We start from the raw sequence: 144,179 nt of genomic DNA, 5'->3' as shown, positions 1-144,179 counted from the left end.
ATCGTCGTTTCATCGCGATACAACTTTGTTTTCTATGCGAGAGGACTTCGCCTTCGACGAGTATTACTTACTTTTACTTCTTTAATTTGATTTTTTTTAACCCGGGGGGGGGTCGTCACCTCGTGCGCTTTTAGCACTCCCGCTACGTCAGGAAAGTGCGCTCTCCCACCACGACGAGATGGCGCACGATCGGGAGAGACCCCCCCCACCTATTTTTTAATAAAGAAAAATGCATTTAACTTAAGTACACAAATAATGTTAGGCACACGCAAACTATATTTTTACTAAATAAACATTACAAAGTTAAGTACGACATAAAATGTCGCAATTTCTTTTATTTACTTAATTTTTTTCCGCTTCGCGCGCGCGTCAAACCGATAACCTTCTTGACTAGAAAGCGTGAATTGGAGTTTGACGCGCGCGCTTCGCTTTTATTTACGACTGCTTTTCTATCTTTCTTTTTTTATTTTTTTTGCTGGGGGGGGGTTTCGCGCGCGCAATTGTCAAACTCTCCATAATTGAGTTTATATCCATACTTCAAAAATTCAAAAATTGCAAAATATTTTAAGAGTTACACAGGCCAAACGGTAAGAGATACGAGGTTCATCAAGAGGACCAAAGTTATTCGGCTCGTCAACATGTATAAGGAAAAAATGCTAAACTTTTCGACAAGTTAAAAACTTAAAAAAATTTCAATAAAATTCCAAAAATTTTCAAGATCGTTCAAAAATTTTTTGTGGACCGAAACGCGCATGTAACTAGTTTGACGCGCGCGCTTCGCGCGCGCCTCAAATTTATGGGTCATGTCCATAATTACAACGGAAAAATTCCAAAAATTGATCCAAAATTTTCAAGTTATTCAAAGAGATACTTTAAACTCGTATCTTGTGAATGGAGGGTCTTATCGACCCAGGCTTTGGTCCAAAATCTGTTTCAGAGGTTTCTACAATCATTTCCGTAAAAAACAAAAAATCTTCCCAAAAAACGAGTTACACAGGCCAAACGGTAGGAAATACGAAGTTAGTTAAAAGGACCAAAGTTACTTCTCTCGTCGAGTTCTATAAGAAAAAAATACGATAATTCAAAAAAATCAAAAATTCAAAATTTTCGAAAATTCAAAGAGTTACACAGGCTAAACGATAAGAGATGCGAGGTTGAGTTAGAGGGCCAAAGTTCCCCGGTGCTGGCGGATTGGCTAGACCGGAGTTGGCGCAGGGTGTCCTTCCGGATGGCACAGATGTTCACCGGGCATGGTGATTTCCTGTGCCGAATCCGGAAGGAGGACACGGCTCGCTGCCACCATTGCAAGAGCGAGGAGGAGACGGACACCGCGTTCCACACGCTGGCCACGTGCCTGGCATGGGAGAGGGAGCGCGGTGTCCTGAGGGCAAAGTTAAGGCCCGGCGAGGACTTGTCCCTCGGCACGCTGGCACGAGCGATGCTGAGGGACGAGTTCACGTGGAAGGCGGCTTTCTCCTTCTGCGAGACGGCTCCGGCGAGGGGAGCCGGTCGGAGCGGGCATCCCTTCCCCATCTGGGAAGAGGGAGCCCACCACCCAGCTAACGAAACCCGCCTCCAGGGTCTCCGTCAACGGGGGGCCCGCGGCCTGAGCTTTCTTATGGCCGCTCTGTACAGACGCCCCTACGGATCCGCCTCGAGGGAGGTCAATAACTCCTCCCAGGCCTTGGTCTTCGCCGTTCTGATGGCCGCCCTCTGCAGCGCCCTACGCGCGGCAACCGCGGCCGTCCGAAGTTGGGCGATCTGCCGGGACCACCAATAGGCCACGCAGCACTCGCGGCCAGCGGGAGGCTCCAGTGCGCGGGGCATCGCGATGTCGCTGGAGATACTCCCGCAATGATCGCGCCTCCTCCTCCACCCATTCGTGGGTGGGAGGGCTCAGATGATCGTCGTCGTTCCCCCCGTCCTCGCCCTTGTTGGCCTACTTGGATAGATAGATAGATAGATAGATAAAGCTTTTATTTTCGTTCTAGGGCAGGCCCTCTAAGAACGATTGGATTAGCGTACAGTTTGAGATAGCAGTATAGGTGTACATTATCTTAGTCAGGATATAAATATTTCGAGAGGCTTACAGATACTTAAAACTAAATATGATGAGAAGAAAAGAAAGAATAAAGAAAAAATACAAATAAGAATATAAATAGTGATAGCTTAAGATTAAAATGAAATGTAACAATGAAAAGTAAAAATAAAAAGATAACGGTGAGCAGCTAAAGAATGACAGAGAAAAGGGGATATGGCGATGCGAGATGACCTTATATAATAGAATATAATAAAAACGAATAGTTTAATACTATGGTAGAATTTGAAAATAACAAGATAGCGAAAATGCGGAGTTGCGGTACATGCTATAGGCGAATTGGGGGGGCGCAGATCTAGGGCACCGCCGGTAGTCGAACTCCCATCAGATGACGGAGGAGCTCACGCCGAAAAGAGGGTAGAGAATTGGAGGTGCGGATGGCCACAGGAAGGGAGTTCCAAAGGCAGAACCTACCAAGGAGAACTGCATTAGTTTTATTAGCGTTGAGCGCGAGGCCGTTGCGGGCCGACCAATGCTCCAGTGACGCGATGTCCTCACGAATCCGACCAAGAGCAATTTCAAGGTCGCAAGGGTAGAAATGAGTGTAAATCTGCAAATCGTCCGCGTACAGGAGATGGCGGCAGTGGGAAATAGAGTGCTGTAAGTCGTCAATGAAAATGGCGAAGAGGAGCGGACCAAGGACAGAGCCCTGAGGAACGCCAGCAAGGATCGGCCTCTGCGAGGACAGGTCGTCCGTCACGCGCACCCGCTGGGATCTGCCTGAAATGTAAGACTCAAACCAACGTAAGGCGGCTTTAGATAGGTGGAACCTGGATAATTTTTATAGTAGGAGGTCATGGTGCACGGAGTCGAAAGCTTCGGAGAAGTCGAACATAATGAGGAGGGTGACCATCCTGCGATCCACAGCTAATCTGGCGTCGTCCATGAGCCTGATGAGCGCGGTTTGAGTGCTGTTGCACTGTCTGAAGCCAGTCTGGTAAGGATCAAGCGAATAGTGAAGAGATAGATGGGATGTGAGCTGCTCGTGGACTATTCGTTCGAGGACTTTGGAGAGGAAACAGCGGTCGGAGGCAGCGATCGCGGTTGCAAGGGCGTCTGCGTCGAGCCGGGAGATCGCCCATCTTGGGAAGCCTCGGTCCCGCCTTTTCGTTCTCTCGGGGCCGAAGGAGGGGGGGGCGGGGCGACGTTGTCGTTCCGTGGAGCCAGGTCCGGCACGGGAGGGGACGGCCGGGAGACTCATCTCCATATACAGATGATCGGAGAGTCTCCACCTCGTCATCCGAGCCCTTCATTCTCCAGGCGGCCACTGGGGATACCCACGAGAGGTCCACTACGGACTCCTGCGGCCGCACACAAGTGCTCGCCCCGTCCCGGCTCGCAAGCGCGAAACCCGTGGAGGCTGCCCAATCCTTCAGGATCCCGCCCCTTGCGTTGGGTCGCAAGAGATCCCAAGCTCTAGACCTGGCGTTGAAATCCCCCGCGACCAGGACCAGCTCGCGGGTGTGTCGGAGAAGAAAGTCCCCTATCTCCACGAGCCGATCCTCAAATACGCCCAGGTTAAGGCTGGGTGGCAGGTATATCCCCACCACCAGCACTGGACCCCAGGCGGCGCCGATGTATCTCGCACCCCCTCCCAAACGCGAGAGGGGGGGAAGTCGTCCGCGTCACCCAGCATGATGACCACCGAGCCGCCGGCATCGGCAACCCAACTCGGGTTGTCGGCTGGCACCGAGTGCGGCTACGCTCCGCCATCGTGTGCACGAACAGGCCCGCACGGCGGGCGTGGTTCAGGTTGGCTTGAATTACGCGCCCGGAGCGCGCGAACTCTACGGAGCGGGAGGCTCGCCGTCGGCAGCCCCTTTCCCTCCGTCTCTATTGGGGCTTCCTTGCCTCGAGGAGTCGGCTCGAGGCCTCTAAGCTCGCGGCGGGGCCTCTTCTTCTTGGGCGCCTCCGCAGCCACGTTGTCCACGACGACGTGGGGGGCTGCGCCCACTACGGGGAAATGAGGAGGGGCAGCATCGGCCGTCGGTGCTACGGCCGGGGATCCCTGTGGCCCGCCCTTTGATTCTCCGTTTTTCCCCTTGGACGGGGGGGCACTGCACGCCGGCCCGCCCACCCGGTGGTCCGCCTTCTGACCACGGTCGGTATAGAGCGGGCATTTGACCCGCTCGGCGCAGTCTGTTGCCTTGTGTCCCGATTGATCGCACCGGTAGCAAAGTCCGGTGCGGTCCACGTCCCAATTGGGACAGCGCGACCTCACGTGCCCTTGCTCCATGCACCTGAAGCACTGCAGGGGCTGCGCGGCGAGCAGTTACACCCGGCATATCGCCCAGTCGACCGTTAGCCGGGCCGCCGCGGCGATCCTGTTAGCCACGGCCACCGAGCAGCGGACCCAAGTGCCGAGGCCGTCGAAGGCCCCCCTGACAGCACCAACTCTGACCTCCTTCTCGGCGCATCCCCCCGCGCGGTAAACGGCGTCCGCGATCTGCTCACGCGTAGCGGAGTCGTCCAGATCGCGGACCCTTATCTCCGCCATCTTAATCGGCAGAGCGACCTGCACGTCGCTCCGACCGGTCAATGCCTCCCGCAGCCGAGTGGCCAGTTGTTTGGCCTTATCCCGCCGGGGACCTCCAGGACCAGAGCCCCGGTCTGGGTCTTCTTGGTCCTGAGTCCCTGTATCCCCAGGTCGGCGAGCCTGACCGATTTTTTGGCCTCGGCCATGACCTCGGCGTACTCGCCCTCCCGACGGGTAATAATTACCGCCGCCGACCTGGGGATTTTCCTCCTCTTACTGTTATTGTTGGGAGGCTTCGCGCCCCACGGAGCCCCCCCACTCCGACCGAGGCGTTTGTCGCTCCGATCCTCGGGGGAGAGGGGAAGGAGGCGGAGCGGCACTCCCCGCCCCGGTAACTCTCCCTTTCTTTTTTCGTCCGCTGCCCGACCACCTCTGTCCAAAGGGGCGGGCACCTCGGCGCACAGAGGGAAAAAAACTCGACGTTAGGGGACAAAAATCTGTAACTACGTCAATTTTCAATCGAATTCAATGAAATTTGGTATTGCGACGTTGCTTTCCCCCGGGAACCGCTAGGTCCGAGGGGGCTACGCCCAATTAAACGGTAGTCTTTATAGATGGTAACGAGTAACACTTTCTCAGTTAGAATCGGTAGCTTACGTGAACGGTAAACCTTCAATATTGCTCGAGAATGCTCTCGATACGGTAGCGGTAACTTGCATATGGTATCCCCCAATATCGATCGAGATTGCTTTCGATACGACAACGGTAACTTGCATACGGTATCCCCCAATATATCGATCGAGATTGCTCTCAACACGATAGCGGTAACTTGCAGAAACGGTATCTTCTCAGTACTCTAAATTTTGGGCGCCAGGCGCGAATTCTCGCGCCACACAATAATTCGCGATAATGCGGTAACCGAACGAGAAAGCTTTACAAATGCCTGCAGCTCTATTACTCGAGGCGGTAGAGGGGCGTGATTCTTAAGTAGATAGGACGTGTGGAGATGTCGGATCGGGGCAGGATCGCAGGCAGAAAGATCCGATACTCAACGTTTAAACAATTAAAGAATCATAGTATATTTCTTAAAGAATTAGTGAAGGCGGTAACAACAAAAATAGTGGACGTTACTCAAATTATCTACACACAATAAATTCACTGAGATCTTTGACTGATGACGGAAATGCGAATTTACGACAAAAAAAAATGCGGAAACTAGGAACTTGACAATACGAGGCGAGAGGCCGACGAGGCTCTCCGCTCGAATAACAGCAAAAATAAGGCGTGCGGGAATAATATTCGCGGTAACAAATCTACTCTACTACAACTAAATGTGACTGTCGGTGCCGGCTTTGTCCGAGAGGGACGCACTTAATTAACCAAATATTCTGGGCCGGTCGGTCCAAGCTCTTGTGCCGCCACTCTACTTCCTATTTCGAGTGACTCAACACAAAAAACAACAACAAAACGGTAACGGATGTTGGATGACCGGTAACAAAACACTAAACGGTATCCTTTATCCGGACCCACTCGAGAATCGACCGCCTTATCCGAATCTTACGTATGTCGGTGGCTACCGAGTGATGGCCTTACAAAAACGGTATCCTGGTCTCTGATGTCGGTAGCTATCTCCTCAAGGCGGTAACTTAGGGCTCGTCCTCATCGAAGCGTAAGCTAGCACGGCTTGCCGAACAGTGAGGAGCCCCGGTCCCGCGCCGGCCGGCTCGAGCCGCTGCGCATGCGCGTGCTTCGATTTTCGGTCGACCCGCACGCCTCGTAGAATCCTCGATCCACTGCTGCGCCGCATCATCCCTCGAAATGTCTCGTGATCCGCGCGTGACGACTTCCGCCGATGAGATCGTTCTGGCTCTGCCGTTTTCTTCTGGTCCGGCTGGCCAGGCCGTGACCGAACCGATCTGGGTGGCGGGTGGTTGACATTGTGACGGTCGCTCCCCCGGTCTGCAGCCCGGTGGTGTGCCCTTGGCGTGATTCCTCCCAAGAATCGTTTTGTCGCCATGCGGTATCCTTGCTGAAACGGAATCCTTGCGGCTCAGGGCGGTAACAAGCAGCGGGGCCCGACGCACGGCTCGGCGGGGAAACTCCTGGCGAGGCACCTCGCCCACTGTCGATTGCTTGCGATACTATTCCCCCGACGGCTGCTCCTCCTCCGTTCTTGGTACAATTAAAAATAAGCCCTCACTCGGCGCCTTAACTCTAAATAATCTAATAACAGTAACACGGAAGCTAGAAAAAAAAAGTAAATCAAAGTCGTATCCCCCCCCCCCGGTTCGGCGAGGAGGAGCCCCAGACCGGCCCCCTCGGTCGGACTTACGCCCTTGTGACGAGCGCGGTTGAACGCGCCACGTCACAGTATCTTATGAGTTTTTTGGTCGCTGAATCTGAATTCACTGCCAAAAATTAAAAATTTGATATAGCAAATCTACTATGACTAACAAAAGTGCTATCGAAATGGTTTCGGGCTATATTATATCTTCTAAAAGTAAAAAATCCACTAATATGACATAGCATATGACTCTAAACATCACAATTTAGAATCTAGTACAACTTAAGCTTAAATAACATAATCTTAAATGCTATAATCTTTAAATCCTATAAACCTAAAAACTACAACCTTAAACCTTTCAACTTTCAATACCGCATAACTCCCTACCTATGCACTTAAAAAATGATCTTGCAACTTTAACAAAAATTATATGTGTGTAAAATCTAGCTGAGATAAATAATTAGCAAATACCGTGATATGTATATGTATTGCATCTAATCAATCTAGCCGATAAAAGTAGAATTTTCAAATTTTATACGTGACAGCCAAAATTCTAGCAGATACAAAAATTAGCGATACATTTTGATTGGGATATCAAGAAATCTGTCTATATCAGCAAAAAGATTTTTTGAATGTGCACTAGACTGTTATTAGTTAACTGCAAAAATAATTCAATTTAGCACTTTTGTTAATCATAGTAGATTTGCTATATCGAATTTTTAATTTTTGGCAGTGAATTCAGATTCAGCGACCAAAAAACTCATAGGATACCAAATTTCATTAAATTCGATTGAAAATTGACGTAGTTACAGATTTTTGTCCCCTAACGTCTCGTTTTTTCCCACTGTAGGCCGTTCGGAAGCATTCGGAGGACGCTCTCTTCAACGTACTCCGGCAAAAAGGAGGCGTCTAGAGACTCTGGGGACTCCTGCAAAAGCGTCTGAGACGGCTGTGTCGGGTCTACAATTTCTCTAGACAAACTCCGCTTATTGCGTGAGGAGCAGGCGCGGTAATAACTGGTGTTCTTGGAAACGTTGCGGCAGTTGCAGTCTCAATGGGGAAACGAAAATCAGCTAAGTCCTTCCAATAATAATCCGATTTCTCAATGCGGACAAGATTCGCGTTCCGTGGACGTGGGGGAGGATCTTGGCGAGCTCGGTTATAAACTTAAGCCTGATACGTTTGACGGCTCGTCTCCGCTAAATGAGTTTCTTGCCCAATTTGATTTGATTGCGCGCGCCGTTGGAGCGAGTCGGCGAAAACTGTCGCGTTGGCAACAAGTTTGAGAGAAAAGGCGCGTTCCGTTCTCGAGTCCGTTCAGGATTTACAGAATGTCAGCTTTATGGAAATAAAATCGAGACTGGAATTGCGTTTCGGTGAGGGGCATCTTTCTCAAAATTATTATTTTTAGTTTGTGAACCGGAGGCAAAAATTCGGGAAAGATCTCGCGTCTTTTGATTCTTATTTTGAAAGGTTAGTGCGTTTTGCTCATCCCGAGTGTCCTTTCGAGGTACGGGATAAAATCGCCTGCGCTCAATTTATTTCAGATTTAGCCGATAACTTCTTGAAGAGGACCCTTCAATTAGAAGGACAGTCTTTTCTGAAAACGGCTATAGAGAGGGCTAAGGCTGTAAGAATTATTCAGAGGGAAACTTTTATGAGAAAAGAGGTCCGTAAACATGTTGAGGAAGGAGATTTTCTTCCTCTCGATAAAGAAAAGAAAAAGGGAGGGTCTATAGGGCAAAAAGGGAAAGAAAAAGATTTAAAATTTTTCAGGAATCGCCGAGAATGTTGGACGTGTGGGAAAACTGGTCATTTCCGCTCGGAGTGTCCCGAGGAGAAGAGAAACGAGGCTTAGTTGATCTCAACGGGGTGAGGTTGTGACCGGATTACCGATAGGCACGAGTCGCAATCATGAATAGGTGGGAACTTACCAATGACTTTACGCAGGTCGTCACAGTTGCCAGCCTCTTTATAACCTCCAAGAGACAAGGTTTCGCCTTCCAGGATCGTCTCTCAGCTCTGGAACTCTGGAGGCTTGACGTTGTTGCATGTGCCGGAAAAACGAACAACACAGAATGGAACGCCTTCACGTGTTGTCGCACAACACACAACGCTGTTATCGATGACTATCACTAATTACGATTTATTTTCTGTTTCAGGTGCTGTCGTCAACATCGGGATGTCCTCCCAGGTCGCCGTCGGTCCCACGGAAACTTCGCCAGGTAAATATTTTTTAGAGGGTATTTTACCCGCGGTCTCGTTGGTTAATCAGGACTGCTTCTCCTCAGCTCGCCAGGAATCCGTCTCGTCTCAGGAACAGTCACGCAAGAAACTTTGGGATGAGTGAATAAACTCAAAACGTGTTTTATGAACAACAAATAAATGGTTTATTCAACTTCAACTGTCACAGAAACCCGTCCGCGACGCTTAATCACAATCGTTTCGTGACTTCGGATTTCTGATTTTAATTAGGCCTACTCGCGTTCGGCCTGTGCGAATTTATAACGCGGCTATCTTAATCACACACAATTCCGCGGAACTCGCCGTCTCGCATCGGCGGGAACGCCCTTTTTTTAACGCGCGAAAGCCCTATAATCACTTTCCGCGATGTTAATGTTAGAATGGTTGGCGCGCGAAAGCTCTTCTTTAACGTGCACGGCACGGAACAGTCGCACGCGCGAAATCTCGTACTTCGGTCTTCCGAGATGTAAGCTCTAGGATCTATAGCGCGCGAAAACTCTTACTTCGGTCTTCCGCGGTGTTAACGCTATGATATCCGGCGCGCGAAAGCTTTCGAGAGCTCTCGTCGCACGTCTTTATACTCGGCCGGGGACGCCTCCTCCTCCAGGCGACGCCTCGCCAATCGGGAGCGTGCCTGGGCACGCCGCAGACGCGATCGCTCGGGGATACCCCCACTCGCTCGCACGCGCCAATGGGAGAGTGCCGGTGCGCTGTCTGGTCGCGGTGTCCGTGCTGTGCCCCACCGCTGATGCCCCAGCCAATCCGCGCATGGCGTGCCTTTAGGTGTCATCCCCACCATGGCGCTGTCTTCGGGTGTTGTTGGCACTTCGAAAGTGCTTAGGGGTGCAGTCTTATGCGCCTTCTAACGTTTTTGCGAGTTTTACGTATTGCACTTAAAAGTGCAGTTTTTGAACAAAGATTGCACTTAAAGTGCAGTTTCTTAAAAGTAACTTATAGACTAAAGAAACTCTAAAAACTTATAAAATGGTAAAATACAAGCTGTACGCGTATGATAAAAGAAACGTGGCGTTAAGCCTTAAGATAATTAATCCGATTAAACTAATATTATAGCACATAAGCTGTACTTCTAGCATTTTGCTAGTTAGCGTTAATAAATGAAAACAAAACTGTTTTACGCGTATATTGGAAAACAAACTATTATAATTATGACTACTAAAAGAAAGATAGCCACCAAAGTGAGCAATACCATGCAAGGTACATAAATCATGATGTGTAAAATGTCACACGCAAACATATAAAAAATGAAAACTTAGAACGCTTAAATCTAAGATTGAAAACTATAATAAGTAACACACGAATATATGTATGTAATAAAACAAAGGATTAAACCAAATATATTTGTAAATTAATTTGACTTGAATCGCGCCCGCTGGCTTTCCGCCCGCTTTTGACTTGAAATAAAATAGAAGTAACGCAAGTTTAAATAAACAAAATAAATGATCGGGGTTTGACCTCGTGTGGGGCTTGCGCGTCCTACGCCTTTTCCTTCTCGGCTTCGGGTCGGGTCCTCCTTCCGGTCTCCTTCTGCTCTTTCGCCCCGTCGTCCGGTTGCCCTGGGGTGCGCTGTAGAACTACGCTTACGATGCTTTTTCCCTCGAGGGTTTTTCTCTCCGACCTTTCAGCAACGAATAGCTTCGCTACGCCCGATGCTTGTCTGGATGTCGTCGCTACTGCTACAGCCGGACCGGGGTGCTGGGTGCTGCTGGTGGCCGATTTCAAGGTCAACTTGCGCTTTCCCGAAAAATTATTTTAAAAATTCTCCGAAAAATTATGTTAAAAATTTTAATGTTAATAAAATTAAGTGTAATTTCTGTAATTTTTATTTTAAAGGAAGAGTTGGCAAAAAAAATGTTTTTTCAAGATTGATACGGGCTTGAATGTTTCTATTGTAAATAAAAAGTTTATCGGAAAGGAAAGGAAAATTTTTGTAAAAAATAATAATTTAAGATACCCTACTGGGGAAAAGGTTCCAATTTTATTTAAAGTTTTGATGTAAGTTGATTTGGGGAAATTCAGTGAAATGGTTGAAATGTTTGTAGCGGAAATTGATGAGGATTGTCTTTTAGGGGCGGATTTCTTAAGAAAAATTAATTTAGAAAATATTTTTGAATCAGCTTTTAGTTTTAAAAAAATTGAAAAAGAAAAAAAATTTAACTGCTCCCGTATTCAAGTTTTTTTAAATAAGAAAAGCCCAATTTTTTTGAAAAAACTGCTAGAAAAAAATTCTAAAAATTTGTCTTCTAACTAGAAAAAATTTTTTGATGGTTTTCTCAAGGAGTTTAGTAATGTATTTTCCGAAAAAATAGTGGCAGAAAATTGTGATGTCCTTGAATATTATATTAATGTTGAAAACTCTCTCCATTAAACAGGTTCCTCGTCGAATTCTTTTCCATATGAGAGAGGAAGTGAATAAAACCTTAGAAGAGATGAGAATTCAGGGTGTAATAGAGGAATCAAACAGTCCTTGGGTCTCTCCTGCGATTTTAGTCAGGAAAAAGGATGGATCATTGAGATTTTGTGTGGATTATCACAAGTTAAATTCTGTGACGGTTAAAGATTCTTTTCCTCTTCCAAGAATAGACGATATTCTCGATCGTCTTGCAGGTAACTCGTGGTTTTCTACGCTAGATTTAAGAAGCGGTTATTGGCAAATTAAAATTCGCGCGCAAGATAAGGAGAAAACTGCCTTTTGGATTGGTAACGGACTTTGGCAATTTACGGTAATGCCCTTTGGTTTATGTAACACCCCCGCGATTTTTGAACGAATGATGGAGAAAGTTCTTAAGGGTTTATTGAATAAGATTGTTTGGTTTATTTAGATGATGTTATTATTTTTGGAAAGGATTTTTCGGAAATGCTTAAAAATTTGAAAAGTTTTCTTAAGATTAGAAGCTGTTAATTTAAAAGTCAATCCGAAAAAATGTGTATTCTTTAAAAAAGAAATTAAATTTTTGGGTCACGTTATTTCAGCGGAGGGAGTTGCCACTGATTCGGAGAAAATTTCTGCTGTGAGAGATTGGCCAATTTCTCATTCTAAAAAGCAATTACAAAGTTTTCTGGGGTTTTGTTCTTATTACCGTAAATTCGTGAAAGGATTTTTTTTTAGCAAAGCCTCTTTTTGTTTTAACGGAAAATAATGTTAATTTGATTGGAACGAGAAGAGTGTCAAGAGACTTTTGAAAAATTAAAGCAAATATTAATTTCTTCAACAATTCTTGCTTTTCCTGATGAAAAGGGAAAATTTATTTTAGATACAAACGCTTCTGGTATAGGAATTGGTGCAATACTCTCTCAGGAACGTGAGGGTAAAGAAAGAGTTATCGCGTATTACAGCCGAATCCTTAGCAAAACTGAAAAAAATTATTGTGTTACCCGTCGCAAACTATTAGCGATTGTTGAATCTTTAAAATCCTTTCGTCATTATTTAATTGGACGGAGATTTTTAATTCGTACAGATCATATTTCTTTAAAATGGCTCATGTCTTTCAAAGATTTGGAAGAGCAGCGTTGGTTGAAAAGGCTCCAACATTTCGATTTTGAAATAGCTCATCGCAAAGGTCAATCTCATAGGAATGCTGATGGGCTTTCCAAGCGTTTATGTAAAGAGGAGAGTTGTACCTTTTGTGCGAGGATTGAGAGGAAATTTAAAAAAGAAAAAGTAAATTTTTTTGCTCGTATTATTTTAACGGGCGACTTGAAGAGTAGAAGAAAGATCAATTAGAAGATCCTTGTATCTCTTTGTTTTATCGGAGAAAACAAATAGGGATACGTCCTCTTCGCGCAGAAATTAATTCGGAGGAGTCTTGTTCGCTTGTATATTGGTCGTATTGGGACGCTTTGATTTTAAGGGATGATGTTCTTTATAAAAGATAGATAGCTCTAAATTTTAAAAAAATTTTTTCAGATAATTGTACCTCGTAGACGGATTAAAGAAATACTAGAAGATGCTCATGATTCGCCTTCGGGAGGACATTTCGGAATTAATAAAACTTTAGAAAAGATTCGCAAGCGCTTTTATTGGGCTTCTTGCAAGCAAGACGTGGAGAACTGGTGCAAGACTTGCGAGATCTGTATTGAAAAGAGAGGTCCTTCAGAAAAGGAAAATCTCCTCTTCAAATATTTAATGTGGGAGCGCCATTTGAAAGACTTCAGATGGACAACTTGGGTCCTCTTCCGCGGACTACATTGGGAAATAGATTTTTTTTAGTAATTGTAGATTGTTTTTCCAAGTGGGGGTAAAGGCGTTTCCTGTCAAAAACATAAGAACCAAAACAGTTGCTAAAGTTTTTGTTAATCAAGTTATTTCTCGTCATGGCGTTCCTTTGGAAATTCATACAGATCAAGGAAGGAATTTTGAATCAAGACTTTTCTTAGAATTGATGAAGCTTTTGGGTATCAAGAAAACGAGAACTACCCTCTTCATCCACATCTGATGGCCAAGTTGAACGATAGCACTAAACGATTACAAATTTTCTGACTAAATATGCTTCTGAAAATCAAAAGAACTGAAATCGCTGAATATCTATGTTTCTTTTAGCTTATAGATCCTCCAGACACAAGGCTTCGGGAGTTTCTTCAGCGGAGCTTTATCTTGGCCGTGATCTAAGGCTACCTCTTGATTTGCAGTTAGAAAAACCTCCTTCGGAAGAGCGAGTAGAAGTAAATGACTATGTTAAGAAGATGAGAGAGAAAATAGGAGAAATACAAAGAGGGGCTAGGGATCGTATGAAGGTTAGGTTTTCTCAAGTAAAAGTCTGGTATGATCAGAAAGCCAGACGAGTTCTTTTTAATGAGGGGGAGAGTTTGGTTTTACAATCCTCAAAGGAAACTCGGGAGATCTCCCAAATTACAGAATTCGTGGGAAGGTCTTTTTTTAGTAGTCAAAAGACTTAGTGAAATTGTTTATTGTATTCGAAAATCAGTTAAGCATAAGAAAAAGGTGGTACATGCTGATAGGTTGGCCCCTTCCTTAGAAAGAAATGTTTAAAGTATTTTAAAGAAGACGGAGCGTTTATTTATTAATTATTAAGTTTGGTCGCTGTTTTGTTTCTGTTTTGTTTTAGAAAAAGTTAATGGCAAAATCAGAGAGCAAGATGAATGGGCAGAGAAGGTCCAGTCGCAGCTTTGACGTCGAGGCAAGAGGCACTAAGATTAAGAGGGAGAATTCAACGAATTTTTTTTAGAAGACTGTCTCGTTCACGGTTTTCGACCGAGGTTTCCCGTGAGACTTAGGGCAACTGCCGAGACAAGGGTGACAATGCGGGGACAAGGATGCCCTTTAGGAAGCAAAGGAGTCCTCGGAAAGTTACCTCCTCCTTGTCCGAAGATCAAGAAAGAAGGGCGCAAGTCTTGGAAGAGAAGTGAAGCGCCAAAATGAAAAGAAAAGTCGGTTCAGAAGGAGCAGAGGTGTCGACATTCGATAACTCGTTGCAGGAGCTCGAGGAGAGCAGAAAACGACGCAGCTCAGCAAGGGAACCAAAACTGCATCCCTTTCATTGTCGGGACGACAATTTTTGAAAAGAGGGAGGGTAGTGTTATGAGCGCGGTGTTCTCGCGCTCATTGTGAACGGCAGCTGTAATCGGATGTCGTGGAAATCAATATATCAATCGCCTCGGTCAGCTGTGACAAACGAAGTTGGTTGCCATGTGAATGTTGTTAAAAGTCGTGTGGTTGTTGTTCTTGGCACGTCTCTGCGTTCGTGTGTGTTTCAAGCTCGTTCTTGTAAACGTTTGGTTAATAAACCTTTCTTGAGAGAAACAGTGTCTTATCTTTTTCGAGCGCGAGCGCGAGTGTGTGCTAGAGCAGAGAAAGAGTGCAACAATATTACACTATGTTAAGTTTAAACACGCCAGAGCTGCAAACTCAGCTCGCTGATTATGTTTTATTACTTGCTTTGATAATTATATTAAGCCTATGCATTACTTTTCTCGTTTCGTATGCATATTGTATGCTAATAGCGATATGCTAACCTATAAATAAATGTTGTACCCCTCGTTGTGAGTACGATTTGGGATCGCTGCCAGAGATCTCGCGAGGAAGGTATTTGGTCACTCACACCGTTAGTTGTATTGAACACTTTTATTTTTGTATTCGGTTACAGTGAATAGATCGCGACCCCGCAAGGCAGAGTGTCGCGTCTATGAGCTCGTTGTCCACGACCCCGCAAAGCAGAGTGTCATGGTTGTGTATTTACAAGTTATCTCGGCGATACACGATCCCGCAAAGCAGAGTGTCGTGTGTTATCTTAGTTTGTCTACTTCGGATTGACCCGTTCCTCACCTTCTTTCGCCGGTTTATATATCCGATAATTCGGTAGTTGGATCGAAAGAAGGGGAGGATTGCGTAAAAGCGTAAAACGGTCAGCATTCCATTATTATTACTTAGACAGCAAGTGCTGTCTAAGGAGCATTGTGCTAATTGTCGAGCGGATTGCGCGAAATCTCGCGCGATGCGCTCGACGCTGACTGCTGCAGCTGACCGACTTACGTCATCGTGCTACTGACACCTTTTTATCGTTGTGAGTGTCACTCATAACAAAATGTATTTCTGATATTCAAATCACATATTGTAAAAGATCGTTAAGTGGCACCTAGATCAACCGCACTGCACTTTTAAGTGCAATATTATAAAAACATGAAAAACAACAGCAAGTCCACGGGGATGCACTACAGTGTAAGTTTCGACCCAAAACGACACTCTCACGCCATTAGACGAACAACCAGCAGTGGGGAGGACACATCCGTACGCCAGAAGGAACGACCCTTTGTTGTGATTAATGGCACCACCAGGAGTGGGGATGCCATCGAGCGTCGTGCGGCAGAAACCGATGCTATCCCTGATTGGCGGGAGAGAGGAACCAACGCTATCCCTGATTGGCAGATGTGCCGGTGGAAGGAGAGACGCCAGGATACTTAATGCAGCGGCGAGAGCTCTCGAGAGCTTTTCGCGCCTTGCATCTTCCGAGGAATAAGCTTACGCGGTTCGCACGAAGTTTCGCGCCAATAGCCTTAAAGCAGATATCTCGCGACGTAATCGCAGAGTGTCTGAGCGCGGCGTGCGATAGTGATACGCGAGTATCCAAAACCGTTTGTAATCGCGTGCGAAAGTTCCGTGCGTTGCACGTTAAAAGAAATAACAAATTCTCAAAGTGTTTTGCGAGCCGAATGCTAGTAGGCTCATGGAACTGAGCAGTGTCTTAAAGCGTTTGTTCGATTGTGATTAAGCGACGCGATCAGGAATGTGTTAACTGAAAACCAGAACTTTGTGTTATTAATAAACCTTTATTTTGTTATCTGTTAATAATAACAAAGTGTGATTACATATCTGCCTATGCGAGCGATCCTGGTCCTCTCGACGAATCCCAGGTTACCTGAAAGAAGATACCTCATCAAATCCGGGGCCGCGAATATTACATAACCTAAAAATAAATATACTTACCTGGCGAAGATCCTGGGGGGTATTGGCGATCCTGACGAGTCCTTGGTGGGAAAGCAGCAGTATCTGAAACAGAAAAGGCAGAGTTAGTACAGCGGAAGCGAAATTAAGTGCGGATATCTCAGCATAGCGCCTGGTGTCAACATAACCTCAAAGTGGAACTTAGCCTGTGGCGGCGCGTGGATTTGACACACCATCGACGTTCAACGAGGGAAATCTATCTTGGAACGTCCTACCTTGCTTCTAGGAGGTTAAAGAAGCTGGCGACTGTGAAGGCAAAGAATACCAGGTCTGTAACTTTAAAATGCGGGTTTTTTTAATAAAAATACGCAATAATTTAGAAAAAATGGAAAAATATATTTTATTCAAAATGTCGGCCCTCGCTTTCTACACATTTTTGCCATCTAGTAGGCAAATTATGGATGCCATTCCAAAAGAATTGAAAGTTGCGCAAGCCAAACCAGTCGTCGAGCCATTTTTGGACGTCTTCATAAGAATGGAAATGCTGCTCGGCAAGTGAGTGTCCCATAGATGAAAACAGGTTGTAGTCGGAAGGAGCAAGGTCTGGTGAGTACGGCGGGTGAGGTAATATTTTCCATCCAAGTGCTGCCAGAGTGTTTTTAACCAGTTTTGCTGTGTGACTGGGTGCATTGTCATGCAGCAAAATCACCTTCCCATGCCTTTGAGCCCATTCTGGTCGTTTTTCGACCAACGCATAATTCAAATTGATCATTTATTGTCGGTAGCGATCAGTATTAACTGTTTCGCCAGGTTTCAGCTTGCAATTCGGTGTCTTCAAATTTTTTCGGTCGATTTTCACGTTCTTTGTCACTGACATCAAAATCACCACTTCTGAATCGTTTAAACCACCGTTCGCAAGTATCGACAGATAGAGTATGTGCACCGTATGTTTCCACAAGTATTCGATGTGCTTCCGCTGCTTTTTTCTTCTGATTGAATAAGAAAATCAGCACGTGCCGCAAATGCTCTTTGTTCGGCTCAAAACTCGACATGTTTACCACCGAAAAAAAATGCTATTAACACTTAAACGTTTAAACAAATATGGCGTTTTGAAGCTAACTATCATAACTACAAAATGACATATTGGTTATGACACCAGCATCTATAGGCTTTGTGCTCCATCTCTTGGAAAAAAACCGCATTTTAAAGTTACAGACCTGGTAAAGGTACGTGAGCTCATAGCATATAAGGTCGTAACTTCCTCAAATCCGACTCTCCGGTCACAACCTAACCTTGAGACCGTCCAGCAGAGTCACCCAATCCGACGCGGAGCCGACCCCGGGACCGAGCGGCGTGAAGTTTTTCACAACCAGGGCAGTCGAGGGGAAGTACAACCAGGGTAGGCAAACGAAGAGCCTGCGGCTTGAACGACTCAAGTGAGCCAACCGAAAGAGAGCACTGGAAACCCCCCCTCCCCTATTTCTGTGTTTTGTTCATATTTTAATTTCAATGTTTTATTTTGAGATTTTGATATTTAATTTTATATCCGCGGGAATTAATCGTACTTAGTTATTTTAAGGTTAAGTTCCTCATTTTAGTTATCCGATAGTAGACCAACTTTAGTTAAGTTAATTAGAGCCGAGCCAGACCGAGATACATCGGGCGAGTAGTGCAACGCGAAAAATCTCAGTTAAAAGTAACACTTAAGGGGATGCTGGAGTCGTCTGTTTTACCGATTGAACGTTATTATTTTTAATTAGGCCTATTTTTTTACTGATTTCATAGAATTAAAAATTTTTCTCCAGAATTAAAGTATAGACAATAACAAATAGTGCCTCCCTATAATTTCATGTAAAAAACGAAAAAAGTTAGAAAATTATACTTTTGTGCAGTCGTCTCGTATCTTTCATCTGCAACACATAAGTTTTAAAGACTCTGTACTTACAAATAACTAGTACGCACTAATCTTATTACATGAAAGAATAATAAAATGCTTGCAGAAATGAGCTAGAAGCTTTGGTATAAGGAAAAAGCCTCAGAGAAAATTTCGTATATATGTGTGAGTGAAGAATCGGTCCGAAGCGGTCCGAGGATAGAAACAGAGCACTAGTTTAGTTGCAGAATAGCATGATAGGTGGTGCTGTAATCAAATGTTCGGTGAAGTGCATCATTGGATCATATGATAATCTATCGACCTAATTAGACTTGAGGTCGGTTTGTATTTTTCAGCCGATTTTCACGATTATCTCTATTCCTCTCGTTTCGTAGCTTTCTGACTGCTTGTGGGAATGTAATGTGAAAAAGTAGCGAGTTTAACTTGCGAGTTGAACAGGCCTGACATATACATATGCACGCACGTACACATATACGCGCGCGCATTACTTTGAAAACTACGACACGACTGTAAAAGTCGATAACAAAAGTAGAATATTGTAATTTTTTTTCGTTTTTCGAATGAAATTGTGGTTAGCACTAAATTTTATTATCTATACTTTAATTCTGGAGAAGGATTTAGAATTCTGTTTACTCAATAAAAAGATTTCCCTAATTTAAAATAACAATAATGTGAGATCGTCTCTGCGAGCCCTAGAAGCAGGATTGCCATGCAGGACCGTCTATAGGCGCTTCAGCGCCATGGACACGGCACATGTATAAATTTAGATAGTAAAGCAAAAACTTGGCTCTCATTTTTACTGTGTTTTCAGGACTTTATGTTTATTCACAAACAGCAGAAACAGTAATAGCAGAGTGAGAGAAAGCAGATGAGGTGAAAATAGAGACAGAGATGAAATTTAATAATGAGGAGAAGAGAATGGGATAATGAAGGAGACGGAAAAGGACAGAGTGAGGGAAGAAAGTGCGGTCGAGAGGAGGATAGAAGAGTCTGGAAGAGAATTAAGAAAACAGAGTAAAAATGCCAAAAGGGTTGAAAGAGGTTAGGAAAAGATTTAGAAGTCTGGAGGCGAGACTGGAGAGGTGGCAGACGGGAGAAGAGAACTTGGATCCAGACGAGGAAGAAAAGAGGGGAAGAAAGGTATGGAGAAGCGGCCAGGGAGAAAAAAGAGGTAGCAGAGGGGAAGAAAAAGACGGTCGGGTGGAGACAAGCGGAGAAGAGGCGGAAAGGGAACAAGGAGCAAAGAAAGTCGGGGTAGAGAGGGAGCGGAGTAGAGGGACGATGGAGACTGGTGGGGGGGAGGAAGCAGAGACAAGGAGGAGAAGAAAAGGATGGAGGAGAGAGCGGAGAGGGTAGAAGAGGCAAAAAATGAGAGAGAGAGAAAATGCTGAATTAGAAGGGAGGAGGAAGACAGGAAGAGACGGCAAGGAGGAGGGAGGAAGTGACAGGGAGGAGGGAGGGGAAGAGGAGGATAGGCGGATTGCAAGAAGGAAAATAAGAGTTGTTTTTGGTTATAGGTAGGAGTTAAAAAGGAGGTGATAATAGAAACAGAAACTGGAGAGAGGAGAGACAGAGGGTAGAGGAGGAGGCAGAGGATGACGGAGCCAGAAGAATTGGAGTTCGGGAGAGGACAGTTAGATAAAATGAGAGGGGAGCAGAGAGAAATTAACTTGGAAGCGGCAGTGAAGGCATTTGGAGAAGGAAGCGAGAGGGGATAAGGAAGGATAAGGAAGGGGAGAGAGGGAGAAAGAGGTATAGAAGGGCCGTGGAGGGGAGGAGGGGTATACGTCTCTAAGGCTGCTCAATGGCCAGGTTGGTAGGAGGAGATTAGACATGTAATATATTATAATGAGATATTGATAGGGAAGAAGTTGGGGGACAGGTGGACTTCCGCTTCGTTTACAATTGTGATTATCTTGTTATTGTATATTTCGTTCCTGTTTTGTATTATATATTTTATATATGTTATATCTTTATATGTATGGCTGATATGTAGAGGAGTATGAATGTATGGATAAACGGCTTGCTAGTGAAAGAGAAGAACGGTCAAGCAGATGGAAGAGAGAGGAGCCGAGGAGATCGGAGAAGGAGAAAGAGAGACAAGGAGAGGAGTTTACGAGGAGCAGGAGAGTGAAAAGAGCAGAGAAGAGCGTAAAGAGTCGGTGGGGCTCAACAGCACGGAAAGTGGAGAGATGACGGAGAGACGGCAAGTTGGGAAGAATGAGAGGTGGAAGGAGAATAATGATTTAATTGATTGTCTTAGGAGGAGAAGCAGGAAAGAAGGAGAGACGGCGAGAAAGCATGAGGGGAAAGAGACGAAGAGGCGGAGAGAGCAGAGGAAGATAGGAGAAAGAGGAGAGGAGGAGAGGCCCCTTGATGAAAAACGGAAAGAGGAAATCAAGGAGGAGAAGTAGAAGGAAGAGAGCAGAGATGAAGAGAGATGAAGGGAAGAAGGACAATGAAGAAGGGGCAAAAGAGAGGAGAGAGTGGGATTAGGGGGTGGGGAAAAGGGGATAAGGGCGTGCGAGGGGGGTGGGGGTGTTAGAATGTAAGGGCCGCAAATGGCCAGGTCGGTTCGGGAGTAGAGAGGATACAACTGTGAACAATTCGGGAACGCTCCGTGGAAAAAGCGCCTTGTAACCCCATATTGGGACACAATAAAGTCTATCTATCTATGTTTATTCACAAACGTATAAACAAAAATGCAATATTAAATATGACTTGGGCATACCAAATTTTTGTACATCAATTTTTTTTATTTTTTAATAAATGTTATATGGTATCAGCAATACAATATTATTATGGTAAGGAGCCAAAATCTATAAAAAGAGAGGAGATAATGTTGACAATAATGAAAAATCTCTAGAATCCATAAATTTATTTCTGAAGTTGACAACACTGTGGTGCATTCAGGAGTAGCACGGAGGTATGTAGTGCAGAACCGTGATTGTGACAGATGGTGCATGGAAAATCAGAATAACCTCGCGGAGATGACAGGTCAGCCAGACGCAGGTTAGTGATAAATATTAAACTTTATGAGATTATTAATTTACCCAGATAACCAAATCTGAAAAAGCAGAGTCCCACACAGCGGATTTATGGCCAACTGTGTCTGCATTGGACTTGTGTTTTGTAGACAGAATCTGCTGAACAAAATCTGACAGCATATTGGCAGAAAAGCAGCAGATCTGTCGAATGCGGTCTCTGTCTGCGGAACACGAGTTTGGTGCGGACACAGTAGGCTGTGGCTTTGCTGTGGGATTCTGCTTTTGCAGGTTTGGTTATTTAGGTTAGGATCTTTACAATATGAGTTACTGTAAACTGTCTTTGCTGTTTAACTCTGACTGCACTTATTATGTAAAGATTATCTTTTTTATAAAATTATGTGATTATGTATTTATTAATTAAATTAATTAATATGATCATTAAATCTTTACAAAAAAGATTTATACATTTATTTCTTTTAAGAAATAATAATCAACCTATATTATTCTTGGTACTATTTCGGTAATAATATTATTTCACATTGCAATATCGATACTATTACAGAAAGTCTGATCTGAGATTATTAATTTAGGATCTTTACAACACGAGTTACTGTAAAATGACTGTTTAACTCTAGTTGTATTTATTAATTAATTTAATTAATAAATACATAATCACATAATTTTATAAAAAAAGATTATCTTTACATAATAAGTGCAGTCAGAGTTAAACAGCAAAGACAGTTTGCAATAACTCGTATTGTAAAGATCCTAAATTAATAATCTCATTAAAGTTTAATATTTAGCACTAATCTGCGTCTTGCTGACCTGTCATCTCAGTGAGATTATTTTAACTTTACATGCATTATCTGTCACAATCACAGTTCTGCCTCTATGCTACTCCTGAATGCATCACAGTGTTGTCAATTTCAGAAATAAATTTATCGATTCTATACATTTTCCATCATTGCCAACCTTATCCCCTTGTTTTTTATGGATCTCCTTATCATTATTATAGATGTAACATCCTAAATATTATATTCGTAAATAGTCCTGTAACCGTGAATTTTTAATTATGATGGGCTACGGATAGCCGCGGTAATTCAGGGTTCGGGCGGCGGGCTGGTTAAATGAATAACGGAGGCAAGCGGTATATAGTTAACAAGTAGTATTTATTATATTCTAAGCCTAACTAATATTTACAATGTCCCTGCTCTAATATGTACAACTTAGCCTAATATCTCGCTATGTGAGTCGCGGGTGATTTGCTATGGCGACGTGTGTCGCGGAGCGCATGTGCGCGTTGAGTATTCGGTGCCGGATTGGCTGCGGCGGGCGTACGGCCCGTGTATCGGTCGGTGTGTCGATCGGCAGTAGCGGCCGGTCTTACAGACTACGATGTTCGTGGCGGTATAATCGCGGCGGTGTAATGTGTGGCGGCGTTCGTGTCGGTCGCGGCGGTAGCCGGATTGGCTGCGGCGTTACGGTCGCGGCTGCGCGGTACGGTGCGGCGTTCTCATTCGCCGAATCGGTCGCGGCGGTGCGCGACTGCGCGGCGCGGAGCTCGGCTCGACAGCCACGGTGATCAGCTGTTCGACGATCAGCTGTTATTATCGTTGAGGAATCATCCCGCGTGGATGATCCTCCGCGTCGGCGATTTCCCCTCAGTGCGGGGTCCCCGTGTACGGTCGGGATCGGTAGCTCAGTACGCGTACCGGGATCCGGGTGACGAGCGGGGCGGTGTTCTGCCACTCACTGCGTGGCGCGTGGAAGCGCTCAGTGCGCGCTAGTAAGGAAGCCGGTTTTAGGTTAAGTTCGGCACTCAGTGCGTGCTCTGGAGGCTCAGCTCAATTCGCTGAGAGGATCGGTCGGCTCACTTCGCTAGACCGGGGAGATCTGCTTTCTTATCACCAGCGGAGGGCTTTTATAGCCCCCGTTTGGTGACAAGAGGAGTGGAGATGTGCGGGGAGACCGAGATAAGCGGAGGGGACTACACGAGGTAGGAGGGTAACGGCCTCGTATCTATATGCCTTAACGTGGCGGAGAAACGGCTCGTTACAGTCCTATATAGAAATTATTTTTTTTAAATAATAAAGTATGTTGTTTTGTTGAAACGGGCAAGATGAGAGTTGGATATTGATATAAAATCATATCTGTATCCAACTCTTGAAAAAATAAGAATGTTATTTTGTAAAAACAAGAAAGATGAGTGGATACAGATATATTATCATTTTATATTTCCTATTTCAATAAAACAACATACTTCCCTTTTTTAAATAATTTCTATATAGGACAATTTGCGAATATAATACTTATTATAGTATTATATAATACTATATATGCGAATATAATATAGTGTGTTACATTTAAAATAATATTGTATCATGATCCCATATAGCAATCAGATTTTATAAAAAATTCGATTTTTTAGTCTATCTGTTTACATTTTTTTAATATTTTGCTATGACAATTATATTTATAAACAAACTATAATAAACTTACAAGGATAACGTATAAAATAGATACATTTTGTAAGTTCAATTTTTTAATTTGATACATAAATACATATACATATACATATGCTATGTACATATCAAAATTTTCGACATACGCTAAATAATGTAAAGGCTAAATAATATTTGTTCATAGTGTGTGTGCGTGCGTGCGTGCGTGCGTGCGTGCATGACATTAATAATACCGCGGAACGTATCCTTGCATCGCGGGTGCTGCCGGAACGTATCCTTGCATCGCGGGCGATGCCGGAACGTATCCTTGCATCGCGGGCGATGCCGGAACGTATCCTTGCATCGCGGGCGATGCCGGAACGTATCCTTGCATCGCGGGCGATGCCGGAACGTATCCTTGCATCGCGGGCGATGCCGGAACGTATCCTTGCATCGCGGGCGATGCCGGAACGTATCCTTGCATCGCGGGCGATGCCGGAACGTATCCTTGCATCGCGGGCGATGCCGGAACGTATCCTTGCATCGCGGGCGATGCCGGAACGTATCCTTGCATCGCGGGCGATACCGGAACGTATCCTTGCATCGCGGGCGATGCCGGAACGTATCCTTGCATCGCGGGCGATGCCGGAACGTATCCTTGCATCGCGGGCGATGCCGGAACGTATCCTTGCATCGCGGGCGATGCCGGAACGTATCCTTGCATCGCGGGTGATGCCGGGACGTATCCTTGCATCGATACAAGAAGGGTTGCGATGATTCTTGCTGGTGGTGCCGGTGGATCAAATGCGTATTTTCGTAATTTTCTTTTTTCTTTTTGTATTAGTCGATGCACCGTTTGAGTTATTTTCTGAAAAAAAATTGAAAGTTTTATTTTATTAATATAATTAATATTTTTTATTTAATAATATAATAAATATTATTTTAATACAACGTTAATTGTTATTTTATTTTATAAATTTAAACTATGTTTTTATTTAAAATTTTATAATATAGTATAATATATTTATTTCAAAATTTTTTAATAATTTATTATTTTATTTAAATATAAATATCTCCTAATTTTTTACTCCGTTTTTAAATATATTTTCATTAAAATATTTTTAAAATATGTAATTTTTTTCTAAAAGTTTATTATAATCTAACAGATTTATTATAAAAAGGCTAAATAGTGCAAAGCGCGTGCAATGTAGGCTGCGTTCGGAAACGTCACCCGAGTGCTCTTGGATATCATTCTATCCTTGTCTCACATTCAACGAACAACAATGATAGAATAATACCCGAGATCACTCAGGTGATGTTTCCGAACGCAGCCGTAATGTTCTAGTATTTAAAAAAATGTGATTGATACATACCTTGTTAATTCCGTCTCGACCCTTCCAGGTAATAGCCTGCATGTAATGTGCCGCTGTCGTCGTCTCGTATATCGGTAGTGGCGCCGTCGCTGTCGTCCTTTCATGCGCTGGTAGCGGCGCCGTCGCTGTCGTCGTCTCGTGTGCCAATAGCGGCGCCGTCGCTGTTGATCTCTCGTATACCGGTAGCGGCGCCGTCGCTGTCGTCCTTTCATGCGCTGGTAGCGGCGCCGTCGCTATCGTCCTTTCATGCGCTGGTAGCGGCGCCGTCGCTGTCGTCCTTTCACGCGCTGGTAGTGGCGCCGTCGCTGCCATCATCCTCTTGTACACCGGTAGCGGCGCCGTCGCTGTCGCTATTCTCTCGTAGACCGGGAGCGGCATCGTCGCTATTGTCCTTTCATCCGCTGGTAGCGGCGCCGTCGCTGCCGTCGTCCTCTTATGCACCGATCGCGATATCTTTTTATACGGCAGCGGTGCCGTCTCTGACACGCATGTAACACAACCGTCACTCTTAGCTAAAAAAGATTATAATAATTTTAATAGTAAAATATCTACATACAATAAATATTTGTAATTAAATATATACTTACGTCTGCGAGTTCTTTTGCCTTCCACTTTCATGAACTCGGCTCCGCAGGTCTACACTGTGCGACGGTCGTCAGTACACTGATTTGTGAAGAGAATCTGATCTGACGATCTGACCTCTGAGTCTCTGAGCATGGACTACACGATTGTCTCTTGTTTGTAAACAATCGCTTTCTTTGGTCAACCGTTTCCCAGTCCACAGCCAGGCCTGTGTTGCGATTCCGAACCCGACACACACGCACGCACGCACGCACGCACGCACGCACGCACGCACGCACGCACACTCACACATCGAGCTCCATCTATCCGTGAGACGTCCCGTGCTGACAAAGTGTCTTTCCGTTCTTATTTCCTCTTCTCTTCTAACTCAGCTGGGACTCCAAAGCAATCGTGATGTCTAAACGTTTTTTCGGCGTGTCTATCGCGCGAGTGCTGTCAGCTATCACGATTATTACGATCGGAGCATGATTATAAAAATAATTATATACAATTTAATTAATTGTAATAGAATTAATTGTATAATAAAAAATTAAAAAATAAATTTTAGAAGACTTCAATATTTTTTCAAATTATAAATTAAAATGTTAATTGTTAATTAAAAATAAAATTCAATAAAAAATAGAATAATATAAAAACTTTTTATTGAGAAAATATAGATTTTAATTCTGAACTAAAAATATAAATAGAGAATATAAATTTTAATGCTCCAATAAATTTTTTCAATTGGAAATTAATATTTTAATTTTTAATTGACTATTTAGGTCATATTTTATACTCGTGTTATATGCTGCAGAATAGTTTTCACGTTGTATTGCATTTTATAAAAAAAAAATTTAATAACAAACGTATTTTAATAACAAACAGTTTTTTGTAAACAACACATACGCGCGCTTTGCGTGCGTTTTTATTATATAAATTTTGTTATAAATTTTTTATAAATTTTATAAGAATAAAAGTAAAAATTTTTCATTTCTTTGACTAACTTTTACTGTTACAAAAGCAATGTTAGGTAAGTCAATAAATTTTTTAAAATTCAAAATATTTTAAATTAAGTCTTTTAAAATTAATAGTTATTTTTTAAAAGTTAAAAATTGACAAATTTTACATTGAATAAATATATTGGAACATTAAAATTCTTTAATTCATATTTTTAGTTAAGAATAAAAATCTATATTTTTTTCTACACAAAATCTTATCCTCCAATTCTTGTTGTATTTTTACTTTAATTAAAAATTAAGATCTTTATTTTCAATGTTTGAAAAATATATAAACCTAAAATAATTTTTTTATTTGTTCTTATTGTATAATTGATTTTCTATTATAATTGACTATATTGTATAATTATTTACAATTATGTGCCAATTAAAATTATTGTAACAACCGGCGACGCCCGCGCGATAAACATACTAGTCCAATAGAATTAGCATTAAAAAAAAATTGATAACTCAGGTTTGACTGTGCATAGAGCACAATTAATATTTGTAGATTCGCAACTCGCAAAAAGCTGGGGGTTATTGCAAAATTACGGGTTGAAGTGAGGAAAAAGCAGTTTTTTTTGCTATTTCTTAAATTGTTAATAATTTCTTAAAAATTAACTCAAGCATTTGAAATTATAAGAAAATAGAGCTTTTATGACGATAAAAAAGTGTACCAAATTTCATCAAAAAATATTAACAACTTTTCTTTTCGAGTAATGTCAATTGTTTATCCAAAACGCGTTCTTCTAAAATTTAATTTCTACATTTTTGAGACCATGCACGAACCCGAACAAAAGTTTTTTCTCTTATAAAGTTGCAGTATAGTATATCGGTATTGCGAAATGTGTGCAATGCAATTAAGTGCTTGAAATAAACGTGTAAAAAATAAGTCTAATTAACAATTATATAACTTTTAAAATAATAACGCTATCAAAATGGGGTAAAATGCATTTGAAAGGTGCGCAAACAAAAAACTGCTTTTTCCTCACTTCAAACCGTAATTTTTCAATAATCAGCTTTTTGCGAGATGCAAATGTATCTATCTTAATCTACACATCTTAATTGTGCTTTACACACAGCCAAACCTGAGTTATCAATTTTTTTACAAAACGGCCCTTTTTGAAGCTAATTCTATTGGACTATACGCCAAAAATTTAAAGTCGGAGCTGATTAAAAAACAGAGGAAAAAAGGACGGAATGATACTCTATCGACGGGCACGCTGACGACTAAATGTAACTGACATGAGAGTGTGACGGATAGATAGAGCACGATGTGTGCGAGAGCAGGCTCGAAATCGCAGTACAACTAGCACAGCTCACGTGCACGCGCGTGTATACATTTTATTCAATTTTTACTCACACGTATCATTTGTAAAATATTTCTTGAAACTTATATAATTTGTAGTATCAACTTTCTTTTATAAACATTATAAAAAAATGAGATATTTTAATTCATATTTCGTATGGGATATCATGTAACTATGTTTATCTTATCATAAACTATGTAACTTATGCAAATGACATGGATAATTTCAGACATAATTTCAGAAGTAATTATTATAATTAAAAAATTGTTTTATAAACATTTAATGTTAATTTTTCGTGAAAAAGCTGACAAGTTAATTTTTAATGTCATTTTTTGAAATTATTTTTAGAATTTAAGTGTTAAATTTTTTACATATAATAATGTAAATTTATAAATTAGCGGTATACATAAAACTGGACAATACCTATTAATGCATTGATTATTTATGATTAATTTGTATAAAATGTTATACATATCTTTATTACGTCTTTATGTGTATAAATATTTTATATTTATTAATTGAAAACGGGAATGTTCTTTCAATATTATTTTAGTAAGAATTTGTATAATGTCTTTCAATGACACAGATTTTGGATAATTATACGCATTATAAACATAAAATTATGCGTGATAATAATAAACAACGTAATACATAATGTATGAAATATAAAAATATATAAAACATCTAGGGCTTATTCATTACATCGCTCAATATTTTTTTTCATATTTTATATTATGTGTTACATTGTATGTTACGTAGCATAAAAAAAATCTACAGTGGCTCTAGGTAAGCTTTCTTTGCTCCTTATTGCTCTTATTATCCTTTCATACACTGGTAGCGGCGCCGTCACTATTGTCATCATTTTGTATGCCAGTAGCGGCATTATCGCCATCGTTATCGCTGTTGCCGTCCTTTCATGCACGGCAACGGGGAATTATTGCCATTTTGGAAAATTGCCGAATACGTAGCACTCAGCAGTGCTTGGGTTCGAACCAGAGTCAATCTGATCCTTCCGATGATGAGCGAAGCGCCTTACATAGGTATTAATATTTTATTTATGACGTATAGATATACATTTTTGGCTATATTAAATAATATACTTACATAATGTTATGTAAATAAATATTATGTATGTAAAATATATATATATACAGGGTGATTCAAAATAACTATATGTCCTTGCATAGACGTATTCTTAGTAAGATTCTGAGTCAACTTTTTCTTTCGCAAAAAAATATCCAGAGCTTAGATTTCTAGATATAATAAGAAATAGTTTACGTATCCTGAATCGGATACAAGAGGTAAGCAGGGGTGGCACAACTCAGCGCTGCTCGCAGGCACCACGAGCACCGCGAGGCATCTGCTGCGCTCAATAATCGATAATCATCTCAATTATCTTTAACGATGGTATTTAGTATTTTGAATCACCCGAATATTATGTAATAAAGGAAGAAATGAATAGGTGACAAAGAGAGAGAGAGAGAGAGAGAGAGAGAGAGAGAGAGAGAGAGAGAGAGAGAGAGAGAGAGAGAGAGAGAGAGAGAGAGAGAGAGAGAGAGAGAGAGAGAGAGAGAGAGAGAGAGAGAGAGAGAGAGAGAGAGAGAGAGAGAGAGGGGGGAAGAGAACTTGTTTGAACCTGTTTACGCACGTACCATCCTGCAACCAATTGATTATTCTCACGATCTATCTTTTAGTTTATCGGATTAAAAGTCTTTTTTTCTTTCTTCTTACATTTTATCACTTCCCAGCAAACACAGAACATAGCAGCAATATTGCGGCAATGTTATAACATTGTAGCAACATCACAGCAATATTACAACATTGCCGCAATGTTGCTGCAATGTTCTGTGTTTGCTGGGTTCATTCATTTACACACACACACACATTCACACACACACTCTGTTCACTCACTTGACCGAATTTATTTACACATCAAAAAAATAGTACGAACATAGTAGAAACAAAATAGAACAAAAATAGTAGAAACATTTAACTATTAAACATTACTAATCACTCGGCGCGTCAAAATTATTCGAAGAAAGAAACGCGTGTTTACTCGACGAACACACAACGCGTGTTTACTAGTTACTCGATGTCAGCTGACATCGAGCTCAGCTAAGCAAGCAGACAACTGACTTTATTGGTTATTGTGTGATAACACTGTCGAATATGTGTCTGGAAACGCGGCAACTTAAAAATAAAAATATTGATTAATATGATTTACTATTATAATTTGTTGAAGAATATGTTGGAAATGCATACATGGAGACCCGGAGAGCAAAAAATTTGACATTCTAGCAATCAATTTGAATATTCTACGTAATTATTTAGATGATAGAAAATTAATTTTAAATTTGTATTAAAAATCTGTGTTAAAGATAATTGAGATGATTATCGATTATTGAGCGCAGCAGACGCCTCGCAGTGCTCGTGGTGCCCGCGAGCAGCGGTGAGTTGTGCCACCCCTGCTTACCTCTTGTATCCGATTCAGGATACGTAAACTATTTTTTATTATATCTAGAAATCTAAGCTCTGGATAATTTTTTGCGAAAGAAAAAATTGACTCAGAATATTACTAAGAATACGTCTATGCAAGGACATATATTTTGAATCACCCTGTATATATAATAATATTCGTGTTTAATTTACGGCTTTTTATAGCTTTTAGTATTATTTTTACATATTATAGACAATACAATTTATGACTGTTATTTAATTAAATATTAACATATATATATGTTTCTATATGATTTTTGTTATAAGAAAAAATTAATTAATGTGAGCAATTCATTAATTAGCGACAAAATATTCTATTAATTACGTGCTACATTAGACGTAACAATATTTAGTTATATTTCTATGAACAGCTGATGAGAGAAAAATAAATATCAGTAGGAATAAAGCGGGTATTTTAACTACGAAGGGGGAGGGGGAGATTCCCCGAGCGGGTTGCTTGAGATATTCGTACTTTCGTAGACGCGGACGAGGGGGAGGGGGGGCATGCGGATCGGGGAATCTCGCGACACGCCAAAATGAGTGGAAGGGAGAACCGCGTTTTGCAGGCACGTTTCGAGAAATAGCTGAGCGGAGACATCGCGTACAAGCGAGAGAGACAGATTCGCAATAAAGGGAGAGAGCGAACATCTTGGCTGAAGCGGACAGCGGCGGGGTGCGGCGGCGGCGGGCGCCGGCCCCGGAGCGCGATTCTCCCTCTCCCGTTCAGCTGCTTCTCGGGGACGGTCGCGGACCCCGAAACGTGCCTGTGACACGCGATCTCCCCTTCCACTTATCTCGGCGTGTGACGAGATCTCCCGGTTCGCATCCTCCCCGCGCCCACAAATATCTCCCGCAACCCGCTCCTACCTCGGAGCTCTGTAATTAGAATCCCCTTTTTATTCCTACTAATATCTATTCTCTAGTGGAAGTCTCGCTTAATTTTGACAAACGAAAGACACATACGTATATACCATGACGTATATACCATACCATGACTGTACGTTTGAATGTGTGCATCTTTAATTTGTCAAAATTAAACGAGATCGCGGAGCGCTCATGTTCTGTTTCTTTTCGTGCGCTTGTTCTCTGTTCGTCTGCTTACAAAGGCTGCGGGCCGCTTGACACTGCAAACGCTTCGTAATATTTTATTAACCAATCGGAACAAAGAATTTTACAAATTGGTCAATCAAAAAATGCTTTGAAATGTTTATAGCATCAAGTGGACCTTAGCCCAAATCACTCGATTATATCAATTAGCTCACACATCGAATAAATTACGATTTATTATTAACAATTTTTCCGTACAATGTAATAACACAATGAAAAACCATTAAAACTAAAATTTTAATAAAAATATATCACTATTACATCTCATAAATTTATTATTATTTTTATTAGTTATATAATTTTATATTTGTTTATATTTATTGTAATGTAACTAATAATTTCTAAATTATCAAACCGGTTAGTTGCAAAATAAATGGAGAAAAATTTGTTATTTGTATATTAATTAATTCCTTGCACTTAATAATTTTTAACTTTTTTTCAACTAATAAATAAAAATTGTATACATGTCAATATTTGAATAAAGGTCATATATTTTATTTTTGATTATATCTAAAAAATAATAAAATACTAAAGACCACTAAAGGCCGTAAGTGAAACATGAATTTTACATTATGCATCTATTCTTTAATAAACATTATGTACCTTTATATTATTATGTAATATTAATACAAGATAGAATGATAGAATGATATCCAAGATAGAATGATATCCAAGAGCACTCGGGTGACGTTTCCGAACACAGCCTATGGTAGTAGCAGATATCTAAATTAAAGCAGGACAAATCGTAAGCTACTGTGGCTCAGGTGGTAAAGCGCTCCGTTCGTCATTGAAAAGATCAGATTGACTCTGATTCGAATCCAGGCAATGTAAGAATTTTTCTTCAATGCCCACATTTTGGTATCGCCTGCGATGCAAGGATACGAGCATATGACAAGATACATGCTCTCAAACCACATATTATATGTGTATATATGTATTTCCGACTCCGCTACCGGTGTACGAGAGAACGACAGCGACGGCGACGGCGACGGCGCGGCGGCGCTGCTACCAGTGTACGAGAGGATGATAAAGAATTACGACGATACGGAGCGCGACAAAAAATGAATAATTCAAATTAGAGCCACTATAGATTTTTGGAAATTTTTTGCGTAATACATAGGAAATATAGATTACAAAAATCATTGCCAGTATTAAAAATCTGCATATAGCACATATACACATTTTCAGCACCAATTAAAAAAAAATTAAAACAGACGGTACATAATAAATAAGTCATTGGCGCTATAATTTTTATATATTATTTATATTTTGTATTATGTGTTATGTTCTATATTTTTATTATCTATAAATAATATATACTACTTCTGTTCTTATTTTCTGTCGCTACTCGGATATTAAAAAGAGATATCCGTCTCTTTTTCTTCAAGGCTGCCACGAAAATGTGCGTTTGCGGCCAGCACGTTGATACTTGACGAAAGGCACCTATGCTCCCCCTCCCCCCGCTCGTGACCGCTTATCTCAAGCGTCGCGGGCGTCAAGCAGATTAATTGATATCAATCATCAATATCATTAATCGTATTATTTATTATTATTTGTTACTTAATTTTTTAATATTAATGTAATTTATTGTCTTTTTTAAATTATAATAAAATTAATTTCAATAAAAATATTAATCAAATAATAAAAATTTGTAATAATTTATTAAATATACAAATAAAAAAAGCTAATAAGTTAGCAAAAGATTAATGAAAAAAAAAATTCATCAACCTTCCACTTCTAATAATATACAATAACAATGTTAAAAAATGTTTTAAATTTATTTTTCTATTCTTTTATTATTATTAATATTGTATATATATAGTAAAATTACAAGTAATACTGAATAAATAAATTATGATTTCAATGACTGTATAGTTTGAATCACACTCTAAAATATTTGGAAATTTTGTTCCCAAATTCATCATACTAGCGCCATCTGTTAGCGCTTATATAGAACTTAAATACTTTGAGACATGTCTTCAAAGTATACAAATGTCTTCAAAATATGCGTTTAATAAAAATTTTGTCCCGCTCAAGCTATGCATTTAATATATATATGAAATGTCCCCAAACCATGCATTCAATATATGGATACTTTGAGACATGTCTTCAAAGTATACAAATGTCTTCAAAATATGCGTTTAATAAAAATTTTGTCCCCAAAGTAAACGTTTCACATATAATATATATATATATATATGTGAAACGTTTACTTTGGGGACAAAATTTTTATTAAACGCATATTTTGAAGACATTTGTATACTTTGAAGACATGTCTCAAAGTATCCATATATTGAATGCATGGTTTGGGGACATTTCATATATATATTAAATGCATAGCTTGAGTCCTATTTAAGTTCTATATAAGCGCTAACAGATGGCGCTAGTATGATGAATTTGGGAACAAAATTTCCAAATATTTTAGAGTGTGATTCAAACTATACAGTCATTGAAATCATAATTTATTTATTCAGTATTACTTGTAATTTTACTTTATAATGATAATTTATTATGTATAATATTAAACAAGAATGTTTATAACGATAAAAATTAACCCATTAACCTATGGGTTAAGTTCCATGGCGAAACGAGTCACGATGTTGAAAAAGTGTTAACGCAGTTTCTGGCAGCATTCCTGGCAATGATTTTTGCAAAAAAAAGTTAGTTGTAAAACAATTTTTTAAACAATTTGTTATAAACAATTTTACAAATAATTATCCTAGACTAAAATAAATCATGCTAATCGATTCTAGGGAGACCACAACAAGAATATGTATAATATGTTTATGTAAATATCGCCATTTATTACAAAAAATTTATAAACAGTTTCTATGTGCATAATATGGATATTTATGATATGGACATGTTATACATATTTTCGTCGTGGTTTTTTACGTAGAATTGATTGGCGTGGTTTATTTTAGTTTGGGTAATTATTTGTTAATTTGTTTATAACAAATTGTAAAAAAAAAATTTGTTTGCAACTTTTTAAAAAAATTATTGCTAAAAACGCTGTTAGGAATTGCGTTAACACTTTTCTGGATAAATATACACAATTAGGGCCCATACGAAAAATTAATTAAAAAGTAGTAGATTTTATGTAGATATTTTTGTTCCCTAAATTCAAAACTGTTAATAGAATTAGGTGGTCGCTTGTACTTTCTAAGATATCGTCATAAAAATAACAAAAAACGGTAAATGTTGCATTTAATGAAGTACTCTCTGATTTCAATGACATAATGTGACCTGGACACGTATGAGAAAACTATTCGGAAACAATTCCGTTTGAAATAACAATTGCCTAATTTAATACTTGACCTTGTTGTTTTCGTAATGTAACATACGAAAACTGCGTTTGGTGGAAGCAGTAAGTGTGTGTACACACACACACACACACACACACACACACACACACACACACACACACACACACACACACACACACACACACACACACACAAACACACACACCGAGAGAATGCAAAAAGGCGGCCTTCGCCTTCCTCTTTCCGCACCTCACCGATGTGCTCTGAGCAAAAGTACACAAAAGTACCATGCGTATTTGGTTGATAATAAATTACGACTTAACTGACTATAGTTATAGTTATTTCTCAATAAAGTAGGCACCATATTTTTGCGCACTTCTGCCCAGAACATCCCTACCGGCAGGTGAGTGCGGGAGAGGAAGGGCAAAACACCCGCGCCTCCCGCGTGTGTGTGTACGCACACACGCGCTTTATCTAAAGCACCGATATTATGTATTTAATTTACTACATCTCCTACATTAATGCCGTCCGCTACGTAATTCTTGCAAGGAATTATTCAGGACTATGTCCATAACAACATATCTTAAGGTCAAAGTTATCGACGTATAGGTCCTAATTGTGCATATTTCCCCTTTTTTGATATCGTGACTTGTTTCGCCATAGAACTTACTTTTTTAATGGTTTTGTCTTCAAAACATACATAAAATATAATTTAATATTTTGTATATTTCAAATTGTGCAAAATTTCAATATTAGGCGCTTGATTTCGGACTGTTTAGGGCAGACAGTAGACAAGAGAAGTTGCATGTCAGTTCCCTCTCCTGCTTTTGCGTTAATTCTCAATGTTTGGCAAACTATCGAGATATTAGTTTTAAAATCATACGAATCAGAGTACTTTTCTCTGCGTATTCCTTTTCGTATTACTTTAATAACTTGCTATTAATAACTCGTTAATTGCGAATATCGTAAAATAGTACAGGATATTTTTGTTTACCTCTTACTTTTACTTCTCTAACAATAGGATCATCTAAGTTATTCTGCGACACTCTATACATACAGGGTATCAAAAATAAAATTACTCAAATGAAAACTGAAGGTTCAAACCAAAGAAAAACCGTATACCATATATGTACAAAATTTGTATTATTTATCGAATAATCAATTTAAACGTTTGAGCAAATGAATGTGTGAAAAGAAGTATGAATTGAACAAACGATAAAGTTACAGTTATGTAATAAAGAGAGAAGATATATCGATTGTATTTTTCGACATGATATCTTATATGTTGCGCGTCGCTTCTCGCGTGTTTTATGTCACCCTCTTCCGTCCGCTCCGCACACATTGTTTACAATCGCTTGCTGATATCGTTTCTCTATATCAGATAATACCTATACTTCTTGTCTGCCGTATCTAAAGCTTTCCAAATTCTTATTTTCTTAGGTTCAATTAATCACTTGATAACTATAATTTACATGACCTCTTCTTGGTTTAATTCAAACTACCTCCAGCTTTTGTTTGAATTCTTTCATTTCTGACACCATGTATATAGAGGTTGCATTCGCTTTGGATTACTTATGCTGAAAGCGTTATTCTATTTTTCATCTATGTATGATAAGTAACAAAAATATAATTATACTAATAGTACTAATTATATTTTTGTAACTTATCATACATAGATGAATAACAATATATTATACTAATAGTACTAATATATCGCTCGCGCGCAATTGGCATCATGCACGTCTTGTTACTTTTGATGAAATAAGGATACACATACTGCCTATACGATGACAAATATATATAAATGTTAATGCTATGTAAAAATAGTGTATGTAAAGTAAAGCGAGCCGAGAGCCACAACGCTGCATTTAACGGTGAGTCTTGCGAGTATGTCCACTTACGACGATATTTTTGTTAGTAATTAATCTTATCTTGGCGCGCGCTTTTATTTCCCGATCAGCCCGATAAACACATCCGTATTTATTCATTTTTAGTAATTAGTCATTTATAACTTATTGCAAAAATGTCAAACAGGACTTTTTGATTTAATTTAGTGCGCTCTATCTAACCATAATAAATGATATACTAATTATCAAATACCGTATAAAAATTTTTCAAATGTTCTCAAAATATGCGATTAGTGAGGAAAATTTTAAATTTAAACGTATGCTTTGAAGACAAGTTAAAAATTTCTATTTTTAAATGTAAAATTATGTATTATGTATTATGTATTATGTATTATGTATTATGTATTATGTATTATGTATTATGTATTATGTATTATGTATTATGTATTATGTATTATGTATTATGTATTATGACTTATTAATAATTGCAGAATTCTTTCTAAATCTTATACATTATTGTTCTCTTTAAATATTTATTTATTATAATGTACGTATACCAAATTATAGAGTACATTTGCGGCATTCAACGATGTAAGAAAATCAAATGCATTAATGCTACTGGCTTTAGGAAGAGTTGTATAAATAACTACTATAATGGATTAGTATTTACATATTTTTTTATCGTTCTTTCTAATGTCGTGTTCCGCGCTTAATGATGATAAAAATTGGACTGACTCTTTGAGCTAAATTGTGCGAACGCAGAATAATTTGCGTATTGTTATTAATTAATTTCTCATTATTTTTGGTAACGAGCCGTTCCTCCGCCACGTTAAGGCATATAGATACGAGGCCGTTACCCTCCTACCTCGTGTAGTCCCCTCCGCTTATCTCGTTCTCCCCGCACATCTCCGCTCCTCTTATCACCAAACGGGGGCTATAAAAGCCCTCCGCTGGTGATAAGAGATCAGATCTCCCCGGTCTAGCGTATTGAGCCGACCGATCCACTCAGCGAATTGAGCTGAGCATCCAGAGCACGCACTGAGTGCCGAACTTAACCTAAAACCCGGCTTCCTGCACTAGCGCGTACTGAGCGCTTCCTCGCGCCACGTAGTGAGTGGCAGAACACCGCCCCGCTCGTCACCCGGATCCCGGTACGCGTAGTGAGCTACCGATCCCGACCGCACACGGGGACCCCGTACTGAGGGGAAACCGCCGACGCGGAGGATCATCCACGCGGGATGATCCTCGACGATATCAACAGCTGATCGTCGAACAGCTGATCACCGTGGCTGTCGAGCCGAGCTCCGCGCCGTACCGCGCAGTCGCGCACCGCCGCGGCCAATCGTGACGCCGCACCGACCGACTCGGCGAATGCGAACGCCGCACCGTACCGTGCAGCCGCGACCGCAACGCCGCAGCCAATCCGGCTACCACCGCGACCGACACGCACGCCGCCACGCATTACACCGCCGCGATTACACCGCCACGAGTATTGTAATCCGTAAGACCGGCCGCTAACGCCGATCGACGCACCGACCGATACACGGGCCGTACGCCCGCCGCAGCCAATCCGGCACCGAATAACCAACGCGCACATGCGCTCCGCGACACACGTCGCCAGAACCAATCGCCCGCGACTCGCATAGCGAGATCTTAGTCGTAAGTTGTTAGAGTAGGAACTTTGTATATATTAGCTAGGATATTTTAGAATAAATATTAATTGTTAAACGTATACCGCTTGCCTTCATCATTCGTTCAACCAGCCCGCCGCCCGAACCCTGAACTAACCGCGGCTATCCGTAGCACATTACAATTGAAAATTCACGGTTACAAAATGGCGCCCGAACAGGGACTGGTTGAATGAATAGGCAAAATACCGCGATAATGCCGACCACGAGCGATAAACTCCGCACCGGCGGATCAGCCAAACAAGAGATAATGGACGGAGGAACCACGGCCGACGACAGCAGCGCAGACGAAATCGAAACCGTCCGAGGAACCCCCCGAACACGACGCCGGGGTACCTTCTCGGACACCGCCGCACTACTCGATACCGTCCGCAAGTGGGGGTGCCAGTTCGACGGAAAGGACGGCGTCGCCTTCCTGGAGCGTCTTGAGGATTTACGCCTTAGTTACGGGCTGACGCAGGCCCAATTACAACGGTGCCTCCCGCTGCTTTTTAAAGACCAGGCGCTACTTTGGTATCGCAACAACCGGGACGACTGGCGGAGCTGGGCGGACTTCGAAAAAGATTTTCGGCGATACTTCGTGCCCACCAAGACCCGCTTCGAGCTAGAGGCCGAAATCGCCCGCAGAACGCAGGGGCCGAACGAGACCACACGGGAGTACGTGACGGCACTCCAGACTTTGATGCGCCGCCACGGAGGAATAACCGCGGAGGACCGCCTGGAGCGCATCTATCATAACTTGCGGCCGGAGTACCACCTATATGCGCGCCGCAATGACTTCCTCGACCTCCCGGGACTACTGCGGCTCACCGATGACTACGAGCGCGCCAGGCGCTATGAACGGGAATATCAACCACCGAAGGGCAAGGAGAAGCCGAAGACCGCCGCCGCCGCCATCATCCCCGCGTACGACTTCCGCGAGTGCTGCTGGGGGTGCGGACAACGGGGGCACACCCGCCGCTTCTGCAAGAGACCCCCAAAGCTGTTCTGCTCACAGTGCGGAAAAGAGGGGGTACTCACCCGGAACTGCCACGGCACGCCGGGAAACGCCAAGCGGGCCGAAGAGAACGAGGGGGCCTCCCGGTCTACTGCCAGCCCGGACACCGGCACGTAAAAGCCCAGCTACCGAGCATTAGCCCCCGAGACAAACAAACCGATCCGCGACCCTGGGGGACCATCGAGATCGCCGGGCAGCAACACGACGCTCTACTAGACTGCGGCGCAATTCTGTCGTACGTGGCCGAGGATACCGCCGAGCGCATACGACCCTACGCTCAGGTCCGCCGCATCGCCGCCGCCGTACAACTGGCCGACGGACGAACCGGCCAGATCAACGAGGAAATGCGCGTCCACATACGCCTGGGGCACTATCACGGACTGCAGACTTTCCATGTGCTGCCAGGGCTGACCTCCACCGTGATCGCCGGCGTCCACCTGCTGCACAAAGCCGGGTTCCGCTGGAGCCTCCCTACGATCGCCGCCTTACGACCCGCCGAGACATCTACCGCTGAACCAACCACCGGACTCACCGCCTGCTCCGATGAACAAAACGCGGAACTACAAGCACTGCTGGACGAGTTCTTGCCGAAATTCACACAACTAAGGGGCACCACGCCGCTCACCGAACACCGCATCCGCCTAAAAAGTGACCAGGAACCAATACGGCAGCGATACCGAACGTTTAACCCCGCTCTACAGGGGATCATTGACAAAGAGATCGACGAGATGCTGCACGAAGGACACATCGAGCCTACCAGCAGTCCCTGGAATTCCGGCGTGGTCTTGGCAAAGAAGAAAGACGGACGGTACCGCTTCTGCATTGACTTTCGTAAGGTCAACGAAGTCACGGTACGAGATGCCTACCCGCTACCACCAGTGCAACACATTCTCGACCAACTACGAGAAGCCCGTTTCTTATCAACCATCGATCTCAAGAACGGCTACTGGCAAGTCGCCCTGCACCCGGACAGCCGACCGATGACCGCCTTCGCCATACCAGGGAGGGGGCAGTTCCGTTTCACAGTGATGCCCTTCGGACTCCACGCCGCACCAGCTACATTCCAGCGACTGCTGGACCGCGTTATCGGCCCGGACATGGAGCCGCGAGCTTTCGCCTACCTCGACGACATAGTGGTGCTCGGAAGGACATTTAACGAACACCTCCGCAATCTCCGCGAGGTACTGCAACGGTTGCTAGACGCAAACCTGAAGATCAACACGGACAAGTGCCACTTCGCGCGGCCCAGCCTAAAATATCTCGGACACGTCGTCGACCAGGAGGGACTAAGAACTGACCCGGACAAAGTAAAGGCCATCATGGAGATCCCGCCGCCCGCCTCCCTACCGGCCCTCCGACGATTTCTAGGAATGACTTCCTGGTACCGCCGCTTCATTCCCGGCATAGCAACACTGGCCGCACCGTTAAACGACCTCCTCCGGAAAAACAGGCGATGGGAGTGGACCGCCAGCCAGCAACGGGCCTTCGAAGACATACGAAACAGCCTCGCCTCCGCACCAGTACTTCATTGCCCGGACTTCTCGGCCACTTTCGTCCTGCAGACAGACGCCAGCGACGCAGGACTAGGGGCAGTCCTAACACAGACGATCGAGGGACAGGAGCGCGTGGTCGCATATGCAAGCAGAGCATTGAGACAACCTGAGAAGCACTATTCCGCAACCGAGAAAGAGTGCCTCGCGGTCGTATGGGGCATAGAGAAAATGCGGCCGTACCTGGAAGGATATCGGTTCCGTGTCATCACCGACCACTTCTCTCTCCGCTGGCTCCGCTCGCTGGAAAACCCGACCGGCCGCTTGGCACGATGGGCAGTGGCCCTACAACAACACGACTTCAAGGTAGAGTACCGGAAAGGCGCCCTCAATTACGTGCCCGACGCCTTGTCGCGTCAGCCCCTAGAGGAGGGGGAGGATGAAGAGGAGAACGACAACACCGGACAAGCACTGGCAGCCGTGACACCGACATGCAAGTGGCATCAGCGTACGATGCAGACCGTTCGGGAAAAACCAGAGAAGCTGCCAGACTATTCAATACAGAATGGCAACCTGTACCGCCACTTTCACGAGCGCCATTCCACCGATGACAACGACGAACCGACCGCATGGAAGCTTGCGTACCGCAACAACAGAGACAAGAAGTCCTGAAGGAGTGTCACGACGCCCCTATCGCCGGCCACCTGGGGATCGCAAAGACGCTGGCCCGACTGGCACAAAAATACTACTGGCCAGGAATGTTTCGACAGGCAACACAATACGTCCGCCGCTGCGCGAACTGCCGGGAGCACAAACCATCGCAGCAACAAACGGCCGGACGCATGCACCACGCCAGTGTGGATGCACCTAACGTGGTCATAGTCATCGACCTCATAGGACCGCTACCAAGATCCTCCGAAGGCCACACCTGGATCCTAGTGTGCCAAGACATTTTTACAAAATGGCTAACAACGAAGCCACTACGGCAAGCCACCGCCGCCGCCGTGACAAGGGCCGTCGAAAAGGAAGTCATACTACAACACGGATGCCCCCGCCAGATCATCACAGACAACGGCCGCCAGTTCATCAGCCGCGAATTCACGGACCTACTCGCGCAAGCCGGCATCGAACATCGAAAAACGCCGCCATACTCGCCGCAATGCAATCCGGTCGAGCGAGCCAATAGAACGCTCAAAACGATGGTCGCGCAATTCGTCGACCAAAACCACCGCCACTGGGACCGCCATCTACCACAACTAACGTTCGCCGCCAACACCGCCGTTCATGAAAGCACCGGGTATACACCAGCAATGCTCACATATGGCCACGAACTTACCGCACCCGGCACGCTACGAGCCCGGACCGAACAAACCCTGGAGGAGGACCTGCCAGCCGGCCGACCTACCGCGCGGGCGCAACAAATTCAAAAATTGCGCGACCGATTCGAAATCGCCACACGCCGCCAGGAAGAAGCAACCGCAAGGCAAGCCCGATACTACAACCTGCGAAGACGCGACTGGAGACCCGAGATCGGCCAGCAAGTCTACATCCGCTCTCCAACGCGCAGGAAAACTTCGCGGGAAAACTGGCGCCTCGATACACCGGGCCATATACAGTCGACCGCCACATGTCGCCTGTCATCGTACGACTCCGCGACGACAACAATAAGATTATAGGAGCCGTACATGTGAAGGATCTGAAGGAGAGTCCGGACACCGAATAACAACAAAAACGGAGGATATAAAAAGGCACGATGAGCCCACCAGATCAGAAAGTGAGCGATAGCAGTAACAGGATGCCAAAGTCCAGGAGCTCGCTTCGAGACCGCCTCGCCCGCGCCATCGCCGGGCCTCCACGTATTCCGACGAGCAGCCGACCCTTCGAGGCCTCCGTCCGGACACCAGCGCGCAACCAACGGCACGAGAACAAGCCGCCCAGCACCGCCGCGCCAGCTCCAACACCAGCTCCGGCGCCGCCATCCGGACCCCGCCGGCCTGCAGTGGCGCGCCAGAGGACGACGCGCTCTCGCCAGGAACGGCTGTACGCCGAGGCACCACCAGCTGCCGACAACGGGCGGAGCGTATTACTCGCCACGTTCGGGTCCACGTTGTCGGACCTGGACGACGACGACGACGACAACGGTGAGGTAACCGCTACACCGGAGGAACGCCCGACGCCTGCACCAATGCCGGACATCGCGTCCCTACACATCACGGGACTGGCCGCACTACCACCAGCGGCAATACCAGCGCCCGCGCCGCCATCCTCCGCCGTCGAAACGCACCGACAGGTCGTCGCACCGCCTCCACCGGCTCGACCACCATCCGCCGCTACCGAGACCGCTACCGCTGAGCTGGCGCAGCCGCCGCTACCAACGCGGCCGCCGACGCCGCCCGCCTCACCCGGGTACTTCACCCGGCCACAACCGACGCCGGCACCGACACCGCCTCCGACCGGGTACTTTACCCAGCCAGCGCCGCCACCATCATCATCCGCGCCACCGCCGTCGCCGCCAGCCCCCGGACCATCCGCTATTCCCGGCGAAGTCCTGCGGACCATCCCGTGGGAGCGCATACCACCAGGCCGTCGCTACCGTCACCAGGCCCTCGGGCACCGCATCGTGGTGAAACACCAGCTCGACGGGTCCTGGTATATTCATTAAATAAAGCATCCGTTTTTCGTTATACATAGGGACGGGGTCTGCCGAGGGGGAGGTGTAACGAGCCGTTCCTCCGCCACGTTAAGGCATATAGATACGTTACCCTCCTACCTCGTGTAGTCCCCTCCGCTTATCTCGTTCTCCCCGCACATCTCCGCTCCTCTTATCACCAAACGGGGGCTATAAAAGCCCTCCGCTGGTGATAAGAGATCAGATCTCCCCGGTCTAGCGTATTGAGCCGACCGATCCACTCAGCGAATTGAGCTGAGCATCCAGAGCACGCACTGAGTGCCGAACTTAACCTAAAACCCGGCTTCCTGCACTAGCGCGTACTGAGCGCTTCCTCGCGCCACGTAATGAGTGGCAGAACACCGCCCCGCTCGTCACCCGGATCCCGGTACGCGTAGTGAGCTACCGATCCCGACCGCACACGGGGACCCCGTACTGAGGGGAAACCGCCGACGCGGAGGATCATCCACGCGGGATGATCCTCGACGATATCAACAGCTGATCGTCGAACAGCTGATCACCGTGGCTGTCGAGCCGAGCTCCGCGCCGTACCGCGCAGTCGCGCACCGCCGCGGCCAATCGTGACGCCGCACCGACCGACTCGGCGAATGCGAACGCCGCACCGTACCGCGCAGCCGCGACCGCAACGCCGCAGCCAATCCGGCTACCACCGCGACCGACACGCACGCCGCCACGCATTACACCGCCGCGATTACACCGCCACGAGTATTGTAATCCGTAAGACCGGCCGCTAACGCCGATCGACGCACCGACCGATACACGGGCCGTACGCCCGCCGCAGCCAATCCGGCACCGAATAACCAACGCGCACATGCGCTCCGCGACACACGTCGCCAGAACCAATCGCCCGCGACTCGCATAGCGAGATCTTAGTCGTAAGTTGTTAGAGTAGGAACTTTGTATATATTAGCTAGGATATTTTAGAATAAATATTAATTGTTAAACGTATACCGCTTGCCTTCATCATTCATTCAACCAGCCCGCCGCCCGAACCCTGAACTAACCGCGGCTATCCGTAGCACATTACAATTGAAAATTCACGGTTACATTTTTATGGTAGAGAATATTTTTGCAATTTATCATATTGTATCCGTATATGTGCGTTGTCAAGATTACTCTTGGACATCTATATTCTGTTCAGCGAAAGAATAATCTCGAAGCGTATAAGAAAAGCGAAAAGAAAGAAATGGGAGCGTAATAGAACAAGAGCCAGTGAGAAAAATTCAACGTGACTCGGTACAAGGGCAATTTATGCTTAAAATGTTAGTATTATTATTAATTATTAGAAAGCTTGATTGGCAGAAGGCAGTTTGGGGGCTGGAAGCGTGAGTGAGCGACCAAACATGCAAATTTTGAAGGAAAAAGACGTGATAAGGTATAAGGCTGAAAATTGGTATTTACATTGTTTTTGTAAATGTAATGAAGGAAAAAAATTGGCAGAAGCGTAGGTGGAGGCTAAAGGATTGGCAGAAGTCATCAATGTTATAAAAAAATTACTGAAAAATACGTGATAAGATACATCTGTTAATTTGCATATTTATTTGTAAGATAATATAAAAACTGTATGTAAATCGGTAGAACTAAAAACGAAGGATTAATACTAAAAAAGTTGATGAAATGTATGTAACGCGTAGTTTGAGTGAGAAAGAGACGGAGCTAGGAGCAAAGGAGACGGCAGATGCTCTCGCCGCTTGATGCTGTCCGAGGAATGGGGGTGTCCCTCCGCTAGCGAAAGCATCTGAACTGGCATCGCTGATCTCAACTGCGCTGCGTAACCGTAAAAAAAAAAAAAAAAAAACAAACAGCGAAAGAATAACGACAACGGCTGATAAGCATTACATACATTTCGTCAACTTTTTCAATATTAATCCTCCTTTTTCACTTCTACTGATTTATATACAGTTTTTATATTACCTGACAAATAAATATGCAAATTGGCAGAAGTGTACCTTATCACGTATTTTTCAGTAATTTTTTTATAACGTTGATGACTTCTGCCAATCCTTCAGCCTCCACCTACGCTTCTGCCAATTTTTTTCCTTCATTACATTTACAAAAACAATGTAAATACCAATTTTCAGCCTTGTATCTATCACGTTTTTTTCCTTCAAAATTTGTATGTTTAGTCGCTCACCCACGCTTCCAGCCCCTAGACTGCCTTCTGCCAATTGAACTTTCTCATAATTAAGAATAATACTAACATTTTAAGCATAAATTACCCTTGTACCGAATCACGTTGAATTTTTGTTGCTGGTTCTTGGTTTATAACGCTTTACTTACACGAGGATCATCTGGCATAATAATAATCGATTTTGATGATAATTATATATGTGGTAAAAAGATTGCCCCTGTATAGCTAAGTAGAGTTTTTAGCGACATGACTTAATTTCCGAAAAAATAAAAAATTAAATTTCCGAAAAAATCAAGGTTTTTTGACGAGTCTAATGTACTAAGAACTTCGATCATTTATCGAGCAGTCGAGTACGGCTCACCGAATAACATCTCAAACAGCACAATGTCTAAAATCAGGACATAAGACGTCTTTTAGACATCTTTTAAAATATAATTAAAGACGTTTTTAAGACGTCTTATGTCCCGATTTTGGACATTGTGTTGTCTGTCTTGCGCAACTTGTACGATGTTTGTATCCCGCTCCTACTTAATTTTTTTAAGTAAAATGATAAAGGTTCTATTTTAAATCTATATAATATATTATATCTATATAAACTTACAATGACATTTTTATTAATTTTTATTAAATTTAATTTTTAATTTGTAATAAAAAATAAAATAAATAAGTAAAAATATGTAATTTTATTTTATGCGATTATATTTAATTATACTTATTTTGTACATTCTTAAGGATGATATTTATCATAGAAACGTTCAAAGCATAAAATTGACAAGCACTATAAACTTCTTATAAAAACAATTTTTTTATAGTTACATGATGTTTTTAAGGAAATACGGAAAAACAAACCATTTACATTCAGAAAATTATTCTTCCTTCAATAAATTTGAAATAATAAACACAAAAATACAAACACAAACAAAGATCTTTCACAAAAAATTTCTTTTAAAATATTAAAATACAAAACAATTTTAAAAACGTTGGATACAGAAAATGTTAGTTAAAATTGACAGTAATACTGTATAATTATGAAATTTGATTAATAATTTAATACTAAATAAAAATGTTATTGTAAACATTTATTTACATTTACAATATAGAGATTTAATTAATATAAAATATTTATCAGTTTATAAAAAAAATTAATCAGGAGCGAAACGCAAACCTATATACGAGTATGATGAGCCGTACTCGATTGCTTAACAAACGTTTGAAACTTCGAGCACATATGGGACACGTCTGAAAATCTCAATTTTTTGAAAACTTTGAATTTATTTTCTCAGAAACAGACTCGTTGCTAAAAATGCCAGGAACAGGGTTTTTTTACATTTAAATAACTTATATGAAAACCAATTATTAACAACTTTAAGAGTTCTCTTATAAGAAGCTCAAAATTTTTACAAGCTCAATTAATTAATAGTTTAATTTATATTTTGTTATTTTTTACTTTTTCTGATTTTCTTCATTATTTAGTAAAACAAGCTCACTGAGAAAATAAAGAACGCAACAAATAGTATTTCATTGGTAAAAAGTAGAAAGTTATTATTAAAATGTTAATTATTATTTATTCTTATAAATTATTATTATATGTGTTTTCATAACACATGTATAATATATTATCAAGAGAGAACATAACATTTGCGAAAATAAAACATATTTAACAAATTTTTTGGTAACGATTTCGCGGGATCCAACGCATTTTTCATGTAGCGACGCTCCTGAGTTCTGAGATTAAAGATTTGTTTTTTATTCCTGCACTACTGCACTGGTGCAATAAGTTAGAAATTAGAATAAAACAAATATATTTTTTCTCATTCTAACTTATTGCACTAGTGCAGCAGTGCAGGAATAAAAAACAAACCTTAAGGATCTGTTCGCATCACATGCCCCGACATGCTCCTATTCACCCCACCACACTCCTATACGTTGATTCCGATGACGCCAATGGTATTAGAGTGCGTTGGAATGAGTAGGAGCATGTTGGGGCATGGCAACGCAACAAACCAATAGCGTCGCACGTACGATCGGCAGTTTTGTCATCGCGTCGTCGCTGCCACCTAATCGGTGTGACGCAAAGCTGTAGTGGTGGCAACGCACACGAAAGAAGCCGTGTACATGTGAGCGCCGAGCAGCACACGTACACGGCTTCTTCCGTGTGCGTTGTCACCACTACAGCTTTGCGTCACACCGACTAGGTGACAAAGCATCAAGTCCGGCAACGCACTCGTCGGCTTTGTGTAGTCAGTAGTGAGTCAGTAGTAGTGAATCGAGGATCGAGGGATAGCAGCCATAGCAAGTCATCTCAGAAAACGCGCGAAAAGGATAATTTGAGTATTAATAGTTCATTGCCATCCAGAAAGTGATTACGGTTTTAGTGAATGCATCCAGCGAACGGATTTGAATTACGTCTCATTTGTTGATCTAATAAGTAAGATACAATCTACAAACATTGTTAAAGCAGAAGGAGATAGAGTATGTATAAATTTTATATTTTTTACATTCCATAGTATATGTTCCTAAATCCTAAATAAATAATGAAAACAAATTTATAATACTATGATTATTATTCTATTGCATAAGGTTATGTTCCGAAATTTCTCCGACGAGGAAAATTTTATCAAAAAGACTAGTAACATAATTTTCTTACAATAATAATGAACTAATTCTCTGAGCGATAAATGTTTTAAACATAAATAAATGTTAAAATCGCCTATTTGATCTGAAGTGGTTCTTAATGCTGAATATAATAACATTTTTCTTTTAATTCAATATTTCTAGATCATATAAACTGCGGGCCAATAATTTCGTCAGTCCTCTAAAACGCAATTACTAATCTAAATATCGAAAACATCTTTAAAATTTCCTTATTTATTAAACAATAATTTATTGATAGAAATAATAAATTTTATACGTAAAGACACATTTTTTTAGTAAAATTATCTTCAGAACATAATCTATGCAATAGAATACCCAGAGAACATTATGACGTCTTAAAGACGTCTAAAAGACGTCTTATATTTCTATAAGACGTCTTATAAAACTATCAGAAAGACGTCTTTTAGACGACTTTAAGACGTCTTATGACCCGATTTAAGACGTTTTTAAGACGTCTAAAAGACGTCTAATTTTTTTTATTTATGACGTTTTTGAGACGTCTTATATAAAAATTATTTTAGACATCCCTGGCGAAAAAATTTCTACAAAATTCTAAAAAACTACAAAAATTTACAAAAGTATTCCAATTCTGGCATTTTTTTGTAGTTTTTACAGAAAAATGCTAAATTTGAAACACACTTTTGTAAATTTTTGTAGTTTTTTAGAATTTTGTAGAAAATTTTTCCACCAAGGATTCCAAAAGCTAGGTTTATTATTTTTTATTTTTTATTATTTTAAACAAAATACTTTATATTTATATTTCATTATTTTTATTTTATTATTAAGATAAGTTTTTTTATAAATAAAAAATTTTATATTATATATTTCAATTTTATTTCATGTTTTCGTGATTGGAAATTACAGAATTTTACAGAGATACTGGATTCAGTCACATATTTTACAGCAACTTAAGCGCAACACTATTATCGTCCGGTTTATTAATTGTCAAAAACTGTTGTCAGAAATGTTGTCAGAAAGGTTAATTATTTCCAATAACAGCCTACACACGCGATACGTACGAGAGTTAAAAAGTTGTGTTGTATTAACGTATTCACACTCGGCTGCGTTACACAGCAAACCGGGACAAAACGTCCCAACACACACGCGATACGTGCAAGAGTTCAAAAATTGATACGGGATAAGCACGTCGATCGACTTGATCGCATCACACGGCAGATTTGGTTATGTGCGTCATTCGACGTCTTAAAAACGTCTTTCTCAGACGTCGTAAAGACGTCTAAATGGCGTCTCAAAGAATATGTCTTAAAAAGACGTATTTTAGACGTCTTAAGAGAGACGTCTAAAATAAGACGATTTTAAGACGTCATAAAGACGTCTTTTAATAAAGTCTCAAAGACGTCTCTTTTAAGACGTCTTAAAGATGTCTTTTAGACATGCGTGTTGTCTGGGTAGTTATAATACAAAAGCATAAAAAATCTTTCATTTATACTGTAGCAGATTACCTCAGAAAACGCGTGAAAAAGATAATTTCAGTAGCAATAGTTTACTGCTATCCCAAAAAAGACTACGGCTTTAGTGAATGCATCCAGCGAATAGATTTGAACTACATCTTATTGACACTGCATTAACATTTGTTAACCAAATAAGTAAGATACAATTTACAAATATGTTTAAAGCAGGAGATAAATTGAGTATGTATAAATTTTACATTTTTTACATTCCTTATGTTCCTAAATCCTAAATAAATAATGAAAAAATAAATTTTAATATTATTCTATTGCATAAGATTATGTTCTGAAATTTCTTCTCTGTGTAAAATTTTAAAAGACTATAGTGACATAATTTTTTTACAATAGTAAATTAATTCTTTGACCGATAAATATTTTAAAAGTAGATAAATGTTAAAATCATCTTTTTGGTCTGCAACGGTTCTTGGTGTTAAATATAATTTTTCTATTAATTTAATATTTTTAGTTCATATATACTGTGCGATGATAATTTTGTTAGTCTTAAAGTGCAGTTACTGATCTATCGATTCTCAGAAACATCTTTAAAATTCCCCCTTTTATTCGAAAATAATTTATTACAAAAAATGGTAAATTCTTTACATACAGATACATTTTTTAGTAAAATTGTCTTTCGAACATAATCTATTCAATAGAATAATACATAAGCATTGAAAATCTTTTAGTTATATCGTAGCAATACTATAAGAAGAATATAATCTTACTGCAACGTTATTGTAATAAAATTGAAAAGTTCTATGCTGGTGAATGTTGAAATGTATATTTGAAATTACTGTTTCTTATAACAATAATTTCAATAAACAAAATTACAGTAGAACGAATTTTCTACTGTATTCTTTATTCACTTTAGCATTACATTTGCCAAGAAGGGGATTTGGTTTACAATTTTTCTTATCACACTCATTCCTCCATTCATTTAATTATATTTATCTATCCTAACTGATACGTTGCATGATTTTATTAATATCATAACATTATAGATCTTATCTGCTATAATCCTACATTTTTGCTGTCGCAAGAATTCTACTTATAATAATAATCTTCATTCTCTTTAGCATCTCAAGGTCAAGAAGAGAATCCTATATAAAATACAATATTATCCTATCTGAACTTTTCTCGGCAGTATCTTCCTATCTTCCTATCACTTTGCTTACAGTCTTTCAACCTATACATCCTTATAACTCTTCTCCCTTTATTTACTAATCTTTCCACAAAAACCTTTTTTTCTTTTTCTTTCTTCTGTCTTTCCTTTCACCTTCCTCTATTAAAAATTATTTCTACAAATCCTTACTCCTAGATTCCATACCTTGTTCGTTGTCCATTTTTCTTTTTTTTTTCCTAGCATCTTTAATATAATATACCTTATTGTATCGTTTTAATTGCAAAATCCTTACTCTCTATATTTCTTAGAGTAAAAATACTGCCACTAATTTTTTAAGTGATTTTTCACTCCAATAAAAGTTAAAAATGAACTTTATTGGAGTAAATTCTAACTCTTATTGAGTGGAAAATTACTTGAAAAATTGTAGTGGCAGTATTTTTACTCTAAAAAATTTAGAGAGTACCTATATTACAATCTAGTTATATTTTATCGTTCTTCTTTCATCTATTATTTCATTTTTTCTCTGTTTACAATCTTATAAGAACTTATAACTATATCTAACCTTTCTATTTAAGCCTTTCCCTCTACTTTCTGTTACTTCTACGTCTACTTTTGTGATCATATCCTCTCTTGAACTAATTATATATCTCCTGTTCTTCTATTTTGTGCGTACCTATCTAATTTCGCTATCTATTACAAACTGAAAACCAAAGAACCCATCTCACAGCTTTCTTTGTCTCCTACTGCAAACTTTTGCCAACCTTTCTGTCCTTAGCGTCACTCTCATGTCCTTGTACTTTTTTTCAATCTTCTATTCGTCTGGCTTCATACTTCCTAATTCCTCTAGTGTACATCTTAAAATTTTTTCTCTTTTTACGTTATCGTGAGCTGCTTTCAAATCCAATCCATAAAGAAGGTGAAAACCTTTTACTTTTCTTTCCCTTTTTGCGCAGTATGGTAGCAAAAAGAACTTATTTTTGCGCAAAATAAAGTTCATTGTTCCTTTACCTTGATATTTTTTCTTGTCTCTTCTCTCTCATACAATTCTGTTCCACCCAATAGTTTCACCAAGTAAATTTTCCTTTTTCCTTACCTACGTTGTTTTTTATTCGCTTTTTTCTTCTTTTTTCTTAGTTATGTATTTCCATAATTCCATTGCATTTTCAGACTTTAAAATCTATTTCCTCTTTTTCTTTTCCTTTATCTTGCTTCTGGTCTAGAAAGCCCTTTTTTTTACTCTTCTTCTCTGATTGATTCTTTTTCGTAATTCTTTCTTCTGTCTCTTTAAGATCCTTTACATTTTCCTCTTCTGTTGTACAGTCTCTATTTTACCAGACCTTGTAATCTATGAGTGCGTTCTGGGAGACGCTATTAGCGCTTTCAGCATCAGTTTATCTTTGTTCTACTTTTAATGAGTAATGAAGATGGACTGATGCTGGTAGCGCTAATAGCGTCTCCCCGAACGCACCCTAAATCTTTTCTTTTCTCTACCCTTTTTTTATTGTTGCTTTCTGGATTATATCCTATAATTTCGTCCAGAATTCTATTGCCCGTTACCCAGGATCTTCCATTTACCTTTTCGGCTTTTTCCTCGTGTATGCGCTTTGCTTCATTGTCCTCTCCTATTCTTGATCTTCTTTCTGCAATCCTTTCCTCTTCTTCTTCTTTCAGCAGGCCTTTTCTCCTCCTTTTTCTGCTTTTCAATTTTATCGCCTAGAGGCTGTGATTTGAATAAACTTTTTCCTCTACTCTAAAATCCTTAATCTTATGCAAACAATTTCATTTACTATTACATATTCTTACTATCCTATATATATTACCTCTTTCTTATCTACGTATATTACCTCTATATTACCTCTCTTTCTTATCTACATATATTCTCATCCTCGCTTTATCGCCTAATTATCTCCCTAAATTTTTTCTACCTTACTTAATTCTCTCTTATCCGCTTCCTTTGGCCCTTTTCTATCCTCCTCTATTTTTCTTCTCTCCTTTCTCTGTACATTTTCCCGCGCTTGCCTATGCATTCTAGTCTCTCTAATCGCGATCTTTCTGCCCCATCTTCTATCCTTTTTTCCTACTTCTATCACGTTGCCTTTAATTCCCCATCAACTTTACTCTCCTCTTTTCCCTTTTACTTCTATTTTTTTATCCTAAATCTCTAAATACCTACTTAACGCTATCCCATTTACACACTATCACCATCACACGACCATTCCCTCTTACACCTAACCAAGTTATAGTTTATTAATATATGCATCAACATCCTAACCAAGTCATAGTTAATTAATATAAATTAAATTAAATTGAAATTATAAATGAGAAGACTTTATTACTAAGTTATCTTTACGTCAGTTCTAAAAGGAAAGTTCGGAAATATCGCATTATCTTCTGCTGATTATCTGTTAATTTTCTGTCCTAGTCCCAAATTTTTTGTTCCTACTCGTTTGCAAGAGAGAAGACCAAAAATGGGGGTACTAAGTTTACGTGATGGTAGCACCTAATAAAAAAAGCGTAAACAAAAAAACATACCAAAATTTTTTGCTTATCTTTTGTTTTAAGAAACTGTAAACAGATATTAAAAATATTGAATGGTTATCAAAGTACCGGTACTCAGAACTATCGTACCACAGCGATGTAAAAGAAAATCGTTAAAAATAAGAAGCTAATAATACCACGACAACTTATAAAATAATTCTTCAATCAAATACTTGTAAAACATACAATTTTAGAATGTTTAACTTGTAAAATAACTTTAAAAAGCTCTAAAATTTATAAAAATACCGGAGTTAAGTATCATTAAAAAATTAATTGCTGCATCGACTGGTACCAAATGATCGTCTATTTATCTGCTCTTAAAATACTTTGGTCTCGAATTTTTTACTCGACATTTAACTTGTGCAACTCAATTGTTAATGCGCGCACACAAGAGTAAACTATCTTAATGCGTGCATTAACAATCGAGTTATACAAGTTAAATTGAGTAAAAAATTCGGGACCTGGATATTTTAAGAACATAAATACGTGATCATTTTAATACTATAGTCAGTATAGTCGATGTAGCAATTTATTTTTTTAAGGTAGTTTACTCTTGCGTGCGCGCATTAACAATTGAGTTGCACAAGTTAAATGTTGAGTAAAAAATTTGGGACCAGAATATTTTATAAGTAGATAAATAGAAAATTATTTCGATGCCACAGTCGATGCAGCAATTAATTAAGGAAACTTTACTCTTATATTTTCGTGAATTTTAAGGCTTTTTAAAGTTATTTTACAAGTTAAACATTAAAAAATTGTATATTTTACGAGTATTTGATTGCAAAAGTAGTATTTTATAAGTTGTCGTGGTATTGTTAGCTTTTTATTTTTAACCATTTTCTCTTACATCGTTGCGGTACGATAATTCTGAGTACTGGTACTTTGATAACCTTCTATTTTTTATATCTCTTTACAGTTTTTTAAAGAAAATAAACAGAAAATTCTGGTATATTTGTTTTTCTGTTTATGCTTTTTTTATTATTGGGGTGCTACCGTCACGTGAACTTAGCACTCCCATTTTTAGTCTTAATCTCTTGCAAACGAGTAGAAGCAAAAATTTCGGCACTAGGGCAGAAAATTGGCACATAATTAACAAAAAATTATGCGAGATATTTCCGAACTTTTTTTTAGTGATGGGGACGTTAGATTTACTGACATGTTATCTTCAGTCGTATATATCAGACTGAGACCCACTCGATTCTGAAACATTACCGGAAGGAAGCTATAAGAACCATTCGAAATCCAAACGATCCGGGAATGTAGTAACACATCTATCGCCGCCATTGGGGCGTATAAGTATACGAACGTAAAGGCATTATTTATCCATGTACCCATTGGGGCTTGCAAATTTACAGTTTCTGATTACACTTAATGAGAATAATATATTTGTGTCAACACTTTGATAAGTGTGTCGGATCCGACCTTTTGTTTATTTTACTTGTATTTTTTAAAGTGTGCATGCTGTTGATATTCGAAACTCATTTATTGAGTGCTTATAAATTAATGAATTGATTCTCTGGATTGAATATCTGTCATTTTCTATGATTTGCCTATCAAAGAGTTTATAATTATACTTTCTTATTTATTCATCTACTACTAATGATTATTGCCTTTTGCATTCCAAATTACTAATTAACTGTAAATTTATTACCTGAATTTATAGTATTTCATCGAATATCAAAGTTTACCTATGATTTCTTATGCAATTCAATGCTTTTTAATAGTGTACTTGTAACCGTGAATTTTCAATTGTGATGGGCTACGGATAGCCGCGGTTAATTCAGGGTTCGGGCGGCGGGCTGGTTGAATGAATGACGAAGGCAAGCGGTATATGTTTGACAATAGTATTTATTCTAATATATATCCTAGCTAATATATACAAAGTCCCTACTCTGACAACTTACAACTAAGATCTCGCTATGCGAGTCGCGGGTGATTGGTTATGGCGACGTGTGTCGCGGAGCGCATGTGCGCGTTGATTACTCGGCGCCGGATTGGCTGCGGCGGGCGTACGGCCCGTGTATCGGTCGGTGCGTCGATCGGCGTTAGCGGCCGGTCTTACGGATTACAATGCTCGTGGCGGTGTAATCGCGGCGGTGTAATGTGTGGCGGCGTTCGCGTCGGTCTCGGTGGTAGCCGATGACGCTGAAACTGGCCGCCCGTCGAACGATGCCAGGGGCGTAGCGGAGGCGCAATTGGGGGTTCCTTCTTCGCGCTCTCCTTGTAAATTTCGCTCACGACGGATATACTTCATTTTGGTTTCTGATATTGTTAGCAACCTCTACAAAAAATCCCGCCCTCCTCTGACCCCGCCGAGATATATAAATGGGAGGAAATTGCCCCAAAACACGTAAAAATCCAATTTTTTTAGTTCTTTTACTTAAAATACCTTTTGTGCCACGACGGATGCACTTGATTTTGGTTTGTGATATTGCTGGCAACCTCTACAAAAAATCCCGCCCTCCTCTGACCCCGCCGGGATATATAAATGGGGGAAATTGCCCCAAAACACGTAAAAATCCCATTTTTTTAGTTCTTTTACTTAAAATACCTTTTGTGCCACGACGGATGCACTTGATTTTGGTTTCTGATATTGCTGTCAACCTCTACAAAAAATCCCGCCCTCCTCTGACCCCGCCAGGATAGTTAAATTAGGAAAAATTGCCCCAAAACACCTCTAAATTCTATTTTCGTAGTTCTGATAACTAAAATACCTTTTGTGCCACGACGGATGCACTTGATTTTGGTTTGTGATATTGCTGGCAACCTCTACAAAAAATCCCGCCCTCCTCTGACCCCGCCAGGATAGTTAAATTAGGAAAAATTGCCCCAAAACACCTCTAAATTCTATTTTCGTAGTTCTGATAACTAAAATACCTTTTGTGCCACGACGGATGTACTTGATTTTGGTTTGTGATATTGCTGGCAACCTCTACAAAAAATCCCGCCCTCCTCTGACCCCGCCGAGATATATAAATGGGAGGAAATTGCCCCAAAACGCGTAAAAATCCAATTTTTTTAGTTCTTTTACTTAAAATACCTTTTGTGCCACGACGGATGCACTTGATTTTGGTTTCTGATATTGCTGGCAACCTCTACAAAAAATCCCGCCCTTCTCTGACCCCGCCAGGATATATAAATGGGGGGAAATTGCCTCAAAACACGTAAAAATCCAATTTTTTTTAGTTCTTTTACTTAAAATACCTTTTGTGCCGCGACGAATGCACTTGATTTTGGTTTCTGATATTGCTGGCAACCTCTACAAAAAATCCCGCCCTCCTCTGACCCTGCCAGGATAGTTAAGTGGTGGAATATTGACCCAAAACACCTCCGAAAAATTCGGAGGGAATTGGAATCCAAAACAGGTCCAAGTCAGATTGCGCAGTCATTTTCGTATGTAGGGAAATTTACGAATATTTGTACAAAATGTTTTTTACAAGACGAGGCAATTTTATTGGCGTGTTTTTAAATAGTACGTTTTCGGATGTAATATATGACTAATGAGTTTTACCGATATATCATTCCTGTATGACGAATTAATATATACATACTCACCAGAATTACCGGGTTTGAATTGCCGAGATGCGGAAGTGTTTTCGATATATCCATCCAGATTAATTAAAATAAGTTACTGATGAATATCGGAAAATAATTCTTTTGTATGACCTTTCAGTAACTACATTTTTTTTCGATAATTTAAATATAAGAAAATCCATGTTACATTCGTATACTATACTCCATAAATCTGAAATTTGTTCCTCAACATAAAGTCGAAAATAAATATTATGAAGGCCTTGTAAGAAAAGAAATATTCTGCACCTACAGATCATTCATATCACTATTAATGTATGAACGTTCCAAATAAAATCGATACACCAGTTTGAAAGACGAAATAACGACAAATCATGAAATGTGTCAACAGCAAGACTCGTTTTATCAAAACCCTGATTTATTTGTATCATATTTTACCGCTTCACGAGTAAAAAAGTTTGTCTTTAAAAGATCTTCACATGATCTCGCAAGTTTTATAGCGCATAGATCATGTTACTGGGATAGAGTGAGTTTGTTGCGAGATAAGCTATTATGTAGAAAAATTAAATAAAATTGTCAATTATGTAGGAATGCGTATGTATGTGTGCGTGTGTATGCGTAAATGTGTTTGTGTATGTAAGCGGTGCGAGTGTCGGCGCGGACGTGTAAAGCGGTGCAAGTGTCGGCATAGATGCGGCGTCGATCCGAGACAAGATGATTTGCCGAAAAGACAAAGCCGCCGAAAATCCTGTGTGTGTGTTTATGTGTGTGTGTGGCGGCGTCCGAGGAAAGTCGCGGCGCATGATAGAAGTCGCGGCGTCGGCGGCGTATGACAGAGGAGCGTAGCGCCAAAGAAAATCCGTTTTTCGAAAAAGAAAGCCGCGGCCACGAGATGAAAAGAGATGCACACGAATATAAGCCGGACGATCGGAGAGGAGCAGTCAGTTGCGTCTGAGCGTTCAAGGTGTCGTATTCCTGTACTGAGCTAATAAATTATATTATCCCACAATTATAAAATTAATTCTTAAATAAAATAAAAGGAAAAAAAATCCCAACCGGATCGATCCTGGTTTGCTTGCTCTTTAAGCTCAAACCTAAACCACTCGGTGGTTATATTTCTCATTGAATATTCAATACAAAATACAAATAGTTGAAACGTGTAATCGACACCGATTTCTATGTTCATATTTCCTAAACTGTCAGTAATATTTTCAATATATTTTTAGAAAAATACTTATTACATTATTGTATGTAATTTTATGTCGACGATCTGAAAATAAAAATAATCATTTTTGGCAATAAGATTATTAATTTCATACGATACGTACAACATAATAAGTATTCTTGTAAAGCCATTCAAAATATAACTGAAAATCCCCCCCCCCAAAAAAAACTGAACTGTGGTAGGAAAATATAGTAAATGAGTTGGTAAAAAAGAATTATTTGGTATTCACCAATAACTTCTTTTAATCAGCATGGATATATCGGGAGTTATTTCCGCCATTCGGCAATTAAAACCCGACAATCCTGAAGAGTATGCGAGCCAGTTGTTTAATTCGTCATATAGGGATAAAGTATGGGTACAATTCCTCAGTCATGTACTGGAAACTAACAGAGAACGCACTGTTGAAAAGCACGCCAAAAAAATTGCTACATTTTATAAAAGGCATTTTGTAGAAAAAATTGCAAGTTCCCTAGATACGAAAACGACAACGCAGTCAGTCTCATTAACACCGTCCGATGAGCCTATTGTAGACCACTATTCTGAATATGCGAACGAGAATTTTGAGAATCAAAATTCTCCACAGAAATTAAAATCTTTTTCTTCGTCTGTGAATTTCTTGAATACAAATTTCATGGAAGATAATTTTGGTTCAAAAAATTCCCCAGACAAGTCAGTTTCTTTTATTTCGTGTGAGAATTTCTCAAATAAAAATTGTGTGGAAAATAAGCAGCTTCTACTCTCAGAAAGTCATTCTGAAATTAGTAAAGAGCACCATCCAGTTATGACTCCGGCGCCTTTTACTAAATGTACTGATTTTGTTTCTAATCATTCTTCCTCAATGCCCAGTCCGTATGATTCCAAAAATCCTTCGGGTATAGATAAAACTTGTATTTCATTAGCGGGTTCTTCACCCAAACAAAAATTGAGCGATACCATTCTCAATGACTCTGTCCTTGCTCCAAACGAAAATTTCATTTTTGATGATGTTTTTATTCGCGATGAGTTAAGAAAAATTGGAAGATGGGGACACGCGTTAGAAACTTACCCCATCGTTGGGAAGCCTTTTATATTACCACTTACATTCTGGGAGACTTACTGGTCTGGCGAAAAAAGATTCAAAGACAAAAACTGGACGGATGCTTTTAACAAGGCATTCGAGTCATCATACAAATATTGCGTCCTGTCAATCGACCGCCATACATGTGCAGTTCAAAGAGATAACAAGAAATGTGTTATTTTCCATGCTGATGGTTCATGCAAAAATTCGTCATGTACACGTTTTAAATTTGTCGTCCTAAGGGTACCTGCAATGCCACTGGGTGACATGACTGTGCAGGTTTTAATGACGTCTGATTTGTGCCACATCAGTGGTGAAGTTCATGCTAGATTTTACAAAGGTCAAAACAGGGACGAACTAAAAAAAGAATTAAAAGGCGATTTTCCGAGCGTAAAGAGACTGAATATGCTAAAAGACGTATCAGACGATGTGTTAGCAGCGGGAAATTTGAATCACGTGCCAAGTAAACCAGCTCTGAATAAAATGCGAAGCGAAATGAGTACGTGCAATGATCTGGAGAAGGATGAAATTCAATTCATGTTAAAGCTAATCGAAAAATATAAAGAAACATGGAATGGCACTATTTTTAACGGTTACATTCAAATATATTCTGTCGAGCCTTTGTACATTATATTAGTATGTGAGCGAGTGCTTCGATATCTGATGACAGTACGTAGACCACTTTTTTTGTACCTAGATGCAACTGGTTCTATCATAAAAAATTTGTCTCACATCGTGAAACAAATTTATAATTACGCTCTTGTTCTGCCAGGATCAAATATGCACAGCCCACTGCCCATTGCAGAGTTTATTTCTTCCTGCCACGGAGTTAAAGACATTACTATCTTCTTAAACTTAGTATGCCACTATTTAAAATTAATGACGACCATCCGACCAATCGTTGACAAAGTCGAAACTGACTTCAGTTTAGCATTGCTACAATCAGTTTCGATCTCTTTCAATGGAATGAAACTTTCCTTATACTTACAAAAAATGTACGATGAGGTTGTAAACAAAATCCAGCAGGAGCCCTTAACGACTTTGCATATTTGTTCCTCACACTTCATAAAAACAGTTAGAAAAAAAATTAAAACCTGCATTGTCGATAAAAAAATGGGAATTGTAGCTTCTAACGCAATTACTAAACTAATCCATTGCACTACCGTGAAAGAGAGCTTAATGATCTTCGAGCGCCTGACTAGAATCTTCTCAACGAAAAACATTACCGACAAAGCTGACGAAGATTATTTAAGTTATTTCTTGGAGGATGATACTTCCGAAGAGAACGATGATGTTGATATTGAATCGCGCTCGGATTTCGACGATATGAATGTTCATGGCGATACCAAAAAAGATTCTCCGTTTTACAAAATGTTTCGTAGAATATACGATACAATTGTAAACAGCGTTGAATTTTGTACGACAATTAACAAACATTATTGTGAGGAATTCATGAATTACGTCTTGGATTATTTGATGCCATATTATCCCTTATGGTCAGCGATTGTTATTAAAAAATTTGGCATCACAAGGGATTCCAATGCGTGCGTAGAGAATTTGTGGAAAATAGAGAAGCATTTTATTTTAGGAGGGAAGAAAAGACAAATAGCCCCAAGATACATACAACACAAAGAATCCCTTCTAGAACAGCGAATTCGAGAACGCACTTTCAATTTACAAACCTCACGACAAGCTAGAAACTCGATTAAAAAATGTGCAGAACTTGACGACGGAATCCTTGCCGAGGAGAAATGGTGTAAAAGAAGAAAAGGAGAGAATATTTATTTTAAAAAAGCAAAATTTATTAAAAATGAGGAAAAGTTAACGCCTGGTCCGTCTTCACGAATGAATTCAACGGAAATGACCCGGAAATGTAACAATAAAAGCATCGAAAATTTGCCACAAACGTGTCTCAACGACCCCATTGACATCGACTTGATTGCATTTGATACAAATAAAATTTGTGACGCAACATTTGAAGTGGACCCTAAAAATGAAAAATGCACGGATAATGACGTTTCTGATGGAAAAGTTGTTGTTAATTTATTTACTGATACGCATGATTATCCTAACAATTTTCCAAATATTAATATATCAGTCGGTGGCATTACAGTTAATACACTGAGTGCCAATACGCTACGAGAAAATAAATGGCTAGATGATAATGTTGTCAATGCATATTTGAAAATCGTCACGGAAAATAGTGGAAAATCGATTTTTGCGTTCGATACATTTTTTGTCCAAACACTGATGCAACGTGAGCCACTCAACACAGGCTACCATACGTGGCTGTCGAAAACGGACATTTGGAATAATGATATTTGGCTCTTTCCGGTTTTCAAAAGTAACCACTGGACATTGTTAGTCGTTGCCCACAAACTTAAATTGTTTATTTATTACGATTCCTTACAGTCAGTGCCGCCATCGAATTTGTTAGAAAATACGTGCATGCTTATGGATATGTATGGTAGGCCAAACTTAGGTAGACGAAAACAAGGTCACAGTTGGCATCAGTGGAAACTGTACATACCACGCGATATTCCAACTCAATTTTGGTATGAGAATGACGAGTATATAGTCAGCGGGAATTGCGGCATCCACATACTGGTATGGGCATATATACTGTGTAGTGGTTCAACGGAAAATTTTAGCGAAAAGGACATGACAAAAATACGTAAAAATATCGCTCAAACGATATTTCATTACCCGCTTAAAAATGAAATGGAAATAAAAGAGCGCAATTGCAAAATAATTAATGAAAGAAAAACTACAAATTTAGATAATTATAAGAAACTAAAATTACAAGTTCTGTATTCAATCCCAATTAAAGCTTTTAATAATACGAGAGAACTCTCAGCCGCATTACACCTTCTCGAATAGCTACTTTTGACGTTGCATTTGTAAAATACGCCTTTTCTTTATATTGGAGAAATTAAAATAGAAAAATAAAGTAGTATATAAAAGATTGAAGAGGCGAAACACAAGAAATAAAATAAGAAAGTATTTTTAAAAAAACAAAATTAAAAAATTTTTTAAAAATATATATAAAATCAGAAAAAGTAAAAAAATATATATAAAATTTAAAAAAAACACAAAAAATATATAAAATGAGGAAAAGTAAAAAAAAAATAAAAAATAAAAAAACAAAAAAAGCATGGGGCTATTCTTGCTACGTCCTCGTTCGTGGCCCCGGGTTCGGCAGAAGGCAAGAAAAAATTTAATACATACTAGTGGCTTCGATCCTGCTGTTTTTGGCTGGGTTCGTTTCATGTACTACGCGACCTCGCTACGTTTTGTTTAAATTTATTATTGTACAAATAGTCATAAAACGTATTTTAGTTGCCAGAATTATTAAAATTGAATTTACAATTGTTTTGGGACAAGTTTCCCCCATTTAAGTTCCTCGGCGGGGTCAGAGGGAAACAGAAACTTCTGAAAAGCTATGCCAGAAATCAAAATCAAGTTCTTCCGCCTTGGCACAAAAATTATTTCAACTACTAGAATTTTTGTAGAGGGGTATTTCAATGGACGCACTCCTTACATGTCCAATTATGTATCATAAATATTACTGAATGTCCTACATGAATGTAGACAGATTGTAATAAACTAGAATTAAAAAATAAAATACTAGAATGGTTAAAATCGGTCTTATAAGTGTTTTGGGGCAATTTCCCCTCACTTTATAATCCTGGCGGGGTCAGAGAGGAGCTGGATTTTTTGTAGAGGTTGTCAGCAATATCACAAACCAAAATCAAGTGCATCCGCCGTGGCACAAAAGGTATTTTCAGTAAAAGAACCAAAAAAATTGGATTTTTACGTGTTTTGGGGCAATTTCCCCCCATTTATATATCCCGGTGGGGTCAGAGGAGGGCGGGATTTTTTGTAGAGGTTGCCAGCAATATCACAAACCAAAATCAAATGCATCCGTCGTGGCACAAACGGTATTTTAAGTAAAAGAACTAAAAAAATTGGATTTTTACGTGTTTTGGGGCAATTTCCTCCCATTTATATATCTCGGCGGGGTCAGAGGAGGGCGGGATTTTTTGTAGAGGTTGCCAGCAATATCACAAACCAAAATCAAATGCATCCGTCGTGGCACAAACGGTATTTTAAGTAAAAGAACTAAAAAAATTGGATTTTTACGTGTTTTGGGGCAATTTCCTCCCATTTATATATCTCGGCGGGGTCAGAGGAGGGCGGGATTTTTTGTAGAGGTTGCCAGCAATATCACAAACCAAAATCAAATGCATCCGTCGTGGCACAAACGGTATTTTAAGTAAAAGAACTAAAAAAATTGGATTTTTACGTGTTTTGGGGCAATTTCCTCCCATTTATATATCTCGGCGGGGTCAGAGGAGGGCGGGATTTTTTGTAGAGGTTGCCAGTAATATCACAAACCAAAATCAAGTGCATCCGTCGTGGCACAAAAGGTATTTTAGTTATCAGAACTACGAAAATTGAATTTAGAGGTGTTTTGGGGCAATTTTTCCTAATTTAACTATCCTGGCGGGGTCAGAGGAGGGCGGGATTTTTTGTAGAGGTTGCCAGCAATATCAGAAACCAAAATCAAGTGCATTCGTCGCGGCACAAAAGGTATTTTAAGTAAAAGAACTAAAAAAAATTGGATTTTTACGTGTTTTGAGGCAATTTCCCCCCATTTATATATCCTGGCGGGGTCAGAGAAGGGCGGGATTTTTTGTAGAGGTTGCCAGCAATATCAGAAACCAAAATCAAGTGCATCCGTCGTGGCACAAAAGGTATTTTAAGTAAAAGAACTAAAAAAATTGGATTTTTACGCGTTTTGGGGCAATTTCCTCCCATTTATATATCTCGGCGGGGTCAGAGGAGGGCGGGATTTTTTGTAGAGGTTGCCAGCAATATCACAAACCAAAATCAAGTACATCCGTCGTGGCACAAAAGGTATTTTAGTTATCAGAACTACGAAAATAGAATTTAGAGGTGTTTTGGGGCAATTTTTCCTAATTTAACTATCCTGGCGGGGTCAGAGGAGGGCGGGATTTTTTGTAGAGGTTGCCAGCAATATCACAAACCAAAATCAAGTGCATCCGTCGTGGCACAAAAGGTATTTTAGTTATCAGAACTACGAAAATAGAATTTAGAGGTGTTTTGGGGCAATTTTTCCTAATTTAACTATCCTGGCGGGGTCAGAGGAGGGCGGGATTTTTTGTAGAGGTTGACAGCAATATCAGAAACCAAAATCAAGTGCATCCGTCGTGGCACAAAAGGTATTTTAAGTAAAAGAACTAAAAAAATGGGATTTTTACGTGTTTTGGGGCAATTTCCCCCATTTATATATCCCGGCGGGGTCAGAGGAGGGCGGGATTTTTTGTAGAGGTTGCCAGCAATATCACAAACCAAAATCAAGTGCATCCGTCGTGGCACAAAAGGTATTTTAAGTAAAAGAACTAAAAAAATTGGATTTTTACGTGTTTTGGGGCAATTTCCTCCCATTTATATATCTCGGCGGGGTCAGAGGAGGGCGGGATTTTTTGTAGAGGTTGCTAACAATATCAGAAACCAAAATGAAGTATATCCGTCGTGAGCGAAATTTACAAGGAGAGCGCGAAGAAGGAACCCCCAATTGCGCCTCCGCTACGCCCCTGGCATCGTTCGACGGGCGGCCAGTTTCAGCGTCATTGGTAGCCGGATTGGCTGCGGCGTTACGGTCGCGGCTGCGCGGTACGGTGCGGCGTTCGCATTCGCTGAGTCGGTCGGTGCGGCGTCACGATTGGTCGCGGCGGTGCGCGACTGCGCGGTACAGCGCGGAGCTCGGCTCGACAGCCACGGTGATCAGCTGTTCGACGATCAGCTGTTATTATCGTCGAGGATCATCCCGCGTGGATGATCCTCCGCGTCGGCGGTTTCCCCTCAGTACGGGGTCCCCGTGTGCGGTCGGGATCGGTAGCTCAATACGCGTACCGGGATCCGGGTGTCGAGCGGGGCGGTGTTTTGCCACTCACAGCGTGGCGCGAGGAAGCGCTCAATGCGCACTAGTGAAGGAAGCCGGGTTTGCGGTTATGTTCGGCACTCAGTGCGTGCTCTGGATACTCAGCTCAATTCGCTGAGTGGATCGGTCGGCTCAGTACGCTAGACCGGGGAGATCTGATTTCTTATCACCAGCGGAGGGCTTTTATAGCCCCCGTTTGGTGACAAGAGGAGCGGAGATGTGCGGGGAGACCGAGATAAGCGGAGGGGACTACACGAGGTAGGAGGGTAACGGCCTCGTATCTATATGCCTTAACGTGGCGGAGGAACGGCTCGTTACATACTTATTAAAATATCGTGTACTCATTTAAATATCGTGTTACTATAGTAGTCTTCTCTACAGTAATAATTATTATATAATCCGGTACATTATTTAAATGATTAAATAAGGTGACTTTGCACAACAAATTATAATCACTTCATAAAATTTCCATTTCGCTCTACAATTTAATACAATAAATTTAAATGAACCAATATATAAAGACCTAAAATATAATCAAGATCCTAAACTTGTTATTATACTCTTTTCATTATATTAGATTATTTTTTCTACATATGTAAATTTCTGGATTAGCAATATTCCATAAGATCCGTTTATATAAATTCTACGTAATCATTATAAATTCTTTGAATCCCTTGTAAATATATTAACTTGACATATATTGGAATTTTTGTGTCTTATGACACAACACACACACACACACACACACACACACACACACACACACACACACATTATTTATGAATTATGATCTATATATTTGTTCTTATCTGAATTGTATGTTTTTATTATAACTTGTGTACAAGTTTATTTATATTTAATTTGTATATATGATGTTCACCCGATGTGTACGTATGATTTATATTATTAATTGATTTAATTTTCTGATTCTTTGGATCATGTTATATCATTATGTTACAATTATTGACTGATTTTTTTAAATTTATTCTACATTATATGGAATATTAGAATTACACAGGCACACAAAAAAGTGGTTGGTCCGGCGGACCAGACTAGTCAATTCTTATGTATTTTAACCCGCTAAATCCGAATCCAAGGTCAGAATTGAAAAATTAGCTCAGATCATATTTCCTAACCTCAAAAAAATTTTTTTTCAATATTGGTCCGGCAGACCAGACTAATCTATCTTTATGTATTTTGACCCGCTGAATCCAAATTGAAGGTCAGAATTGTCAAATTGGTTCATTTTTTCCTAACCTCAAAAAAAACTTGTAAAAGCAGTTTGGGTCACAAATATATAATCCAGAGTGTGCAGGCTTGCGTAACTACATTACCCAGGGAAAATTCAATACGTATGACAAGTTTGAGCTTCTGTGAATAAATAGCATAGAAAATTCACTCTTTTTTTTCTATTATATCTAATTCTTTTATTCTCGAAAGTCCTGTGCAATGGCTTTCTCTTACGTTTCTTCCCTTTCACAGAGATATCTCGTTTGAGCGTCCAACAGAAATTAGCCATCATGTTTACATTCCACTTGCCTTGATATCGATGCTTCATCTCCTTGATGTCTTGATGTCTTGATGAAATCTTCCTCCCTGTTCTTCACTATAATCACCAAGATTTTCTGGGTCTTAAAATAGTCGATATGAGAATCCAAGAAATGCAACTTAAGATTTATTAAGCAACATAGTTTTCTATAGTTCTCCATTATTTCCGCTACCTTTTCTCAGTAATCTTGACTTTTGTAGTTTTCTAGAAAATTTTCTGTGACACCTTTGAAACTCAGCCATGCTGCTCTTTTGTTATTCATTTTGATGACAAAATTATCTCTCAACATTTTACGTATTTGACCTTCGAAAATTCCTTCCCACAATTTTTCATCAGAGATGTTGGAAAATTTTTCCTGTAAATACTGGTAGCATTTATCTTTTTTATTCAGAGCTTTTACTTATTGTTCCATAAGTCCTAATTTAATCTGAAGAAATGGATGAAGAACTTTTGAAGGTTCAACTAACGATTTCTTTATGACGTTTTTAACAAAGACGTCCTTGTCGGCCATTATTTTCTTATGTAATGGTTCGTTCGATCTCTACTATTCCATTCACATAGAAAGCACGAATTTTTTGTGTAATCTGATTGTTGATTCAATAATATGGTGAGAATTTTCAAATCCCCACAAATTCATCATCTATGTTCTGTGTATTTAATTTTTTCAAAAACTGTTTTCAGGTTTGTGTACTTTTCTTTTATCACTACCGAGTGCGTTACAGGAGTGGAGGCATATACATTAGTATTGTTACGCCCGCGCTGCTGTACGATTACTGAGAAGGCCGCGTGGCGTTCCTTGACGACGGGCTGCTATTTACAAACAAGTGCCTTTGCGACTAGATTCCGAGCTGTCAAACTGTTCGGACGTATTTCTTGCAATTCTATCACTGTGTTCTTGTATTTGTGTTACATTAAAGAGCCGTGTGAGTTTTCAGTGGTGTTACAATTTATTTCAATCGGGAGTGCGTGTAACATTTTGGGGGCTCGTCCGGGATCGGACGAGCGGATATCGGAACGAGCTTTAAGGAGAGAGAGGGAGAGAGTCCGGATGGTTTCGAGGACCCCGACACGTCCGAGCCCGCGAGATATTTCCGTTGAGGAGGGAACCGAAATGCCCACTACAAGGAAAAGGGCTCGAGAGCAGACTTCTGAATCTACGATGTCGGAGACGGCGGTACTGCAAGCCGTTCTCCAGGAGATGCGTGCGATACGTGAGGAGCAAGCACGAAGGGAATCGGAATTTGCAATGTTGTTGCGGCAGAGAGAAGAAGAGCTTTCTCGTTTACGAAATTTCCAGCTAAGTCCTTCTAATAATAGAGCCTCGGGCGATAATGTATTGGGGGCCGCGTCCGCGGGGGACACGTGCGGGAATCGTGCGCGAACGGAATTGGGTTTCAAATTGAAGCCTGACACTTTTGACGGGACGGTTCCGCTGCGGGAGTTCCTCTCTCAATTTCTCCTAATCGCGCGCGCGAACCTTTGGGACGACGCGTCGAAATCTGTAGCTTTGGCCGCGAGTTTAAGGGGGGAAGCGCGAACAGTTTTAGAATCGTTAGAGGACGTAGAGGTTTTTAGTTTTGAAGAATTAAAATCAAAGCTCGAGTTGCGTTTTGGGGAGGGAATTCTTACTCAAAATTCTTATTCTCTTTTTACCAATAGAAAACAAAAATCTGGGGAAAGCCTGGCTGCTTTTGGAGCTGAGTTGGAAAGGCTTTCGCGTTTAGCATATCCGGAGTGTCCTTTTTCGGTGCGGGACAAGATCGCATGTTCGCAATTTATTTCCGCCGTTTCCAATAATTTTCTTAGAAGAACTCTCCAGCTGGAAGGGATTTCTTCTTTGAAAGCGGCCGTGGAGAGAGCCAAAGCTATCGAAATCATTCAGGGGGCGAATTTTGAAAGAAAAGAAAAATTCGGGAGAAATTTTGATCGTTTTGGGAGGAATTTTGAGAGGGAGGAGAGGAAGGACGCGCGGAGTGTTGGGGGTGAGAAATCGGAGGAAGGGGGGCCCCGAAAAAATTGGCGCGGTCTCAAATCTGCAGCCAAAGATAAAGAATGTTGGGCGTGTGGAAAAACAGGACATTTTCGTTTTGAATGTCCCGACGCAAAGGGAAACGCGGCTTAGTTGAGCTTTTTGGGGCGAGTTCAACTCCGAAGGGTAATGCCCCGATTATTTTTCGTTCTAATTATAATTTGAATAAAGATTATTGTGTTTATCGTTCTCTTAGTTTTAATAATGATAATGATTCTTATTTTTGTTATGAAGGAATGCTTAATGAAAAACGTTGCTCCTTTAAGATTGATACGGGCTCTGACATCTCTATTGTAAATAGAAAATTAGTGAAAGATTATGGAGAAAAGTTGGAAACGGTAAATTGTTTTTTGAGATATCCTACCGGAGAAAAGATTCTTTGCAAAAATAAAATTTTAGTTGATATTCTTATTGGTAAATATTCTTTGAAGATTCCTATGTTCGTGGCGGAAATTCATGACGATTGTTTACTAGGGGTTGACTTTCTTAAAAAGGTTAGTTTAGAAAATGTTTTTGAATCCGCCTTCGGAAATTTTAAATCAAAAAAAGAAAAGAATTTTAATTGTTCTCGTGTTGTTTCTGTCCCTTCTGTCTTAAGGGAGCTCATTGAAAAAAATTCTGAAAATCTTGTTGATTCTCAGAAGGAAGTTTTTGCTGGTTTATTGAATGAATTTCAGGATATATTTTCTGAAGAGATAATTGCAGGAAATTGTGATATTATTTGTCATTCTATAAATGTTGAAGATTCTCCCCCCATAAAACAGGTTCCCCGACGTATTCCTTATCATATGAGAGACGAAGTTTATGGAATAATAGAGGAGATGAAAAAACATGGCGTAATAGAGGAATCTCAAAGTCCTTGGGTTTCCCCTGCGGTGTTAGTTAGGAAAAAAAATGGAGCATTGAGATTTTGTGTGGACTTCCGAAAATTGAATGCGGTTACGATTAAAGACTCCTTTCCTCTTCCTCGGATCGATGACATTTTTGATCAACTCTCAGGTAATGTTTGGTTTACTACGCTTGATTTGAAAAGTGGTTACTGGCAGGTTAAAATTCGTCCGGAGGATAGGGAAAAAACTGCTTTCTCTGTTGGTAAAGGGCTTTGGCAATTTACTGTAATGCCCTTTGGATTATGTAATGCCCCCGCAACTTTTCAGCGCCTAATGGAAAAAATTTTAAAAGACATGTTAACGAAAATTTGTTTAGTTTATCTTGATGACGTGATTATTTTTGGAAAAAGTTTTGAAGAAATGTTAGAGAATCTTAGTAAAGTCTTTCGGCGAATTCGGGAAGCAAATTTAAGAATTAATCCGGAGAAATGTGTTTTTTTTCAGAAAAAATGTTAAATATCTGGGCCATATAATTTCTGCCGAGGGGGTAGTTACAGATCCGGAAAAGATTTCCGCAGTAAAAGACTGGCCAGTTCCGCATACTAAGAAGCAATTGCGTAGCTTCTTAGGTTTTTGTTCGTATTATCGCAAATTCGTTAAAGGTTTTTCTTTTATTTCAAAACCTCTTTATGCATTAACGGAAGATAAAGTTAAATTTTCTTGGGGAGAAGAATGTCAAAATGCTTTTGACGAATTGAAACGCGTGTTATCTTTTTCTCCTATGCTTTCTTTTCCGCGGGAGGAGGAGAAATTCATTTTAGATACCGATGCTTCTAATATCGGTATTGGTGCAGTTCTTTCCCAGAAACAGGATGGAAAGGAACGAGTTATAGCCTATTTTAGTCGCGTTTTGAATAAAGCCGAGAGGAATTATTGCGTTACGCGTCGAGAACTTTTGGCGATAGTTGAAGCAATCAAAGCTTTCCGTCATTACCTCTTGGGACAAAAATTTTTGATTCGTACAGATCACGTTTCCCTTAGATGGCTTTTGTCTTTCAGAGATCTTGAAGGACAGCTCGCGCGTTGGTTGGAGAGACTCCAACAATTTGAATTTGAAATTGTTTTTCGGAAAGGACAGTTTCACGGAAATGCCGATGGACTGTCTAGACGTCACTGTGAATCTCAAGGTTGTAGATATTGTGCTAAGATCGAAGAAAATTGTGCTCGAGAGTCGAGGAAAACTATTACCTTGGCTCGTATTACCTTGGCTGAAGAAAATTTAGAAGAATGGCAAAGGGAACAGAAAGAGGATCCTAGTTTGTCGGTAATTTTTCGCGGTAAGGAAACAGGAGTACGTCCTTTACGCACGGAAGTTTCGGATGTTTCTACCCGTATTTACTTGTTGTATTGGGACGTTATAAATCTTAAGAACGGTGTCCTTTATAAGAGTTGGTATACTCCAAATTTGAAATCTAGCTTCCTTCAATTATTAGTTCCACGTAAACGAGTCAAGGAAATTTTAGAGAAAGCCCATGATTCTTTGTCGGGAGGACATTTCGGGGTGAATAAAACCTTGGAGAAAATTAGGAAGCGGTTTTACTGGGCTTCATGTAAACAAGATGTAGAGGACTGGTGTAAATCCTGTGAAGTGTGTGTGGCAAGAAAGGGGGAAAGGGAAAGGGAAAGTCTCCTTTGCAAATCTTCAATGTTGGAACTCCGTTCGAAAGAGTTCAAATGGATATTCTTGGTCCTTTTCCCATTACTTCTTCTGGAAATAAGTATTTGCTTGTTGTAGTCGACTGTTTTACCAAATGGGTAGAAGCTTTTCCCTTGAGAAATATTAGAGCAAAAACAGTGGCGGAGGTTTTTGTTAATCAAATTGTTTCCAGGCATGGGACACCTTTCGAAGTTCATACGGATCAGGGAAGGAATTTCGAGTCCAAGCTTTTTACTGAACTCATGGAACTTCTCGGAATTAGAAAGACAAGAACTACTGCCTTGCATCCTCAATCGGATGGTCAGGTTGAAAGACAGCATCAAACCATTACTAATTATTTGGCGAAGTATATTTCTTCAAATCAGAAGGATTGGGATCGTTGGATTCCTATGTTTCTTTTGGCCTATAGAACCTCAAAGCATGAGGCTACTGGAGTGACTCCGGCAGAGTTGTATTTTGCACGAGATCTTAGATTGCCTTTGGATTTGTTACGAGGGAAACCGCCTGAATCTTGTAAGGAAGACCCTCATACTGCGGAAGGTTTCGTTAAGGATTTTCAACGAAAAATGGAGGGATTTCATGCGAGTGTTAAGGAAAGATTAGATATTCGATCTTCACGTGTTAAGTCTCGCTATGATCGCAGAGCTAGACATATTTTATTTCAGGAGGGGCAGAAGGTCTGGTTCTTCAATCCCCGAAGAGTTAAGGGGAAGGCTCCTAAATTACAAAGTGATTGGGAGGGACCTTATTTTATTGTTAGGAAATTGAGCGAAGTAGTTTATTGTATTCAGAAAACTCCGAAACATAGAAGAAAGATAGTTCATTCAGATAGGTTAGCTCCTTTTTATGAGAGGAAATTGGTGCGATAGGTGAGTCGGAGCCCGGAATAGAAAATAAAAAAAGGAAACGAGACGTTGACAAAAAAGGAATTGTTTTTTTTTTGGAAATTGGAGAAGTTTGTTGCTTGTTGTTTTATTTTCTTTTCAGGAAAAGAAAAAAAAATTACGAAACGAGAGATGCTTTACAAGCTTTCCTGGAAAGTGAGCGAAATCCTTTCGACGGGGGATCAATTTCTTTTCTTTGTGATTAAATGAAGACTGCCTCACCCACGGTTTTTGAGCCGTGGTTTTCCCGTGGGGCGAAGGGCAAATGCCGAGGCAGGGACTAGAGGAGTCCTTTCAGGACGACGGGTCCACGGTGGCTACCCCCCTCTTGTCCGAAGAGGAACGGCGACGTCGGTTAAAGCGTGGAGGGCAGCGTTTGGATCAAATCCAGTAGACGAGAACCTAGAGGAGTGGAGTTCACTCAGGAGTCGGCCCAGGGAGAGGGAGATCGTCTCTTCCTCAGAGAATGCCGAATAGTGGTTCTAAAAGGACTTTTGGAAAGGATGGAGGTCCTGGATTTCCCTGAAGACAATTAGGACTTATTTAGGAGCGGCGCTCGGTAACCTGGGACAAAGCTCAGGGAGAGCAGGAGGCCGTCCTGGAACTTTTGTGTCCTAATCGGGGAAACGGAAGACTGCCTTGGTACTACCCTTTCGGATTGTCGGGACGACAATCTTGAAGAGAGAGGGTAGTGTTACGCCCGCGCTGCTGTACGATTACTGAGAAGGCCGCGTGGCGTTCCTTGACGACGGGCTGCTATTTACAAACAAGTGCCTTTGCGACTAGATTCCGAGCTGTCAAACTGTTCGGACGTATTTCTTGCAATTCTATCACTGTGTTCTTGTATTTGTGTTACATTAAAGAGCCGTGTGAGTTTTCAGTGGTGTTACAATTTATTTCAATCGGGAGTGCGTGTAACAGTATTGTGCAGCAATACTCCTTTCAAGCTTCTTTTAGAAGAATCGATGAATAGTCTTCACTCATCAGACTTGTAACATCCAGGTTTCGATTTGTTCATTAATCCGAAACTTCGTGAATAAAAGAGTTAGATATAATAGAAAAAGGGAGTGAATTTTCTACGCTATTCATTCACCGAAGCTCAGACTTGTTATACGTATTGAATTTTCTCCGAGTAATGTGGTTACGCAAGTCTGCACGCTCTGGATTATACATTAGTGACCCAAACTGCTTTTACAAAATGTTTTTTTTTTAAGTTAGAAAAAAATGAGCCAATTCAGAATTTCTGACTTTGAATTGGATTTAGCGGATCAAAATACATAAGGATAGACTAGTCTGATCGGCGGGAACCAACATTAAAAAAAATTTTTTTGAGGTTAAAAAAAAATAAGCCAATTCAGCAATTCTAACCTTGGATTCACATTTAGGGGGTCAAAATACATAAGGATAGACTAGTTTAATCCGCCGACCGACATTAAAACAAATTTTTTTTGAAGTTAGGTTGTGACCGGATTACCGAATGACGTGACTCACGAGTTTTGACAAGTAAAGACTCACAAACCTTTTGTTGCAGGTTTTCACAGTCGCCAGCCCCTTTATCCTTATCAAGAGGCAAGGTGTGGTGTCCCGGAATGGCCACTCTCTCAGGAACGCCGGAACGCACGTCGGTGTTGCTTCCGTCGGATGGACAGCTACCACTAGCTCGATTATATCCCAGAGGAAATTCACAACACACGAACTTCGAACGAACTTATTACTAATTCCTTTTCTCTTTTCTTTCAGGTGCCGCCGTCGTCTCAGGATCGTCCCCAGGATCGCCTTCGTCGTCCCACAGGAACTTCGCCAGGTGAGTATATTTTTATTTTCAGGTTTACCCGCGGTCCCGTTTTTAATAGGATTACTTTCTTTTCAGGTTGCCAGGAATATCCACGAGCTCAGGAACGGACGCTCAGTCAGGTAAGTGAGAGATAACACTATGTTGTTTTTTGGTAACAAATAACAAACAGTACGCTTTATTGATAAGCTTGGTGTCACATATGTCACATAAGTCCCGAACGCGTCGCTTCTTCACAATCGAGTCGACACTATCACTATTCGGGAATCGAACCTACTCGCATTCGGTCGATTTATTATGTTCTTAATTACTTGCGCACGCACGCTCGAACTCTCTTAACGAAAAGATGGTTATGCCGAAACGCGCGAGAGCTCACTCTCTTTAACGTGCATAGCACGGAACAGTCGCACTCGCGATGTCACGTATCTCGCTTTCCGTGACTTTTGCTATCGGATATGTATAGCGCGCGAAAACTCTTATTTGGTATTCCGCGGTTTGTACGCTATGAATTCCTGCGCGCGAAAGCTCCTGAGAGCTCTTAACGCTCGCTTTTATACTATCGAGAGGGACGCTACCCTCTCCCGTGGGGTTCCGCCAATCGCACGCACGCCGCTGCCGGGAGCGCTCGGGTTTCCCCCTCCCGCTTGGTTCTGCTAACCGCGCGCGGCGTCGGTTTCCCCCACGGATGTCGAGAGTGTTACCCCCACTCTCTGTTGCGCGGCGTTGCTGCGCTGCGGGCATCTCGCTGGGTTGCCCCCTCCAGTCTGGCGCATCCCCTCTTCTGCTTTGAAGATTGCACTTGCAAGTGCAAATATTGGGTGTGAATTGCACTTAAAGTGCAATCCACACTGATTATGCGATTTTAAATAGAAAATGCTTATTAAAGCCAAGAAACTAAAAAATGCATCGAATGTGCATATGATACTAAGAATGTCGTGCTGAGTCTAATGAAAATGATGTTTAACAAAAAATAATGATAGCACACTAGTTGTGCTTCTATCTCTAGCATGACTATATTGCATGTAGTAAAACTGAGAGAAATTAATTTTTCAAACGCCGCTACGCGAATACAGGTAAGCATAGTACTATTATTATGATAACTATCAAGAGTATGATTACAAGGGTAAGTATGACTATTATAGGTAATTCTAACATTATGATAATATTTATTAAGTAACTTTGAACAAAAATGCATGCACATGCAAATAAACCTTTGTGAAATATATATATATATATGTAACTTAGATAACTATAGACTTTAGATATGTTAAAGATAAAAAATTACGAACTCGCGCCTTACATGAAAATAAACTTAACGATAAAGTCATCCAACGGGACGAAAGAAACGCGAATATTTTTCGCGGGGTAAGACGCGTTGTTCCGGTCAGGCTGGCTATTTCCGCTGGCCCTCCTGGCTGGCCCGGTCATCCGTACGTTGCAGGACAACGCTGACTACTGGTTTGCCTTCTATTAACTTTTTCTCCGCCTTGATCGCCGAAAACTTCGGGGTCGCCTCCTCGGTGTGTCCCTCTGCCTTGGCTGATGGTTCGGGCTGCTGGCCGCCCTGGGGGGACGGTCTCAAGGTTAGGTTAGGTTAGGAAATATAAGTTAACTTTGCAATTCTGACTTTGATTCGGATTTAGCGGGTCAAAATACATAAGGATTGACTAGTCTTGTCCGCCGGACCAACCACTTTTTGTGTGTGTGTGAGTGTGTGTGCTTGTGTTATTTATGACATTTTGTGAAGTTATATTCTAATTGTGATATTATCCAAATGTTTGCTCTTTTCACAACACATTTTAATTACTTTCTTTCCAGCATTGTATTTTACATTTTTTAATTGCCTGCTACATTTGAAACTTTATAAGAATTAATTAATGAAAGTTCTCTTTTAATGTTTTCAATACAGTACACATTACCCAATCAAATTTTGTTGTGACTTAAACAGTTTTAATGAAATCATGTTAAATTATTAAAGTTTTTTTATATTTACGACTGAAGATGACTTATTAAAGTCAAAATCTTTTGTTTGTAATTTTATTTTAATTTAATTTAATAAACTAACTTTTATTTATAGTCATATTTAAATTTAGCTCTTTTTTTACCGTTGTTGTCAGATTTATTATTTGCTTTGCATAATCGAGTTTATGTATTACTATTATTAAAATACAATTAAATAATTGTTTTATTTTAGAAACGATGTATTCTTTAACAAAGTTTGATAGTGGAGAATATTACGTATTGCCCTCAAAACGAATTAAAATTATTCAGGGAAAAAACTGTATTATTAAATATAACAATGGGGCAAAATATAACGGTTGGCTTATACGTACCTCAAGTATGTATTAATAAAGAATATTAAATTATGCTAACAACCCCAATAAAACAATTACGTGACATCCACGTGGAATCCACGTGATTTACATGGAGATTACGTGGATGCAGGTTTTTCCACAAGTTATCCACGTGGATGCAATGTTCTTTTTTCATCAATGAATCGAATTCTTTTATCTTTGAAATATCTATTAGATTTTTTGTGGATATATCTATTAACAAATATTTATAAGGAATTTACATTGATATTTCGAGAAACGCTGCGCGTTCGTCCGCCAGTTAGTGCACGGCACCGTCGACAGGCGGCGTAGATCTTTCGGGAATAAGGTGCACCCGACGCGCTACATAAAAACTACCCGCAACACGATTAAGAAGCAATAATTAGCTTCTGCCCGATGTGGAAGAGAACCGCCACATAATATACTTTTATTTATGATTTACTCATTTTAATTGGATAAACGATTCGCTACAAGAAAAGTGAAACTTTTACTCCACTTAAATGAGAAGATCACTAACGAGCGAAAAATTCATTTTTATAAGAAATGAGATAACATCCATTTCAAGGGTCGTATTTTCACTATCACTTAGAGTGAAATCCCATTCTTTTGGAATGACGTTTCATTCCAAAAAATTGAGAGAATATATGTATACGAGGATGTTTCTAAAATTCGTAAAATTTTTACGTGGTTTCTACGTCAAATCTATGATCGCATCCTCGTAGATTCTAGTACCGTTGAGCGGATGTCCACTCGAATATTCACGTGGATTTCACGATGCCGATCCACGTAGCATTAACGTGGATATCACGTACTGTTTTATTAGGGAATAAGGTATAAAATCGAGTAATAATTCTTGTTAATGTATATAATAAAACTTTTTTAAAAGTTTATTATTTCTTAATTTTATATTTTATTATTTATAATTTATTTATAATTAATGTATTGTAACTAATTAACGTAATAAAAATAATAATTAATACTACATATTAGTATGGTAATATAATTAATATAAATGTAATGATTATAAATATACTTGATTTGAGTTATTTACAATATTTGTTTATATTTTATAATACATGATAGTATTTACTTTTATTGTTTTAATACATGATTATATTACCTCTGGATGTAATAACAATTTTATTGAGATACATAATAATTTTTAGATTCAAAAGATGAATTAAAGAAGGTCAAAGAAAAAATAGAACTTGAATTATTTCAAAATATGAAAAAAAAAGGATCACTTCATTCTATTATTAAAGAAAAGGATGCAACACAATTAATTTCTTGCTCTATATCGATTAATAAAGAATCATTGTATAGACATGCTAATTCTGATGTTTTGTTATCAAACACATTAAATAATAAAAAATGTGACACTGCTGATAATAATCAAGCTACTGAAATTGTAGAGGATACAAACATAACAGAAAATAATGTAAGTAATAATACATCTGAAAGCTCAATACCTAGTGGTGCTACAGAGATTCTAAATATTGTTGGCGATAATTGGATAACACCATCAGTTGAAAATAAATCTAATAATGATCTTAATAACAATCAAGAAAGTAATACCACATATGATAATGATGAGTTAGTAGACGACCCGAATTATTCTTTAAGTGGCAATAATTCATCAAAAGGCAGAAATTCTTTAAGTTGTACCAATCAAAGCCATGAAACTTCACAGTCCCATTCAAATGAAGATCTGTCAGTGGAACTTCCCCATCACAACGTACCACCTTTTGATATTCGTAATGTACAAGTTCCACGTTCAAAAGACTCTTCTTCGGTAAGGACAGTTAAGAAATATTTCTGTCCGTATTGTAAAAAATTGCAGACAAAATTTGCTAGACATCTTGAATTAAAACATTTAACAGAAACTGATGTTCAGAAGTTTATACAAATTAAAAAAGGAACCCATGAACGTGCAAAAATTATCGCAGCTATTCGTAATCATGGCAGTTTATTACATAATACCCATGAAGAACTAAATACAGGTATACTATTAACAGTTAGACAGTGTCAGCCTAAATATAAAAGAACCGTTGATGATTATATTTGTTGTACAAATTGTAAAGGTTTTTATTCAAAGCTTACGATACGTCTTCACTATAGCAAATGTAAAACAACGCATAAGAAAGGCGTACGTGAAATTACTGTTATGGGTAAACGAATGACAGGATATATTCATGCTTCTGCTAGTGAAGTTCTTCGTGCAATTATATTCCCTGTTCTAAGAGATGATAAAGTTACAAGATGCATTAAATATGACGAATTATTAATATTATTTGGCAATAAACTCTGTGAAAAATACACAATTACTCATCAACATGATATGATAAGAGCTAATTTAAGATTACTCGGTCGTTACAAACTTGCTATTAAACATATTAATAAAGAAATAAATGATTTTGAAATAATTTTTCAACCTCAATATTTTGATGCAGCTGTTAATGCACTAAGAGTAGTTGCTAAATGGAATACTTCTATAATGTGGTTTAAAACCCCTGCGGTTGCTACTGCACTCACTACTCTACTAAAAAAGTGTGCTGCTACACTACAAGCCGAATGTATAAAGAAACATGATTATAAGAAAAAACAGGCTGTTGATGATTTTCTTATTTTGTGGCGTGAGGAAGTTCCAACTCTAATAAATAAAAAAGCTATTGAAGATCAAATAAGATATAAACGACAAAAAAAAGAAATTCTTCCATTAAAACAAGACATTCAATTATTGTATAAATACTTAGAAGAAAAGTGTCAAAATTCTATGCAAATTCTCAAAGAAAATTTTGATTTATCATCATGGAAAGTCTTATCCGAATGTACATTAATATTAATACAAATATTTAATCGCAAAAGAGCAGGTGAAATTGAAAGACTTACGCTATCAGATTATACAAATCAGGAAACTATAGACACAAATGAAAATCCAGATATTTATGAAAAATTATCTAAAGAAGCTCAACAATATGCTAAAAAATTTACACGAATAATTATTCGCGGTAAGAAAGGTAGAATTGTACCTGTTTTACTTAGTGCATTTATAATAAAATGCATAGATACAATTCTTAAATATCGTAAAAATGCTGGAGCAAAATCTAATAATAAATATGTATTCTGTGTTCCAAGTGCTAATAAATTGAAGAAGAAATATTTAAGAGCCTGTCCTCTTATGCGAAAATTTGCCAAAGAATGCGGTGCAATCATTCCATCGTCTTTACGGGGAACTACTCTTCGAAAACAAGTTGCTACATATACTGCAATGTCGAACATTGAAGATGCCAAAGTTGATAACCTTGCTAATTTTATGGGGCACACTAAAGAAATACACAAAAATATTTATCGAATGCCAATACCTGTAAAAGAAATGACGGATGTATCTCAATTATTAGAAGCTGCAATGGGAAACGATGAGAACACTAATGAAGATTGCAATATGTCTGATACTAACAGTGCGTTGCAATTAAGTATTACCTCTGAAGAGATTGAGAAAAATAATATTTCGGATTCCGATAATGATAATTTTGATGACATCACCACAGAGCAAAGTTATAACAAAGTCATGACCAGTGATCATTCTCTTAATAATGATATGAATAATTCTTATTCTAATTATAGTCGTGAGTTTTTTTATATAAATTTTTATTTAATTTTAGTTTGTTATATAGAGTACATTTTATTATATCTTCTATATAATAAATATATATTTTATATATTATTTAGTATACATATTGTATTTTTTATATTTATTTTTTAAATTTAAAATACATTTTTATATTTTTGTTTTTTATAAAGTAATGGGATTTTTATTTTATTTAGATTCTCAATTTGACACAGAACTATCTAATGAAGAAAAAAAGCAACCGAAACGTCGTAGTAGTGAGTTTCATTATTTGTATTTACTTAATATATATTTAATAGATTTCAAAGGAAAGCAATTATGTAGTCGACTGACAGGCTAAGTTTCTTCATTATTCTGACATTTTGACTATGTGATTTGATCTTTCTCAAGTAATTACAATATTAAAAATTTGCGAGATTACAACCATTAAACATCCGTGACAGCGAATTTACAACCAATTCTAAAATTATCACGGTCACAAATATAAATGTAAAATATAAAAATATAAAAATGTATAAAACGCCATAAAACAATATATTAAAGACTTACACGTCTCATTGTCAATCGGTGATGCAACGATGAATATAATAGATAAGTCAAATTATTAAAACGAGAAGTCAAACAAGATTAAACATGTTGTCAAGAGTGTATGAGCGCAGACAAGCGTCTGAATATTTCTATACGTCAATACATATCTGAATGGTACAATAAACATTACGTGGCCTTTATTACTGTGTTGTAAATAGAGAAGGACCAAATCTTATGGTCGAAACGTCGGAATAATAAAGAAACTTAGTCAGTCGACTACAAAATTGCTTTCCTTTGGATTTAATTATTGGTGACAATAAGCGATTCTTGCTGATTTTTATTTAATAAATTTCTTATTTATTTCTATAATTTATAAAAATGTATTACTCTTGTTACGTCCGGCGGGGCCAAGGATCGAATTGTTTATTTTTTCTATTTAGTTTACTATTATTATTTCCTATTCTCTGCTCCGCCGAGCGGAAACGGAGAGAGATCGCGAGGAACAGCGGGTAAGAAAAAAAAAAGATAATTTCTGGCGGATTCTTTTATTGGACTGATTTAATCGAATTCCACTATAGAAATGGTGGCCTTGATGACCGTATCGGCGGCGACCATCCTGTCATCAATAATAGTGGGCTTTTTGTAGCCGCGCGGTGAGAGTCCGTGAGTGGTACTCCCTTGGGCATAGGCAGGGCCCGGAACAGTTGTTGGCAGAAAAAGGTCACGCGGCGAAGGCAAGGGTTGAAGCGGGGGTGCTGTCAGGGCTACCGGCAGTGGTCGGTCGAAAACACGGGGGTCAAATTCCCCATGTTCCACCAGCTCGGCGTACAGCCGCCTCAGCTGGACCTTCCTACCGCCGCGCCTAGATCTTCCCATCTGCAGGGAAGAATGCCATTTCTTTGATTCTCTCAATTTATTTTATATTTCCTACTCGGAGGTAAATTTCGCGAAGCTTAACTTATTAGTAAGAATTTAATTCCGCGAGTATGCTAGCGGGTGGCACGACCGATAGGTACTTCGCGCGACGAATTCTAGCGGTGGATCACTAGGAGGCGTGGATAGAGTGAGGATCGAAGGACATATACCTCGCACCATGAATTTGGGTGGAGGCGCCTAGTAAAGTAGCGGCGCCGTGTTCGGCGTCCGCTCCGGTGCTGTCAGTTTCTCGGAACGCGAACGCGCGCCGACTATCCCGCGCCCACGCTAAAGTCTTTCGACTTTCGCAGGGCCGGTTGACGGGGAAGGGTGTACACTTTACAGCGCGCACCTTCCCGCACCGTTGGCTGGGTGTCCTCGAAGGGATAGGAGAGCGACAGGGAGAGATAAGCGAACGTGGCAGGCGATCCTCCCGATTGCCGCGAGAGAACGCGAACGCGCTCACTCTGCGTATGACGGGGGCCACTGAGTTCCTTGCGGAACTACAGCTCAGCGCCAAGTTCGCAACTCTCACTGTCTGTGAGAGGAAATAAAGTTTCACGAGGGATCGAAGCACCACCACTGTCGCACGACACTCCACGCTGAGCGAACGGAACGCACAAAAAAAGAGAAAAGAAAGGAACTCGCTTATCACAAATAAAATCGCTTTAACAATTGGAATAAGAAAAGAGAGAATTAGCACCTTTACACTCGTCGATTTCACACGTCGGTTGCACTCGCACGCACGCTCGATCACGGTGATCGGAAATCGCTATCTGTAATATACGGAACGTATTAATAGGGTGAGGGAGAAATTGCCTTCTCTGGTGTTACAATTTATTCGAGAATTGAATGTTGCCAAGTCCTTTTGCTCGACACAAGAAAATATTCTAAGTCTTTTATGTGAAAATATCCCAAGTCTTTAACGCGGAAATATTCTAAGTCTTTAAATTGAAAATATTCTAAGTCTTTAAATCGAAAATATTCTAAGTCTTTAAATTGAAAATATTCTAAGTCTTTAAATTGAAAATATTCTAAGTCTTTAACGCGAAAATAGGAACTATGTCTAACGACCTTTCGGCGCGAGACGAGGAGGCAAAATCTCTAAATCTGCACGAAATCCGCGCTTTTTATACTCCCAACCGAGGGAGTTCGGGGGTGAAGAGCGTGGAAAGGGGAACAGTAAATCATCTAGTGCCTGTCACGTAATTTGGCAATTAGTGAATTACCGGATACGGCTCTATGGTCACTAGATGAAGTACCGCCTCCCCATTCACAATTTTTGGTCGCGGGGTGTGTGACTGTCCCACGTTCCCTGCAATCGCCTGCATTCTTCACTCGAGTTTTTACGAGTGGAGTTAGGATGGCGAGATTCTGGATCACGGAGGGGCAGCGTGCTCCTCCGCGTGTTCGATCTCTTTTAATTCGCTTATCAATCAATTAAGGGGTTACACCAACCTAGCGGAAAAAAAAATTCGATTTTTTTTTTATTACATTTTCTTGAAGCTTCAAGTTTCGAGAATATATCCTGAAAGTTTTATGTTGATATCTGAAAAAATGCCGAAATTACAGAGAGTTGAGTAAAACGGGATCGAGCGTTCGAGTGATCGAATTGGAGTAATATCAACATAAATCGCCACTGGACGATGATGTGATTAAAGCCATTCGTCCAATATTTGAAAACAACTTTCTAGTGATAATTTACTGGAGAAATGCGTCGGTGGATTTACGCAAAACGTTAACGAAAGTTTGAACAATCTGATTTGGCGCATAGCGCCAAAAGTGCAGCACAGCGGTGCACACGTTGTGCAAATTGCTGCAAATATTGCTGCATACACATTTAATGAAGATGCTGCCGCATATTTATTAATGATAATAAAAGAATTGTGCTGCATATTGCGAAAATCAAGACCGAGCGCGCATCAATGTGGCCGAAGTACGAGCGCAGAAGGCGACGCGCGAAGAAAGGATTGCTCGCTGTCAACAAAAGTCTTCACAAAGCGCTGCTGTTATTGATGTGGAAGGAATCTTATATGGCCCCAGAATTGTCGACTAGAGGTAAAGTGCAAAATTCGGCTATTAACAATAGTAAAACTAAACTTGAAACTTTAAACGCGTTTTTCTCAAAACATGGTTTTCAAAGTCGGTGACCACCAGATCTCAAAAACTAATCGATGGATCGTTTTCAAATTTTTACACAATACTCTCAGAAACATTCTTTTGTCGGTGACGATCTATTTTTTTTTTAATCGGTCTTCATTAAAAATTAAAAAAATGAAAAAGACAAAAATTTTTCGTTTTTTCTTTAATTTTAACTTCAACTCATCGCCATTTTGTAACAAACGATAAAATCGACAATCGGCGATCGTCACCGACAAACCACTACTGTTAACTTAAAAACACCATTTTGTTTTTTTGTTTCAGATGGATCGTTTAGACGGGACAGTGGTCACCGCAAAATGCGTTTTTCCAAACCTCAATGTGTGTCGGCGGCCATATTTCTGCTTTCCGTCGCCATTGTTTAATAAAAAAATTTTTTTTTTATTGTCGAAACATAAGTCAATAATCACCCAAAATTTTATTTAATTCCCACTACCCGTTTAGGAGGAATAAAATATCAAAGTTAGGCCTGTTTTTCGACCGTCTAGGTTGGTGTAACCCCTTAAGGGCGTTGGGCCTCCAATATCCAACTCCGAACGGTCCCGCGTAGGCATGGCTACGTCGGCGCCAGCGGGAGCGCTCGCCAGTTTCTTTTTAGTGGGTTATTTACCTTGTCCCGTTAATTGATTGATTTACGTGATTTCTACTAAATGGAGGATTACTCCCCTTTTCGTGTCTTAACGATCTTTAGCGCGGTTCATCAAAAATTACAGCTTTTAATTAGAATGTACGTGCCGATCGAGTGGCCCGCACGCTCGCAGCGCGTGATCGCTCGGGCCCGGCACCGCAAGCGCGTGAATCTGCCGGCGTGCGCGTTGTCTTGGCAACGCGTCATCGCAGGCCGCGATCCTCGCCTGGATCGTGACGGCCGGCTCGAAAATCTCTGCCGGACGTAACACTCTTACATGTATATTATTTTACACTTTTATTATTATTTTTTAACTTACCTTAGCTCCACCATATGGGAAAACAAAACGTATTAGATGGAGTGAAGAAGAAAAACATGCAATTTCTAAACATTTTGGCAACGTACTTGAGTTGCCTCAATTGCCATCTATTCAAGAATGTCAACATGTAATTAATAAATATAAAATTTTAAAAAAGAGGCAACCACAACAACTAAAAACATGGATTGATAATCAACGAAGAGCTGAATATCGTCGTAAAATAAATTAGAAAGAAGATTATAATGACTTCTTTGCATCTTGTAATTACTTTCATATTTTATTATTTTTTTATATATTATTTTAATACCGTTTTTATTTTTATTTCTTCTAATATTTTTAAACTTCTCCGTGCTATTTTTGGTATTAAATTTTTTTTAAATTTTTTTACAGATACTTTTTCTACAGATTTTTTGTTTAAAGTTTCGTTACTTTTATCTTTATTTTTCAACTTTATCTTTGCATTTATATATTTTTGATGACAACACCACAAGACAAAGTGATGACAAAGTCATGACCAGTGATCATTTTTTAAATAATGATGTGACAAAAATTTCTTATTCCAATTATAGTGAGTTTTTTAAAATAATTTCGTATTTAACTTTAGTTATGCTATATAGTACATTTTATTATATTTTCTATATAATAATATATATTTTACATATTATTTAGCACGTTATATTTTTTATATTTATTTCTTAAGTTTGAAATACTGTAAAAATTTTTAAATTTTTGTTTTTTTATAAAGTAATAAGATTATTATTTTAGTTAGATTCTCAATTCGAGATAGAAATATCTAATCAGAAAAAAGCAACCAAAACGTAGTAGTGAGTTTTGGTTGCTTTAATTATTTTTATTTACTTTTAATATATATTTAATAGATTTTTTATTCATTTTTGTAATTTATAAAAATGTTTCTTATATATATATATTACTTTATATTTTTATTATAACTTTTTAACTTATTTTAGCTCCACTATATGGAAAAACAAAATGTATTAGATGGAGTAAAGAAGAAAAGCATGCAATTTCTAAACATTTTAGCAATGTACTTGAGTTGCCTTAATTGCCTCTCTTCAAGATTGTTAACATGAAATTAATAAACATGAAATTTTTAAAAAGAGGTAACCATAACAACTAAAAACATGAATTGATAACGAAGAGCTGAAGATCGTTGTAAAACAAATTAGAAAGATTATAATAACTTTTTATATTTACGTCTTGTGATTACTTTCATCTTACTATTTTTTATATATATTATTGTAGTACCGTTTTCACTTTTATTTCTTCTAATATTTTAAAACTTTTCTGTGCTATTTTTGCCATTAAAAAGTTTTTTCTATTTCTCTACAGATACTCCTTCAATTTTTGTTAAAGTTTCGTTACTTTTATCTTTTTTTTTTAACCTTATTTTTGCATTTATATACTTAAATTTATATAATGCCAAATTAATTAATTATAAAAATGTATTTTTCCTTTTATAGTATTTAATAATTTTAAGAAACCATTAAAAGTACAGATATTAAATAACATCAATATATATTTTTATTAATCCACACCTTGCGGTTTTTTTACTTCGTTTTATATTGTTTTCGCGTTTTACATAAATAAATTGTAATATATACTTTAACAATACGATTATGTGTGTAATACGTATAATATCAAATCTAATATAATATAATTTGGCATAAGTGATAGAATAATGCAGTTGCTATATAATATCTTAGTAAAAGTATTTTAATGATAATGATGAAATAAAAATAACATAATGCTGTAACACAATATAATGCACTACATCTTATTCCTAGTAAATTTATTATATAAACCTGTTAATACGAACAACTAAACAAAATAAGGTATAAACTCTGTAATTATCAACTTTCCTGCACTGTCCCTATGTTGCTATACTACTCCATGCTATACTGAATTATAAAATTATAAATTAGAGTTAATCTTTCTCTAACCCAAAGCAAAAGCGGTTCTAAAGGGCATAGTTATTTGCCTAATCTTTTGCTTAAACTTTTGTATTTTATCTTTTCTTTCCTTTTTTCTTTTCTTTTCTTGTTTAAAACTTTAAAAACTTAAGTAACTCAAGTAAATTAGGTGTATAACTAAATACGTAACTAAATGACTAAAAAAATCTTTGGAAATTAGTCTTCAATGTGTAACCTAAAGTTTAGAGATTCATGATTATAATACCTTCTATTTTCTAGATCTATTAGTTTACTATTAGTAGTTTTTCATCTACTTTGTTCTGTCCCTTTGGTATGACTTTTCACTGTATCTTTTTTTATATTCTTTTTGTACTTTTCCATTCCAATTCTGTCTATTCTCTTTATTACTTCCTATCCTTTTCTTTTTTAGTGAAGAACTTCTGTTATTTTATTTTCCGTTGTTTTGCACTTTCTTACTCTACAGGGTGTAATGTAATCGGAAGCCATCCCGTAATGGAAAGATAGACGGGATCGAGATGAACATAAAAGTCCAATATTGTCTTGGGTTAGGTCTATCAATAATCGAGATATAAATTTTTCAAATTGTACGAATGAGAGCGCGCCGTGTGAAGAGCCGAGACGCTCGAGCTGTAGCGCGGCCCACTGTGTCGAGCATTGGCTGCCGGCGGCGGGGGGAAGAAAGAGAAGCGGTGCGCTGCCTGTGCTTCGCCGCCCTCGCGTCTCACTGCACCGCGCCAACACTCGTGGCGATGGCAGCTATGCACATTCGCGATTACTTGACAAATTAGGACAGTTAGCAAAGATATAACAAATTAAAACCGTAATAAACTGCTGTGATTAAGAAAGTTGAAAGAGCGAAAGCGATAGATACTTATGGAATCTACAAATAATCTAATTTCTATCGTAATTGTGAATAAGTAAATTAATAAAAGTTTTTCGTACATTCACGAAAGATTCTTTCTTTTTCTTAAATATCTTATTTACAGTATCATACAATTCTAACTTTGTTTCTTATTGAATTGTGTCGACTGTTAAATCCTTGATGAAAACATTAATAAAAACTTACCATAAATTCACAATTGATTCTTAAAGTGATAATTTTCTTTTATAAGTGTATTATAATATTTGCCGCATCAAATTCTCTCATCGTTTCTTATTGTTTTTTTTCCATGGAATGTTAAATTAACGAAGGTTTATCACGATTAATATCTACGATTGATTTTTCATACATTCTCATTTCGTAAATATTTAATTAGAAAATTATAAAATGCGCGATATATTCATATAATATGTTACACTCATTGTTCATAACACGATAGAAAAATATCTCTTGATGTAACGATTTCACAATAGATTATGCCTTCTACGATAATTATGCTTAGAGATGTTCAATATCAAATATTATTAATATAACGAAGAGTTTTTCTTTCATAACGATAGGGAACTCGGAATTTCTTTTATCTTTAATTACATTGTTAATTACGACAGATTTTTACTGATTGATTCAGAATAGATATCAAGAAAAATACAAAAATCTAATTGGTTTCTCTTTCGTAATCCATTACTTGTCAGAATAAAAAAAAAAGAATTTCAAGAAGTGATATCATTGTCTATCGTTCTCTCGTTTCCTGTTAGGAAAGTATATTTTCTCGTTGGAATATGACAAAATATCTACGGAAACATCGTGTTTAATAGTTCTGTTGGAATATTTTGTAAACTTAAGTTCTCTATTGTATAATTACGAAAGAAAACGCTTTGTTGTTAACCATACTGGTGACATTAACATCTCCAAGTATAATTACGATCGTATCGTATAATTTATCACGAAATCGTTAGATCAGGCATGATACAAAATATTTAAGGAAAAGAAAGAATCTTTCGTGAACGAAAAACTTTTATTAATTTACTTATTCACAATTACGATAGAAATTAGATTATTTGTAGATTCCATAAGTATCTATCGCTTTCGCTCTTTCAACTTTTTTAATCACAGCAGTTTATTACGGTTTTAATTTGTCATATCTTTGCTAACTGTCCTAATTTGTCAAGTAATCGCGAATGTGCATAGCTGCCATCGCCACGAGTGTTGGCGCGGTGCAGTGAGACGCGAGAGCGGCGAAGCACAGGCAGCGGCACCGCTTCTCCTTTTTCCCCCCGCCGCCGGCAGCCAATGCTCGACACAGTGGGCCGCGCTACAGCTCGAGCGTCTCGGCTCTTCACACGGCGCGCTCTCATTCGTACAATTTGAAAAATTTATATCTCGATTATTGATAGACCTAACCCAAGACAATATTGGACTTTTATGTTCATCTCGATCCCGTCTATCTTTCCATTACGGGATGGCTTCCGATTACATTACACCCTGTATATGTGTTGTTTTTTTCTTTTTCTGCATATCCTGCACATTTTTTTCTTTGTCTTTCAGATTATTCTGCTTTCACTCATTTTCTAATCTGTAACGCTCGCTATTGTTATCCTCTCCCTTTTTCCCTTTTTTTCATAGGCATCTTGGATTCTAACATTATATTTTTGAACATGTTATTGTATTTGGATTCTTTGATTTTTTTCTTTTATATTTTTTCTTTTATATTTTTTCTTTTCTATTCTTTTTATTATACTATTTTTTTCTATTACTTCTCATTTTTTAATCTTCTCTCCATTTATTTTTGTTTTCTCCAATGCGTTTCTTCTTTTCTCTACCCACTTACTCTTTTCTTGTCTTGATCTTTCTTTGTCCATTTTTTTCATGTATTTAAAAATTATCTTTATCTTCATCCCTTTTATATTTTTTTTTGTACTTGGTGGCTCTTTTTAGTGTTTTCTTGCTTAGTTCTTCCATCTTTATTCCTTCTACTAGGATTTAATTTAATGTTTTTCTATCTAGATTAATATCTATGTCATATATTATTTTTAATTTTGTTTATTCTTTCCTCATTCATTTCTTTATTTTCCTTTCCCCAAATTTTCCCTTTGTATAAAGCTATGCTTTTTGCCAGCGCCTTAAACATCTTTATCTTTCTCTTATAATTTTCTTTGAATAATTTTTTTTCTATGCTCCACATATCTGTTTTGTTGTAATTATTGTTCTTATTCTTTCTGTTGTATGTTTTTCCGTTTCACCATTCTTTTGCATAATATATCGTAGATATTTTATCTCTTTTACCTTTATATTTTTCTCATCTCATTTTTATTTAATTTTTTTGTGCATCGACTTTCGAATACCATTACTTTCCATTTTTCTGGGTTGAAAAGTAGACCTTTCCTTTCCGTATACTTTTTGAACCTTCTCATTATATCTGTTAATTTTTGTTCGCTGTCCGCTATTAAAACTGTGTTGTTAGTATATAATATACATCAAATCTTTTCTTTCTTTATTGAGAAATATTTTCTTGCAAAAGCAAGCAAATCTTTCTCAAGAAAATATAGAAAGATTTCCAGATATTAATCTGGAAATTTTTCTATATTTCCCGTCTGCTCTTTTTTTCATTTTTGCTTTCAAATTAGTTGTGTAGATGTTAAATAATATTAGACTTGTAGGAGATTTTTGCTTGGTTCCGTTCCTAGACCAGAACTTTCCTCCATTTTTTTTCCTACCTTTATAGTATTTCTCGTCTCTGTACATTTCTATAATACTTTTTTTTAGTTGCTCATTCATTTCTATTTTTCAGCATTTTTTTTTACTTTTCTCTATCCACCTTATTCAATGCCCCTTTGAGATCTGAAAAAAAAGGCAAATTTTAAAAAATTTTTTTATTTACTACATAATTCAGAGCATAAATTGTATCTGTTGTTCTTCTTTTCCGAAATTTGAATTGATTCTCTTTTAGTTTTTTTATCTATTTCTCTTTGCATTTCTTATTTAGTATATTTTATATGCTGTGTTTATTAACATTATACTTCTGTAGTTTTCGATTTTACCTTCCTCTCCTTTTTTAAAATATTGTTAGCTTTATTTCTCTTTGTTTCATTCAATTGAAATTCTTCCTTTTTCTATATTTTATTTATTAATTTTCTTAATACTTTTGCCCTAATTCCGGCAGCATCAATCCTTACGCTTTGTTCTCTATTTCAGTCTCTTCTGGCGTTTTTTCTTTCTTTAATATTCTCAGTTACTCCAACGATTTCTTTTTGATTATTTCTTCTCTGTTTCCTTTGTCTTCTTCTTTATTGTTTCCCTTCTCTTTCTTTTTTTCTCTCTTTCCCGTATTACTCTATCTGTTCCTCCAAATAATTCATGAAGTGTTATCTCCAATTTTTTAATTCTATATTCTCATATTTTTAATCTTTTTTCTAAATTTTAATATATTTTCTTTTATGCCAATCGATTTTTTAAATTCTTATTTTTTTTTTCATCTTTGTACCATGCTCTATACGCTTTTTTCTTTCTAATAAACTTTTTTCTACTCATTTTACCCGTGTGATAGTTTACCACAAAATAGCAAATATAAGGAAAATAAAATACGTATATAATTTAAGAAACTTTTAGTAAATCTTTCTTCCATAATATAAATATACCAAGTGCTCCAGAGCACTTTTGATAACGCACATGTACAAGTAGAGCAAGATAAACAGAACAAAAATTCCTGTACCATTTTGTGATTATGGGAACAAATAATAAGAAACTAAATTACAAATTTGTCTACACGATTTGCCGAGAAAAGTAAGTGCGGATTTAGTTTAAACGATTCAAGTCATTGTAAAAAAAGCTGTAAAAACAGTCCGTAAACAATAACATATAATTGTTTAATTCTTCCTAATACTTGACAATAAACCTGACAATAAAATGATAAGTGCGTTGGGTTATCATTTGTTAACGCAGGCATATGCTAATTCGATATATGCACAACATAAATACATATAATAAACAAAAATTTAAGAAAGAATTCTTAAATTATACATTATACGCGTACGTATATAATGAAAATTTTTAATTGTCCTCAAAACATGCGTTTAATTTATAATTTATTATAATTTTTACTTACTCGCATAATTTGAGACCTATAATAAAATTGAACGCAGTTTTTTATCATTTAAACGAGTCAAATCATTAAGAGAAAAGATCAAGACCGTTGTGTAAATGACTATTCAAACAGAATTACCTTTTTTAAAAAAAAGGTAAAAAAATAGCGCCAAGGGTGCGTGCGCGCGCGTGTGTGCGTGTATATTTGTGCCCAACTATGCGTTACAAGGTTATCCTCGAGTAATCACATAATTTGAGGACTATTGTAAAATGAGCGGAGTTCTTTTATTATTTAAACAAATCAAGTCGTTCAGAAAAGCCACAAGAGAGTCGTTATTTAAATAACATATTTTTAATTTATTCTCAAAACATACGTTATAAGGTTTTCCTCAAGTAATTGCATTTTATGAGGACATATAAAAATGAGTTTTTATATCATTTAAATGAATCAAGTAGTTGAGAAAAACCGCCAATGCGTTGTTATGGAAATAGCAATATAAACCATTATATGTTGGTTCCATAACAACGCTTTTGCGGCTTTTTTAATTACTTGATTTATTTAAATGATAAGAAAACTCACTTTTGTAATAGTCCTCATAATATGCGATTACTTGAGGGAAATCGTATAACGCATGCTTTGAGGACAATTAAAAAATTCCCACTGTGAATGTAGAATGTATAATTTATAAACTCTTGCTTTCCAAATTTGTTTATTATGTACACGTATATATTGAATTAGTGTACATCTGTGTCTTTCGGCGAGAAAGAACAGTTCGACACAATTATTGTTCTAAAACTAGTTTTTTATGTGCCTATAGCAATAATTGTGTTGAACTGTCCTTTCTTGCCGAATGATGCAGGTACTCTAAATCAATATATGTATACATATATAATAAACAAATTTTAGTGGGAGGAGTTGATAAATTATACATTTTACGTAGACAGTGAGAACTTTTTATTTGTCCTCAAAGCATGCGTTATAATGTTTTCCTCAAGTATACTCATTATTTGAGGAATATTACAAAAGCGAGGGCAGTTTTCTTATCATTTAGATGAATCAAGTCGTTGAAAAAAGCCGTAAGAGTTTTATTATTGAAATAACATATAGTTGTTTATAATTTTTTTCCCAACACTTCTCTATGCGATTAGAACAATAAAAGTGTCCAACTTTTTTTTCTTGCCGAATAACGCAGATGTACACTAATTTAATATATACATGTATATAATGAATGAATATTTGGGGAAATAGTTGATAAATTATACATTTTACGAACACAGTGGGAATTTTTTATTTGTCCTCAAAGCATGCGTTATAAGGTTTTCCTCAAGTAATCGCATATTATAAGGACTTACAAAAGTGAGTTTTTATATCATTTAAATGAATCAAGTAGTTGAGAAAAACCGTAAATGCGTTGTTATGGAAATAGAAATATAAACCACTATATGTTAGTTATCTAACAACGCTTTTGCGGCTTTTTTAATTACTTGATTTATTTAAATGATAAGAAAACTCACTTTTATAATAGTCCTCATAATATACGATTACTTGAGGAAAACCGTATAACGCATGTTTTGAGGACAATTAAAAAATTCCCAATGTGAATGTGAAATGTATAATTTATCAACTCCTGCCCTCCAAATTTGTTTATTATGTACACTTATATATTGAATTAGTGTACATCTGTGTCTTTCGGCGAGAAAGAACAGTTCGACACAATTATTGTTCTAAAACTAGTTTTTCATGTGCCTATAGCAAGAATTGTGTTGAACTGTCCTTTCTTGCCGAATGATGCAGATGTACACTAAATCAATATATATATGTGTGTATAATGAAAAAATTTTAGTGGGAGGAGTTGATAAATTATACATTTTATGTAGACAGTGAGAACTTTTTATTTGTCCTCAAAGCATGCGTTATAATGTTTTCCTCAAGTATACTCATTATTTGAGGAATATTACAAAAGCGAGGGCAGTTTTCTTATCATTTAGATGAATCAAGTCGTTGAAAAAAGCCGTAAGAGTTTTATTATTGAAATAACATATAGTTGTTTATAATTTTTTTCCCAACACTTCTCTATGCGATTAGAACAATAAAAGTGTCCAACTTTTTTTTCTTGCCGAATAACGCAGATGTACACTAATTTAATATATACATGTATATAATGAATGAATATTTGGGGAAATAGTTGATAAATTATACATTTTACGAACACAGTGGGAATTTTTTATTTGTCCTCAAAGCATGCGTTATAAGGTTTTCCTCAAGTAATCGCATATTATGAGGACTTACAAAAGTGAGTTTTTATATCATTTAAATGAATCAAGTAGTTGAGAAAAACCGTAAATGCGTTGTTATGGAAATAGAAATATAAACCATTATATGTTAGTTATCTATCAACGCTTTTGCGGCTTTTTTAATTACTTGATTTATTTAAATGATAAGAAAACTCACTTTTATAATAGTCCTCATAGTATGTGATTACTTGAGGGAAATCGTATAACGCATGCTTTGAGGACAATTAAAAAATTTCCACTGTGAATGTGAAATGTATAATTTATCAACTCCTGTCCTCCAAATTTGTTTATTATGTACACTTATATATTGAATTAGTGTACATCTGTGTCTTTCGGCGAGAAAGAACGGTTCGACACAATTATTGTTTTAAAACTAGTTTTTCATGTGCCTATAGTAATAATTATGTTGAACTGTCTTTTCTTGCTAAATGATGCAGATGTACACTAAATCAATATATATATTTTTATAATGAAAAAATTTTAGTGGAAGAGTAGATAAATTATACATTTTACGTAGACAGTGAGAACTTTTTATTTGTCCTCAAAGCATGTGTTATAATGTTTTCCTCAAATATTCGCATAATTTGAGGACTATTATAAAAGCGAGCGCAGTTTTCTTATTCTTTAAACGAAACAGTCGTTGAATAAAGCTATAAAAGTTTTGTTATTGAAATAACAACATATAGTTGTTTATAATTTTTTTCATAACATTTTTCTATACGCTTAGAACACTAAACGTGTTCAACTGTTTTTTATTACCGAATGACGCAGATGTACACTATTTTAATATATACATGTACATATATAACGAATGAATATTTTATGAAAGAGTTGATAAATTATATTTTACATACACAGTGGGAATTTATTTGTTCTCAAAGCATGCGTTATAAGGTTTTCCTCAAGTAATTGCATAATTTGAGGATTATGGGGCACCTCTACCGACGGAGTGTTTGCGAGATGCCAGGGGTAAAATCCTTCCCCCTTCCCGCGTACGCGCGCGCGCGTGTGTGTGCCCCTCTGGATGCTGGATTTTGTCTAATAATATTTTATATATATAAATTTTATTTAGGAAGATAATAGATTAGAAATGCAGCAAATATAATTTATTCGAGATGATATAGTGATACGAGATGTGAGTTCTTTGGACGGCTAGCTATGACTGACTTGACCTGAGATGTCGCTTTACTTGCAATTTTATTGTCGACAAATCCGGAAATACAAACAAAGGGCTGACAAAGATGCACAGTTCGGAACTTATAGCGGCCTGCCAGAGATTGCTATCACCAACGCGCCGCTTTGATCCTGCCGCCGAATAGATCGTTGCTGCGACGCGGACACATTAAAGAAAATACAGAAGCATTAAAGTTTCCTACATTTAAATACATTTTTCAGTTTTATAAATTATGTGTCGAATACATTTAGTCTCTAAGCGTAAACCTAAATTGGCTAAATGGCTATATTCAGGACATAGCAATACCGCTATGTCCTGAATTTTACAAATTGAGAATAAAACCAAGCGATAGGAGATCACCCTGCGTTAGTAGATACAGAGTTTCAAACAGTCTACTAACGCGGGGCTCCACTATATTGAAAGAAACTGCAAGAGCGTTATGTAAATAACAACATATATTCGTTGTTTGTACATTTTTTCCTATACTTCTGTATGCGGCTAGAACGATAAGTGTATTGGATCTTTCTCGCCGAATAACGTAGATGTACACTAATTCAATATATATATTTGTTTAGTAAACAGATGTTTGGAAAGCAGTTGTTAAATTACTATCGGATCGTGATGTCGATAATGGAGGAGGGGATTAATACCAATTTTCACTGAATATCGTACATCTAACATCGAACAGTTTGGACACAGTGATTCCTATAAGAATTTAATTCACGAGCACCTGCGTTAATCGGCCTTCATTATTTTACCTAAACTTTTTAAGAAAATAGATCTACTAGAGTAAGACTGATTTTACTCTTTGAAGGGGTGGGGTATTAATCTCCCTCCCCTAAAATTCACCAGTGTGTTAAATCACATTTTACATATCTGGATATTTATTTGACCTCAAAGCATGCGTTATAAGGATTTCTTCAAGTAATCGCATAATATGAAGACTATTGTAGATGTTTAAAAATTAGTGTATTACCCGAATTATCTAAATAAGTGAAGAGAGAGAGAGAGAGAGAGAGAGAGAGAGAGAGAGAGAGAGAGCAGACTAAACTTTAAGTAGAAGACTACTATTTTACGATATGTCACGGTTTACCATTACTTAATTTTTCACGAATTTTTATTCTAGAATTTTATTATAATTGTTATATGGGTGTTATAAACATTAAAAATGACCTAAAATTTGAATCATTTTAGCACACCCTACATATACATATAATAGATAAATTAGTCTTTCAAGTATGTGATTACTTTAAGGATGATCTTCAATTTAAGTGCATGTTTTAAGGACAATTTAAATACTTCCATTGTATATATGAATCGCATAATTCGGGAACTGTCCTCGAAATATTCATTTATTATGTATGTAGTTGTCCTCGAAGTATACCATTAATATATGGAACACCTCAAATTTAAACGCATGCTTTGAGGACAAGATAAATATTCTTCTATAAATTTCTTTTTATATATAAAATGTATGATTCAAGGACAGTCCTCGATGTATTCGCTTATTATATATATAATACTGCCCCCAAAACATGCATTGTGTATAAAAAGTTTATTAACTTAATAATTATTCTTTTATATAGAATTTAATTGCTTGGATTATCCTATTATAATTGTATTACACACGATTACGCTAAAAAAGAAGTATGTCTCAAACTATGCGTTTGACATATATATATATATATGCATTACAATTAATACAATACATTTTATCTATATAATGTTTATTGTGAAATTTTTTAATAAAACTTTAAACTAATTAAAAACTTATATGGTAAGCTAGACTTCACATCTATAAATATGTAACATTACGTAAAATTATTTTGAGATTGTTAACATTTTTTATAAGTGTGAAATATGTTTGAACAAAATTATTTTTTACAGGAGGCAGATGTTAAAAGCATTGGCGGCTGAACAAAGCACAACGGTATCTAACGATACTAACGACGAATCTGTCAGTTGTCAGGATTCCGTGTAATTACTGCCTGACTCGATGGATTCGACGTTCAGTACTGGAGATACACTGTGCTTACAGCCAATATCAATAATTAAAGGTGAGTGCAAAAATGTACAAAAATGTAAAGACAATAACCGTGTCATTGAAAACACAAGCCTTGTAGATACTGATCGTATCTTACAGCATGATACTCTTGTCATCGAAAAAACAGGCCTTGTAGATACTGATCGTATCTTACAGAATGAGCCTAAAGATGATACTCTTGTCATCGAAAAAACAGGTCTTGTAGACACTGAGCATATCCTACAGCATGAGTCTGAAGATGATACTCTTGTCATTGAAAAAACAGGCCTTGTAGATACTGATCGTATCCAGCAGTATGAGTCTAAAGAAGATGGCATTATAAATATATCTTTTTTTCATGAAGAACTGCACCGAACATTTGATAATCACGCGCGAGGAATTGAGTGCCAATTTAAAGACTGGAAGCTCGTAAATACTCGTCGCTGTGGGTTTAGAACGCAGTTCTTTTACAAATGTAATATGTGTCATTACGAGGCAAACTTTTGGTCACATCCAAAAAATGAAAAAACTATGGACATTAACACTGCTATTACAGCTGGAACCATTACGACTGGAATTGGTTATGCCCAAATGGAAGAAATGTTTGCAGCTGCAAATGTGCCGTGTATGTCTCAAAAAACATATATATAAAATCGGGAAGTAGTTCTCGAAAAATTTGAAAAAACAGCCTTTGAAAACATGAAAAAGGCAGGCGAACTTGAAAGGCAACTCGCTGTTGAAAGAAACGACGTAATAAATGGCTACGCATGCATACCCGTAGTAGCAGACGGCAGTTGGTTGACGAGGTCGTACGGCAAAAATTTTAATTCACTTTTAGGTGTTGTAGCCATTATTGGTTATTACACAAAAAAAGTCCTGTACGTTGGCATTCGCAACAAATTTTGCACAGCATGTCAATTGGCACAACAGAAAGAAATCGCAAATATCTGTAGGAAAAATGATAAAACAGTATAAGTTCATTGGCGAGAGAACAATAGCGCGAGTGAAATATAAAAAGTAGCTTTATTTTAATAATGAACAGGTTCAGTTATAATTTGTATAACCACGTTACTATCGTGTGTCGATCGCTTGACGGGCTTCCGACGACTAACTCCGACACTCGAATCGGCGCTTCACACAGCTCGCCCCGACCGAGGACACACACGAAAACAGCCAAACAAACGTTAACGCTCTGCTCACAAATTCGCTTCCTACATATCCATAAGTTACAAAAATTTTAATTGAAATATGAGTTCTACACTCATGGAAAGTGATGCTGTTGTAGAAGGATTTAAATGCAGTATTCAAATGCATGATCTAGTTTATAGAATACTTATTGCTGATGGCGATAGTAATGTGTACCAAGCCATCCTAAATAATAATCCATATAAGGAACTAATGGTCGTAGTGCGAAAAGTAGAATGCAACAACCATTTATTACGAAATTTCTGCAGACATTTTGATATCCTCGTAAAAACAACTGATCCAAAGTTGCGTAGGAATCGTGAGTTTGTAAAATTACGAAATATGATTAAAAGCATGATAATAAAAATTCGAAAAGAAATAGTACAATTATGTGAAAATAGAAGAAAAGATAAGCAGCCTCAGCATGTTTTAGCCAAAGAATTACGAGAAGACATATTAAACGTTCCAAGTCATATGTTTGGTGAACACAAACAATGTAAGGAACGTGGTCATTCTTGTGAAAACAATGGAGAGACCAATTATGTTCCGTATCTTAAGTTGTACGGTCTGTATCCCAAAATACAAAATATAATCGCACGTTTAAGCGCTCATGCTGACAGTTTGTTGCTAAATGTGACAAATAATTATGCAGAATTGTTTCACTCTATAGTCTGCGTAGAAGTTGATGGAAAGCGTATTTTTTATGGTGCAAGAGGTTTGTACAATACCAGAATTGCGGCAGCTGTTGTTCAACATAACACACAACAAGCTCTTACCGAATTACACAAAACAGTAAGTAACAGTGTGCCTTCTCTTATAGAAAATTTGGACATGCGACGAAAAAGAAAAACAGACCAAACTAAAGAATCTCGCAAAGTAGAAGAAAGGTCAAAAAAATGGAAAAGAAGCGGAGGAACGGATGGTTACGGACCTCAGTCGCAAAAACCAGACTTGTCTTCTGACATAATGGAACGATTAAAACAAGAGCATTTAGAAAAATTGCTCGAAAACGGGAAAAATTGGAAAGAAAAACCAGCGCAGTTTTGAGCGCAAAACCATAAAGCAAAGTGATTGTGAAGTATGGTTATCAATGCGAAAAGAAATGTTGACAAATGATCACATTTTGGAGTGGTATGTCGTATGAGACCAACGTCTTGTGCAACGACCGTAAAAAATATCTTGTTTCCTCCATCGATCGATACTGGAGCCATGAAATATGGTCGCGATATGGAAGAAATAGCGAAACAAGATTTATCAATAAAATTAAAGAAAGAAATAAAACCATGTGGATTATTTATTGACTCTGAAAATCCATGCTTGGGTGCTTCTTTTGATGGACTTCTCGAAGAAAATGGTCTAGAGATCTCTGATGGAGATTAAATGCCCTTTTTTAGCTGAAAATTTAACAGCGGAGGAAGCAGTTCATAAATTGTCTCAATTAAAAGGTATTTTTGATAAAAAAAATGTAAATATAATGAACCGAAATCATCGATTTTATTATCAAATCCAAGGTCAACTGGTCCCCGAGTAATAAGCACGGATTCTTTCTCTCTTTCGGTCACGCAATTATCGCTACGATCTCGAAGTCGCGACGCATTACCACTAGTGATCGTGAGATCTACGGAACTTTGACGAGATATCAGCACGGTCGTTACGCATCACATCGATATTTGCAGCGACTCAGTTCGCGTGTGTTCCTAGGCATTGTCGCTGTAAAATAGTGCGTGCGCGATCGAAAGCTTCTTCATTGTGAAATAAAACTGTCAAGTAAAACGATCAACATCGCGGAGTGAATCAATAAACTCGCCATAAAGTGACTATAATATAATTACGAGACTATTTATTTACAATCCTAAACGTGGTGTGGATGGTAAAACATTCACGCTGATATTCGCATAAACAACGATTTTTGGCAAAAAAAATGTTGCCTTTTTTAACACGTTTTTATTATAACTGTATGCTTCCTGAAATTTTGGACAGTCGGTATAATAGACATATGCCCATCAGAGAACCAAAATATATATTAGAAGCAAAAGAAAAGTTGTCCAAAAATCTAAATAATAATAACACTAAGCGGCAACATACAACGATGATATCAGTCAATAAAGAAGAAAAAAACATTACGCACAATATAAAAATAAAAAATAATATTTCAATAAAAAGCAGTACTTCTGTTCCTAGTGTTGCGACAGAAGAAGACGACTGTATTATAATCAATGAAATAACTGATTATATTCCGACAGATAATGAAATGGCAAGTCGTAGAAGAGTCTTAGATGGTCGTGAGATATCTCTTTCTTCGGTGAAAAACAATGTCTTGCCTAAAAATAATCGATTGAATGATGATTCATTAGATCTATTCTTACGCATTGTGACAGAAACGTCTTGTTTCGAAACACAAAGCGTACATTACATAGAATTTCCACAATTAATTACAGCCACTTTTAGAAAAAGTGTACAAATAATAGGAGGCAATTGTACTAATCACTTGCGTTGTATATTTTTTGATGGAATCAAACTGTACGTATATGACAGCATACCGGGCTGTACATACGATAAAATGGCGTCAAAAGAAAAAGAATACATAAGCGCTCGTTTTCCACAAGTACTACCAACCGACATAAGCTTTGAAAAAGTTCAAACGCAACCGGATGGAACATATGTGAAATATATGCTGTTGCTTTTGCAACGGATATAGTTTTAAATAAAAATCCGTGCAAAGAAACGTATGCGAATGACGTTGAATCTATGAGACGACATTTTGTCAGTATCGTAGAAAACTGTAAACTCTTGCCTTTTCCAAGACAATAAAAATTCTTTGAATAAGAGATAATATTATTTCAAAGAATATTGTAATTATACCGTTTTGTAGAAATTTTATTGGTCATAGAAAACATGTATGACCAAACTGTCGAAAAAAAGTGCGTAAGATAAACATATAATTTATACGTGTTATTATTGCTACGGCAACAAATGTTCAAATAAGAAATAATTACGTTGACTTATCTTGTAGACAAACGTAAATTATAACGGAGGAACGATGAAAAATATTGTGGTTGCGTTTCACGAGAATAGGCGGTGGAGGGGCCTATTTTATATTGTAAAAAAGTGCATGTATGTACACGTGTGTGTGTGTGTGTGTGTGTGTGTGTGTGTGTGTGTGTGTGTGTGTGTGTGTGTGTGTGTGTGTGTGTGTGCAGGTATCGGCAATAATAGTGTCCCTTGCCAAACTTCACTTTCTTTTCTTGCTAAGGATGTAAGGATGAAGTCCCATGGAGCGGATTAAGTGGAAGCGGAAAGTGGATTACCAATCACGCAGATTATTCTGATAGAACTCTTTCAAAGATTCCGTTGAAACGGTCTTGTGATTGGTGATCCGTTTGTTCCGCTTCCGCATAATCCGCTCCATAGGACTCCACTTTTATATTCCAATTATTCCGAGAGCTGTGTAATGAAGTTTGGTAAGGCCGGATCTACAATAGGTGTAGTAAGCCTTATGCCATAAGAAATTGACCAATTATAATCGAATATGAGAAGAATAATCGAATATAATTGGTTAATTCCTTATGGCATAAGGCTTACTACACTATTGTAAATTCGGGTTAAGAGACACTGGCATTTCTGCCGGACAATGTCCACTGAGAAAAAAGAAAGTCCCTAAGCTAATTTGTGCATTTAGTTATCGCGTTGCTAGAGAGACGACGTGGTCGGTGCTGGTAGCGTTTATTAAGGATCAATTCTGTATTTCTGAAGAAATAATAATTTGAAAAGTGAGCAACAGTGATTGGTGTATATCGTTAATCCTAAAAGTATACTCCACTCAGTAGAGACAGTGCGGCTCATATTTTCATATTTTCACTTTCTTTAGAAATACATAATCGACCTCTGCAATTTCGGTAGTACGTATACGCGCGTATGCGCGTTGGTAGCGGTGATAACGCGGTGTTCGGAACCGCGGCGGTGTCACGACGGTGCGTTGGTGCGAAGCGGCCCTAAGGCCCGACGGTAGTGGCGCTGTGGTACGCGCAGTGACGGCACTTGGCGCAGCGGGCTCGTGTTTACTTCAGCTGTCTACGGCGATTAGCTGTTTACTGCGATCAGCTTGCGCGTCTATCCCGCGAGGATGATTATCCGTGGAGTCGGTTTTCCCTCAATTCGAATCGGTCCCCAAAGACGGTGTTTGGAGTATGCCCACTCAGTGCGCGGACCGGAAGTCGGGTCGTGAATGGGGCCGATTGGTTACCGTTCAATATGCGCAATTGCTATCTAACAATACGTGATTTATGTGATATATCGTGTAAATAAAGATAGTAATTGTAAATTTGTAAGTGTAATTTTATTTTAATTGCAAATTGTGTAATTGTAAAAAGAAATGGCCATGTAAGATTATTGCAACAAGAGTAAATATAAAATTTTTTACTCTATTTCTTCAATTTCTTCATTTATTGAAGTAATTGTGATAGTAGTAATAGTAGTAGTGGTAGTGGCGGTCGTAGTGGTCGTAGTGGTCGTAGTGGTCGTAGTGGTGGTAGTGGTCGTAGTGGTGGTAGTGGTCGTAGTAGTGGTAGTAGTAATAATGTGGGGACTACAATGGCAGCAGAAGTAATGGAGTAAGGAGTAAGAGTAACAATTGACCAATTAAAAACCGGGAGTAAACGAAATAGGCAAATCTCATTTCATTTCTTACTTCTTACTCCTACTCCATTACTCCTGCTGCCATTGTAGACCCCGCATAATAGTGCCAGAGGCGTAAATCGTGAGCTGTGTTTTGTTCATATTTTAATTTCAATGTTTTATTTTGAGATTTTATGATATTTTATTTTATATCTGCGGGAATTAATCGTACTTAGTTATTTTAAGGTTAAGTTTCTCATTTTAGTTATCCGATAGTAGACCAACTTTAGTTAAGTTAATTAGAGCCGAGCCAGACCGAGATACATCGGGCGAGTAGTGCAATGCGAGAAATCTCAGTTAAAAGTAACACTTAAGTTTTGTATGCCAAAGAGCGTTGCCGATCTGCGGATATTTAGTTTATAATTTTAGACATAAGTTTGAAATGATTTCATAGGCCTATGCCATGTTTATTATGTAAAACACCTATAACTTTTGATTATATACAATTTTATAATCAGATTACCTAATAAATTGAAAGAAACGTTAATTTTACAAGTAAAGTTCAAATTATAGAGTCAATGAGTTATCCTAAGCAGTTTAGTGTAACTTCTAATAGTTTCATGTAAAGGGCACTTAACGTATCGAGTGACACCCTAAAGTGCAAAAGAAATAAATTGTCTTAAAGCATCGCGAACCTCTCAGCGACCGTAGAGGGGGTACTCCCGTTGCGCTAACTGCACTTTTCAGTGCATAAGAACACCCGATCTCTCTGAGCGATCCCATTGGCCGAAATAATCTGAAGGGGAGCCAGCATCACTGGAACGTCTTCCCATTGGCCAGAGGAACCGACGCCACGAACCAACACCCAGATTGGCGCACCAGACGTAGAATGGGAAGCCCGAGCGGGATTGGCCAGCGAGAAAACCGACGCTAAGCGCTGATTGGCGGAGACTAGCGGCGAGTGGTAGAATAAAAGGCGAGCGCGGCATCGCGAGCTTTCTGCTCTGAGCCTTCCACGTGGCAGGAGCTCCGCGCGAGTCGCGTTAAACCATCAGATCCTCGCGAAACGATTGTGAATTAAGCATCGCGTACGGGTTTGTGTACTTCACTTAATATTAGCTTAAACAACGTACACGATTGGGAATTAAGCGTCGCGTACGGGCTAATTGTGAAACGTATGTGCATAAGTGTCGAAATAAATATCTTTCTGTTATTATTGTTAACATTAAGTGTTATACATACGTATCTTTCTTGTGCGTTGTCCAAATCCTTGGAGACGGCGTCCAGTGATTCCTACGAAAGAATCGTCCTTAAGAGAACCGGTTTTGAGGTTAGGGGAATACCTTGGTATCATACTTACTTGAGAGTGAATCCGGAAGGGTGTGGCAGTCCAGAGGCGTCCGAGGGGAATCCAGCAGCAGCGACAGCAGCACCTGAAACAGAAAAAGAAAGATTAGACACAGTTGTAAGAGAGCGGGAACCGTCAGTGAAACAAGTGGGACATAACTTAAAAACTGGAATACGTGTCCTTTGCGACGGCAGCCTGCAGCGTATTCCGAGCATTCCGGCAGTACGAGAGACGACTCGGAGACGCAGAACCTTGTTCCTGGGACGGAGAAAGGAACTGGCGACCGAGATTAGCGACCGGATCGACAAGACAACAAAGGTCTGTTCACATTCATTATCCGAAGCGTACTCTTTCTCTAGCTTAACCCGGTCACAACCTAACCTTGCAGCCGGCCACTAGAAGCGCCCAGCAGCCCAGGCTAATGACGGCAACAACGTCTACGGAGGAGCAAGTACCAGGCGTAACCAAGGTTTTTGTAACCGAAAAAACCGAGAGGAAGACAATCGAGGGCAAGAGTGTGATAAGCGTGATCTTGCAGCGTGCACAAGAACAACCGGACAAGGAGGCTCTGGGCCAAGAAGAGACCCGACCCACGTAGCGCACGAAAAACGTAAGATTACCTAGGCCCACACAAAGTTATTTAAAAACTTTTAATTTGTCTAGCAGCGGGCGGAATAATAGCGCGCGCAATTTCATTTAAATAATCAACAAGTAATTTTTTTCATTTTATTTTATTTTTGATCTTTACTCATATCAAATATTACCTAATTATACAACATAGTCCTAAGTTACTGTTATTTTAACTATTATTCGTTTGGCTATGTTATAATTACAAGCGCAGCTTGTGTGCTACAACTTAAATTTGATCAGTTTAATTATCCTAGGGCTAAATGCCACGTTCATAATATGTTACGCTTACTGTTTATATTTTATTATTCTATGATTGTATTAACGTTTTAGAGGATAAGCTAGGTATATAAGCGGATTGCACTTTAAGTGCAATCCACAGCATAATCTGCACTTTTAAGTGCAATCTTCAAAAAAACCAGGAAAATGTGCCATCGGTGCTAGAATGCACTTCGAGGCACTCCACGAAGACAAAGAGCGTCATTCCATTGACCATCCACAATGGAGAGGGGATGACTACACAACCTGCGTCGCGCGGAAGCACAGAGCGTTGGGATTGGCAGCGGCGACATGGAGAGGGAAACCGATGCGATCTCAGCAGCGGCGTGCGCAATCAACAGCGCGATTGGCGGAGACGCGAGAGAAAGGAAAGCTCGTGCGAGCGACTATATAAAGTCGCGTTACAAGCGCCCGAGAGCTTTCGCGCGTAAGATTTTACGAGGGAAACATCCCGGACAGTCGATACTGTATAATTCCCGCCGAATGCTAGTAGGCGCGAGCGATCTAGCGAAAATTCCGCGGATACGCGACGATAACCATCTTCCGCGTTATAAATTAAAGCGCACTGGCCGAACGCTAGTAAGCCTGTACAAATACGAAGCGAATAACAAACCACGTTTACGCGAGTGTGAAGAAGCGTCGCGGACGGGATTATGTAAGTTGTTTGTAAAAGGTTGATGAATAAACCTACCTGTTTGTTATTTGTTGAACCAAAACTAAAGTGTTGTGTTTCTCTCTTACCTTAACAATATCCTGGGTGACTGTTCTTGAGTTCGACGGAATCCGGGTGACCTGAAAAGAGAGAGTCCTATCAAAATACGAGACCGCGGGTATACACATCCATTAAAAACATGCTTACCTGGCGAAGTTCCCGTGAAACGACGACGACGAACCTGGAGACGATCCTGAGACGACGGCGGCACCTGAAACAGAAAAGAAACATACGATTAGTCATCAAATTAAGTAGAACTGTTGAGTGTTGTGCGAATCCAACATCGACGAGCGTTCCAGCGTTCCTGAGCAAAGCGACCATCTTGGAAGGCGATCCCTTGCCTCTAGGAGGGTAGAAAGAGGCTGGCGACTGTGTCAACCTGCGAAAACAGGTTCGTGAGTCATTCTTTGTCCATTCTCGTAAATTGCGTTAATCGGTTCTCTGGTCACAACCTAACTTTGCGACCAACCACAGGAGGCGAGCATCACCCTAAAGCAGCCAGCTCAAACAGCATCAAACAGAGCGAGGTAAAGATGTTTACGGCAGCCAAAACGAAAAGAAGAAAAGTCGGCAGAAAAAATGTCCTTAGTGTAAGACTCCAGCGATCTCTCGAGGGACATGTGGGACGACTCGAGTCGAGTAAAAACCCAAAGGACACCAGCCGCTGACTCGTCGTGTCGCGAACACAAGAAACAAACGCGGAATAAATTCTGCGGTAATATAAAACCTAACCTTGCAACCGACCCCAGAGAGCCCCTGCGAGCCTGTGGCGTCCACGTCGACCCAGCAACCTCGGAGCGGCGGAACAAGGTTCTACGAGACGGCAAGGTTCGAGACGAGAAAGATCCAAGGTAAGAGTGTCCTCAGCGAGACTGAAAAAAAAAAAAAGACGCGTCGACAGATGCGGAACAAAAGCGCGTGTAATGTAGATTCGCGGTAAACGCATATTTTACAGGGAGCAGAGCTCCGAAATAGTCAATTCATTTTCTTAAGATTTTATATAACGTTAAAGTCTTTTATGTTGCGAAGTTTAATACGCATTAATATTTTATTCTATGTTATTTTACGACAGATAGTAATAAGTACAAGCGCGTTAGTTGCGACCTTATTTCTTTTAAAATATAATTATTCTTAATGTAAGATATTTAACATTCATTTTATGTTTTCGTTTAATGAAACGTATTTTTCAATATAATAGTATTCGAATAGGTGTGAGCTTGAGCGTAATCTCACCGAATATTTTATTTTAACATTTGTTATTTGTGTGCTTCGATTATACGCTTCCTTCATAGTGGCTTGCGTGCTGGTCACTGTAACTTAGGTTGTAACCGGATAATCGATACACGAGAAATTTACAATTTGGCAGGAATTCAACTCACATACCTTTCTTTGCCCTTTGTTTACAGTTGCCAGCTCCTTTGACCACCCAGGAGCAAGGAACAGGATGTCCGTATACAAGATCACTGGTAGGACATCCGTTATCGCGCTAGAAACCACGCCCGCGCTAAGATGAGTATCCATTTTGAGGTTATTTATCCCGGGCTGCGTCGGATTCCCCGTTGCATGTGGATCTCCCTTGATTTACTAATCTTCTTTCTCTTTTTTTTCAGGTGCTGCCCGCTTCCCTCTGGAACACGTCTGGATCTCCCAGGATCATCACCAGATAAGTACAGCCCTTTAGGTTATGTATCACAAATATCCTAGTTTTTATCGAGATGCTTTATTTTCAGGTCGCCCAGGCTTCACTGTGAGGAATAGGACTCGCACGCATAGGAAGGTAAGTAATCCACAATTTGTTTATAACAATAACAAAGTATCAATCTCTGCGTTTATTAACAGTCTATCATTAGTCTTTGTTCACAGGTCCCGATCGCGACGCTTGTTCACAACCGCGTAAACGAGACTCTGTAATACAAATGAGCCTACTCGCGTTCAGCTCGTTGTGCCAATAAACACTCTTAACGTGACACGCACGGAACCTTCGCCCGCGTTCGCACGATTGATATACGCAATGTTACTCGCTATCGACGATTTACGCGCGAAACTCTGCGATTTTTCTCGTGAGGGTTTGCCTCATAGTTGTCGAGACGCAAAAGCTCCCGATGCCTTCCGCGTTTCCCTTTTTATACTCGGCGTCGTCTCCTTTCCGCCGATACGTCCGCCAATCAGCGATAGCGTCGGTTGCTGCCGTTTGGGATCTTTGGTTTCCCCCACCGCTCGCGCTGCATCCATTCAGCGTGAAGCGTCCTTCCGCGTGGTCGTGCGCTGGGCTATCCCTTCTCCATTGGTATCTACCAATAGCCGGAGAGTGCGTTAGGATGGCGAGAGATGCTTCGAGTTACTCCCTGTGCTTTTATTCTTGTTTACAGGGATTTTTTTGCTTGGCTATTGCACTTAAAAGTGCAAAACGTCAGGAAAGTGTACCACTTTATGAAATTATCAACTATTGCTTGACAAAGTTAAATATATTTTTGGCTATGTTACCGCCACGTACAAACAGAATGCGTAAGATACGAGAAAAGAAATCCATAAACGCATCAAACAAACGAAATACAAAAACAAAGAGTAGTGCACTAGTTCCTGGCGCAGGTTTCGCATTTTTTATTAATATTACATGCAAATATATGATTACAAAGAAGTAAGCCTATCAGCCGAATGTATTTCAAACTAGAGTTAAGTATTATAAATGTATTTTATGTATTTTTTTATTTTTTATATTGGTTATAAGTATCTTACGTATGAAATTATCAAATTAAATTTATAGTTCATTGTAATATGAACTTCGCTTAATAAATGACTATTTTATGACTTATACTAGTAAATATATATGTTTATTACATATGAACTTAGCCTAATTAATGAATATATTGTAATCTACACTAATGAGTATCTATTATGTTTATAACTTTAAGCGTTTTTTTTTTGTAGTTTGTGTAATTGTGTGTAACAGATCGTGTCGCGACGTGTCCTAGCGACTTACGTTAATAAAAATAAAAATAAAAATAAAATAAAACAAGAGGAAATTATGTAACGTGAAACTATGTGTTTTTCTTGTGTGTTATGTGTCGCGGTGTTGTCGCTGTCCGTTTTTCTTATCCGTGGGCTCGGCCGATCGCTGGAGTGTGACTCTAATGATGCTCTTTCCTTTGATGGTCTTCCTATCAGTCTTCGTAGCCTGATATTTTCTTGCGTCGGTTTCGGCCTTTCTTTGGATGCCCGATGTGGATGGCGTTGGCTCAAACTCGGCCCCTATAGCCGGTCGCAAGGTTAATTTTAAGTTTGCGTTAATTTAACACGTTATTTTAAGTTTGGACGAAGTGGCACGCTGGCCACCAAATCTGCACTTTTAAGTGCAATGATTTACAAAATCATTCCGAGGAGCATTACAACTGCAAAGGAGTAACCTTAGCTACACCTGGGTGCAGTATCTCTCTTTCATGATCGGTCGTCCGAGATGGAGAGGGGATGATTGCGGCCATCCAGAGACGCAGCAGTGCCATTCAACGGGGATTGGTCAGACGACACCCGGAGGGGAAAACTTGCTCTCCCGACGTTGCTGCTGCGCGATGATTGGCGGAGCGACCGAGAGAAGAACGCGACTCTCCGAGTATAAAATGAGATGCGAAGAGCTCTCGAGAGCTTTTCGCGCCACGACTTTCGTACGATAAACACCCCACGTCGGATAAAGGGGAGATACGAGTTAACCGTCACGCCGAATGCGAGTAAGCGTGCGTGTGCGCAAGAGTTCCGCGGGATAATCAGACGGTTCCGCGTAATTAACGAGACACGGGCTGAATGCGAGTAAGTCCGAAGCAACGAATTATAGTGAGACGATCCGATCATCCAATTGTGAAGAAGCGTCGCGTACGGGAGATGTGCAACCTTTTATTATTAACAAACATTCTGAAACAAGTGTGAATCGAAGCGACGCGTACGAGAGACGATTGTGATAATTTATTTTCTGAAAAAATTGTGTTGTAAGCCGATTACAACCGTATCTATCATAATTGCGACACGAATCTTTCGAAAGACGTTGCAAGAAGCATCTCTTTCGAAAGACGCACAAGAATCCGCCGCGCTCACGGAAGTCCCAAGTAACTTCCGTGAGATTACAACAGCGCGCTTGGAAGCAGTTCCGTATCGCCCTATAAATAAGCTCTACGCTGCAAAATCAAACCGCAAGGCTACCGCGTTCCGATGTCGAAACGCTTAGCCTCGCGGAAGCTACCGACGCCCGGTCACTGGCTCCCGAAATTGCGCCAGAAACCATCATATATAAGCGCGACCACGCCGTAACCGAGCGGAGAGTAACGTAACAATGTCCGAGCCACGTCGCGTACTATACACCTTATCGCGAGTGATACCTGACACCATCACAGCTGACTGTAAGCGTAAGAGAAAGAAATAAAGACAACGAACAAGCAAATAAGAAGCGTCTTCTTTTCTCTCATACACCGAGCCGAACCTTCAACTTTTGGGTCCTAACCCTTCAGGCAGGACGAATCCCAACTACTTACGGGAAAGGATTCCCGAAACGAGCAAACGCTCACAACAATTGAATAAACTTTGTTATTATTTTTATTACAAAACTTAAGTGTATTAACTTACCCGTGTGCGAGAAAGTCCGATCCCAGTCCCTGCGACGAATCCTGGAGAATCTAGGAAATAAGAAACATCCTGACAAACACCGAGAACGCCGAACAGACACTTAACCTAAAATACTTACCTGGTGACGTTCCTGGGGGATGACGGCGATTTTGGAGAGTCCTGACGGATGACGGCGGCACCTGAAACATAAAAAGCAAAGGATTAATAAAGTGAAAGAATAAGTTGCCTGATTAATTCAGATTAGTGCATGTGGCAACAGTAGTGATGCATAACCTAATGCATAGCGAGTTATCTGCTGCTACATTGCAAAGGTTTTTGAGACAACGAGGGTGTTCGAAGCGAAGCGTCCCGAAACATCCAATCCTTGCTCCGGGGCTGGTTAAAGGAGCGACTGTGAAAAAGGCAGACAAGGTACGTGAGTTTAGTATTCCGTGGTCCACTAAAAAATTCTCGTAACGCGTTATCTGGTCACAACCTAACCTTGCGACCGCCCACAGGAAGCGAGGCAAGCGACGCAACACCCACAACCAAGCCGGAGGACCATCTTTTTTCCAGACGATACACTGCGACCAACGTGGAAAGAAAGAAGGTCGACGGTAAGACAATCCTAAGCGTGAAACTGCAGAGGACCCCTGACCCAGCGGAGAAATAATCTGCGAGCCAACAAGACACCCAGGGGGATCCCGTGCTGGCGCGCCCCGCTCACAAAAGGCGCGACCTCGTGCCCGATATTATCGGGGCGTGATATAAATTTTATTATTTTGATTGTACTTTATTTCTATCTTACCTTATTATATAAAAATATATATCTATACTTATAGCATGTGATATTAGTACATAACCAGTTTTGTTCAGCGTAATTTAAAGTCATTTATTTATGTTTATTATCTGTAATTGTGCAAAGACAGTACGCGTTATTTTAGTTGAGCCAAAAGCTTGGAAAGCGTACAGCACAAACAACTTATATACTATAGTTTAAGCAACAAACAACCTCGAGCTATACAGACACCGCTCATCGTGTATTAGTTATTAGTATTACTTTATTTCACTGATTATCATCAAATATAGTCTCTTAACCTCACATGCGTTCAAAATATACTTTAAGACCATGTAACAAGTCTTTAAATCTATTAATATAATTTTTATTTCGTATTATTATTACGTGTAAAACTCCTTGAAATACCTAATATAAGTTTATTTCGTTAGTAGCAAAAGATTGCATAAGATCATGTTTATTACACTAAGTGTAAACAACTGCACTTTTAAGTGCAATACGTTAAAAACATGAAGAAATACGCTAAGTCCAGAGGGGCAACTCCAACGCACTATCTCCACCCTAGAGTACATCTCAGTGATTGGCTACAGGCACGAGAGTGGGGGAGATTTAGTAGCATCCGCGCCACGGCAGCGTCACGCAGCGCCGATTCGTCCAACCCGGAGAAGAGGGGGAAAGCGCGACTCCCGCGCGCTCGGCAACCGACGCCACGCGTGATTGGCGAAACGATGCGAGTGGGGGTAACCCCATACTGGTACTTAAGCGAGCGGCGGGAGCTCTCGTGAGCTTTCGCACGTAAACCTCCTAAGGGAAAACATTCACGTCAATCGTGCGAGTAAAAATCGACTTCCGAAAAGTAAGTAGGAAGGGCGTGGTCGCGCGTCTGTTCCGTGCGTTCCTTCGCATATAAAAGTTTAGTGAACGCGATAGTGAATTGCGTGAAACAAAGAGGCAACCGAGCCTCAATATCAGCATTTTGTGTGATAATTAAAGCCGTTTACACGAATGTGAAAAAGCGTCGCGAACGGGTGTGTGTATAAAAACGCAAGCGTAAAATTATCGCAGCGAGGCACACGATCGCTCGTGCAAAGCAATGTGACGCGCTGAGAGAGTGAATCCCTATTTCAGACAGTATCTGGAATAAAGGCAAATTATTATTGTTTATACAAACCTTAAGGTGTGTTCACTTACCTCGTTTCCGTGTGCGATCCTCTTCCCGACGGCAAATCCTGGGGACAGTAGAAAAGCATCTCGTTAACCAACGGGATCGCGGGTACACCATAACCTACAAATTACTTACCCGGTGACGTTTCTGTGGGATGATCCGAATCTTGGCGACGACCTGGAAGGACAGCAGCAGCAGCACCTGAAACAAAGGAAAGAAATTAGTGATAAGTAAATACGCGTAGTGATCCGCTCGAGACATCGTGACTACATAACCTAAAAAGCGCGTGAAGTGTTCTACGACGGCGGCGTTTCACAGCGTAGCAGTGGGTGTTCCAGGGCAGAAAGGGCATCCGAATCATCCTTGCTTCTTGGAAGGTGAAAGGAGCTGGCGACCGAAAGAAAAAGGGCAAATTAAGGTACGTGGGTCCTTAGTACAGCATGGTTAGTGGTTTACGCTAATTGAGTCTCCGGTTATAGTAGATAGCCTACGCGAGAGTCTAAGAATCTGGGCTTGCATCTTGGAAACGAAGTCCGAAGTCATTTGAACGTGTCAATTGGCTGGCCTGGCTAGTTACGGTACGACACAAGTCGAATAACGAGGAATAGTAAAAAACTGGCGACCGTGACAGTGTAACCAGATTATCGATACATGAGATATTTACAACTTAGCAGGAATTCAACTCACATACCTTTCTTTGCCTTTTGTTCACAGTCGCCAGCTTCTTTGATCGCCTAGGAGCGAGGAACAGGATGCCCATACGGATCGCCGCTAGAACATTCGTCGTCACGCCAAGGACCACGCCCGCGCTAAGATGAGTATCTACTTAGAGGTTATGTACTCCCGCACTGCGATAGATTCCCCGTTGCGTGTGAATCTGCGTCGACTTATTAATCCCTTTCTTTTCTTTCAGGTGCTGCCCGCTTCCCACTGGAACACGTCTGAATCGCCACAATCTCGCAGGATCATCACCAGGTAAGTACAAATTTTTTAGATTATGTATCACCACTGTCCTAGTTCTAATGAAATGCTTTATTTTCAGGTCGCCCAGGAATGTTATCAGGAATCGACTCGCACTCACAGAAAGATAAGTAACTCGCAGATTGTTTGTAACAATAACAAAAATCAATGTTTGTGTTTATTCACTATCTCACTTAAATCTATGTTCACAGGTCCCGACCGCGACGCTTATTCTCGCGGAATCGCGTAAACGAGTCTGTGTGTCAGTGCGTGATGAGCCTACTCGCATTCAGCTCTGCGTTACACAAAATTAATCTTAACGTGCTGCGCACGGAACTTTCCAACGCGTTCGCACGATCGACTTATGTCGCTATGCAGACTATCGATGGTTTTGCGCGCGAAATTTTGCGTTGTTCTCGCGAGGTTTTTGCCTCTTGGAATCCGAGATGCGAAAGCTCGATGTCTTCCGCTTGTCGCTTTTATACTCGGCGTCGTTTCCCATTCGCCGCTCCGTCCGCCAATCAGCGATGGAGTCGGTTGCTGCCGCCTGGGATCTCTGGTTACCCCCACCGCTCGCGCTGCATCCATTCAGCGTGAAGCGTCCCTTTGCTTGGTCGTGCGCTGGGGTATCCCCTCTCCTCGGGTGTCCTCCAATGACAGGAGAGTGTCTTCAGATGGCGAGAGCTCCACCGAGTTGCTCCTTGTTGCATTTATGATGATTATAGAGTTTTTTGGTTATTGCACTCGAAAGTGCAAAACTTATATGAAGTGTACCACTCTATTATTTTTTGGTTGTTGCTTGAAAAGACATTAAATATATTTTTTCGGCTACGTTACCGCTACGTACATACAATAGGCATACGAAATAAAAATGCATACGAAATGAAACTAATAAACGAAACAAACTTATAATGTATGTAAATAAATAGAAAATAGTCCGCGAGCTCCTGTCGCAAGTCTCCAATTTTTACAAACAATTTCTAGCTTATGGAGATTACAAATAAATTAGGCCTAATGGGCAATATCACTTTGACATAATATTCGCTCCTATGTATGTATTTCGTATAGTTCTGTATATTATTCGTGCTACAGAAATAATGGCTAACTAATATGTTGCTCTTAAGGTTAATTCACACTTTGAGTTATATAATACTGTTGTGTGTATGTTGGTTAATAAAATGAATACAAAATGTTTTTATGTATTGATAAAGTCTTGGGTGTGATGTGTACTTAGCCTAAACATATACTAGTACAAAAAACTTAAAATAACTAATCTTTATATTATATAAAGGTTGTAAACTTAACACTTAACAGTGAATAAAGGTATTTTGGATAACTAGTTTGTAAAATGTTAAAATATAACGTATTGTTAATACTGGTAAAAATACAATAAAGAAAAATACTTTACACGCATTTAATTATTGTTGCGCTTGTGTCATTAAGAAAAATTGAGTAAGAAACATGTATAAAATATCAAGAGGAATAAAATAATGAACTTTCAAACAAAGAAACGTGTTGTGTGTGTTTTCGTGTCGCGGTGTCATCGCGGGAGCGTCTCGTTTGCCCACGTCAATATTGGCCACGTCAATATTGGTCACGGTCCCGATTGGCCACGTCAATATTGGCCACGTCATTATTGGCCACGATTCCGATTGACCACTGGGTGGATTGGCCACGTCATTATTGGCCACGCGTCAATGTTGGCCACGCGTGATATTGCCCACGTCAATAATGGCCACGTCAATATTGGCCACGCGTCATTATTGCCCACGTCATTATTGCCCATGCGTCATTATTGCCCACGTCATTATTGCTCACGCGTCATTATTGCCTACGTCATTATTGCCCACGCATCATTATTGGCCACATCATTATTGCCCACGCGTCATTATTGGCCACGCATGATATTGCCCACGTCAATAATGGCCACGTCAATATCGGCCACGCGTCAATATTGACCACGTCATTATTGCCCACGCGTCATTATTGCACACGTCATTACTGTATATGGGTTTGCGACTTGGACGGGGAGTGCGGGAGGGGGGACCGAAGGCCTCTCTTGCATCCCCCCCCTGTGTGTGTGTGTGTTTGTGTGTGTGTGTGTGTGTGTGTGTGTGTGTGTGTGTGTGTGTGTGTGTGTGTGTGTGTGCGTGCGTGCGTGCGTGCGCAAAGTATTTCTCTGCGTGGGCAATAATGACGCGTGGTCAATAGTGACGTGGGCAATATTAACGCGTGGCGGATTTCCTACTGCAACAAGCCGCGACTCTCGAATGCAACGAGGAAAGGTTTGTGGTGCGTTTTAATAAAACTTCCGACGAAGAAACGAAAAAATCAATTCATGCGATAGACGCGGCGGAAGCCGAAACGCTCCTAACGAAAACGCTAGCCAAATTTAACGAGCTATTCCGAGACGAAATTGGGCGAGTTACGCACTACGAACACAAGATCGCCATGAAAACCGACAAACCGTTTAAAGCCAAACTCTACCCGATAGCGGACGCGCATCGCGACAAGGTCCGTGATCACATTCTCGAATTAGAAAGGGACGGGGTAATAGAGCGGCGACACAATACATTAACCCACTCGTGGTCGTGATAAAAAAATCGGGCGAAATTCGTCTTTGTTTCGACGCGCGCGAGTTAAACAAACGTATGTGCAACGACCATGACCAACCGCCCACGATAAACGAAATCTTTCGACAAATCGGGAGTAGGCGTTACTTTACGACGTTAGGTATCGCAAAAGCCTTTTGGCAGATTCCACTCGAAGTGCAGAGGGCAAAATATACAGGGTTCATGTTCGACAACCAGACGTACGTTTTCAAGCGAATGCCTTTCGGGCTGAAAACCGTGGGGGCTTCGTTCACTCGTGCTATTAGAAAAGCACTGGGTGACGAGTGCGACTCCTTTACGATCATCTATCTCGATGACATCCTTATTGCATCCAATAGCGTTGAAGAACACCTCTTTCATATAAATTACGTGTTAGAAAGACTACAAAAGGTAGGATTTCGACTTAACGTTGACAAGTGCGAGTTCATGAAGCCAGAGATAAAGTTCCTCGGACATACGTTCGATCAGATAACGGCTGAGATGAACGACGACACGAAATTTGCGATCAAGAATTGTGAGCGTTCCAAGAACAAAAAGGCGATTCAAGCTTTTTTGGGACTGATCAATTGGGATCGTATATTTATAAAAGGATTAGCTAACCTCGCGAAACCGTTAAAGAACCTTTTAAAGAAAAACGTAAAGTTCGCGTGGACCGACGTAGAGCAAAGAGCGTTCAACAAAATTAAGAGAGCGTTCGACGAAGCTGAAAAGCTATTTGTAATACAAAAAATTCGGGATATTCGTAGATGCATCGAAATACGACTTAGGTGCGCGTTTATACCAATACACCGACGAAGAGCCGAAAAAGAAATATACGATTGCGTACGCGAGTAGGTCATTAAAGGACGCCGAACTTAATTACACCGTCACTGAGATCGAGTTTCTTGCGCTCGTTTGGGCGTTGAAAAAATGGCACGCCACACTCTTAGGACGTAAGATTCGAGTGCACACTGACCATCGAGCGTTAAAATTCCTGAAAGCATGCGCGAACGATAGCGGACGAATGTCGTGATGGATATCGTTTCTAAACGAGTTTGACCTCGAGATTTGCCACATACCGGGTAAGAAAAACGTCACGGCGGACACATTGTCGCGAAACAATGTGCGTAACGGCTACGCGAAAAAGGCGGAGATGACGAAAGTCATAGCGGCGATCCGTGAGCCGAACGACGAACTCGAGACCGGCGACTGGGTTGAATTCGTAAAGGATGCGCAAAACCGTGTAACGACCGTTTTCGCGCGGAGACGTTAGCTTGTCGGGAAAAGGTCAGGGCGAGAAGGGCTCAGAGACAGCAGAAATGCAATAGTTAGCTGGACAATATACTTTATTCTTTATCTTACAATAGAAACAGGTTCGAGGATATTTACAGCGGAGCGGGAAATTATGTACAGATGCGTTATACGCGATGAGATTTCGGCGATCAGTACCCGTGCGCGTGACAGCCAGCCGATCGGCTGTTTGGGATGATGGTATGTCCGCGGTGCGCGGTGCGGCGGGCGGTGCGCGTTAGCGAGCCCGACGTTTGGGCTTGGAGGCGGGCGGGCGCGCGGTGTGGAAGCGGGTGTCTCGCGTCCCGAAGTCTTTCTTTCGAATTGTTGCGGCAATTCTACGAATTTCGGTTCGTTTTCGAGGAACGGCGTCGGCCCCGAGTATGCTCGGGGGGAGACGGAGAACACTACGCCGGTTACCGGGCCGATAGGATGTGGCTGGTGTGGATTCTGGCTAGCTGCCGAGAGCTCTCGGCGGAGACAGAGCACGCTCTACCCCCGTTGTTTGCTAGCGCAGATGGGAATGAAACGAGCTAGGCCGAGAACTCTCGGCAATGACGGAGAACACTCCACCGTTTTCTGGCTCGTGAGGTTTTCTCTTCTCGTCGGAGCGAGTCGGACGGGATACGAGAAGTGATCTCTATCGCTGCCGGGCGTTCTTATATATGGTCCCCGGCAACGACTCGGGAGTCTTCGGGACTCCTCGGCCTCCTCTCGGTTACATCTCCCCTCGGGCCGGGATGCTGGCTCGAGAGAAGGGAGGCGAAGCGCCTCCAAGATGCGCGTCATCTCGGCGGCGTGGAGGATTTATTACGGGCACGCTTCGCCCGTTTCTTGGTCCGGCGGATGGCCGGCTGGGCCTCGCGGTCGCTGTTAGCCGCTGAGGAACGTGGTTCGTTACAACCGTGACGAAGCGTTACAGCTTAAATTAGTAAACGAACCGAATGTCTTTACGAAGAGAGACAAATTAATAAAAATAGAGACCGATCAGGGTGACAGAGTCGTCGTGCCTGATAGCGACAGATGGCAACTGGTGTACAAAGTGCATAATTACTTGCTACACTTTGGCACCGACAAGATCTTAGATTTTACTAAACAGTATTTCGCGATCAATAACATCGACAAACTGCCGAGACGTAGTCGCGTCGTGCGATATTTGCCAAGCGACAAAGTACCATACGCGAGCCACTAGAGGAACTACGACCTGCCAGACCAGCCAGGTAAAGTCATTTCAGTAGATATTTTCGGTCCATTACCCCAAACTGCGAGGGGAAATAAATACGTTTTGGTAGTCATAGATCAATTCTCGAAACTGACCAAATTTTATACGATGCCTAACCAGAAGCTAGACACGATTATAGATACGTTACAATTAGAATGCTTCAATGACATCGGAATTCCAAACGAAATATTAACGGATAACGCGGGACAGTTTATTACGAATTGTTGGCGTGAATTTACTACCGATATGGGACTCACGGCCAGAAAAACGAGCCCGTATAACCCGCAATCAAATCCGGTCGAGCGCGTGATGCGAGAGATTGACCGCATCATAAGAGTTTACGCGTACGACAAACAGATTCGTTGGGACAGAATAATAAAAAGAACGGAGAAGACCATAAACAGTACTACGCACACGAGTACCGGGTGTGAACCGACCGACCTACATAAGGGCCACGAGAATTTACTGCGAATCGACGAGCGTCTGAAGCCGCGAGAAGAAGAGGACGAAGAACTGCGGAAGTAAAACTACAGGCGACCATCGAACGGCGGAGGTCCTTAGGCGACAGGCCGCCAAGCGAAAGGTGCAAACGGATAAATCTGTGGAGGCGAAACCGTTCGAAATCGGAGACCGTGTCTGGGTCAAACTACACAGGACAAGTGACGCCAGCAGAAGGTTGACGAAAAAAATTCACTTGGTTTACGACGGACCTTACAAGATAGGCCAGATAATACGCACAAACGCTTACCTCGTAGTGGACGACGATGAAAACGCGATCGGTGTGTACAACGCACGCCAACTCAAACCACACAGGGAGGCGATGATGAAAGACCAAGTTCAGGTGAACGCGATCCAGCAATCCAAACAGCAGCCAAAAAAGATCCGGGAACCTGAAACAGAAAGAAGAAAAGTTAGTAAGAATAAAAAACAAAACGACAAAATAATAAATATGTTGGAAGCACGTGAAAGGGAAAAACAGATTTTAAGTAAAAAGATCGAAAAATACATAAACGATCTACGCAAACAGAAGACAGGAAAAAGATTGTTATCCGAAGATTTTGAGAATGAGATCTCAGAAGCTGAAACACTGTTAACTTCGCGAACTGTCAAGAGACGGAAAAGCCAATTGATTAATGAAAAAGGGATGAGACATATCTCCCGCATCCGTGCGTTACTGCTAAATCAAATGCAAATCAATTGGATAATCGGAAAGGTGGAAGACCACCAAATGAAAGTAATTATGGGCACATGTGGAGAGTTTAACGTCATCACCAGCAAAGCGGTGGAAATAATAGAGGAAGGTGGAACGATCCTGTCGAGAACAACCGATTCAAGAAACATTTCGGCATATTTGAAAAGAGAAAGGTAGACAACCATCGTTGCAGTGACCGTACGTGCGGAAATCTTCGCGAGAGAACTCGACGTCGAAGTCATGGTCCTCGATGGAAATGAACCCACACTATTAATCGCCAGAAACGCAAGGAAAAAACTAGCCAAGCTGATCCGGCAACCGGCGAACAAACCTGTTTTGGAGCGATGGGGAAAAGCGAAATCTGCTTTAGCTATGTTACAGATCGACAAACAGCTGTCCGAAGCCGAGTATCGCCAGAAAAGAGGGGAAAGATCTAACCACAACCCCGACGAGGCAAGGAGAGAAACCAGCCTAACGCGGAACAAATCCGACTCAATCAGGGACACGAGCAACGAGACAGAGCAGATGGACGTCAAAAACGACGCAGAGACAATCCAAATCAGCCCAATATCCATTCCAGACAGCGAACAAGAAAATGTAAGCGAAAATCTTGTAAATCCCCGCGAAAAGCATGCAAATAGCGTGAAAAACAAAGACTGCACCCGAAAGTGCAATGTAGTCAAGTTAACTACACTCGAAAGTGTAAACAAAGTAAAAATAACGCGAAACTGAAAATTAGATAAGGAACGCGAATATAACAGCAAAATCGATACCGAAATAGTCGAACTTAGCGACAGCGAAGCATCTACATCATCCGATACTGGAATTGTAACGCGAATAAATCATAAAGATAAAATTGCGCGCGATAGGTTAAACGAAATGTTTACATTAGATTACGAAAATACACAAGCGCGAGAAAACGATATAATAATTACGCGAGAAAACCCGACAACGTATGAAATAGTAGTATGCGATCCCAAACAAAACGCGTACGTGTGTCGTACGAATGGTTACCTACGAATGGTTCGTAGAAAGTAAATTGAACAAAGAATCGAATAGTATTCCTATAGAAACGCGTCCTAATAAAAGCATAACGGAAACAGAAACGCGTCTTGATATAGAGTCACGCGATAGGCCGACTAATCGACCAATGAGCAATGGCGCAGTGGCGCGACGCTCGAGCCAATCACAAAGGCCTAGGGGACGAACCAAGCCCCGACGAGAAGATCTTACAGTTACATGAACAATAGTCCAACAACACGCGTAGCGTTCGAGGAGAACGACAACAACACGCGTGAAATATACAACAAGCTAACACAAATCATGGAGGACATTAGTGAATTGGATCTCGACAGCGACGAAAAAAAAGTGCTCGACGGGGCCATGACTAACGTCCTTAACTTCGAATTATCGACGCGAAAACAGAAGAGGTTAGAATTTCTAAAAAAGCATAGCTCAAGAAACAGAAACGACGAAGGAAAAATTTGATAAGGCAAAGGCACAGGAATTGCTTCGCAAAGATATTGAGCGAACAAACGCCCTTACCAACTTCGTGAACAAACACAAGAATGTGGCAAAAAGGGATAGCGCATTCGACACCGCAGAAATTAAAAACAAGGAAGGCGACGTCGTGACAAAAATAAAAGTCATGATTGAGACAGAAGTGGTCGACAAAGAAAACAAAAAACCATCCAACATACAGGTTGTAGCAAATCTAATAGAGGGAAGTATAAAGATTAGATACTACCTTTTACCTGAACAAAAGGATCAGACAAGCGATCCGAAAGCGGAAGAAGCTAAAAGAGCTAACGAAACAGCAAAGGGTAACGAACCAATACCCTCTACGAGCGGACATAACCTCCAAGAGACCGAAACCGGACCACCTACCCAAGAGCCGATATCCGAACGAGAACAAAGTGAAACGGAGGCTGAAAATGAAAGCAACAAAGAAAATCTACATGCCGAAGGAAGCAAACAGCGAAGATCAAAACGAACAATCCGGCTCACCAAACAGAAAAACAATCCCGAAAAAGACCAGAAAATGGACATTCCGTAAACGCTCAAGGAAATCTATGAAGGACCTACCATCTTCCACAAGCGAGTCCGAAGGAGAGATTCCACCCACTCCATCAAAAAGAAAAGCGATTTGCCCAGAAAATAAATCTAGACAAAGCCCTTTGGAAGGGCTGACCCCAGGGAAGGAGCAGATAACCTCTCCACCCACAACGAGCCAAATACAAACAAGGGCGTGCCCTATACAAATATAGGGCAACCAAGACCGAAATGAAGACAGCCGACGGGAGGAGTATATTGACCATCAGACTCGAAAGATCCCAAGGTGCACCCCAGAGCAAGGCGGAGACCAAGAAGGGATAGACGCGAGCCGAGCCACCGCGTTTCGTCCGCGTTTGTCCGACCCCGGGACCGAGCGGCGTGAAGTTTTTCACAATCAGGGCAGTCAAGGGGAAGGATAACCAGGGTAGGCGAACGAAGAGCCTGCGGCTTGAACGACTCAAGTGAGCCAACCGGAAGAAGGCACCGGCACTCCCCCCCTTCCCTCCGTTTATATTTTATTTTTGATATTTTATTTTGATATTCCATGTTATTTCATTCTGTATCTGCGAGAATTAATCTTATTCAGTTATTTTAAGGTTAAGTTCCTTACTTTTAGTTATTTTTATAAAAGACCAATTTTATCTAAGTCATATAAAGTCGAGTCAGATCGAGATAAGTTGTACAAACAATGCGACGCGAGAAATCTTAGTTGATGTAATATTTAAGTTCTTATATGCCAAAGAGCGTTGTCGATTTATGAATATTTATACTCCGGTTTTAGATATAAGTTTAGAACGGTTTTGTAAGCCTATGCCACGTTTAGTGTATAAAACACTTATATTTTTAGTTTCTTAATTAATATACGTTTATATATGATTTTATAGCAAGACTATCTAATAAAGGTGAAAAAATGTTATTTTTATAAATAAAGTTCGAATTATAGAGTCGATAAGTTATCTTAAACAAGTTATTGTAATTTCTTATCTTTTAATGTAAAGGGCACTTAAAACGTTGAGTGGCACTCGAAAGTGCAATACTAATACGAAGCGTTGTAGCATCACGAACATCGCAGCGATCAAAGAGGGGCATTATCATTGCACTAATCGCACTTTTAAGTGCGAATGAACATTCGATCTCTCCAAACAATCCGATTGGTCGAGACACTTTGGAGGGGAACGAGCAACAACAGAACGTCCTCCCATTGGCCAAAGGAACCGACGCCATGTATCAGCACCCGGATTGGCGCTCCAGACTTGGAGAGGGAAGCTCGATCGTGATTGGCCGATGCGCAAACCGACGCTAAGCGCTCATTGGCGAAGACCAGCTACGAGCGGCAGTATATAACGCGAGCGAGCGGGACATCGTGAGCTTTCTGCTCTGAGCCATCCGCGAGGTAGGAGCTCCGCGCGAGTCGCGTTAAAAGATTATACCGGCCGAAAGAAAACGTACGAAACGTTTGTGAAGGAAGCGTCGCGTACGGGTCTGTGTATTAGAGTTAATTATTAACCTAAAAAACGTACACGAATGGGAATAAGCGTCGCGTACGGGTTAAATGTGAAACATAAGTACAATAAGTGTCTTAATAAATATCTTTCTGTTGTTACTGTTAAACATTAAGTGTTTTTCATACGTACCTTTCTCGTGCGTTGTCCAAATTCTACGAGACGGCGTCCAGTGAGTCCTACAAGAGGATCGTCCTTGTGAAAACCGGTTTTGAGGCTAGGAGACTTTTTAGATATTTTATATTTACCTGAGAACGAATCCGGAAGGGCGTGGCAGTCCTAAGGCGTCCGAGAGGCATCCAGCAGCAGCGGCAGCAGCACCTGAAACAAAAAAAGAGAGATTAGACACAGTTTTAGTAATGCGGGAGCCGTTAGTGAATATAAAGTGATACATAACCTAAAAATTGGAATACGTGTCCTGAGCAACGGCAGCCTGCGGCGTATCCTGAGCGTTCCAACAGTACGAGAGGCGACTCGGGGCTACGAAACCTTGTTCCTGGGACGGTGAAAGGAACTGGCGACCAGATACAGCGACCGGCCTGTCAAGACAACAAAGGTCTGTCAATACTTTTATCCGAAGCTTATTCTTTCCGTTTGCTTAACCGGTCACAACCTTGAAACCGCCTCCAGGAGGTGGTGGAAAGGAACCATCGCCCACACCATCCATCAGCAAACAGCCAGACGACCAGGGTGCAGCGGACAAGACAGCGGGAAGCGGAGCTGAGCGGGCCGAGACGCGGAAGCCATCCATAAAGTTGGAAAGGTTGAACGAACGTGGAATCAAGCGCTAAAATACTTACCTGGCGCGAATTACGCGGAAAAGGCGTGAAAACTATCTTTAAAAGAGTCATTTCGTTAAGTGACAAATTTTAGTTCTATTATTATTTGACAAGGCGTGTGAAACGCTATAAAAGTTTAGTTTTCTTATTATAATAAAACGAAGCGTCCGAGACGCAAAGAAGTTACATTTTCTTTAGTTTACGCGTTCGATAGGCGCGGGTGCAATAAATGCATATTGAAAATAATTTTATTATTTTCTGTTAAATATAAATATATATACGATAGATTTAGTCGTGCGTTACTTATTTCATAGCATGTTTTATTATGTAAAGCTCGTCAAGCAAGTGTAAGAATATTATTTAGTTCTAATTATCATTATTTTATTACGCTTAAACATTTCAATTTTGTTATCTTATGCGGTGTGCATGTGGGTCACCGTAATGTGACTAACAAGGGAACCTCGCGAACCCGAAAATTCTGATTTTAATGAAACTTGGCATAAATGTAGAGGGGGTAAACACATTAATTTAGAAATGTTTTATTTTGGTTCAAAAATGGCTTGAAGGGGTGAAAGCACGCTTCAAAGTTAAGATATTTTTGCATTTTCTCGATATATCTCGTAAACTAAACAAAATATTAAAAAATGTTTCATACAAAAGTTTTACGGCAAAATACCTCTATTTCAAAGAAAAAAAAATTTGTTTTTGAAAAAAAAAATTTTTTTTTTTAAATAAATAACATAGTTAAATGGAGGTATTTATACTGTAAAACTTTTGTATCAAACATATTTAAATATTTTGTTTAGTTTACGAGATATATCAAAAAAAGGCAAAAACTCAAAATTTTTGAAAAATGGTTTTAACCCTTTAAACCGTTTATAAACACCAACTTTTAATTTCTAAATTCATGTATTCACCCCCTCTACATTTATGCCAAGTTTTATTAAAATCAGAATTTTCGGGTTTGCGAGGTTCCCTTGTAAGTTTTATTTAAATTCATGTAATTAATCATTTCCAAATACAACATATCGTTTATTAGCATTAGTCTCATTAGGGGATCCTAAAGTCGTCTGTTTTAACAATAATTTTTACCAATGCCTTTCTTTTTATTGCATTTGCAGAATTAAAAATCCTCCACAATTAAAGTATAGATGATAACAGTGTACGGTAACAATATTATACGAAAAACCAAAAAAAAATTTTTAATCGTCGGCGTCTGACGTGGACTCGTAACAAAATGTGCTTGATATAAAAGTTGTGCACTTTGTAAGTATAAATCAAGTCAGGTTCGGACAAGAGTGAACATTAAAAAACAATACTATGCTTTCAGATTGAGCGTAGGCGTCTTAATAAAAAAAATACGCATTGGTAAAAATTTCGTGTCTCAAAATTTTGTGGGTCTGCATGAAATGGCGTATATATAGCGGTAGATTAGTTGACGGATGTTCAGAGAGATGGCGCTACTTTAGCCCAGCACTTCTTCGCTTCTCCTTGCCCACGAAATTTACCCGCGCATTCACACCACACCACACACGCACGCACGCACGCACGCACACACAAAGCAGGCGTTTATGCACTAGCAAGAATGACTTGTATATAGAGGTAAAATGAGACAGAGAGAGAGAGAGAACACATGCATCGTACGTACAAGCGCGCGCGTGCGAAATTTTCTTACACGAAATGTTTACCAATGTCTATCTTTTTTATTAAGACGCCTACGCTCAATCTGATAGCGTAGTATTGTTCCTCAATGTTCACTCGTGTACGGACATAGCTTGATTTGTACGTACAAGGTGCAACATTTTTATTTCCAACCCGTTTTGTTACGAGTCAACGTCAGAAATTTTCATAAAGTCTTGGCGATATATATACCGCGTCTGTAAGGTTCATCTCAAGAAGGCTCTTTGGCGGAGGGCAATGGGCGATTGCATACCGATCTGTCGAGTCGGGTTCAATTCCCGCAGTATTTTCTTTGTTTTTATTGTAATTACAATCTATAAAAATTTTTTTATTCACGTAAGACGAGATTTACTAATTGTTTTTAATTTTTCTGTATAAAATAATTATTTTTTGCCAAACAAATTGTCATTAAAACAGCGTTATATTTTTCTTTTTTATTTCGAAAATGATATGTATAAAAAAATTATCAGAAAATAAATAATAATTGTGTTTCACTTGTATAGAAAAATAATTATTTTGTACAGAAGAATTTAAAACAATTAGTAAATCTCGTCTTACGTGAATAAAAAAATTTTTATAGATTGTAATTACAAAAAAAAAGAAAATACTGCGGGGATTGAACCCGACTCAACAGATCGGTAGGCACTCGCCCATGGCCCTCTGCCAAAGAGCCTTCTTGAGTTCAATCTTACAGACGCGGTATATATAGCGCCAAGACTTTATGAAAATTTCTGGCGTTGATCCCTAACAAAACATGCATGAAGTAAAAATGTTGCACCTTGCACGTATAAATCAGGCTATGTCCGTACACGAGTAAACATTTAGAAACAATACTACGCTATCAGATTAAGCGTCTTAATAAAAAAGATAGACATTGGTAAACATTTTGTGTAAGAAAATTTCGCACGCGCGCGCTTGTACGTACGTATGCATGTCTCTCTTTCTCTCTCTCTCTCTCTCTCTCTCTCTCTCTCTCTCTCTCTCTCTTTGTAGCTCCCTCCCTCTCTTTCTCTCTCTCGTCCTCTCTCTCTCCCTCTCTTTCTCTCTCTCTTTGGTCGTTCATGCTCCAGTAAGAATAATGTTGTATGTATAGAGATAAAATATGATAAAAAAGAGAGAGAGAGAGAGAGAAAACCACGTGCCTGCATGATGCGTGCAAGCGCTCGCGTACGAAATTTTCAGACACGAAATGTTTGCCAATGTCCATCTTTTTTATTAAGACGCCTACACTCAATCTGATAGCGTAGTATTGTGTCTAAATGTTCACTCGTGTACGGGCATAGCTTGATTTATACGTACAAGGTGCAACATTTTTATTTCCAGCCCGTTTTGTTACGAGTCAACGCCAGAAATATTTACAAAGTTCTGGCCGCATATATACCGCATCTGTAAGATTCATCTCAAGAAGGCTCTTTGGCGTAGGGCAATGGCCGATTGCCTACTCATCTGTCGAGCCGGGTTCAATTCCCGCAGTATTTTTTTTCTTCTTTTTTGTACTTACAATCTATAAAAATTTATTTATTCACGTAAGACGAGATGTACTAATTGTTTTAAATTCTTTTACACAAAATAATTATTTTTCTATACCACAATAAAACACAATTATTTATTTTTAAATAATTTTTTTATACGTATCATTTTCGAAAAAAAAGGAAAAATATAACGCTATTTTAATGACAATTTTTTTGGCGAAAAATAATTATTTTATATAAAAAAATTAAAAACAATTAGTAAATCTCGTCTTATGTAAATAAAAAATTTTTATAAATTATAATTACAAAAAAAAAAAGAAAAAAAATACTGCGGGAATTGAACCCGGTTCGACAGATGAGTAGGCAATCGGCCATTGCCCTACGCCAAAGAGCCTTCTTGAGATGCCTTACACACGCGGTGTATATAGCGCCAGAGAGAGAGAGAGAGAGAGAGAGAGAGAGAGAGAGAGAGAGAGAGAGAGAGAGAGAGAGAGAGAGAGACCTTAAGAGAAAGAGAAACGAGATGCTAAAGATCAACCGCGTGTTATATATACATAAAAATTAAAAACAAAAATTTAAAAACTTACTAAAAACCATTTTTTATTTAAAAATTTTGTTTGTATTTTTATGTTTGCTAATAAAAAATTGGCGAAAATATCATAAATTTTGTCCTTTTATATATGTTCAAATATGTAACAATAACTTACTAAGGTCTCAGCTACGGTATAACATACAATTCATTGTAAATAAACTATTTTAAATGTAAAAGGGGAAACACAACATACTGACCTTTATATTTTTATTTTAAACATTGCAATTTCCTCTAAATTCCATGTCTGTAAGTTTCCGAGATCATCGACTAAATAAATGCCCAATTTAGATGATTTGCAGGGTTTAGAATAAAAATTAGCAAGTGACTTGAATTTATGTCCAATTATAAAAGTATCTTTATTATTTGAAATAAAATTCCTAATAACTATAATACTTCCATCAATTAAATAGCAGCAATTATCTGGTTCTTTTGTTTTTAATGTACAATTTTTAAACGTAACTTTACTGAATTTATTGCATGTGTAAAAACTTAAATGTGAATTTATATCATTGGCGAATGGACCATTAAAATGTTGGTTGTGAAGCTCATTACTAACTATCTTTAGTTTTTTATTATTATTCAAACAAAAATTTTGTTCACTCATTCGGCAAACAATTTGTTCTAATATTTTATCATTTTTACGAATCATTTTTAATATAGTCTGCATATAATTTTCAAATGGAAAAGCACTAAATTCCTGTAGAGTTCCAAATTTTAGTGCGTCATCATGAAGATGTAATAAATTATGAATATTAGTTGACGCATTTTTTTTGCCGTATAAAATAATGAAAGTATTCACAAAATATTCTAATAGTGATTTTGCGTAATTTGAGTAATAATCCATATGCTTTGAATTGGATAAAATTGTAACAGCTACGTGCAAAGTTAAAAAATTAATATATTTATCATAAGTAATAACAGATTTTAAAATAATAGGTCCTGTATACAACAAAAATGTCCTAAATTCAGTTGCTTTCCACCTTTTACAATCAAATAATGATCGTGGTTTTCGATTAATTTCACATGGTATATTATTCTTTTGAACTTCTAATAATTTTGATAACTTAGACATTTCATTAAATGATAATTTAGATTGGGGTGTTCCAAAACACCATAAATTGACAATCAGTTGCTTAACAACTCCCAGATAAAGCAAATGCATTGGATCTAACGGAAAATCTTTTACCATATCTATATTTGGAATTGATTCTAGAATAGATGTACTTGTGTGATGGTTTGGTTGTAATTTTAGTCTAAAATCATTGTTTGTTCTTAAAGGAAAACTATTTAAATATGGATAGCTTACTCGATCATGAATATATTCACCTTTCGCTGTACATTTTATGCATGAGTAATAACCGGAATGATCCTCCGTAAATGTAATATAAGATTTAGCAGGTACATCGCAAATAAAAGCATTAATTTTAAATGGATAAACTTGATTATCGATTGTTATGCCATGAGTAGTTAAAGTTATTGCTTCTTCCATGAAATCTCTTAAAAATATGTATGCATCTGCAGGTTTTTCATTCCCGAAATAAATTCCAATAATATTTACATTACATTTAATTTTCAATTAAATTGCACAAAATAGAGTATACTTGACTACTTAAACTTTTAAATAACGGGAGACCATCAATATTAATATTAACTCGGATAAATTGCAAATGTTGACCAGAATACCGCGATAAAAGTTGCTTTACACAATTACTCAAACCAAAATGATAATATTGCCCAGGTCTTATGTCTTGTACATTTACTTTTCTGGGAGTTTTTAATAAGCTACGAGCATCTGAAGGCAATTCTGGATACTTAGATTTTAAACCTGTTATTAATTCGTTTAATGCAATATGAGATATGCGATTTTTAATTGCCCATTCTTGAAACCACAATATAAAACTAGACGAATCATCGACAAGGTTATCAGATGCAGGAGCATTAACAATATTATTAATTATTTCATGATCATTAATATCAGTATTACTAGAATTTATTGACTCATTGTTTAAAAAATTATTGCTTCCTTCAAAATCATTAAAATTACTATTTACTTGTTCAGAATTATCCAAATTGTCGTTTAATTGGTAAATATTGCTATGCACATTCTGCGTTAATGAAAAATGATTAGATACTTTTGGAACATTATTACTTAATATTGAAGATAAAGTTACGCTTTCTGGTGAAAAGTTATTACAAATACTGTCCACAATATTAATTGCTGTATCTGACAGGTCTTTAGCTTGTCGATAATATCGTCTTTTTAATTTTGGCATCTTTTAAATTATTATTAATATTATGTATTCTTACTTGTTTATTCGTAATCTCTCTCTCTCTCTCTCTCTCTCTCTCTCTCTCTCTCTCTCTCTTCTCTCTTCTTTCTCGCTGTCTTTAAAACTGCTTGAAAATAAAAATTGATCTGAAAAAGCATAATAAAAAATAAAAATTAATCTGAATGTAAGCATAACAGAAAATATTTAATATATAAGAAAAGTTATAAACATATAAAAGTTATGAACGTATAATTATAAAAAAAAGAAATAACAGCATAGCAGTATACCATTAAACTATAAGAAAAAAGCAAAGAGAGATGAAGTCGAACTTTAGGTTAGAACTCACGTATATCGATGAACGGTTAAATTAAACTTGAGATAGTACGTAAAAATAAACTAATTGAGTCAAGGCACAAAGAAGTCCGTAACGTAAGAAAAATAATATCACGTTATGGAGCTTCTTTGTGCCTTGACTCAAGTTTATTCTTACGTACTATCTTAAAATTATTGTCGGTACTTAACGTGACTTAACGTGTACGGATGTCTTGTGCGGAGGCTCTTAATCTGAGAAGAAATAAGAAGGGAAATATACTTACAGTTCCGTATTTAATCACGTTGATAATTTAAGAATATATAACGCACAGCACGGCAGCAGCAAAACACATAAATCACACGCACCGGAAATCAGAAAATCGGAAACTGAGAATGCCAGGGAAGAGGGAACGCGTCGATGAGAGACAATAGAGGTCTATTCGGTCACATGCCCCGATATTGCATGCTCCTAATACCACAACGCACTCCAATACGTTGATTCCGATGACGCCAACCTATTAGTTGGAGTGAGTAAGAGCATGTCGGGGCATGGCGACGCGAACAAACCAAAGAACTTATAGAAAGCTTTGTGCTTTCGTGTCATATGCGCTTCTTGTTTTGGCATTAAATATATATATATATATATATATATATATATACACTGGCGCAAAAAAAAACGAAACAAAATTTTTGACCGATTTTTAGGCAATATTCAAAGTGATGCAACTTTGCGAAAAATCATCCAAATTACATGTACTTTTTTTTAAATTAAAGGGCAAAGACTCTACTTTGAGAATCCCTACGCGAAAGTTTGATTTGTTAAGTGCGAACCTTTTATATCGCATAAAAACCAAACATGTGTTTTTTAATTGAAAAAAGTAAAAGTTTGTTATCATTTTGCACAAGTTTCTCGTTAAAATCTTGCTAATATTAATTCAGATTCTGAAAGTTCATTCTTTTCTAAACAATTTCAAAAAAAAAATACATGTTGATACGATGTTTTTTGTTGATTGCACGCTAGTTTGAAATTTTTACTGCATTTTAAGGTATCGTTTTTAATTCCAATAATGGACATCCTATGAATGCCTATTTTATGTCCATGGACATGCGGACCTGAATTGGACTTAAAATGGACGTCTTTGGAACATCCAGTGCTATTTGGGTAATAGCATCGAGATATTTATTAATGAAACAATTCTTTAATTTGTATATCGCGAAAGTATAGGGATGCGATCAGAAATTTATATATTTAATTTATTAAGTATCTTAAGTATGAAAACGATTCGTCAGATCACAAATACCCCGTCCGTGTCTGACTACTGCAAAGTCCCGAGATCGCATAAAGGATTAGGACCTATAGGAGCACTTCACTGTCTAAATCTGTTGTTAGCGAAGACATGCAAAAATAATTAGTCGTTATCAGACAATAGTGATAATCAAAAGACATATATAATTCAATAAAATAATATCTTTTTTCAATCAAATTCAATTATGTGCATAGATAATGCTCGTTGCTTGATAATATTTGTCAAAATGATCATTAATCGATAATTGTCTTTATTTGTAATTATTTATGTGAATTAATTATAATAGAATGTCAGAATCTGAGAAATAAAAATATTTCATTCATGTATATAATTATTATTTGGATATAATAGCAGTTAGAATCAGTGGTAACTCCTCGGACTGCTTCGTTATTTGTGGTCCGATCTTAACGCCACTGGTGTAAAAATTTAGCAAATTTTCCCGGAGACTGCTACCATGGGGTCGAATTTTTCAAAAACAGGTTGTTTCAAAAATGATGGGCAAAAATATACGTTTTTTTGACTAAAGTTTGTATTCCAATAAACTCCTCCGTCATTTGTGGTCCGATTCTCTTGCAACTGGTCTTAAAATTTAAAATTTTTTCAGGGGATGGCGCCTATGGACTCCGATTTTTTAAAAACAAGGTGTTTCAAAAATTATAGGCTTCAATATACGTATAAATGACTGAAGTCTGTTTACCCGCGAACTACACCGTCATTTGAGGGCCGATTCTCTTGCAATTTGTCTAAAAATTTAGCATTTGTACAGGGGATGGTTACTATGGATTCGAATGTTTCAAATACAGAGTGTTTCAAAAATGATAGGCAAAAATATATATGAATGACTCAAGTCTGTATTCCCGTGAACTCCTTCGTCATTTGTGGTCCGATCCTCTTGCAACTGGTCTCAAAATTTAGCATTTTTGCCGGAGATGGCTAATATGGACTCAAATTTTTTAAAAACAGGGTGTTTTAAAAATGATAGGCCAAAATATACATATAAATGACTGAAGTCTGTAAGCCGCAAACTATTTCGTCATTTGTGGTCCGATCTTAATGCAAATGGTATCTAAATTTAGCATTTTTTTCGGGGATGGCTACTATGGACTCAAATTTATCAAAAACAGGGTGTTTCAAAAATGATAGGCCAAAATATACGTTAGGAATGATTGAAATCTGTATGCCCGCGAATTAATCCGTCAATTTTCTAGAGAAGGCTTCTATGGTCTCGAATTTTTCAAAAACAGGGTGTTTCAAAAATGATAGGTCAAAATATACGTATGAATGATTGACTGTATGCCTGTGAACTACTCCTTTATTTGTGGTCCGATTCTAATGCAAAAGATCTTATTTTATTCCAAATTTTACAAGGATTGCTGCTATGGATTTGGTTTTTCGAAATACAGGGTTTTTCAAAAAATTATATATTGATTAATAACGGATGAACGTTTATCTGTATAACCGCGAACAACATCGTCATTTGTAGCCCGAATCTTTTGCAAATGGTCTAATTTTATTCCAAACTAATTCCAAACTAGTTCCAAACTAAATGAGTAAGGCTACCATGGGATTGGATTTTCCCTATACAAGGTGTTTTATTTAAGAACTTACATTTTTTAAAGTTACGCAAAACATTTATGAAACAAACTGTATATGGAAATGAATAAATAAATAATGTAAAAAGGTGTTATTTACATACACAGGGTTTTACAAAAATTTATGAATATAAGTTAAGTTGTTTGTATGTCTGTATGTCCGCGATAATTTTCATTATTTGATGTCCAATCCTCATGCAATTGGTCTCATTTTGTTTAAAATTTCGGATTAAAATTAGGGGTTTGTTTTTTACATAAACAGAGTTTTTCTAAAATTTTTTTAATAAAAATTAGTAACGGATATGCGTTTATCTGTATGACCGCGAACTACACCGTTATTTGTGGCCCGAACCACTTGCAAATAATCTCATTTAATTCCAAATTTTTTGAGGATGGTAGCTATGGGTTAGCATTTTCCATATACAGGAAGGTGTTTCATAAATGAATGGCGTAACTTTAAGAAATGTAAGTCCTTAAATGAAACAACCCGTATATGGATAAATTGATTCAAATTTTTATTATAGAGGAAGTTTTATAACATGATCTTCATTATGAAAAATTTTGTAAAAACATGTATTGGATAAGATCACGCTTGAGTACGCCACCCGTTGTAAACGGCACCACAAATGACTGTGTATTATACGATATGCAAATGGTCTCATTTTATTCCGAAATAATTGAGGATGGTTGCCATGGGCTTGGATTTTCCATGTACATAATGTTTCATAAATGATTGGCGTAACTTTAAGAAATGTAGGTCCTTAAACGAAACAACCTATATATGGATTCATTAAATCGGATTTTCATTGTAGAGGGGGTTACATAACATGATCTTCATTATAAAAAGTTTGGTAAAAACATGTATAGGACAAGATAATGCTTGAGTACGGCATGATGTATTGATGTAAATAGCACCACTAATGATTTTGTATTATACGATAAGTACGCATGTTTGTTAGTTTGTATTTCCGCGAACTACTCACACGGGCGTGTATTTTTGATCAAAAAATGTAAAATTTGCGCGTGAAGTGTTCTCCGACCGCGGCGTTCCAGAGCGTAACGGCGGACGTTCCAAGGCAGGACGGACATCCGCATCATCATCCTTGCTCCTGGGAAGGTGAAAGGAGCTGGCGACCGAAGGAAAAAGGGCAAATTAAGGTACGTGAGCCCAAGTTCTCGCATGGTTAGTGGTTTACGCGAATCGAATCACAACCTAACCTTGCAACCGACGGTATGACAACCCCTTAGCGAGGCGCAGCGGACTCTGACAACCAGCGAAGCAGAGCGCGAGGACGGAAATCTGTCAACGCGGACGACTCCGAGGAAGGCGCAATCCAGCACGAGACCGACATCTGTCAAGTTGCGTAGGATCGACGACACGCGGATTAAAAAGTAAAGCGCGTTTGCATGCGACTTCCGACCGAATACACAAGTCCGCGCTTAATTCGTTAATTTTTTATGTATTTATTTTTATTTACCTTATTATATTTTTGTTTAGTCTCTGTGATATATTGTATTTAGATGTCAGAAAACTGACCAACATAGAGATTAGGTTAAATTCGCGTAAGGCGAGCGTAAGCGCGAGAGCGCCATAGCGCGAGCGATAAACTTTTGAGTTTTGCATGGTTGCAATTATTATTTTATTTCTTTCAATACTACGTATCGATTGTGATAACACGCCAAAGAACGACTAGATTTTGCGTTCATTTAAAGATTAAAATATATTTTGGTTACGTGACAAGAGTTAGCGTCACAACAATTAATTTACGTTTATGCTTAAGCTCAGTTCTTATGAACATAGCATAAGGCTGGTTCAATATAACTTTAAATGTTTTATTTTATATGATCAATTATGTGCAATCTGCAGAGAGAGCTGCAGGACTATTTTTTGTTAACTTTAATAATAATTATTTTACGTTTGTTTTCAACTTTTTTAATATCACACACGTTTTGCATGTGGATAGCCGTTTCGTAGGGAAATGCAGCAATAGGATTAAATTTCGTAAACACCAGATCGAAAATAGCGCATCTGAAAAAAGTGCATAGTGGTGGCACCGAAAAGTGCATCAGCCGATGCGAGTTGTAAGCCTGTGCAGTTCCAAATGACGGGATTGGACAATCGGCCAGTGGTAGGGAGACGCATGCAGACTCAGCCATCCTGCAGCCTGATTGGATGCAGCAAGCGAGACGGGCCGAGACAACGCCGGGAGCAGCCGCGCACGCCCATTGGACGAAGACCACGAAGTGAGACGGCGCGATCGCTGATTGGCGCAAACGGCAAAGCGACGGACGGCGGCTCGACTGCCTATAAAACGACCGCGTAACATGATTAGATTAACTAGTAGACTCTCAGCCACCGTGAGGCTAGGATCTCCGCGATTTAAATTACGCACACGCGAGATCGCGCTACAGTTTCGCGGAATTGGCGACCGCGTAAAACAAGTGTACCAGACCGGCACCAAATGCGAGTAGGTGTTGTTCTTTTATTTAGTAGACAAGTGATTAACTTAGAGAGAGGCGGGTGCACAATGCACAAAGCGTACACGATTGTGATAAGACGTTGCGTACGGGGATTTGGTAAGCGTTTGAAGTGAAGTTTAGTAAATTTTACGTTGTGTTATGAAAAACGAAATAAAAGTGACATCTTGAGTTTTACTACACCTGCCACGTACCTGCACGAGATCCCACGACAACGTATCCGGGCAACCTGAAAATAAAAGAAATCCTTATTAAATCCGGGTTGAGGGGTGAGGCTCTATAAGCAAGAAAAAAACTTACCTGAGGCGAATCCTGGAGGGACGGGTAATCCTGGAAAGGTCCTGACAATCCGACTGCAGCTGAAGTTCCTGAAAACAAAGACAAAGTTAAACATAAATAAAAGTGACTCGTTCGAGTGAGTGTCTGGAATTATTACCAGATTGTAACAAACACTTATCTCTTCGCACGAGGACCCGACGGCGATCCGACGGAAGGACAGAAGGAAGCCTGTGGAAATTTACCTTGCTTTTTCGTAGATAAAAGGAGCTGGCGACCATACGACAACCGAAAGGCTGCAACAACGTAAAGGTAAAAAATCTAATATTTCCTAGCGGTGCAAATATTCGCGTTCACTCTTCCGGTCACAACCTTGAAACCGCCCCTAGGAAGCACCCAGCAGTTGCAACCTGAGGCGGGACCATCCAAGCAGAAGGACGCCATCCGGGCCTATCCGGTCATCCGGGTCGAGAGGCGCAGGACCGACGACCCGAATCCAGGTGGAGTCATCAACCCGAAGGCCCAGGACGACGCCCGACCAACAGGGGATGCTGAGCAGCAACGAGGCCCGCACCGGCCCCAGAAACCCCTCCTTTAGTTCTCCTGTTATGACGCGCTAACATCCCTTTATTTTTGTTTACCTAAACAAGTTTTAGCTTAAGTCCATAGGTTAAGTTTTAGGTTAAGTGCTACTTACCTGCTTAGGTTATGTACTAGTCAGGTTATACCTACCTTACTATTAAAATATATATATACATATTTTCTCGTTAGCCTTAAGTTACAATACCATAAATAAATATCTTTAAGATTAAATTAGAAAACGTAAAAATAACTTACCTTTGTTGTTCGCATTAAACACATTAATTATCTATAGTTTAGACCCGCGTCACGAATATAAAGCTCAGCGTGGGATATAAAGAGTTAAATATTAATAAGTAGATAATCATTTTGATACCAAAGTCAATGCAACAACTAATTTTTTCAAGGTACTTTACTCTTGTATACGTGTCAACACCGCCACCTTACCATTGAATTTAACAATTAAAATATTGAGCACAAAATTCAAGACCAGGATATTTTTTTAAGAACACTCCTAAATGATTAAAAGATTTTAGCCGGAGCTCGTGATTCATCAAAAATTTTTTATTATCATAATCTTTTATACAAAGTCGCAAAGCCATGTAGTGCAGAGAACGCGTGGGCAAGGTGCAAAGGTAGGTCTTTGCCCTCCCTCTACATTCCCGCATTAATTTTTATAAAACACGCGTAAATTAATAGATTTTCTTATTTCAAGACACGCAAAAATGCGTGCTTTATAAAAATTAATGTGAGGATGTAGGAGAACGAAACCCTCCCCTTGCATCCCACCCACAAGTTCTCTGCACCGCATGGGTTTGCGACTTTGAGTAAAACAGACATATCATGTATCGTATTTATAAAACTTTTTTTGTTAATAACTTAATTAACGTTTTGTTAATTAATAACTTAACGTTAATAACTCGGGAGGACAATATATGTCAACATATGTCAAGGTCAAGTCGCTGGAGCTATATCCTTTTTTGTTAAGATTTACTCATATTTCTTTTTACTTCTACATGGTATCAGAAATTTACAGCAAATTATAAAGCTTTTTTTGTTTATAACTTTGTAACGGACAACGAGCGCAGGCTAAAATCTCTTGAACATCACTCAGGAAGGTGACCTTGACAACATGTTAAAGCGAAAGTTATTGAAGCTGGGTCCCCTTTTGTTAAAGTTTACCAATCATTTTAATACCAAAGCCGATGCAGCAACTAATTTGTTTAAGGTACTTTACTTGTATTTTTACGATAAATTTTATAAGTTTTTAATAAATATTATTGTAAATTATATATATTCATATCCATCTGTTTCTGTTTAATACAGAATGCTTAAGAAAGAATGGGGTTACATTTATAACCCAATATGACGTTTGGGATGATAAGTTTACTATTCTAGAATTAATACATTTTTAAAATCACGTAGGTATTTATATATATCAAAATAAGTAAAACAACTAATAATCAGTGGCTTGTTATTTAATAAATAATCAGTCAGATGTTAATTTAAATTAAAATTTATCTGTCAAAATTGCAATAAAAAATGCAGTAGACCAACCATAAATAATATGTAATTAATTTTGCATACTTAATTGCTTTTTTAGAAAATTTATTACATGACATTTATTACATAAAGTAATTTTTTAATCAAAATATTTATTACATGACTTATTACATTAATGAATATGTACTGGGATCATACATTTATAACATATTATCATTTTTTCCTAACATCATAAAAATATTTTTACCTATTCTCAAAATATTCTGTACATAATAAAAGAAACGTTTTCACACAGCAAAATATTTCACAGAAATGTTTTGAAGATATTCCATAAAGCAACAAAAATATCTTGAAGATATCTATATGTCAGAATATCTGTTGCATAACAACAGTAACTATCAAAATATTTTAATAAAAAATCGTTCTAATTTTATCTTAAGCTTGAATTTTATTTATTCTAAAAAAATTTATTACATGACATTTATTACATAAAGTAATTTTTTTATCAAAATAAATATAACATTAATAAATATGTACTGGGACCATACATTTGTAACATATTATCATTTTTTCCTAACATCATAAAAATATTTTTACCTATTCTCAAAATATTCTGTACATAATACAAAAAAAGTAAAAGGGACGTTTTCACACAGCAAAATATTTCACAGAAATGTTTTGAAGATATTCCATAAAGCAACAAAAACATTTTGAAAATATCTATATGTCAGAATAACTGTTGCATAGCAACAGTCATCAAAATATTACATGACATTTAAACCTTTTAAAATAAATAATATAACATTAATGAATAAGTACTGGGATCATACATTTATAACATTATTTTTTCCTAAATCATAAAAATATTTTTACCTATTCTCAAAATATTCTGTACATTTTCACACAGCAAAATATTTCACAGAAATGTTTTGAAGATATTCCATAAAACAACAAAAAAATCTTGAAGATATCTATATGTCAGAATATCTGTTGCATAGCAACAGTCACTATCAAAATATTTTAAGGGGATCCAGGAGTGCCTTTGAAATTTGATCGAGGTCGATAAGGTAGAGTCATTCGTGCACATCATTAATGAGATTTTATATGTATTTCTTGTATAGATTTAGAAATCCTTTTCCAGAATTAAAGTACACATATTAATATTAATCTATAAATTGGATTTTATATTGAAAACGAAAAAAATTTTTCTCATATTGCTCTACTTATCGACTTTTTACGTGTACATAACCCAAATTTTCGTTTTTTCATTTTCCAATTTGCGGAATGCGAATCTTTTTTTCTAGGATTCTAATCTTATTTCTAATTGCACGATATTATTCCTGAGAGTTTTTTCTAGGGGGCGACGTGATTATTTTATACATATAAACTATAGATTTTTTGTATGAAGCAAATATTGTCGTTAGGTGACTAATAAATAACAATTTTTTTTTATTTATCAGAACAAATCGTACGTCGCCCCCTTCATTTTTGTGCGTACTTTAATCCTGTAAAAGGATTTTGCATTCTGTTACTCCAATTCGAAAATCCAAATTCCCCCAAAAATGTCGGTAACTCTGTCACTCCCGGATCCCCTTAAGAATGTTTCTGAACTCTTAATATCTCAATAAAAAATCATACTAATTTTATCTTAAACTTGAATTTTATTTATTCTAATCTTTAAAATCTCATTCAAAATTATTTTAATATCTGATAACAAGATACTTTAAAATTGATTTAAAACTATAAATACAAAGATAATTATTATATCTGAAATACATTTTATTATATAGGTTATACTTACAAACTTATAATAAAATATATTACAGAATATATTAAAAATTATCTATATCTATATCTATATGTCAAAATATATGTTACATTGCAACAATCACTATCAAGATATTTTAAGAATGTTTCTGAAATATCTGATTTACAATCACAAAGACAAGATATCTTAAAAATGATTCTGAAATATTTCCAAAATGATGAAAAGTCATATTATTTTGTATTTAGTATAATTTTAATTCTTATTTAAGATATGTTAAAGTTTATCTTAAGATACGTTCAAGAAATATTTTTTTACACACAATCATGATATCAAGTAATTTTATGAATAACTAATAATAAGATACCTTAAAATTGATTTAATTGTAAGTACAAAGATATTTGTACTTACAATTAAATTTATTGATTGATTATATCTCAAATATATTTGTTGTATGGGTTATACAACCATTGATAAAATTATTAGGCACCTTTATTTTCTTTAATATTCTTGATACTGAATGAGCGTAAACTTTCTATCAAATTGTTTTAAGAATCTCCATATATATTATAATAAAAAGAAATGAGATAGCTGACACTACAAAATGAGTGAAATCCCACCAAAATTACCTTTTTAAAAAAAGGTACAAAAAGCGCCAAGTATACGCGCGCGAGGAACGTCCTCAAAAATGTATTTTTGTACAAAACAACTTAGGTTTGACATTACAAAATGTCTGCACAAATTATAACAAAATAACCTTTTTTAAAAAAATTTGTTTTTTACAAATACAAAATAACTAATTTGGCATTATAAATGTGTAAAATTTTAACAAAATTATCTTTTACAAAAGAAATGATATGAAGAAAATGCGCCAACTAAAAAAATGGATGTTTATACGTGTTCGAGACTATAACAATTATGTAAGAGTTTTAATTTTTCCCCTTTTTTCGGTTCTGTTTTATCCGCGAGTAGTGAGAGCTCCTGACAGCCATCGAACTCCTTATAGTTCATTTCTTCGATGCACCGATTCGCGCGGCGCTGTCACTAGCTCCTCACGCGCGCGATTTTCGTTTGCTCTCATCGCCGGTAACTATGCAAATAAACATACCCAAAAAAGGGCACGTCCGAATCCATGCCCAAATAAGTCTCGATATCGGTTCCCTACCGCCCCTTTTCTCGCCTCCGATCGTAATTGTTTTACGATGCATAATTCGTCAGTCTCTCGCAGCCCGGCACCTAAATCAGATCGTCCAGCAGATCTCTCCCGTCTTCCGCCGATCCTAGCTGCGGGGATTCACTTCCGCCAAGTTTTTGTAGTAAAATATTTATTTATATTAAAATATTTATTTGTAATATTTGTGATTTATTTATATTAAAATACTTATTTGCCAGCTCAATATTATCTCCTTTATTTCTTGCTGATATGCTTCCTGACAATTGTTTTTTACAGGCGCGCAGCAGTCTCGTATTGGCGCACAGCAGCCAATAATTTAATATAAAAGGCTGATATTTATAGTTTGATATTATATTTAAGATCTTAAGTTTATCGTTAAATACTTCATTCTTAATGAAATTGTATTTAAAGAAAACTTAAAACAATCTTAAGCCAAATATCAAACTAGAAATTGAGATTGAGATTGAATTGGAATTTAACCAATCAAAGCAAAGTTAAAGAATATTCGTTTTGTTCCTGATTGGTTACATTTCATTCGATTCAATCCCAATATCAATCTCTAATCTGATACGGGCTTAATAAAAAATCAAACTATAAATGCCAGCCAAAGAATTCGTATAAACATCCATTTTTATAGTTGGCGCATCTTCTTCATATCATTTTTTTGTAGAGAAAATAATTTTTTTGTTTTAAAAAACGCGCAACAGCCTTGTATCGGCGCACAACAGCCAATAATTTAATATAAAAGACTGATATTTATAGTTTGATCTTATATTTAAAATCTTAAGTTTATTGTTAAATACTTCGTTTTCAACGAAATTGTATCTAAAGACAAACTTAAGATAATTTTAAGCCATATCAGACTACAGATTAAGAATGAGATTAAATTGAAATTAGAAGAAAACTTAAAACAATCTTAAGCCAAATATCAAACTAGAAATTGAGATTGAGATTGAATTGGAATTTAACCAATCAAAGCAAAGTTAAAGAATATTTGTACCTGTGATTGGTTACATTTTATTCAATTTAATCCCAATATCAATCTCTAGTCTCCTATGAGCTTAATAAAAAACCAAACTATGAATGCCAGTCAAAAAACAATAATAAAAAAGTAGATGTTTTAGTTCGTATAAACATCCATTTTTTAGTTGGCGCATTTTCTTCATATCATTTCTTTTGTAGGGAAAATATCTTTTTTTAAAAAAGATAATTTTGTTAAAATTTTACACATTTATAATGCCAAATTAGTTATTTTGTATTTGTAAAAAACAAATTTTTTTAAAAAAGGTTATTTTGTTATAATTTGTGCAGACATTTTGTAATGTCAAACCTAAGTTGTTTTGTACAAAAATACATTTTTGAGGACATTCCTCGCGCGCGTATACTTGGCGCTTTTTGTACCTTTTTTTAAAAAGGTAATTTTGGTGGGATTTCACTCATTTTGTAGTGTCAGCTATCTCATTTCTTTTTATTATAATATATATGGAGATTCTTAAAACAATTTGAAAGTCCGTATCAAATTAAAGATGGAGATTGAAATTGAATTGAAGTTTGACAAATCAAAACAAAGATATATTGACTTTGTTTTTTCTGCTTACATTTCAATTCAATCTTAATTTTAATCTTCAATCTGATATGGGCTTAATGGAAGCTTAAATTATGAATGTCAGCCATTATTTTATGATAATAAAATAATGTAGGTGATCTAATTCATATAAAAATTTTAGCGCATTTTTTTGTATTATTACTTTTGTAAAAAGGATAATTTTTTGTTTTTTATAAAGATTTTAAAATAATTTTGTTATGACAACATATTATAATGTTAAATTAATTATTATTTTATACAAGAATTTATTTTTGTGCACATATATTAATAAGAAGACGCCCTCATCTTTGCCTTCTCTTATTTTGCTTAATAAATATAAATGTTATAACCAGATCAATTAGGGTTTATGTAATTTTTCAATATGTTTATTTTTATCAACTTTTTGTAAGAAAAGTACATAAAGATCTTTAGCACCTCTGGGCCAGCGGCTTTTTTTAATTCGCGCATCATCAATTTCAATCCAATTATTAGATGATCCTTCTCTACATATATTTGTATAATGTCCTTCCTCAATACATAAACCACTATGAAATATAGCATTCATTACTTTATACGATTGTCCAGCTATTAATGCTTTAGTCGTAGGAATGGAAGATATATTAAAATTACGTATTGCTTTCACTATTTTACCTTCTTGTAATGAAAATAATGCTAAATGAATAATAATTATATCATTCGTCAATGTAAGTTTATTTTTAAACAATATATCATTTCCTGAACAATGTTCACATGACCCGTTATCTGATCGACACCAATGTGAAAATGTAACATGTAATAAATCGTTAAGATTATAGCTTTTTTTTTCAAATTGTTAATAGATATTGAAATAACTAAATTATTATAACTGATTGTTTTAGTAATATTACAAGAATTACATCGAGTAGTAGAAGTTATTTGATGTTCTACTGATTGCTTTATACCGTCATAATTTGTACACAAAACTGTAAAAAACTCGAGTGCATCTCGTTTTACGTTCATTGAAAATAATTCTCCTAAATATTGTCGAATATCATGTGTATTCAAATTACGCATTCCATATTCATATCGATGCATTAACATACGTAAAACATTTGATTTGTCACATTTAGACAATTGCTTTCTAATAGCACATAAATGCAATAGACATTGTATAACTGCATTAGCGTAACATGATACATTGTCTGTATTTTGAAACCACGTAAAATCCAAGTAGTATTTATTTGTAATGTTTGATTTTGACCATTTTCCTGAACACAAGCGATTACTTTCGACAATGTCCATGGAATATTTTTTACTTTGCAGTGACATTCTTTTGGAACAGAAATTGTTTCTGCTTCTGGTTTGTACTTATATCTTAGCCGATTATATTCGTCAATAGCTTTTCTATCAGCTGTCACTGAAGAAGGATCAAAGTTAATAAGATGCAACCCTTTTAGAGATGTTACTCGTGACAATGCAACGTAAACTTGACCACAATTAAATATAGAGTTGCCTACATCCATAACGGCACTTTGTAAGCTCAATCCTTGACATTTATAAATGGTTATTCCATAACTCACACACAATGGAAATTGTTTTCTGATAACAAATGCATTATCAACCACTTCAAATTTGACGCTC

The 144,179-nt window shown here is 38.7% G+C and overlaps 8 protein-coding genes and 1 long non-coding RNA gene across 18 annotated transcripts; 4 read left to right on the top strand and 5 right to left on the bottom strand.

The window, feature by feature from the left end:
* Nucleotides 1–15,243: 15,243 nt before the first annotated feature.
* LOC118647340 (cilia- and flagella-associated protein 251-like) lies at nt 15,244–20,848 on the top strand. The gene is made up of 2 exons (XM_036292098.1): nt 15,244–15,254; nt 20,245–20,848. Exon 2 carries the CDS (start codon nt 20,468–20,470, stop codon nt 20,825–20,827), a length of 360 nt encoding a protein of 119 aa, XP_036147991.1. The 5' UTR covers nt 15,244–15,254; nt 20,245–20,467; the 3' UTR covers nt 20,828–20,848.
* Nucleotides 20,849–24,959: 4,111 nt separating this feature from the next.
* Nucleotides 24,960–26,243, bottom strand: LOC118648859 (KH domain-containing protein 3-like). The gene has a single exon (XM_036295323.1). It carries the CDS (start codon nt 25,590–25,592, stop codon nt 25,146–25,148), a length of 447 nt encoding a protein of 148 aa, XP_036151216.1. The 5' UTR covers nt 25,593–26,243; the 3' UTR covers nt 24,960–25,145.
* Nucleotides 26,244–38,680: 12,437 nt separating this feature from the next.
* Nucleotides 38,681–41,643, top strand: LOC118647162. Its single transcript, XM_036291444.1, has 2 exons — nt 38,681–39,401; nt 39,482–41,643. The coding sequence occupies exons 1-2, from the start codon at nt 38,681–38,683 to the stop codon at nt 41,641–41,643; spliced, it is 2,883 nt and encodes a 960-aa protein (XP_036147337.1).
* A 1,081-nt stretch (nt 41,644–42,724) lies between these two features.
* LOC118647159 (vegetative cell wall protein gp1-like) lies at nt 42,725–43,633 on the top strand. The gene has a single exon (XM_036291436.1). It carries the CDS (start codon nt 42,725–42,727, stop codon nt 43,631–43,633), a length of 909 nt encoding a protein of 302 aa, XP_036147329.1.
* Nucleotides 43,634–72,411: 28,778 nt separating this feature from the next.
* Nucleotides 72,412–113,211, bottom strand: LOC105839384. Of its 5 annotated transcripts, none has more exons than XM_036284352.1 (11): nt 113,075–113,211; nt 112,659–112,770; nt 112,519–112,584; nt 112,410–112,447; nt 110,562–110,622; nt 110,444–110,493; nt 105,983–106,046; nt 105,865–105,915; nt 104,230–104,302; nt 104,112–104,162; nt 72,412–75,719 (listed from the first exon to the last, which is right to left on the bottom strand). In XM_036284352.1, the coding sequence occupies exons 2-11, from the start codon at nt 112,742–112,744 to the stop codon at nt 75,549–75,551; spliced, it is 711 nt and encodes a 236-aa protein (XP_036140245.1). In that variant the 5' UTR covers nt 112,745–112,770; nt 113,075–113,211; the 3' UTR covers nt 72,412–75,548. The 5 variants fall into 5 exon arrangements, with proteins under 5 accessions (XP_036140245.1, XP_036140244.1, XP_036140247.1 ...); XM_036284359.1 differs by lacking the exon at nt 72,412–75,719 and adding an exon at nt 101,785–102,521; XM_036284351.1 differs by having other exon boundaries at nt 104,112–104,302.
* LOC105837383 lies at nt 79,219–85,931 on the top strand. Its single transcript, XM_036284347.1, has 3 exons — nt 79,219–80,114; nt 80,314–80,373; nt 84,672–85,931. Exons 1-3 carry the CDS (start codon nt 79,262–79,264, stop codon nt 84,893–84,895), a joined length of 1,137 nt encoding a protein of 378 aa, XP_036140240.1. The 5' UTR covers nt 79,219–79,261; the 3' UTR covers nt 84,896–85,931.
* On the bottom strand, nt 80,458–83,287 carry LOC118644797. Its single transcript, XM_036284382.1, has 2 exons — nt 82,263–83,287; nt 80,458–81,520 (listed from the first exon to the last, which is right to left on the bottom strand). The coding sequence occupies exon 2, from the start codon at nt 81,518–81,520 to the stop codon at nt 81,203–81,205; it is 318 nt and encodes a 105-aa protein (XP_036140275.1). The 5' UTR covers nt 82,263–83,287; the 3' UTR covers nt 80,458–81,202.
* Nucleotides 113,212–113,240: 29 nt separating the features above from the next.
* LOC114254929 lies at nt 113,241–130,803 on the bottom strand. 6 transcript variants are annotated; one of them, XM_036284367.1, is made up of 7 exons: nt 130,026–130,063; nt 123,809–123,995; nt 123,593–123,734; nt 123,444–123,516; nt 123,328–123,374; nt 119,195–119,336; nt 113,241–113,324 (listed from the first exon to the last, which is right to left on the bottom strand). In XM_036284367.1, the coding sequence occupies exons 2-6, from the start codon at nt 123,944–123,946 to the stop codon at nt 119,284–119,286; spliced, it is 453 nt and encodes a 150-aa protein (XP_036140260.1). In that variant the 5' UTR covers nt 123,947–123,995; nt 130,026–130,063; the 3' UTR covers nt 113,241–113,324; nt 119,195–119,283. The 6 variants fall into 6 exon arrangements, with proteins under 6 accessions (XP_036140260.1, XP_036140257.1, XP_036140268.1 ...); XM_036284364.1 differs by lacking the exons at nt 113,241–113,324; nt 130,026–130,063 and adding exons at nt 113,489–114,043; nt 130,585–130,803; XM_036284375.1 differs by lacking the exons at nt 113,241–113,324; nt 130,026–130,063 and adding exons at nt 113,489–114,043; nt 130,585–130,801 and having other exon boundaries at nt 123,809–123,915.
* Nucleotides 130,804–134,075: 3,272 nt separating this feature from the next.
* On the bottom strand, nt 134,076–136,347 carry LOC118647837. The gene is made up of 2 exons (XR_004964971.1): nt 134,418–136,347; nt 134,076–134,326 (listed from the first exon to the last, which is right to left on the bottom strand). It is a non-coding gene; the product is annotated as an uncharacterized LOC118647837 (long non-coding RNA).
* Nucleotides 136,348–144,179: the final 7,832 nt, after the last annotated feature.

The sequence above is a fragment of the Monomorium pharaonis genome, chromosome 1, assembly GCF_013373865.1.
Source record: "Monomorium pharaonis isolate MP-MQ-018 chromosome 1, ASM1337386v2, whole genome shotgun sequence".
NCBI classification, from domain to species: Eukaryota; Metazoa; Arthropoda; class Insecta; order Hymenoptera; family Formicidae; genus Monomorium; species Monomorium pharaonis.
The sequence above is the reverse complement of the archived record's forward strand: the minus strand, read 5'-3'. Positions and strand labels throughout refer to the sequence as shown.

Coding starts and splice junctions, on each gene's coding strand:
- LOC118647162 (XM_036291444.1), top strand. CDS start 38,681: ATGCCGACCACGAGCGATAAACTCCGCACCGGCGGATCAGCCAAACAA. Junction 39,402..39,481: donor CATCCCCGCGTACGACTTCC/GCGAGTGCTGCT, acceptor TTCTGCTCACAG/TGCGGAAAAGAGGGGGTACT.
- LOC118647340 (XM_036292098.1), top strand. CDS start 20,468: ATGGAAGAGAGAGGAGCCGAGGAGATCGGAGAAGGAGAAAGAGAGACA.
- LOC118644797 (XM_036284382.1), bottom strand. CDS start 81,520: ATGGGAAGATCTAGGCGCGGCGGTAGGAAGGTCCAGCTGAGGCGGCTG.
- LOC118647159 (XM_036291436.1), top strand. CDS start 42,725: ATGAGCCCACCAGATCAGAAAGTGAGCGATAGCAGTAACAGGATGCCA.
- LOC114254929 (XM_036284364.1), bottom strand. CDS start 123,946: ATGGATGGCTTCCGCGTCTCGGCCCGCTCAGCTCCGCTTCCCGCTGTC. Junction 123,735..123,808: donor CTCCTGGAGGCGGTTTCAAG/GTTGTGACCGGT, acceptor TTGTCTTGACAG/GCCGGTCGCTGTATCTGGTC. Junction 123,517..123,592: donor ACACGTATTCCAATTTTTAG/GTTATGTATCAC, acceptor TTTTTGTTTCAG/GTGCTGCTGCCGCTGCTGCT.
- LOC105839384 (XM_036284351.1), bottom strand. CDS start 112,744: ATGATTCGGATGCCCTTTCTGCCCTGGAACACCCACTGCTACGCTGTG. Junction 112,448..112,518: donor TCCCACAGAAACGTCACCGG/GTAAGTAATTTG, acceptor TACTGTCCCCAG/GATTTGCCGTCGGGAAGAGG. Junction 110,623..112,409: donor GGATCGCACACGGAAACGAG/GTAAGTGAACAC, acceptor TTTATGTTTCAG/GTGCCGCCGTCATCCGTCAG.
- LOC105837383 (XM_036284347.1), top strand. CDS start 79,262: ATGCAAATTCTCAAAGAAAATTTTGATTTATCATCATGGAAAGTCTTA. Junction 80,115..80,313: donor TTCTTATTCTAATTATAGTC/GTGAGTTTTTTT, acceptor TATTTTATTTAG/ATTCTCAATTTGACACAGAA. Junction 80,374..84,671: donor GCAACCGAAACGTCGTAGTA/GTGAGTTTCATT, acceptor AACTTACCTTAG/CTCCACCATATGGGAAAACA.
- LOC118648859 (XM_036295323.1), bottom strand. CDS start 25,592: ATGCCGCTCCCGGTCTACGAGAGAATAGCGACAGCGACGGCGCCGCTA.